Consider the following 144,179-nt stretch of genomic DNA (forward strand, 5'->3'; position numbering starts at 1 on the left):
ATTTTTGGCCTATTTTGTTCCAGTTACATGGCCATAGGAAATCTCTTTGGAACAGATTAAACAAGCATCTGGTTAAATTAATGTAGGTATGGTCTTGAAACAGGGAGTTGGAGATAAGGATCTCTAAGGGCCTCTTAAGCATTATTTTTTAATTTAATTGTCTAATTGTCAGATGCCTACAATACATGTATTGACAACTTCAAATTTATGATTTTAAGATTTAATTAATAATTTCAAGAAATGAGGACTGTGGATCACAAACATAAAGATCAAATTTATCAGAAGTCAGAAAACAGTGTTAGATAAAGTTGTATAAAATGCTGGTATTTGTTTTTGAAAAGGCTACAAAACTGGGAGAGAAAATGATTCCTTTGAATAGTAATACTGTTCAGATGGAGAATAAAAGAATGTTCAATTCTTTTTTCCTTTGTCTGAATGTTAAAAATATATTGGGTAAACACCACCATTTAATTTTGAAAATACTGTGTGTGGATACAAATATATTTCCTCCTGCTGGAATTAATTAGCTGATTTTTTTTTTCTTCACAATGATCTAAAAGACTGAGAAAGTAACCTATTAGAAGTTACTATATATATATACATATTTATATATATATTTACAATGGGCTCTCTGAGGATGGATAGCATATTAACCAAATAAGAGGAATAAGGGAAGACTTCATTCATAATTTCTAAAAATCCTTATCGTTCCATTTAGCTTTGGCAGAGGAAAAAATAAGAGGCACTTAACTAGTTAAAACTTGAGAATTCACTGTATGAAAATAGATTTTTTTGTAGAGTATATGGTAATTTATATAATTTGAATATCAAAAATGAAGCTAACAGAAAAAGTACAAAAGAGGAAGGGGGAAGGAGTGCGGGAGGGAGGGAGTGTGCACCTTTCACATTTCAAGCAGAGAAGAAAATATAATGAAATAATAGCATAGACCACAAGCAAAGTTACAGCCTACGTTGACAGAAACTTGAAATAAATTCTATATAGATTGCAAGTTATATTTCTAAAAGGCTCTAGTCCATGAAATTACTAGAAATTACTAGAAATAACAGTAGAGAAATTACAGTAGAAACATAAACATTTAAATTGGTAATGCTGAAAGATGTAGCATTATTGACAGATAATTGTAAATGTTATTAAATGTACAAATGGAAGGCAAATTGTGGAATTATTTCAGCAGAATTTATGCTAAGAATAAACAGCCATAAAGTGGATCAGATCATAAAATCTCGAAGATGTTACATCCTAAGAGAGAACCGCACAGCTGTTTACTGGAAGAATTAGAAAATATTAAATTAGAAGCATACTATCTCAGATACCTTTTCAAGGCTTGGGGTTGTCCTTTAAAGTCTTTCTACTCCTTTTCCTTTGACATCTTGTTTCAGCTACTGATATTTCCTAATAGAATCCAAAACTTTTTCTTCGTAACCTTTCTTCTGAGGCCTGGGAGGAACTCTTTAGCCATAAGGATAGTTTCTTATGTTTATTCAGGATCGTACAATATTCAGCCTACTGTATGTGCTTATTCATGCATTTCCTTGTTCAGACTTTGTGAGTTTCAGCCTGGCAATTCACATACTTTTTATTTTCCTTCTGGTGTTATTGATTCTTGGGGAAAGAAGTAGAATGTCTACATTTTATACTCCCAGAGCTTTTAGTGTAGTTTCAGAACTACACTAGGAACAGAAGAGCTACACTCTTCTCACAATGGAAGTATATTCGTCCAGACACCTCAAAGAATTTCCTTTCATCTCCCTCTCTCACCTCCCAGCTGAAATATTTCCTAGCATGATTTTTCTTTGTTTTTAAGGGTGGCTTTCGTTATTGCTCAAGTTCAACAGCTTCTAAATCTTACAGAGAAACATCATGATGAACAGTTTTTATGCCCTACTACCCATGAAGTCAACGTTCATTCTCTTGTTTGCAGCTTACGGTAGGTAGTGGGCCTGGTATTAAATGCCTTTATGTACTGTGGTTTCCACCTAAAGCTACACTGCAAGGTGTTCTTCTGCCACATGGGAAAACAAAAATATGGTGAATTTGAATGGAAAAAAAAATAATTGCAATGCAGTTTTCTGAAAAGACAAAATTGCTTGTATTTTTCAGAGTCAGATGCACAGAGATCCTTCTTCAGTGGTATGTTGGCTTCCTAAAGTACTGCTACAATCTTAAGATAAGGGAATTTCCAAATTTCCATGTCTTGTGATTCACTTCTTTTGTCTGAAACTGCCACTTCACTTTATGAAGACAAAAGATTACTACAAATCCAAGACTGACATAAGTTTTAAGTCTTAATTTTTAGATAATATAATAATAAAATTTCCTGGAATATATTTCATGTTATGAGATATAATCACATAGCAGTTGAAATGCCAGAAGAACTTCAAAATATACAAAGATAAAATGATGGACATGGGGAAGAACAGTCCTAGCATCATATAGAAAATGATGGGCTGATCATAACTATGCAGACCCTAGTTTATGACATGTCTGTGCAAAACTTCAGCTTAATGCTTCATAGAGGCCAAAAAATAACATCAGATGTTAGAAATCATTTAAAAAGCACTATGAAATAAAACAATAATACATATATCGTTCTGATCCCCTTATCTCAGAAAAGCAGTACTGGAACTGGTGGAAAAATCACAGAAGTGTGACACAAGGATGACCAAAACATGGAACACATTCTTTACATGGAACAACTAAATAAAGTAGGAATTTTCAGTCTGGGAAAAAAAAATAAAAAAGAAAAAAAAAGGAAAAAAAAAGGAAAAAAAAGGAAGGATTATAGCAGAAGTCTGCAAAATCGTTTTCATCATCATTAGAAGCATAGAAGGATCAGTAAATTCAGTAGGTCTTCTAAGAAAAAAGCCAAGGCTAGTAGGAACCAAGTCCAAACCAAATAAAATTCTTCAGACAACTGCTAAGTTTTCTGTGAATATTCTTACTACAGGATGTTGTTGATGCAAAAATTTGACATTAGTTTAAGTGGAGCCTTGGACTAGGATTGTGAAAGAATTCTGTCTTCTTTTTTGTTGATTAAAACAACACCTAAATTCCTGGAAAACCTCTTCCCACCCCTCCCCTCTAGTTTCTTTACAGAATGTCTAATAATTTAGATATAGCAACTCATTTGTAAAAAAAAAATATATATATATATATAAATAAAAAAATAACCCCCCCAAACATATAAAAACAATTCACTTTGTATCTATTTACCTACCCTTTCCAGATAATCCAATATTTTATAAAGCAGCCGCCAGTATTTGTAGACTCAAGGATTTTCATGGAAAAGTAGTTCATAGAAATGTCTTTGATTTTTTTCATAGTAATCATTATCCCCTGGGCTTAGTATTATACTAACTATACCATCAGTTTTTGTCAATAAAAAAGACAAGTTCTGTGGAATTAGCCTTGTTCTCAGTATATTATTAGTGAATTTCTGCAAAAATGTATATAATGTCAACAGAGAGCACGCAAGGAGCTCTTAAAACCAGACTTATATTGAATTAATGAAAAGGTAATGATGTTAAGGAAGCCAAGCAATTAATATCTCATCCCTCATGCTCTACCTGACAGAATAAGTGGTTTCTATTTCTGGATGGAGCATTTTTTTTCTTTCTTCTAAATCCATGTGAATCCAATTTCCAGAAATTTAATATTCGTATCTCAAAAAGATATGTACAGCTTCTTTAGGGTTACTGCTCAAGTAAAATAAAATTACAAGCTTTCTAATTCAGAGCTGGTGGAAGAAGCTCTACAAAACCCACAGCATAAACACAGATATAAACAAAACCAATGGGATATCATTTTGCATGTGAGTTAGCAGCCAAGTTACTTTTTAGGGCAATGTTCTGCCTTTATTTCATGTATGTTCACTGATCTCAGCTTTCAGAGAAAACATAAAATAGAGCAATCAATAAACTGCAATATTTGTATCTAGAAAACCATACAAAAACAACCCAAATCTGAATATGAACTGTACTACTGTAAAACCAGTTAATGCTAACATGAGGCTAAGACTTGTGTGATGATAGATATGATTCGCTTCTCTTTAACTATCTAACGAAAACTATACAGTCCCATCCATTTCTGTCAGCACCTTATAGGGGGACACAAATCTTCATTGAATTCTCTACTTTATCCTACACAAAAACAAAACAAGGAAACAAACAAACAAACAAAAACACAAACAACAACAACAAAACCTCCACCTTGGTCTAGGTAGCAGAGTTATAAATCTGTCTGTTAGCTCTGTATTTGAACAGTTCCCCAGTTTCAGGAAACATTTTAAATGTCGGTGGGCAGAATGCTATTGATTAGGTGGACAACTAGAAAGCCAAGGAGTTGCAATGAAAATGGAAATCCTGTAGAATCTGTTTAGCTTGTTTAGCAGAGTGACACAACTCAAGCGCCTTCATGCTTTTCCAATAATCAAACAGCTGGTTTGATAAAAATGTCAAAATAGAAGTGTACTCACACTCTGTAGATAGAACAAGGTTGGAAAATGTCTTCTAGAAGGTAAACAAGGCACACAAATGACATAGATTTTGGTACGTAAGGGTAAAGGAGGAAAAGAAACTCATCATATTGGACAGTCTAAATTAGGGTATACACACTATAGTGGTAGATACAGAGTCCAAGGGCTTCCTACGGAAAGATGGCACACAGGAGGCTGTTGTGTTGAAATAGAGGGAGCTCTTGATGTGTGCAAGAAAGCTGGTTCACAGAGACTACAGAATACGTTCTCCTTAGAAGTAACAGAGTATTCTTGATAATCTTACAAAACATTGAAAGAAAAGTAATTGGCTTTGGGAGAGAGTGGCAATCATTCAGCAAGCTAATTATCCCCTGTTCTGAGTACAGTTCTGCTTCCCCACATACTCTGCATTTAAATTACCCCCTACTATATTTGGTGACCTTGGACCACATTCAGTATAATAGCATACAAAGTAACTTGGTGCTACTGTGAAAAAATTTGTCACATCTTTCAGGCAAAGTTTCATGAGAAGCAGACAAAATACAGACAGTGGTAGAATTTCCTTTGGAAAACATTAAAGGCCATTAAATGACATATAGGAAAGATTAAAAGATATAGTAGATGATGAGGGGGATGCAGCAGTGTCAACCAAAAAAAAAAAAAAGTTTATTTTGCACTTTTGCCAGCTGCTTCTAATAAACCTTTCTTGTCTGCTTCGTTGTTCATGTAACCTATTCTGGAAATGATTAGTGGGCAGAGTGGGTGAGTCAGTTATTGAGGAGCAGCAGTTAAAACAATGGCTGGAAAATTTACATTCTGCATGACAGAAGAGTTGCTTCATTAGTGCACAATGTGTGCTAAGAATTAGTGCTTTGTGACTAATTTACTGTTGATTTTCTAAGGTAGAATTCAAATAACTCATAAATTAGAGAACAGGATTTGAGGACAGTGTATTGGAGATAAAGCTTAAAAATCTAGATTCAAGCAATGGAGTATTCACTGTTTTTCTTCCAGAGAAAGGATTAGGAATTACTATAAATACCAGTGATGCCGGTGATGCCAATTCATTAATCATTTAGCAGCTGGCATATGAAAGAAGTACAATTTATTACACAGTTTGGGATGTATTAGCAAATCCAGCATTTAAAAAATCCTAGAACTTGACTAACTGCTTTTATGAAAAGAAGTCAAAATATTGCAGAATAGCTTGAAACACATAAATGGTTTATTTGTACTCACAGACTATTACTTTACAAGACAGAAAAATAAACACAAAGAGGCAGGACCTCAAATACTCAAACAATTTGTGTATGTTTATATCATAGAAGCAGTTTTTCTGCTTTTTTCCAGTTCAACTTGCAGCCAGCCGGAGTTGAGACATTTCTGAAACATATTGAAAACAATAAATGAGGTAAAGAAAATATGCAAAAGTATGCATTATTGAAAAAAAAAACTATTAAAAAAATCTTTAAAATACATTAATAATTAAATTAATTTCGCAGTTGTGCTGAAATGGCACCAGTGAAGATTGACATGTCCTCTTTCTGAACTTTCTGTAACTGTGATTTCCACAAGCTTTTAAAAGCTCATTGTGGTCCATTAGTTTGGAAGGAATCAGCCAGAGCACACCACTTTTCTGTATCTCTTTCTCATCCGCAGTTCTTCTAAAGAAAAATTGAAAACAGCAAACTGCCAAGAAGTCTGTTCAACCAAGAACTTCAGGATTGTGGAGAAAAAGTAAAACAACGTATGCATGTAGCTCAAATGAAGCAGCCAAAGTCTGCTTTTGCTTTTTTACTTAAAGCACAGACATCCTGTCAGCTGCTTAATGTCGTATGATGAACAAGGATGACGTATTACAGGGATTCTCAAACTGGGCATGCTTTTTGCCACCATCACCAGCAATAACATTACTATACCAACAAGAGCATGAATTCCTATGTTTTTGTTGGGCTCCAGTCATGCAGTGCAGAAGGCAAGCCCAACCTTTCTCTCACACAGTGCTATGTCTAGGTGCCTTGGTATGTTCTCTACACTGAGGACTATACGCTGCTCCTAATGGTTCTAAAATTTTGGAACCTACACGTGTACCTCAACCCCAATCTGCAAAGTCCAGCCAGGTAAGGCTTTCTGCTTCACAAACACCAAGTGCTGCCAAACTGCATGAACTTTAGAACAAATGAAAAATACCCAGTTTTGTTTGTTTTCCCTGTTTGTACAGGGAAAACACATTTACATCAGCCAGAAACGGATTTCCTTCACTGTCTCTCCACAAAGAGCTAAGAGCTGGCTCATGACTCTGTAGCTTACTTACATTACAGGGATTTTCATTTTGCATAGTTGGAACCAGAAGAATAAAACTTAAGCTAAAAGTTAGAGCCAAACAGAATTTAGAAGATCCATAAGAAAGAATTAATTTACTGCAGCAGTATTACTGCCTGTTTAACTCTATTTTTAGGTGGTGAGATCTTCTTAAGTGCCTGGATTAAGTTACAGGATTCTGAATGGCAGAAAGTACTGTGATCAAGATACCACAGTGAGAGCAATCATTCTAAATGAGCTTGGCTTGTTCAAGTCATAAGAGAGTGGAAAAACAACAACAACAACAACACTATTTAGAATTCAAAGTGCACTTGAAATATTGGATGGAAGGAGGAATATTATGATTATCCATTCCATGTGTGTGAAAATAAGTAAGTTCTTAAAGATCTTAGAGATCTGGAATAGCTGTTGTTAAGGGAAATCTGAACTGTGACGCTGAAAAAACAGAAGTTATGTCTGTGGGCTCTTTCAGCACAAGTTCTAAATTTAATAGTATCTGATAATTAAGTGTTCCTCTATGCCATGGTGAAATTAAGTTCATCAGAAAACACTGCATAAATGAAATTGTGTAGGCTACTAGAAATAGACTTTGAATTTTCACTGCAAAACAATAGATATTAAAATGAAAGTTGAAAATTCGCAGGGAATGAAATATCTCAACAAATTTATCATAAAGTACTTAAAAAAAAAAGCTTTGGAAAGTTAAGAGGCATGGTATTAGACAAGCTCTGTTATTCTGCTGTGTGCACAGGAGTTTTTGAAAGATTCCCTGACAGCAATAACGTTCAGCCTAGTATTAACACTTGAGCTAATTTTTTGTTCACTTGGAACAACATTTGTTCGTGCATACCTCACATTATAAAGCTGAAGCCACAGCATTCCTTTCTGATTTTGTGTACTTGATGGTATGCTATGCCTGTGTTTTCTTACTAAGAGTGCAAACACATTTTATACATAGCAATTATCTGCTTTGTTCAGCACTGACCATAATTCCAACCACCCCAACAGATGCACTTTTTCTTCAAATTTCCGATATATGGAAGACATCTTTCCCTTTTGCCTTTGTTCTTCTGCTAAATGGTAGTACTGAAGGTTATTAAATAATATGCTGAGTTGAACAAAAGGAAAATGAATTTAATTTTTGAAGTCAGAAATGATAACTTTACTGCAAAAAGCCCCTACAGCTTTTACATACAGAAGTCTGTATACATCAGTAAGTCTGTACACATCAATAGGTTGCAATGGGCTCTTTAGTAAAGGCCAGGGAATGCAATATTAGGATTTGTGAGAATATGTCCATTTCTGATTAAGGCTGATATCAAATTTGAGGATAGATTCTGCAAAACAAATCTGGAATCACAGTAATACCATGCTTACTTTTGTCTCTGGTTAGCCACTTACAGGAGTGGAAACCTTAACTGTCTGACGGGATCCTGCAATAGTAATTTTAGTAAGTATATGCCCATTCCTCTTTAACAAAACCAACTTTTACAGATGGAAAACTTGCTGTACAGCAAAGTACAGATCTGTCTGTGGGCACTGCACACTACATGGAGATGAAAAAAACCAGGTGAATTCCTGTGAGGAAGTGAGACGTCCTGAAGGAGAAATGGCAATGTGCATGGGACGGGAGTTGTTCACAGGACTTGCACTTCTGTGAATGAACGACAATGTTACCAAGGTCCACCTTGTATACTGGCACACAACAAAAAGGTTAGCATAAATGCAATTAACAGTGGGTTTAATTTGCAAGATCACAATAAAATCTTTCTTATTGGGTGTAACAGTGCAGGTTGCCTAGAGTTTTTTTGGCAAAGGGAGTTAGACGCCCATTGAGGCTAGGTTATGATAGTTGGGGAAAGAGGACTGAGCGCTCTTAAGGCCTCTCTCAGCTGTATTGTCTTCAATTCTTTGTTCCACAAGGACTTCCAGAAGGATCTGGAAGGATGCAGCACGCTCCAAATTGACCCTGAAAAACGGTCTGGGCAAGCAATGCCCAGGGTCTGGCAGGGGCTCCAGCGCTTCTTCCTCCCACCCGCTCTCCTCCTGCCGAGACACGGGCTTTCAACGAACTTTTAAACACACTTTTAAGTCTCCCAGTGAAAACGCAGAGATCATTTTCATGGGAAGTCTTATACTCTGCGGAGCCTCGGGCCAACTTCGGTCTAAGCGACGACTGGGACCGCGACGGGCCGCGGGCCGCCCCTCACGGCCCGGCGCTGCCCAGGCAGCGGCAGAGCGGCGACGCCCACGCCCTCTCTCATTGGCTACTTCCTCCGCCCTTCAGCGGGCCCCGACTCTCTCCTCCTTTCGATTGGTTGGAATGACTGCCAATCTCCTGCCGCACGGGCGGGAGGTGCCACAGTGAGCCCCGCCCTCTCGCCCGCCCGCCCGGTGCCGGGGCCGCGGCGGGGCCGGGGCCGGGGGCCATTTTCTGCCGCCGCCTGCCCCGGGGGGGGGTCTCAGCCTCGCCGGTGAGTCGCCCGCCGCGAGCTGCCCTGCCTGTCGGCCTGGCTTATTTGTAATTTTTTCTTTTTCCTGTTTTCCTCTGAAACGTTCCCTGCGAGCGCTGCCTGGTGTGTGCTGGGGGCTGGCCGTGGGCGCAGCGCCTTGTTGAGCACATGCTGTGGGGATAAAGGACTTACCTGCGCCCTCTGAGCGCTGCGGATAACTGTGCAGCAGGTGCGGGTTATCCTAAGCAGGGTTGGGGTGGTAAAGCTCACGGTGAGGATAGCGCAGTTTTCTTTTAAAAAACAAACGGAGCCTTTTTTTTTTTTTTGTTAACTAAATTTTAAGAGATGTTCTGCTGCCCTCAACATCCTTTTCCTCTCAGTTTCTTCTTAATGCAGAAGTTTCAACAAATGAAACAGCAATCGCAATGGAAATAAGTGGTATTGTATTATGCTGGTCTGAAATAAGCTGGTAAACAGCGGAGGGGTTCATTAGCAGAAGTCGATTTTCAGCTAAAGAAATGAATCTTTTGTCTTGCTACTTGTACATTTGAATCAAATTGATTTGCTAATATAGCAGTGTTGGTTGATAAAATGTAAGTGAATTTCAGAATCTAGAACTACCAATTCTGATACAGTGACACTTGTACAACTCTGATACAGTCACATCTTCTGTATCCTGCATGATCAGGATGAAGGTTTTAAAGATTAGTTAGGAGATGCAACCTGTGTGCTCTGAAGACTTGCAGGCACTGTCGTAATAGCGTTACTAAAGTTGTTCTTCCCCACAAGAAAAATTATTGACCCTGCAAAAGAGTTCTTTCTCATCCAGTTAACATGCAGTTAACAGGACTGAATTTACTTACAGTGCTAATTTTTTCACTTTTCATCAATCATGTAGCTTCTAGAAATAAACAGGTTTAATGGAGTTGATCGTGTTGTAAAACTTAGTGTACCAGCTACACCTGCAAAGTTGCATCCTACAAAAATAAGATTGTTTATGCTTATATAGTGACTATGCTGAGTTGTTTGAAAGTTAGAAGTGTGAAAGTGACAAGTATTTTTAGCATCTTTATTTTTGTCTTAAAATAGAGCTTTAACAAAGAAAATGTTACAAAGCATTCTGGTGTTCAGGATAAATTTCATTTTGTTTGGACTTTGAGATAACAATAGGTCAAATGTGAGAAATAGGGAAGTGTTAGTTGTTACTTTTCTCAAGTATCGTGTAATGACACAAAGCATCTCTATAAAGAATGAGGTATTGATTGGCTGTATTAATTGTCTGATTTATATTAATAAATTATACTGGCTAATATAACTTTTTCAATCTGTTTAAACAAGAAATACCTATATTTTTTTTTTCTCCTTAGGTCTTTATTTTTAACCGCTTGTTTTGAAATGGCTATGGGTAATAAATCAATTGATGACACAGGCAAATCACGGGAGGAAGGAGTTTTAAGGGGTGTCATTTTCCAGTTACAGCTCACTGATTCAACCAGAACCTAATTGCAGGAGTTTTTGCTCAGTCCTACCCAACCCGCAGTTGCGAGAAGCTGATGCAGAGCTTAGAGGGGGAGTGGCTCAGTGGTTTTCCGTGGCTGACTCGTTAGATTAGCTTAAACGGATCATGATACGTGAGAGTTATTTAGCAGTGAAAATGGGATGGGATATTCTCAAGGAGAATCCAACCTGGAAGGGTAGGCAGAAGCATTAAGAACTGCAACGTGCCGTTTGCTTTGTTTCTGGGCCTTTAACATTCTTTTGAAATGTTTTGTGACTTCGATATAATAGGTCTTTACCTTTTAGTAAATCACGGAAAAGTAAGTTTTATATGATCGTCTTACTTTCTTGCAAACCTTAATTTGAAGATTGTTGGCAGTACGGATGCTTTGACTCCCTCAAGGCTGCTGCAGAACCAGTGCAGTGAAATCAGTCTGCTGTTTGTGAGCTTGTTTTTCTATGCTTAGTTCTGAGTAGCATCCTAGATAATATCACTGGGATTCTGGGAACTTGTGTGCTGCAATTGAAATAATTCAGTGAAGGAGAAAATGTGTGTTTATTTAAGCTAAGTATTAGTGTAAATAAAAGCACAATAGTTTTTTTTTTTTTTTTTTTTAAATAAGTCAAAAGTTAGGAGAATAGGGAGAATACCAGTCTGTACTGTAGGAGTGGTTATGATTTTGATGACTTACCTTTCTGAAAGCAGTAGTTTTAAATGAATTTCTGAAACTTCTAGTAAGTAGTAGAGTACTCATCTGTATTCAGAAAATACAGATGAATGCTTTACGATCTTCCCTTTAAGCTTACTACCCTCTTCAACTTCTACCATACCAAGACTTTTTAAAATAACTTTTTACTTAAAATCTGTTGATAATGTAATGTAATTTTCCTGTAGTGGATATTTTTTCAGATTGCAGGGGTGTAACTGCCGGGGTGGCAGTTCATGCCCTTTGTCAATGTTAGCTTCAAGTATTAAGCTGGTGAGAATGTGGAATATAAGAATGGAAGCTAATGTCCTTTTTAGTGGTACAAAAATCCTGTGGTGTCTTCTGACAAGCAGGGCCTGGATTCCATGGTGAAGTGTGTGGTTTGTCACACTGTAACTTCTATGTTTATTTATTGAGTATTTCTGAGAAGCCAGTAAACTATGTACGGTAACAGTAAGTAGGTGAACCGGTCACAGGTAACAGTACTGTATGGGTGGTAATTAGCCTATGGAGGTCTATGAACATTTTCTCTTTGAAAGATGCCCTAAGTTTACTGTGAAACATCAGCTATTGAAATTATGCGGGGTGCTTGGTCTGATTTAATGTCTGGCTGCTGGAAGAGTCCTCCTTTTTACTGCCAGGTGTTTCTTCTCCTTGCTCATTCCTGCCTGCTCAGTTTTGTACCTCTTCCCTTGCTCTGCCTCTTTCTTATGTATCCTGAGTTAATTTAGCTGCTGTTCAATAGTGAGTTTGTGTACTTTCTGCATGGCTAGTGAATTTAATGGTTTTATAGCAGGCTTTAAGTTCAGAGTCTGTTGTGAATTAAGCAGTTAAAGCAGCAGGTACCTGTGGCCAGATGCAGCAGGAGAGGAGAGCCTTCATGCTGAGCCATTATATTGCCTAACTGTATTTTCCAAAACCGTTTCAGACTTAGATTGTCTGTACTGTAGCTTTAAAACTGACCTTTTTGGGTTTGGCTCCTCTTTGAGCATGAGGTGTTAATTAGCTAGTAAGTGTTCATCTGCTGTGTTTGGAAGGCTGCCTGGGATATATTTTTGTAGAAAACTACTGTAGCTCTTCGGAGGTAGGGGCTTCTTGGCAGATTACCTTTGTGATGCTAGAATTTGTGATTTAGTCCAGTGTATGACCCACCTCTGCAGCCTAGAAGACAGTACTATTGAAAAAATGTGTTGTTTTGCACAGAAAATCTCTCAAGTACCATTTTGACTTAAGACACTAAGCAATTTCCATTTTAGGTATTTATATGTGGCCTTACATGGAGCAGCTAGCATTTCTATATGTAAAAATAGGAAAGGCTTTTTGTTTCAATAGCTTTTTAATGTAACGGTATAATTTTATTAATTATTTATAACTTTATAAAGGTTTGCTTTAGAGAAGTTCCAATATCTTAAAATGGAGTTGATAATTATTTTCAAATGATTATGGTATTGTGTATGTCAGTTTACATGTAGGTGATATCAATGTAAATGAAGATATCGTTTAAAAAAAAAAACAACTGTGCAGTAGTCTCTGGAAGATGCAGTAATATTGTAGAGATTGCTGTCAGGGGCCTGATAAGGATCATGAGAGGTATGTGTCACTCCAGCCTGAACCTGTATTTTCTTACTTGTGTTACACTGACTGGGAAAAACAATGTGTTACACTGGTGGGGAAGAAAAAAAAAGGAGGTCCAGTAAAAAATATTGTGCCATTCTTTCTCTTCAAGATTGCCTCAAACAAACGATACTCATTATAGTGTTCTAGGAGTGGGTTCTCAGGAGCAGGTTATGAAACTTGCACTTTTTACTTCTGTTCAACATTTTCTTTTAAATAGGCTGAGCATCTCTAAATCTGGAGAGAGAACAAGTGGTGCAACTTGAGTTTACGGGTAACAGTAACTGGGTAGAGATGAATGTTATCAACAGCCAACGGGAAGACCAAGCGGTTAAATTTAATTTCAGCTTTTACCAAACAGAGATAAATATCTCTGACTTCCAGAAATGTCCTTTTGTTTTAAATTTTCTGACTTTCAGCTCTAAGAATGACCCATTGTTAGTATTTGGAATGTTCTTCCAAAAACCTTTAGTCTGTTTTCTAAAGAAATAAGATGTCTTAAAGCTTAAAAAAAAGTTTTTTTTTTAACTTAAAAAAAAAAAAACTTTAAAAAAAATTTTAAAGAGTTTTAAAAAATGACACACAAAAAGATTGGCTATATTAGATTTGCAAGAGTTAGACTGTTGTTCCCCTTGTGTGTCAAGTAGATGACATTGTTATGATCGAATTAAGTTACTGATGAGTAAGTTTCCATTATGTCGAGGTTACTTTTAGACAGTGCTATCCAAGAAATGTGTAATGATACAGTAGTTAGCAATTTTGATACAGCAACTTTGATAGCTGGAGAAAGAAATTGCCAGGAGAAATTGTTCTGAAATGGGTTTTTGTTTTTCAAAGCTCATCTCCAAGTAAGTAGCATATATGGAAATTATATACTGAATGTTTCAGTACCTTATCTTTGAGTTGTCTAAGAATTTTGTCTTTACTTCTGTGATTTGGAAAATTAAGAAATAATATTCTTAAGTCAAAATCAGATTGGATATGTTCATGTGAGTTATGCAATTAACTTTTTAACGTTTATTTTTAGGGTTTGTATATGGCAGGCTGGGATTTGGGGGGCTTGATAAACAACTGGCAAAGTGGTGTAGTACCAATATTATGAGCATCTATTTGAACGAAAACTACAGTTATAACTGAAATTATTTTTAATATAAGCTGTAGGAACATCAGCTCTAGTTTTATGGGTCACGTGAAGACCATGTGAAGATTTGAATTTCTCTCAATGGAATAAAATTTAAAAAATCACTGTTTAATAACTAGATTGTTTTCAGTTTAAGTAAACATTGAATCTTAGTAAATTGTGTATCAATTTAGAGCTATTCTTCCTTTTAGATACCGTCACAAGAGTTTTTGGAGCTTAGAAACTCTTAGAAAAGTTTCTAAGACATAAGAAAATTAAGTTTCAAGGGCTGTTCAGTTGTGAACCTTTTTGTTGTGAATTTGAAATTTCACAGATGTCCTCTATTGTACGGAGACATGTTTATAAAAATGAATGAAAATGATGCAGTCATCCCAGGGCTAGGCTAGAAAGAAGAGCTTAATCTTTCCATAATGTGTAAAAACAATACTATAAATAGCTTATTAGATATTTGAATGGTGTTTTGATTGCCTCACAAGGGAGCTCTCAATCTGATCTAGATTTCTGACATGTAGTATAAATTACATTTTTTTTTTTTTTGGTACTATTAAATACTTCTGAAGGAGTTTTGTTGAGTAAAATTCTGTTATTCTGTCTGCCTATGTGTACTTGTAACATTTAGGTGAAGACTGAAAATTGAACAGGACTGTTCTTTGTTTGAAATAAGGGCTACTGAGTAGGTGGATTATTTCATAAAAGCTGTATGTAATGTTAGAGGAACACTGTTGGAAATCAGAGGCATTAGAAACTTTCTCTGCACGTTTCTGGAAGGTTTGAGGAGGAGCTTTGCTGCTGGACTAATGAAAATGCCAAAAAAAAAACAAACCACAAAACAACAACAACAACCATGAGACCTTGAGAGTGGAAGTACTGTGAACCAAGAATTCTGAGGGACTAGCAAAACTGAAGACATGAAAATGGTAGCGGCTTGGGTGGTTCGTTCAAATGCTTTGCGCTTAAACATGAAGTGCTTTTTACAGTCTTTTTGTTTCATGGAGTCTTTTCTTTTTCTCCCTATCTCTTCTGCTACTGTATGCTTTTTCTAAAACTGGGGGAAAATGTCAGTGTACTGATACTAGCACTGATACAGGATCCTGCAATTATGCATTATCTTACATAGTTTAATTTAACTTTATGCTACTTAAAGGAGAAGTGACAGTTGTTTGTTTTATTTAACTTTGTTATTTCCTGACAGGGAAATTTTTTTTAGCAGCTTTGGTGTTCACTTAATATTTTTATTAAAGAGTAGATCTGGAGCATAAAAACTTTCTGGCTGCTTTTTTCCTTTTAAAGGTGATTTGTGTATCTGAGAGAGAATATTCTGGCATACACCTCAGAACGTGTAAGCTTGCATGTAATTACAGTGGTGCTGCTGCAGCACCTGTAATCTAGGGATGTCTAACTCTTTTCTGGTTGTAGGCTCTTCTTGAGTGTCAACCCCTGTATTAGAATTTTAATTTTAGCAACGTGACACTGGCCGTGATTAGACTTTGACCCTAAAACTGACTTTGAGCAGTGTTTTCTTACGTCATGTTCTGTTGAGTGTGGCTGTGCAAGATATTAGAAACACCCCAGTGGTGATAAAATTTAATGGCACTTTAAAGTTGTTAGCCCAGCTGGCTCTCTTGAGTGAGTCTGAGATTTTTCTTTTTAACCTGTAAATGTGAAAGAAATTGTTTGAGTGTTAGTGTGAGATCTTTCGTAGTGGTGCAACCTAAACAGCTGATGGTCATTTCCAGTGAACTTGAAAAATGAGAACTTTTAATACAAGTGATTGGGAGATTTGATCATTTTTTTTTGTAGCCTTGCATGATTTCCTTTTTTCTCATAGCTGTTGTTGCAATGCTTTGAGGTTATGAATACTGATTCAAGGATGAAAAGATTAGGAGGACTTAAAATTTCTCCAGTGTAGGTTCAGGGAAGGATCGTTTTGCTTCACAGACTTTCTGTACCAGCATGTGTTTGCTTAATGTATGATGTGTTCCTTTTGGGTGGTGTGTGAACTTGGAACAATAGCAGCAAAGCTGCTGACTATACTGAGTGTATAATGCAACAAAAGACAGACCGTTTTTTTTTGTTAACTCATCCATTTATTCAGCATGTGTATAGTATTACAGTGTTTTGTTTCAGTACCTTTTCTTCAAACTGTTTTCTTTTGATGTTTAAGTGCATACTTGTAAGTAGTTCAAAGGTCATGATCTGTCAGAAGAAAAAAATACAGAACTTTTTCCCACAGTGAATTCATTTGGAAGTGAGATATTTGCTCATTTCCAGTTTCTGTATGTCTAATTCTTAGGGAATTTTCAGTATTCTGGGTTCTTCAGATTATCCTACTGCAAAACATGAATTTAAAAAAAAATATGAATGTAGTGGTGAGTTGAGGCTCATTTTTATGTGTACATCTGTGTAGTTTCATTAAAAAACTCAGCTTTTTGTGTATGTAGAATTTAGTTTGGTAGAGTGTGCAAAACAAGCGTTTAAACAAGCTGCGTTTTCTGAGTTGGAAACTCCTTGTTGATTATATAAGCAAGCAAATCAGCAATGCGCAAAGCAGTTCTGTAGAGTAAAAATGTTCTCTCAAGGAAATATTTGAAGAGAAGGCTGAGAACTATCACGAAACGATCATCTAAATATAGACAGTAGAGTCTTTAGGAAATGGTCTTTGTAATCCTTGCATTGACTTTGGTGAACAAACATTTAATCATCTATTGTATTTAGATATAACATTATTGAAGTTGTAACATCAAGAGCAAAAAGTTTGAAAGAAGTAATGTGTAGATAAACTATAACAACAGGTTCCTATCATGGTGCAGAGCACAGAGCCAAATCCTCTTTTAGTGGGAATAACTACTGTAGTTTCAGAGTTGGTATGGCCATTCCAGCATGGTGGTCAACCTAGTTTTGCTATTAAATTTTGCCTTTGACTTCATACTTCAGCCGATGTAAAGCAGTATTGGCAGAAGTATGTAATTCTCTGTGTAGCCAGCAAATGCAGTTGCTCTCATATGCTTCTTCCTTAAAATGGGGATTTTGTTTCAGGATTACATTACTGTAGTCTAATGGCTAGTTTTATATTTATTGGGTGGATGTGACCATGTGTTCTAAATCTAAGCAGTATATTGACAGGGACCAGAAGCCTGTCTGTCTTTTACTGTCAATTTTAATTTCTGTTTCTAAAACTGAATCCTAGGTTCCTTTTATACTTCAGCAGGTGTAAGGTGTAAGACTGTTTTCTGTCAGCTGAAATGTGTCTAGCTATTGTTTTCACTACTCTTGCTTGTCTTTATCACTCCTTTCCCCGCTTTTTAGGTGATCTCTTTACAATGCTTGGGAATATTTGTTACATTCCATCAAATAAATAAAACCTCTATTAGCTCATATTAACTTTGCATTTCTATGACAGTTAATTGCTTCCTTACAGTCTCATTTCACTTTCTATCTTCCATCTATATGAATTGAAGACTTAATTTGTAACTAATAGCTATTTTTTCTTGCTGTGCAGTACAATTTTGATTTTTTTTTTTGTTGTTCATGGCTTTTGTTGCAGACAAGCCTTATATATTATGTAGAGTCTTTGAAAAAGTCTTCCGGGTCTTCTCTAACAGTTTGGGAAGACTAATGCAATTAACCCCATAACATGCTTTATACGCATTCTACATCAGGACTATTTGAATGCCAAAGTAATTGCAAATGCTGCATATATATATTTCCTTTTAGTGCTTTTCCTTTAAAAAAGGAGCATTATGATGAAGAAGAGAGATTGGCATGAGCAGCATTATTCTTTCATAGGTAAGTGCAATATAAATAAAAACAAACAAAACCATTAATGTCTTTTGTAATTTTAAGGTAGATATTTCATAAAATGTTGTACAGGAACTTGTGTGGTGAAAGTTGAAGTGATCTCCATATGTCAAATTAACTGCAGATTATTTTATTAGCAAGTATTGTATCCTGCAGAAACTCTGATAGGAATGCATAAGTGTCTTCCTTCTGACATAGTGTGCTAAAAATGTAATGATCTTATTGTGTTCAGTTAGCGGAAATCTGATGAAAGGTGCTAATTTTAGTTTATGTAAAGCAGCATACCTGGCAAAATCTGTGTGTGGATACAAAAAAATTTGGAAGTAGATGAAATTGAAAACTCTGTGGTAGACTATTTCTACTGAAAGCGCTTGCTGCTTTAGAAAGCAGTTACTCACCTTTATTTTTTGGAGTGTCACATATCTGAAAGACATGAACATTGTTTTTGTAAGTGTATTGGTTATCTGTGACAAGGCGTTGACAGCAGATAGCTGCAGGGTAGCTTCTGTGAGAAGAGGCCTGGGGCTGCCCTGTGCTGGACACAGCTGCTCCATCCAGCTCCAGTGACCCTACCACAGGACACAGCTGAGCCCAGCAGCCAAGTGTGTGTGCCCCCCTGGGAAATCTCGTTTTAGAATGTGTAAAAACTGCTGTGCAGCAGCTGAGGAAGAGTGGAGCGAGAGAAATGTGAGAGAGACAGCCCTGCAGTCACCAAGAAGGTGGACAGCAAGTGCAGAAGGAGGGCAGGAGGTGCTCCAGGCACGGAGCAGAAGTTCTCCTGCGTGGGCTCCTCTCCACAGGCTGCAGCTCCGAGCCAGGGGCTCTCCGTGGGCCGCAGCCTCCTCCAGGCCACATCCACCTGCTCCACCGGGGGCTCCTCCACGGGGGGGCTGCAGCGTGGAGATCTGCTCCATGTGGGAGCCATGGGCTGCAGGGGGACTGCTGCTCGCTGCTAAGGGGGGAGCTGCCGCCTGTGGGGCCTGTGCTGGAGCTGTTGGCTCTTGGGGAATGGACCCCGTGGTATGGAGCCATGTGGAAGCAGTTCTTGAAGATCTGTTGCCTATGGGCAGGGCCCATAGTGGAGCAGAGGAAAAATGTGAGGAGGAGAGTAGCAGAGAGGATCTGCTGTGTACTGACCACAGGACCTTTTTCCCAGCCCCTTGCACTGCTCAGGGTGTGGGGTGAGGTGTTAGAGGAGTTGAGAACAAATGCGTGAAATTGAGCCTGTGAAGAATAGGGGCAGGAGGTAGGAATTTTTATTTCTCACCACCTTAGTTCATTTTTAGTTGGCTATAAATTAATTTTTCGCAAGTTGTATCTTTTGTCTGTGATGGTAATTGGTAAGCGGTTAGAGAATCGTAGAATGGTTTGGGTTGGTGTGCTGGGTCTGGCAGGGATGGAGTCAACTTTCCCTGCAGCGGCCCATACCGTGCTGGGCTCTGCATGTATAGCTGAAACAGCCCAGGTATCACACACCAGTGTTTTGTCTGTTGCTGAGCAGTGCTGGCACAGCATCAGGACTCTGTCCAACCCCCACCAAGGCTATAGGAGGGTGGGCAAGAGGATGGGAGGCAACATGGCCGTGGCAGCTTGCCTAAACTTACCAAAGGGATATTCCATGCCATATAGTGTCACACTCAGCAATAAAACATGTGAAAGGGGAAAGAGGGGGCTCTTGTTATAAAGATGTCTGTCCTCTCAAACAACCACTAGGCGTATCAAGGCCCTGCTTCCCAGGACATGGCTGAACCCTGCTTGGTGATGGGAAGTAGAGAGTAACATACTTATTTTCTCTCAGTGCTTCCATGTGGCCTTTGCTTATTTTTTCCCACTTCCTTTCCCCTTTAATTAGCTTATCCTTATCTCAACCTGTGAGTTTTTCTTTCTTTTCCAGCATACTTCTCCCCTCTTCTGAGGAGGGGGAGTGAGGCAGTGGCTGTGGTGGAGTTCAGCTGCCCACCTGGGTACAACCACAACTGGAAGAGATCTGTAAAGATCATATATCTCAACCCCTTCTCTGGGTGATGGGGATGAGGGGGAGGAGGGACGAACACTAGTTTGATGTCCACAGTTAAGATATTGGCATTTTGATGACCAGATACATAGCAGAAGTGTGTTACTTTACTAAAGGTAATTTTTCCTCTTTAGTTCAAGGTCGCTGGCTTGGAACGTTGCTTTAGGATATCTAACATCACTTGAGCCTGCAAGAGTACATTGCAGCCAAATGTGCCTGTATTATTATTTCTCTTAAATGCATCTACTTGCATTATACCTCTACATTTATTACTTACTATCGTACTTTTCTGTTGCATTAGGCTTATCTAATTGGATTGGAACCCATATTTGTGTTTTGTCATTGTTCTGGAAACAAGTCATTAATTCCCCTTTGATAGTAATCATGTTTCTTCACCAAATAAATTTGCTTGCTCTTCATTGTTCAGCAGAAGTTTAGTCAGCTCTTGATTAGTGATTTTTTAAACATCATCTACTTAAAGCTGTTCTGTGAGTATCCCTGATTCAGCAGATGCAGTTATTTGGGTGGTTGTTCATATTCTCTTATGACTTTTTCTCTGCTGGCTCTTTGATTTTTATGACACGGTAATAAGCTGAAATGTGTGTAATAATAATTCTATTTCATGATAGTTGGGTTTGAGAAATTACAGCATCTTCAGTTCAAACCATTGAAAATAAGCTCCTGGTGACCATCTTTAACAAAGGCTGTATAAACAGCACTAGGTACATTATTTTGTTTCAGGGGATGTTTTGTTGTTCTGCCATGTATTCTCAATATTGAAGCAACTGTAGCAAAATAATTGTGAACAGGTATTTAAATCTCCCTGAAGTTTTGGCTGTGTAGTAGCCAATATTCTCAATTTTGTTTTTAAAACCACTGTTGTCAAACAGAAAACACCAGTCACTATTCTTAGAGGCCAGATAAAGCTGAAAGCTTTCTTTAATTCTTTATTGCAGTAGTAAGTTAACATGCATTTTCTGAAAAAACTGTTGGAATTAGTGTCTGAGCAATGATGCCGAATGGTGGATGGGGGGAGTGGGAAAGCAAATGTATGACCTAATTAAATGGGGCAGGAGAGAATAAATATTTTGAGTAAATACATTTTCAAGTTCCACAAGTTACTGAATGAATTGTAGTGTCCTTGTCATAAGTGTATAAATCATGCATCTCAAACTAATTCAGAAAAGATAAAGGAATCATTTTCACTTTGAGTATCTTTCAGTAACATAAATAACTGTGTAGCTTAAGCATTTCCTTTGGTAAATAGATACTACTTGGGTGAACTGTTGTCTCTTGCAGAGCTGGCATTAGATGCAATGAATGTTTAAATAGCAATTTTACGTCTGTTCACAGTCAGGAAGTAGTTTTATAGGGTATTTCATATAGAGCCTTGAGATTTATTTTTTTTTTTTAGCTCATCTCAGTTGCACCAATATCTGTAGCAGTTGTGTGCTGGAAACAGACTTTTAACTATGCGGTTGTACTTCATAGAAGATCTGTAAAGCAAATAATAGTTACATTTTAAGTGTATGACACATTAAAGGAAGATGTAACTTTGTACAAGGATTTTACTGTCTTGAATAACTTTGTTTTCCTTTAACAGAGTTCTTGTAAATGCTAGTAAATATTGCTGGTTGCGTACATTTTGGAGATACATTTCGCTGCAGATACTACCAAGGGAAAAAAAAAAAACACAAAAGCAACTTCACGAATGGGATGAATGCTCTGTTGTTGACTGCTTCCTGACAGTAACCAGCTGGGCGCTCTGCTGGTGATGTTTGCATACTCAGACTGTCTAACTGGAGTTTGCTTATACTGATTTTGAAAAGAGGAAGAAATAAAAGTGGAGTACTGTAAACTTGACATGGATAATAAAAAAAAAGACAAGGACAAGCCAGATGAAAGAATCCCACGGACTTCTGGGAGGTCAGGCCATATTCCACGTGGAACTGGTTCAAGTTCAGGAGTGTTAATGGTTGGACCTAACTTCAGAGTTGGCAAAAAAATCGGAGGCGGTAACTTTGGAGAACTACGGTTAGGTAAGATGACTGTTCTTTATTCATTATTCAAAGCCTTGTGTGTAGGCTAGGCATGAAGATACCTACATGATATCCACACCATACAGCTCTTCAAACTACTTGCAAGCTTCAGATATGTTCATTTTGTCTTGTAGCTCTCTTCGGGGTTGAACCCCAGTCCATATAAGCACTATTACATATTAAGACTCAATGCAGCAGGAGACTTTCCAGGGCTAACAACATTTCATAACTGTGTGCAGTGCTATCCCACATTCAGCCAGTTATCTCTTCTAAGATGCTGGAAATGCTTTCATAGTTACCGTATTTTGCTCTCTATCCTGACTTCCAGAAGCAGCTTATTCAGATGTATTTGAAGCTAAATGTATATGAAACATATCGTCCACCTGTTAGCCTGGCATGAAATACTGTCTTAAGAGATCTCTTGGAAGACAGTGCAGCAGGCACTCCAGAAGGTTTAACAACCGCAAGCTGTTGGATCCCTTGGTTTCCTTTTCACCAGTAACGGTATAGTGAGGCTAAACAGTAAGCTTCTGTTAATTAGGGGCAGTCAGACTGTGTCTGGAGTTTTGGAGAAGGAAGGGGAAGGGGGGCTGGATTTTTTACCATTTATAAAAAAGTACACGATGGACATGATGGATATGTGGTTTTGGAAGAGAAGATACCGATTTATTTTTGGGCGCTTAAATTTCCATGATGACAGCATGGTTGTCCAGGGTTTTTAAGATCTGGAAATTCTGTATGTATTAACTAACCTAACTGAACAGTTAATGGCAAGAATTTGCTCTAGTATTTATGGAAGACTTGACTTAATGCTGTGTTTAAAGGTTAAAAGGGACTTATTCAGGTATGGGGCATCTGAGAGTAGGGTGGGCTATGTTGTTGCATTTCTGTTGATATTCTGCTTTTGGTAGAACTACTTATTGTGCTGCAGAAAGATAATACAAACAGGTTTTAGTATAGTGCTTTCAGGGGGCACTATACTCTGTGTCAGAATGCAAATAAGATGAGCACAGTAATGCTGTAGAGGAATGAAAGAGCATTTCTGTACCCCTTAATGAGGATACTGAATTTAAAACAGTCTCAGTAAGAGGCACTGTAGTTATTCCAGCAGCAATTAAATGAGATTGTTATATATGTGTCTCTGAAAAATCAGAAGTCAGGCAGGAGCTCTGTTTTGAACTTGTCTTAAACTTTTCTAAACTCTACTTGAATGATTACTTTTCACTTAAACCTCTCAATGAAATAAAAGAAACCAGTATAATTAATGTCACATTTACTGCTGAAGGTAACTATGAAGTAATTAAGTTGAATATTTTCTTGTCCATTATCTTGGTGTGGTCACAACATGCAGAATTGGTTATCAATTTCGGATTATTATCATATCTCTTTTGGTTACAGCAGATACAGAGTGAAATCATCCATTTCTTTTTGAAAGAAATAATATTGAAGTAGCTAAAAATTAGTGTGATAGTGAAATAAATTGTGCATACAGGTGAGAGAAAGAGGGGAAGAGTATTCTGTCCTTCCATCTGCAACGCGCAGCAGGCTTTTCTTGAACATCTGCTTATTTGTTTCATACATAGATTCTTCAAGTCCTAATTTATTAGGGATAAGATGTTTTGATTGTGTAAACTACTGAAAGTGACAGCTAAGATTGGTATTACAGATAGATTTTTAACTTATTTTTCTGTATGCATTACTACAGTAGAAAGCAACTTAATGCAGGCATCTCTCCCTTGTTGTGAACAAAGATGTACACAAGCACTTAATTTATGGACTTCATCAAACTTGAATATGTTTAGCCTGTGTCTTAAGGTCCAGTCTTAAGCCATATAGGAGGCATAAAGTTGTTAGAGTGATGAAGTTGTGCTTCAGAAAGTAAGAAATTCAGTTGCAGCCTAGTAGCCATTGCAGTACTACTTCCACCTGAGAGGAAAGGAATTGCCAGAGTTCTGTGGCTTGTTGTGGTTAGCATGGTAAATTGGCTGTATGTCAAACGAGTATCTGTAGTGTGCAACCACTGACTTGCAAAGAACTGAATTATTTTCAATATTGAGCTGTTAAAGTTTTACTATTAACAGCTTTTTTATATTCCTCAGTTATAGTTAAGATAAGCTTTCTTTTGTTATCCCATCAGTCTATGTTCCTGCTGGTTGTGATGCATTACATGTTACCTGCTTCTGTGCTTTCAGAGGCATCATCAGAAGCATCAAATGTGATGTCCTACATTATTTGAAATGATAGTCTTGATTCATTATATTCAAAGTTACAATATCCCTTCTGATGTTTTTTCAGAATGATAAACCTGTCATCACTCCACTTGGGTACTGGAACTGAATAGTTAGTCACTGTAACTGGATTTGTTAACTACTCTAGTAGATGACAGATAATCTAGTTAGACTGAATGAGCATGTTGCCTGCAAGACTTTGTTTTAAATGTCTTCAATATGGTAATACAATGCAAAAACACAGAGACAGTTTCAAAGCATTATTTTAAAACAAACAAAAAAAGTCGATCCTTAAATAAGTATTTTAGGTGCCTGGGATGTCTGCTGTAGTCCCTGGATAGATCATTGAATTCTCCATTTGCTTGGTAATCAGGTTAGGGTGTAGCCTTCAGGTAGCTTGCTTTTTGTAAATTTGATCCCGTAACAGACACATGATCTTGTAATTCCTTTTTTCAGCTTTGCAAGAGTAGTCTTATTTTTAAAAATAAGGACTAGAGCTGAGATCAGTTTCTTACTATAAATGTAACTATATTCACCTTTTTGTGTTGGTCCATTTCTTGCTTTTCCTGTTCAATTTCTTTAACAAAAATGAATTAAATATGTGAAATTTGGACATGAGTAATGTTACAGAGAAAAACAGGGTTGTTGTTAAAATAGTACACACTGGACACATTTGAATCCTGTAAGGAAATTAGAAGTGTCAGAAATGATTACTTATTTTTTTCTTTACCTGATACTTTTCAGTTCTACATCTATGTAGCTTTAGTGTTACAGTCAGTGCGTAAAATTTTGAAGTCATGGTGATTGAAATATGCTCATCCAGTTGCAGAACTGCTTTTAAACCAGCAGATGCATTTTCCAAATGGTGTAAGTACTTAACTTGGTAACTCTTGCTCTCTTTGTCCTAAGTTTGAGTTTAGTAATGTAGAGAATTGGAGTGTTGGAGGGGAGAAGGGAATGGGGATGGAAACCCTAGTCAGTTCTAACCTGTTAGTCTAATGTTGCAAAACCATATAACAATTTCAGGAAAAAAAAAAAAGCTTTCAGCAATTAATCTGAAAACATAGAAGATCAAATTTGACTTAGATACCAGAGAAGGTTGCAAATTGGTACATTAGTGTAAGAATGTTGTAAACTTGGTGAAATAGCTGAAATTTTGTCTCAATGAAACTGCCACTTCTGACACTATTCAAGAACCAAGTTCTCCATAAAGTATGGTATCACAGTAAAAAAGCCGCAGTTTTAAAATGAGTACCGGAATATTTATTATCTTTGACCAGCAGTTCCAAAGAACCTTAAGCGAGGTTTAAATGTGATTTTCCTTGATTTCACAGTACCAAATTCTGCTGTTTTTTTTGTAACTGAAGAGTGTTTAATTTGCCTTTCCTTTTTTAGCCTGTGCTTTTAGTTACAATTCTTGAAGTGTATATAATTTATCTTTAATTGGTAGGCTTAAATCTTGAAATGAGAAGATTTATTTTACTCAGATTTGTACAGTAATGATATGTTCATGATGTAAACTTCTTCCATTTATCTTCTGTGTTCTTGGGATACCTAAAGCATTTGTAGGACATGTTGAAAATGTTTGTGTTTGTGCTTTTTAATTTTTTTTTTGTTTCTTGTAGTCCTCTTATTGTCATTTTAAAAACAATAATAAAAAAAACTCTGAAACCTTACTAAATTATTATTTCTTTTTTTTTACTTTTGAGTAAGACATTTATGGCAGAGTAACCCTGTGTTTTTTACCGTGAACTACAGTGAAAATTATCACTGAAATTAAGTATATTTCAGTAATTCAGACCAAAAATCTTATACTCTCTAAACTATAAATGAAGTCCTAAGACTTGCTGTGAGTTTAAAATGCTATTCATACTTTGCTTGTAAAGGTACTCTTATTTTAACACTGTTAAAGCCCAAGTTTGCTGAGTGTGTCATCTGTGATCTTCCAGTGAGTTCTTGACAAGTAATTTACTTAATTGCTAAGGAAAGTAGTCATAAGTCTGCTGTGTTTTATGAGGATAGTTTTTGGCAGAATAGATCTCCTGCAGCTTTGTGTTTTTATGAACTGTCACTGCTGAAGTCTCACGTTCTTGTTTTTGTTGTTTTTTGTTTTGTTTTCAAGGAAACAATTTATACACAAATGAACATGTGGCAATTAAGTTGGTAAGTTAATACTTTTTCGTTAAGATTTGGGATGAAAAACTGATCAGGATTTTCCTTACGTATACAATGGCTTTTTTTCCTTAATTGAAATCATTAATACTTTTGTATGTTTTCATAGAGTAGATGAAAGCAGTTAGTGGTAGTCATAATTACATGCTTTGGCCATATTGAATAATGCCAGTGTTAATTGTCACTATTCTGAGAGCTAAATCAATGTCTTTGAAGTCGGTGATTGACTCCTGCTTCAGCAGTATGCTCAGTGGTCCTCCTAGTAGACTACTTTCTCTTGCCACAAGTAGATAAAAGCCAAATTTAATGCAAATCTGATATCAGATGACTACAAAAAGCTCCAGAAATTCTACAGAATGTCTTTAGTTCAACACTCTTATTCCAGCAACAAACTGTTTTTCGTCTGTTGTCATTGATACTTGCACTTCTGATTTGGTAGGCTTTCTATTTGTGATGGTGTGTCAAAAGTTCCCTTTCATTTACAAATATGTAAAAATTATGTATTTGTTATGTGATACTGTTCTGTTTTTTCTGCATCTTTCATTAGAGCTATTCAACTTACTTCATGTTTTGCTTCTGGGTTCCTTTTAACTTCTAGGTAAATGTCTGTTTTTATAACCAAGGTATTTCAAGACAGAATTAGTTTACTTTTTGTCCTTGAATTTTTTTTGGGACTGCTGTAAGTTTCTTGTTGCTACAGAATGCTTTTCACAGCATAGAGTGGTGAAATTCTGGGCTCTGTAAAGAGGAAGACAAGCTATGGAAACAGAGAAATAGATGGCTTAAAACTGGAAGTCTAAAAAGTACTATGTTTATATAGTCCATGAAAAATGTGTGTGCAACTATCCAATGTTTAGAAAAAATATTACTAGAATAATAATTATTAGAAAATAATTATTTCAGGAGTAGTTACAGGTTTAAAAACACGCAGGTTATACTTTGAAAGAGTAATGCTGGATGCAGTTCAATGGGTCATTGTGTGTGCTTTATACCTCCTCTAAATTCACTTAGTTTTAAAAACAATCTTTAAGTGATTTTCTTTTTTTTTATGTCTGGCAAAACTTGGAAGATGTTCTGAGAACTCCTAGTTAAAAACTACTTACTGGAGCACATTCAGAAACAGTTTGCAAGAGAGTGATATTTTGAAGTACTAATTACTTGATGTCAAGTGAGAGAATTTTTTAATCAGTGATAAAACCATTTTTATTACATATGTTATTTTTTTGCTGAATTTTTGCTTTTCTGTACTTTTGCTTCTCCTGCTGGAGAGCATGCCAGGACTCTGTAAGGGTTAGGGAGGTTGTACCTGCTCATGGTATACATTCCTATCCTTTTATAAACATTAGTTTAACAGCTTTTCCCCATGCCTAGCATTTATTTGTTTTTTGTGTTTTGCGAGCAGTCATCAGGTCTGTGCTCTTTGTTTTGTTAGCTTAATTGAGGCGCTCATAACTTCCTTTTAGTAATTGTCTGTACCTGTTGTAGTTCATGTTTACTGAATGAGGTAATTTGAATAATGCATGTATTCTAGTTTGAACAGCAACTGGTGGAAGATATGGTTGTAATACCTCTCCTGCACTATACCAAAACTGTATTTTAATTCCTTATGGTACCATTGTACTATTTACTTACTGGTTTCTTGTGAGCAGCTGGTAGGAGAATCTGCTTTCTCCTATGCCAGATGTTTTGTATGTAAATGTAACCATATACCTTGTTCCAAAATGATGGTGTGGGTTATTCCTGAAAGCTTGCTGGAGTATCTGTTACTGATGTTTAAACTAAATGGATTTTATGATTATCTTTTTGACTTCAAATTTTCAGTGTGTTTAATATTTTCTGTCTTGTGCAGTGTACAAGTATGTTCTTGTTCAAGATACTTGCGGCAGCTTAAGGATTACTTGTGAAAGAAAAAATTTTAAACTATGTAATTTTGTTCTTACAACCCTTAGGCCTCACACAGATACTCGTTTTAATTTATGAGGTTTATATAAAAGTGTGTATTTATTGTAGTAAAACAGCTACTGGTCCAGGATCTTAATGCTTACAGCCTATTTTCTTTCATTTGGACCTTTATTTTGTTGGACAGGTAGTCAAGACTGAAAGGCCAGAACTGCTTTTTTTTTTAAACTGGAAAAAGAGTGTTAAGAATGGGTTTTGTGCTGTCTAACTGTAGGTTTCTGCTGTTCTAGTAGTATGCAAACTAGTACCTTTTAATGAGGTAGTTCTGCAATTACATTACCATTTGGTGCACTGTAAAAGGTTCCTAGCTAACCCTTTTATTTATTGCTAGACTTCCTTCTCTTAATACATGACTCTCTACTACACTTGCACCTCCTATTTGTTATTCAGCTCTGTCTTCTCCTTCATTCATCTTCCCTTCTCCTTTGACTAACTTCTCCATTGCCCAAACGTACCTCCATGGGAGGTTGCTGAAGCACTAACCAAATATCAACGGAAGGAATTTCTGCTTGAGCTACTTCTGCAAATAGCTTGATTTTCCTTTGTCTTTGTGAAAGGCAACAAATTACGAGGTAGTCACTGGTGCTTTTCATCTGTAATGCTTAATTCATTGATTCATTAATCATCTAACTTCTTAGATTTTAGTCCATAAAAATTGTAAGAGGTTTGTGGGAAGGAAGATAGCAGTTCCAAGGCTAGAATGTTTTTTCCTTTTTTTTTAATTACTGCAGTCTAGAATGCTACCATTTCAAAACCTCTCTACTTGAAATGTGTAGACTAGTAAATCCAAATCACGTGCAACTCTGTTTAATAGACTGATCTTTTCCTTTAACAAGAACCTTACCTCTTACAGAAAATTTTCCTGAAAATAGCTTTTGTTTGCTTCTTAAGAAAATATCAAATAGAGACAGAATATACACTGAGTTCTCACTGGATTATTAAAAATATGAAAACTAGGTAGTAGGTGAATATTGTGCTTTAGGCTAACAAAGTTGTTGAAAACTTACAACGCTATGGATAAAGTAAAGTGTTTTGTCATGGACCTCTAGATGGAAAGGGCGTATTGTGAAAAGTATAGTAGCTTATTCCACGTCTTTGGAGCAAAAATAATTGCAATAAAAATGCATTATGAACTTGAAATGGATTTTGCATTTCAAATGTCTTTATCCTTTTGTCTGAATGTATAAGCATCCCACAAAAGAAAAAAAGAAATAAGGGAGAAAAGATTATGAATTAAGGAGCTGTTTTTTCTGCTTCTTTGGTAACCAGTACTTAGTCAACTGCATGCTAATTCTTTGATGGCAGGAAAATCTCGAGAACTCAGGTTGAACCCCAGGCCCCTCATTAAGAGGGAATGCTCTTCTGTGGCGAAAAGAAGGTATCTACATTAATGAAACAGCTTTGAAATAATAATGGCTTAGGTATTTGCCAAAGGATTCATAAGGAACTGTTCCAGTTCTGCAGTGTTCTGTAAATCACATTCACAATGCTGCTTTTACATTCAAGACTAATTACGTAAACCAAAAATATACCCAATTTCTTTGGTAAGAGGAGGTGCTGGCTTCAGAGTCTTCTGGGATTAATGTGGCATTTGAACAGTGCTTCAGTTTTGGGTTCCCAAGCTTATTTTTAGTTCCTGAAATCTACTGGAACACTAATGAAAACAGAACCATGATGTGTTACTTCTTTTTTATTCTTGAATATAGTTCTCTTTTTAACAGTCAGGAATAAAAATGTTGTTTGTAGTGTATCCTTCATTTTCATCTTACAGTGAAAGTTTACATGTAACATATCTTTTTTTCTGGATTTAAGCTTATGTATCCTGTTCTTCTAATTTTTCAGTAGTTCTCTCCATACTTCAAAGTACGATGTGTAGGAACAAAACTAATTGTGTATGAATAGGTTACTGTTCTTGCCCTCTCACTAGTTTTGTTGAACGAAAAAAATTATTTCCTTTGTATGTTTGTAGCTACTCAACAGTCAATAAAGCATCTAAGCCTACTTACACATGCATGCAATTGCAGAAAACTCTCAATCAGTAAATAAATTACAACTACATTTTGTTAAATTTTTCTGCATTACAGGAGGCAGTAAAAGTGTTAACATTGTCTATCTTCTAGACAGGATTTTAACTTAGTCTTTATCTGGTGGCCAGCTGGCAAGTAGAGTTGTTAGACTGTTTGTGAACCTGTACCTTCTGGAGACTTATAAGAAGTTTTCCGCTGATGACGTGAACAAGTGCCATTTATTTGAAGACCCGTCAATGTAGATGTTTGTGTCAAAAATAGAATTCTTTTCCCTAGGAAACTCCATTTTTTTTTTTCTTGGCTATTCACATAAATTTAATATATGCAAGCTGTTTTTCTTCCTCGTTATGGGACCATCCTACAATATTGAATAGTGAGAAATTAATAGTGTCTTGTCTTGTTGTGTTAAACTGATGCAGAGTTTTATGGACTAAAATATTTTACACTTAGCAGAGTTGCAAGCTTTAATTAATGTATATATACATTAATGTATGTACATAGTGTAACTGTTAGGTTTGTATAATACCACTGCAGGCAAACTGGTAGCAAAATTTTTGTGTAGTTTTGTAAAAGGTTAAAATGTTTTATGCTTTAGAGTGGATTTATTTAAATGTTTGAAAGCTGTATACTGAGGTTAATAATTGCACTTATTTGCTGAGACCCATATTTACAATAATATGCTTTAAGTGAAATCTGTCTTTAATATGTGATAATAAATTTCAAGTATTCTCATAAACTGGAAGTGAGAGCTTTTGGTGGCCCAGCTAGTGTAGCTTAACAACTGCGTGTAAAGCATTAACACCTTTTTGTTTTTAGAAAGTTCTTGCTCAGTTCTTTGCAAAAATTTCCAGTAAGCAACTAGAATGAATGCTATGGAGGATAAAAACATATATTAAATTGTGCTTAGTTTTTGTAAAAGCTGCTGTGTTGGCCTCTTTTTACTTGTGGTCCTCAACTTTTGGCATCCTGCCAGAATCAAATAACAAATGGATTCTGACAGGGATTTTGGCTGTAGCACGAGCAGCAATTTGAAACATCTGAGTGTTGGAGGGAGATGGGTTGAGGAAGGGAACTCGGCTTCTTACAATTGCAGATTGGCTTATGGCTTCTGTAGCCTGGATGCACGACTTGGAAAGAACATAGGTTAATGAGCTGTTAGCTTCTCGAGAAGATGATGTGAGGAAAGAGATGAGTACCTTGCCCGAGCTTTTCCTGAAAATTGACATTCAGCACTATCTGTTGTTGTTGGTAAGTGTTCGTATTAACAATCTTCCAAGTACATGCTGCAATTCCAGTAGCAGCAGTTGGTGCAGGAATAATTAGCAGTTAATGTCCAAATTGTCACTGACTCACTAGGAGATGTCATATATCACAATAAACCAGGCTTATCTTCTAGAAGGTGCTCTAGGAAATTACTTTAACAATCTTATGATAAAGTAATATTTACTTTGGAAGGGGAAATACTCAAGAAGTTAGGGCTTAGATTTAGGCTGCTTGTGTGTTCCTGCGTTTGATATCATGTCACTTTATTCTGAGATTTTGCAACATTAATACGTATGACACAGAACTAATATTTCATTAACTTATGTAAGCTATGCCAGGGAAAAAAGGTTTAAAAACAAAGTTATTTTGGTGCTTTTTTTTTTTTGTACTTAAAGTTTTAGAATGATGCAACAATCTATGTTAGGATGTGGCTATTTGGTGAAAGGATTTATTTTTTCTCCTGAACCTAGCATAAAACTATTTTTGTTGATAAAAACGCATTTATCATGTATAGCAGGAATGTGGACTGTCTGATTTGTTAAGCTCCATACCGATGCTACCTTTTGTCTGAGGGCTTTGACACATACTCTGGGGAGACAAATTTTTTTTTTTTAGTTACTCCATTGAGGGTCTGGGAATCAGTTTGCAGGTTGGACTACAGGATAGTGGAGTGATACAAGATGTAAAAGCCCTCTATACTACAGTGTCACCTGTCTGGGCTTTGTTTCCTAGCTTCCTAATTACCTGTCGGTTTGGAGGGAATGTTCAAACTTTTCATGTATCTTGGGAGCAACAGGGTTAGTTTGGCTGGTAGTAGGTTAGTGTATTAGTTTTTTAGGGTTCAGCAGGAGGCTCAATGGCTTTTAAATGTTGTCTTTGTTTTTAAATCAGGAGCCAATGAAGTCGAGAGCACCACAGCTACATTTGGAATACAGATTCTACAAGCAGCTAGGATCTGGAGGTAAAAAGCAGTATCATATGTTTTACTGTAATGTAATACAGTATGCATTTTTCACAGCAATTTTCTCATTTAGGGGTGTGAATCTTATTTAATGAAGTGTCCCTAGGTACTTAAAGCAGGAAAAAGACCCATAATCGGTGGATTAATATACATGTTCTTCTGGTATTGTAAAATTTCTGTTCTTCTTTAAAGTGTCTGAAATCCTCAGACTACTTAATAAACATTAAATATCACACAAATCATACCAAATCATTTAACTAATAAGTCTTAAAATTTATAAAGTGTTTTCTCTTTGAATAAACACTATAAATAAATTGCTGATCTAATAATATTTTTATTTAAAGTTGATCAGATATTTAAATAGCTTTAGTCTTAGTTTTACTTCAGTTCCGTTGATACTATCTGTATGCTGCTTATTATTTTTAGACTCCAAAACACATGTAAAAAAAAGTTTAAATGCAGAGGAGACTTGCTTGTTTCATTCCTCTTGGTGCTTTTATACCCAGAAATACCCTTATGATTGTTCCCTCAATTGTCCAGTTTTCACCTTTTCCTGCCATAGGTGAGCTATCCCTAGTATTTTTCATGTAATTTTGCACCTTTCACAAAACTATAGGCACTTAGCAAGGAATAAAGCTACTTGTACTGAAAGTGAGTACAAATCTTCCCTAAATTAGTTATATAACTAGGAAGAATATATGTTGCTTGAAAATGCTCTTGAATTCCTAGAATAGTTTTTCACAGGTCATGTAGTTACCATTTTTCAATTTTTAATAATGTTTCTTTTGCAAAATGGGCTATTTTGTTTATACTTTATTTTTACATGCAAACTATTTTTTTTTCCCGTCAAAGGCTGTTTTTAATTGTGATCTTAAAGTTATGTTTAATCTGCATTGAAGTGCTGTTTAAGCTGAAAAGTGCTCTCCAAAAGTCAGGGAATACAAAATAGACATGCCGCTTGTATATTATTGCATTGAATGTATGTGTTATGATGAATTTTAATTAATACTTTTTAATACTACTTTTGTTTTTTAAAATTCAGGATCTTATATTTATTGATACACAGATTGGATGATATTTCTCTGGTTGAGTAGCTTTCAAAATTTTGTCCTCTTGTTTAAAGATCCTCTGCTGGGAAACACACTTTCTAAACCTTTTACTTCATGTAGAACTTCGTGTTTGATGCTGTTGCACCAGGAATGTTTCTTCAGAAAGAACTCCTCATAAGATATGATAATGTCTGTTCCTTCTAATAGATGGAAAATTAAGTTGCAGACTGTGTCATCAAAATCTTGAGTCTTACATGCTTGCTAATGTGAGAAAACTGTCAGGGTGCAATGTCTTTTTTTTTTTTTAAGTAGTTGTAAATTGTTAACGTACACTTGGCTGGCATTCTGAAAGAGCAGATAAATTAAAAGCAGAGATCTTAATCCCTTAGCTAATGAGACAGTCATAATTGCACAGTCTGTTTTACTTCTGATATTATTCAGTCTTCAAAACTCTGGGTAGCAACAACTTGATCACCTGTTCAGTTACCTTATAAGTGTTGTTAAGTGCTGTTAAGGAGAATAAACTCTCTGATTCTTTGTATATTGACTGAAGATGATGAGGTCTTTGGTGTGACCTTCTCTGTGTTTTCCAAGTAACTTTCCAAGTGTTTTTATTACAAAGTGAAAGCCTCCCACATCAAGCCTAGAACCCCTTTAAGCTTCTTTTGAGACTTGTCTGACTTTCTCAAGCATCCCAGTTGAGATTCATTTTAGTGGGTTATGTGGGATGCACCATGAAGAAAGTAATACTCATGCTTCCATATTCCTAGAGAGAAGTTCAGAACCTTGTTGTCTCCTTTTCTTTCTGCAACACAGTTTTCCCATCTTTGCCAGAATTGGCCACTCATGTGTAGGAAGCCATTCAACTTGTAGAAGAAAAATTGCAGAATTATCTATTTTCTATCCTCATGTAATTTGAGGCAGTCTGTTTTAGTTCATTTTTTTTGGCGTGCACGTTTCAGTCAGGTGTGGGTGTAAGAATTTTTCACATGTGAACAGTTGAAAACCATGATGGAGGATATTTGATGGACCAAGTGATAAATCTTATACTAGTTCTGGCTATATAGGCAGTGTTGCTTTTTAAGCAGTGATTGTATTTTTGTCAGAGTAAACTGACGAAAATGTATCTTCATTGTACAAGTGGCGTTAGGAGGTATAAAAATAGCTGTCATTGCTAGAAGTCTTAACTGTAGTAATTGTGAGCAGATTGGTTTCTCTGATAAGAAATTACTGATTGGAGTATCAGTTCCAGTTGTCTGGAGCCTTCTGGCTTCTAAAAGTCCATATTTGCAGGCTTTCATCATGAAGTTGTTTTTTTTTCTCAAACAGTTTTTTATTTATGCAAAACTTTACATAATTTAGGTGGTAGTTAATACTTGAGAGTAAACTGAGTTTGTATTTAATTGTAGTAAATATCTTCCACTTGTTCTCCACATCTGTACATGCATTCATATAAATTAATAGTGACTACTAAAAATTGGTATAGTGAGTGTGAACCGATTTTTCAAAAGTAACTGTGGAAAAGGGTATAATATTTCATTTCTTTCCCAATTCTGAGAAATGGCAGAGCCATTGTTTTCTGAAGACAGATAACTTCATTTTTCACAAGTAAGAACTATGAATTCCACAGGTGATGCTACAAACAGCCATGGTGACTGTGAAATAACCTGAGGGTTAATGGGTACTTGTAGCTCCTGTGAAATCACAGTTTATTTGGGGTGTTGGCATGGGAAGAAGGCTCTGATGTGAATTAATAGTTCTGGAAGTAAATAAGGTTATTTTCCTGAAACACCTTCTTGAAGTCAAGTAAACAGTGTTATTGGGCAGCCTATTACCTTGCTTTCTAACCATTTTTAACAGAGTAGCTTGGTGTTTCCTTTGATCATATGAATTCCTTAGGTGGAAAGATTAACATTTTGAAATTCCTGGAAATATTTTCTTGGTATTCCTTTATCTCTAGCCAGTATTTGCCTGCTACAGGTCTACTTATTCCTATAATATCCATTTTTGTTTCTTTTGTAGTGGATTTGTAGTAGTGGATAGTATAGATAGTAGGATTTGTATAGTAGGATAGTATAGATAGTATAGATAGTAGGATTTGTATGTAGTGGATAGTGACTTAAAGATTAAATAAAGATTAAAATAATAATAATAATACTGTGATCAGACTTACTCTTTTGCTTTCTTTTGTTTCTTGAATGCTATGAATGGGTGAAAAATGTGCTTGGGTGCAAAAAGCATTTTGGGAGGGAGATCTCTTGTAATTCCCCTCCCTGACAACAAAAGAGTCAAGGAAAAAATAGGCAAGAAATATGCATGTAAAACCAGAAACATTTCAAAACTGTTTCCCTTTGGAAAGAATCTGCTTATAAAGGATGCTAAATCAGCCTCAAATAGGCTTCTTACTGAACACGCCTGTGAATGTTCAATAGAATGTAGGAGTTTGTCAGGAAAAAAAAAAGTGAGGTCTCTTTCTTAAACAGGAAACATTTTATCTACTGTGGGGCTACTCTCAAAACATTTTGAGTTACTCAGAGGAATGGATCTAAACTTCCTAAAAATAGTTCTTAAATCATTTTAAAGATGTAACTAATTTTGGTCACATCATAATTTACTTTTCATTATAAGTTTTATATAGAGCAGTAGAGATTTTTCTGAATATTACTTTTCTTTTTTTTCTACTATAACTTTGTTGTTTAGTAGTTGTGGGCAGGAGAATCTTGCTTGAAGTACATACCGTACTCAAAGTTTGAGATCATTTAGTTGTTGGTATGCAGAAGTTTCTAGTTAAGTGAATAAGCACCAACAGATGAAATTTGAGATACCTTGAATTCTAATATAATTTTAGTTAAAATTATTTTTCTTAAAACCCAGTAAGAAAAGGTAAGAAAAAGATACATCAGTTATAGCACAGTACTACAAATAAAACTCCAGCTGAGTTCTTATCTGAAATTATACTAGGACTTTTAGCATGAATAAAAAGCAGTTTTGTATGCTTTCATTTATTTATTTTGTGGTAGTTATCTTTCACACTAAGTCTTTCCCTTCATGATAAGAAGGTGAACTTCAGAAATCAGCTCTTTTTCACGTTTTATGTATGAATAACCCTTACAGACATAGTGTCTGTAATTTAACCACACCCAAACTCAGTGTGCTTTTTGATTCGGAAAGACTGTGTCAGAGAAATCAGTAGCTGTTGGCTCAGTTCTACTTTTGAGGAGTAAAGCTGAGAATTTTGTTTTAATGTGGGACTTAATGGTCCCTCATGAGTGAAAACTTCCAAGGAAGGAAGTTTTCGAAGAAGACAGGTAGGAATTTACAGTATGGTTCAGTTTCGTCTTAAAATAAAGAGTCTGCATACACATTAAAGAAGTTGTTTTGTATGTGTTTGAGAGTATAAAAACTATTCAACTTCTTACTGATTTTTTTTTTCTTACATCTCTTAACAAATCTGTAGGCCATTAGTTGTAACGGCTGGAAGCCTCTACAAGAGAGTGAGATCTCATACCCATCTGACAAGTAGAACAGAAAGGCAGACAGCTGCTGCTGCCGTAGCAAGCTTCTGTCTGCAATGCTGCTGACTAACTGAGAACAGTGGAACAGTGTTACGATAGTACCTGTCCAGAGCAACAAGGAGGACCCATTGTTAGATTTTATTTTTTTCATATGAGATAATTTGTGAAAGAGACAAAGATCTGTTTAGCTCTGGATTATAATAAATCTGAAATTGCTGCATTAACATTTCATGCTAAGTCCAATATTGGTAATATTTTATTTTTCTTAACTTTTGTACATCTGTTCTTTCAGATGAAGTTTAGTTGACTCTTCAAATTAGCAGTTAAATAATGTTTCTTACAGTGTAATCAAAATGTGACACTTGACCAATGAAGTATAAGAGATGTATTTGTTCTGTGGAAAACAGTATAGTGTCTTAAGTGGTTTTGGCCACTGTGAAAAGAATGCTAAGTACTGCATTCTGTACGTGACAGTCTTTTCTACAGATGGATACTAGTAGTCATGTGGTAATATGCTCTGCATTAGTATCTAAAAATACATGTAGTTTTCTGTTCTGAGGTAATGAGAGCCTACCTTAGACATTAAAAAAAATCATACTACTTGGATGGTTATAATAAAAAAAGTTACTCTTGGTTGGAGGACATTGCACTGTGGTTGTAATGTGATTTTCAACGATACAGAAGCCAGTAGATCATGTGTGTATATATTATTGGCTGGTAAAACAATGTTAGTTTAAGAACAGGACTATGTAAGAGAAGCTACAGCCAGGGAAGTAGTAAGCATTTTTGCAAGCTTGTCAACTGAGGAGTAGAATCTACTCACTGTTTTGGCAATTGGGGTCAGCTGAATATTTATTTTAGCATTTGGAGCATGTCGGGATTCTCTGTGTTGATAACTGGGTTTTGATTTGGGAAAGTAGCAAAAGTGGTTTGAAATATCTTTTTTTTTTCATTTTTTGGTGCAGAATATGTTAAACTAAGCATTTATTACAAGGTACTTTCTACACTATTTAATGTTGAATATGTTAAACTAAACATTTATTTATTACAAGGTACTTTATACACCATTTAATGTTGCTTTGGTAGAGTAGACATTGCTGGTCATAGTTTTTTCTTCTTTGTTGGAAAGTTGTTTGTCAAGCTGAAGGCCAAGAGTAAAGTTGGTGTTCAGTACTCTTTCCTGTAGGTAAAGACCAAAATATTTAAGGTAATGAAAGTAAAATTGTTCCTCTAATTTCAGTTCAGACCAACTTGATCGTGTGGGACAAAATGAAAAGTTTGAATGTTCATTGCCAACTTCCCAATTTTTTTTGTACAGCCCTTTCAGGGCATAGAATGCATGATTAAGCATCCTTTTAATTTCCAGTATCTGCCCATCTTTACTGATAGGAGACTTTTTTTTCCTACTCTTTCGCAGTACACTACCAAAAAAAAAAAAAATACTAATTCTGTATGGGAGAGGATTTCCTATTGCTACAGAGGTCAATCCGTTGATCACTTCTGACTTATTGCCAGGGCCATGGCCAGCCTACCTTCATAAGTAAGGGAGGTAGTTTGTTTCCTCCACAGGGTGACATTTATTATGGAAAAAGGTGGTTTCAGGTGCTGACACCATACCAGGATGGTATCAGCATCTCTGATCTGATCTGCTCTAACTCCTCCCAACACCACAATGACCCCTAATTCTCAGGGCGCTGGGCCTCATGTCCTGCTCCCATCTCGTTTGCAACCCATTGATCCCAGTACATGACAGCTACCAATGTTCTGGTACCATGGCACAGCGTAGTACCAAATGTGATCAGAAAAGTGTCATCCATGTGAAGCCCTTCACCTGCATTGGAACAGAGTCCATGCAGACAATGCTGTTTAAGTTCCCTATGTAAAATTGTCATCGCTTTATTACAATTGATGTTCTACTATATAATGAGGAGTCGCCTTAGTAATGGTTCCATCTGATTTTAGTGTTAGAAGTGAATTGTAGCTGGATTAATATGATGATTTCATATGATTTTTGTTCATGGGTTCTTTTTTTTTAGGTATTACCTAAAATATCCCATTCCCTATTTTTTTAAAAATAATACTTTTATTGGGGATTGGAACCTTGCACTTGCCATTATTATAATATAACAATAATGGAAGTTAGCATGTTTTGAAGCGAATTTGAAAAAAGACTAGTACAAGATTAGTCCAATGCAATAGATGTCCAAATATATTAATTAACTGAATATTTCCAATACCTTATTAAAGTAATAGTAATTTACTGGAGTTTCAGATTTTAGGAGATAAATTCATTTCTGAAGCAAGCGCATTGCTGTTACTGATTGTTAGAAACAAAAGTTAAAGAGAACATGGTTAGCTGTTAAGTGCAGAGTTGGCAATTAACTCAGTTCAGGATAGTCTTAATTATATACATATACATATTTATGACTTCTTGTGTATGTGGCTTTGAGTTATTGAAGTTTCATAACCTGCCTGTGTATCTTGCTAGCAGACATTCGATATATACTCAGTGATTTTTTTTGTAATGCTGCATGAAAGTTGCTTAGAACCATATTCTTAGGTAAGTAGTGGCAATTTGCTCCTGAACTGAACACTGATTTTTTTTTCAAATTCTTTTAGTACTGCTGTCCTACATACACTTTTGTTCTATTTTTACTAGGGATGTTTTGTAGAAGAACAAACAGTAAGCAATTTTTGTGTTTTAGGCAAGTCTTTTCTAGCATTTCATTTAAAGAAATATACAGAATTTTTGCAATTTATATTTCAAGTATTCTTCCCTATAATTAGTTCAGGAGATCTGTTAAGAAATGCAGTTGTGCAGATTTAAATTTAATTTACATGTGCATGTGTTAATGATTTTGAGAAATGGTAATTAATGACTGTAAGAAGCCTGGCTTCATACATTACTTCAGAAGTACTGAAGTAACGGTGCTTATATATTATGTCCTTGTTTAGTTTGCTGTTTTGCAGTCATGTGCAGGGATGATTGTGGTTTCCATAGCTGTAAAGTGCTGAGTTTCCTGAGATTGTATGGCCTTCTGCATATGCTGCTTTGGTTTTCTTGTATGCATGCTTTCGTGTATGCTATTTTGGTTCAACTTGAAAACCACATGCGGCATTATCCTGCAATTTGTCATCACTTCTTTCCCGGAGGATTCAGGTCAGATGCTGTAGTCTTAGTGAGGAATCCTTGTGTTGGTGGCAGGTTGTTGAATTCAATTGTTGACAGTATCAGTACAAATGTGCAGTGGAAGACAGCTCTTACTGCATTTCTTCGGTATCTTCAGCTTGGATTATTTCAGTGTCTCTTGAGTTGCTATATATGAAAAGTAAAACTACAAATAAAAGACAGTGAAATGTAAGAAACTGAATACAGAATAGTGTGTTCTGTAATTGCAATCTTGTGTATTTTACTGTCATTTAGGACTCTGATTTAACCAACAATCTAAGTAATAAGATATAACAGGTCATTTCAATAGGTGTGTTTCTCAGCTGGATTTGGAAGAAATTGTAAAATGACATTGATATTAAAATAAAACACTGAACAGTCACCTGCCCAATAGCTTTACCAATTACAGATTGTATTTTTAGTGATATTGAGTTACTGGTCACACATCCCATCAGTAAAAATTTTTGAATCCCCCCTTTATGTGTATTTATAAAATAAGTGTACCACTGTATTAATATTATGTACATTAAAAGATGTACAAAATGAGAAATTAAAGGGATGAGATACAGCTTAAATAGTATTTAATATATATATTGTACACAATCTTGCTCTTTAAAAAAATTACTGCCTCTTAGTGAGAGTTATGTGCTTAAATATACTTCATTTTTTAAAAAAACTCTTGTTTTTGTACTTTGTGATACAGTGATTTGAATGTCTGGCTCAAAGTTTGGTTTGAGTTTGTTTTAATAACTGTCGTAAGTGGCAAATGTTCCTCACAAAGATATGTAGATCCAAATGGAAGAAGTGCATCTCTGGCTGTGCTTACTAAATCGTGGTGCTTGTTTTTAATCCCATTCATTACTAATTCTGCTTTTTATATTTAATTCCACTATTTTTCATTTTTCCAGATGTTAATCACTTGTTCTTGAAAACTAATCAGAAGATATTAATTTTTCGTATTTTTAGCAAATAGGTTTAAAATGCACTTAAACTCTTTAGGAGATCTATGAATTGGTTAGAAAATTCTGTTTCCAGGTGAAAGTGTAAAATAGATTGTAAGAGATTTTTTTCCAGGTCAGATTGCATTGTTTTGCTCAATGAAATCACTTAAAAATGGAAACATTTCCAAACAACAGTTTCTAAAATGCTGTCTCCATAGCACAAGTTTCTTTTGAAAATCACCTATGTTCTTGCTCATTGTTTAAAATGTCGCCTTCACCCTTATGTGACACCTGTTTTTTGAACAATTTGTGAAGTAGCCTACTACATGGAGGAGGTCAACATATTTCGAAGTCTTGTCTTTTCGTAAAAGAAAAATGTGCAACTCCTCTTTAAGTTCAACTTCTTGAAGATCTTTGCCACAAGATAATCGGTAAGGAGAAGATTTTTCATGGTCAAGCACCTGTTTGAGCAACGGTTATACTGACAATTTTTCCATAAAACATGTTCTTTATTGTCATTTAGTGTTGAGAGTATATCAACTCCAGTACATCTTTCTGATAGTGATTCAGAAAAAGTTATGTGTATGTTATTATCAAAGTATAACCTAACGAACACCATAAGCTGAGATGTATTTGAAACGTATGTGGTCTCACCCACCTGTATGCCAAAACTTCCACACTGACTAATTCGTCCTAATAGTTGTTTGTTTGAATCTTCAGCAGTATGTTCTTGTCTTCTGATGGTACTTGCTGACAAAGGAATGCACTTCAGTTTGACACCATCTTTTTCGTCATGCATTATTTTCAACCATTTTTACTACAGCAGGAAGATCAAGTGTTTCCTCAATGGTCTGTGGCTTTTTGTGTCTTGCTATTAACAAATTTCAAAAGACACTGCCAAAGATTTGTCATATAATTTAGTGAAATGATGTAAAGGTTGTGGATTCAATAACATGTCTTGAAATGCTACTGAAAATAATTGTAGAGGCTTGTTTTCATGTCCTGGATGCTTAGTTTTAAGGTTTTTTTTAAATGTTTTTCTAACTGCAATTCCTTCATACTATCACTAGCTAATATATCATAGCATAATAAACACTCAGGGTGAGGTTCTTTGTGAATAAGTGTGGATGTAAATCCATATTTCAAATAGTTTTCTTGATATTTTCCATTTTTTGGCCATTTTTTTCATTGAAAAGTTTATCACTGTTTATAATGTGGCAGATGAAGAGCTTATACTACAGTAGAAGTGTCTGCTCTGCCTTGTTCTTGTTTGCTCATGTTTGCATTATAAGCACTGCTTTCAGTCTATGTTTTCTTTGGAGGAGTCTTTTTATACTGCTCCTCCATTTTGTGAGGGGTAGCCTAGTTAAAACTAGACAATATAGTCTATAAATCCACTTAACTGGGCACACGTAACCTGCAGCACACTGCAATATGCTGTAAACGGGTGAAGGAACAAGGATGATACGTTTGTCATCTCCACATCTCCATGTTCCTTTGATCATCCACGTGACCCTTCTCTGGGCTCACTCTAATAGGTCTATGTCCTTCTTGTGTTGGGGACCCCAGAGCTGAACACAGTGTTCCAGGTGGGATCTCACGAGAGCAGAGTAGAGATGGAGGATTGCCTCCCTTGCTTTGCTGGCGATGCTGCTTTTGATGCAGCTCAGGGTATGGTTGGCTTTCTGGGCTGCAAGTGCACATGGCCAGCTCATGTTGAGCTTCTCATCAACCACCGTCCACAAGTCCTTCTGAGAGATGGTCTCAATCTATTCTCCACCCAGCATGTATTTGTGCTTGGGATTGCCCTGACCCAGTGCAGGACACTGCCCTTGGCCTTTTTGAGTCTCATGAGGTTCTCACAGGCCCACCTCTCAGGCCTGTCCAGGTCCCTCTGGATGGCATCCCTTCCCTCCAGTGTGTTGACACCAAGCTCTGTGGTGTGGTCATCAGAAAACTTGCTGAGGGTGCACTGAATCCTACTGTCCATGTAGCTGACAAAGATGTTAAACAGCACCAGTCCCAATACTGACTCCTGAGGACCACCACTTGTCCCTGATCTCTACCTGGACATTGAGCCGCTGACTGCGGCTACTTGTGTGACCATTCACCCAATTCCTTACCAATCAAGTGGTCCATCTGTCACATCCATGTCTCCAATTTAGAGACAAGGATATCATGCGAGACAGTGTCAAATGCTTTGCATGAGTCCAGACAGATGATGTCAATTGCTCTTCTCCTATTCACCAATTCTGTAACTACATCACAGAAGGCTGCCAGGTTTGTCCAGCATGATCTGCCCTTAGTGTATCCATGTTGGCTGTCACCAGTCACCTCTTTATTTTCAATGTGCCTTAGCACAGTTTTCAGGAGGATCTGCTCCATGATCTTGACAGGCACAGAGGTGAGACTGACTGGTCCGTAGATCCCCAGGTCTTTTTATCCCTTTTTAAAAATGGGGGTTATGATTCACCTCTTCCAGTCAGTGTGAACTTCACCAGATTGCCACGAGTTCTCAAATGTGATGGATAGCTTAGCACCTTCATCTGCCTGTTCCTTCAGGACCTGTGGCTGTATGTCATCAAGCACCATGGACTTGTGGTCCTTTATGTTCCTTAACTGGTCTTGAACCTGATCTTCTCCTAGAGTGCGCAGTTCTTTTTCTCCCAGTCCCTGCCTTTGCCTTTTGGGACCTGGGCTATGTGGCTATAGCACTTGCCAGTGAAAACTGGTGCAAAAATGTCACTGAGTACCTCAGTCTTCTCCATATCCGATGTAAACAGGTTTCCTTCCAGATAGGGCTCACAATTTCCCTAGTTTCCTTTTATCACTGATGGAAGCCTATGGAAGCCTCGTTGCCCATGATGTCCCTAGCCAAATTTAATTCTAATAGGGCTTTAGCTTTCATAACCTATCCCTAGCTTCTCAGATGAGTTCTCTGTACCTCTCAGGCTACCTGTCCGTGCTTCCACCCTCTGTAGGCCTTCTTTTTCCATTTGAGTTTGGCTAGGAGCAGCTCGTTCCTCGATGCAGGCCTCCTGATGTTTTTGCCTGACTTCTTTGTTGGAATATGTTGCTCCTGAGCTCGGAGGAGGTGATCACTGAATATTAACCAACTCTCTTGGGCCCCTCTTCCTTCCAGGGCTTTGTCCAATGGTATTCTACTAAGGAGATGCCTGAAGAGGCCAAAGTCTGCTCTCTCAAAGTACAGCGTAGCACAGTTTTATAAAATATGAATTATGTTGGAAATATGGCATACTCTATAATTTACATGGTGCTGTATAGCACATAAAATATAAAATATAACATTAAATATAACATTCTATAACCTTCTACATAAATAAATGAAATAATTTCTGGATAGCTGTTATATTAACAAAAATATAATATACTTTAAGTGTGGCAAAATTGCTTGGAAAATTATAATACTTTAAATCCTATGAAAATATACAGAATAAGTGAGGTTTTATGGTATTGCAGCTAACAGTTAAAGATTATTAATGAAAATAATGATGCAGTAAACAGGCCAACCCCCTTCAGCTGTAACTATTTTTTATCCAAATATAACAGTTATTTTTTATTGGTGTTTCAAACCGTAAGAATTAACATGGTCATTAAGCTAGCAAGAAGACATTGCATTATCCTTTTGCAGCTATTCCCCATGATAGGAGTTTGTTTTCTTATGTGATCACTTCTTTACAGGAATAAAAATATTTCATTTTAAAATAAGTCTGGCATTTGTTAATCAGTTTTCAGAAGTTATTTTAAGAAGTTGGTGTTTTTTGAGTAGTTCAGATGTTGTCTGGGTTAATAAATTTTTTTTCTAATTCACCTTATTTTTCATGAAGATTTATATAAGAAAGCTTCCACTTAAATCTTTATTGTGAAAAACAAAACGAATAAAACAGATGCTCTTCATTAATAGCACGTTACTTGTACACGTACCAGGTGATCTGGAGAAAAGACTGAATAATATAGTGATGGAATGATGTTAGGTTATTGTTTTTAAGCAAAAGCAAGGTCTAATATGATGAAATCTTCTATTCCTTTGACCTGTTAATATGAAATAATTTTATAAGTATGGGGGATTTTAGACATAGGACTCAATTTTTGTATTGCAGAATTAGTAACTTAATACATTACGCACTACAATTTTTAGGTATTTTGGAACTTCGTTTAGTCAGAAGATCTGGTATTGTAGATAATACAAGTACTCTTCTTGTCATGTTAAATAAATGATGTGATTTGGTAGAATAAATGTTCTAAGGGTGTTTTTGACCTGTCATCTGAACACATTTCTGAAATTGGCAACTCTGCCTCCAAATCTGAAAATGCTGCGAAATGAATTCCTGTCTACAATTCTTTTTTCTTCCACCTGTATTCACAGAAGCCAGTTCTAGAAATCTTGATGAAGCCCCCAAATCTTCCGACTTCCATATTTTTGAAGAAGTTCTTTTAGTATTTTAAAATCCTGTAAACAGACACAGAACAAATGCAGTGCTAATAGAGGGGAATTTTGTAGTTCATATCTTTAAACGTGAAGATACAAGAGCAGAGATTCTTGGAATGTGTCTCAGACCATCACATATGTTCTCTTTTCTTCTTACTGTTCTTTTTCTTCCTGTCTGTGCTCAGTTGTTTGTTTTTTGGACTTATTTCTGTACGTCTGTTGGATAACATAGTTCACTGCTGCATACTCATCCACATTTCCATGTACAATTCCACAATACCGTAAAGTGGAGGCAGGAAACTTGGCTACTAGGGATATCTAGAATTATGATATCCTTTTCTGCACAGACAGCTTTTCTGAGCCATTATTTGATGATTGGAGATGATCTTTTAAAAATCAAGCTTTGTTGTACCATGTTCTCATGTAGCATGTAATGTGGTTTATGTTACTTAGTAGGAATGAGCTGCTATTGCAGACTCTCTGGAATGGGTATGATAATGCATGTTAAGTATAGAGGGTATAGTTGTGATTAAAATTAAATAAATAAATGGAAAGTCTACGGGTTAGTTGTTAGGGGTTATGTTTTCATTGTTATCACTTGTAGGAAAAGATATCAAGGAAAATACTCTTAGAAAATGCTGCATTTGTTTGCTTTTAGTTTTGCTTAAATATAGAGGTGTTGGTTTTGGACACAGTTACACATCTGTGGCTTGAGTGTAAGTTAGCACTGTACTAAGGTATGGAAAATATGAGATCACAGAATCATTTAGGCTGGAAGAGACCTCCAAGATCATCTAGTCCAACTTCTGACCTAACACTAACAAGTCCTCCACTAAACCATATCACTAAGCTCTACATCTAAACGTCTTCTAAAAACCTTCAGGGATGGTGACTCAACCACTTCCCTGGGCAGCCCATTCCACCACCTAACGACCCTTTTGGTAAAGAAGTTCTTTCTAACATCTGACCTAAACCTCCCCTAGCGCAACTTTAGCCCATTCCCCCTTGTCCTGTCACCAGGCATGTGGGAGAATAGACCAACCCCCACCTCACTACAGCCTCCTTTAAGGTACCTGTAGAGAGAGATAAGGTCGCCCCTAAGCCTCCTCTTCTCCAGGCTGAACAATCCCAGCTCCCTCAGCCGCTCCTTTTAAGACTTGTTCTCTAGACTTTTCCCCAGCCTCATTGCCCTTCTCTGGACTCACTCAAGCACCTCAATGTCCTTCTTGTAGTGAGAGGTACTTGAGGTGCAGCCTCACAAGAGCCGAGTACAGGGGCACAATCACTTCCCTAGCCCTGCTGGCTGCACTGTTTTGTATGCAAGCCAGGATGCTGTTGGCCTTCTTGGCCACCTGAGCACACTGCTGGCTCATATTCAGCTGCCTATCAACCAGTACTCCCAGGTCCTTCTCTGCCAGGCAGCTTTCTAACCACTCATCTCCCAGCCTGTAGATCTGCTTGGGGTTGTTGTGCCCCAGGTGCAGGGCCCGGCACTTGGCCTTGTTGAACTTCATATAGTTGACCTCAGCCCATCGGTCCAGCCTATCCAGATCCTCCTGCAGAGCCTTCCTGCCCTCAAGCAGATCGACACGTGCACCTAACTTGGTGTCGTCTACAAACGTACTGAGGATGCACTCGATCCCCTCATCCGGATCATTGATAAAGATATTAAAGAGAAATGGCCCTAGTACTGAGCCGTGGGGGACACCACTAGTGACTGTCCTCCAACTGGATTTAACTCCATTCACCACAACTCTTTGGGCCTGGCTATCCAACCAGTTTCTAACCCAACGAAGTGTATGCCAGTCCAAGCCACGAGCAGCCAGTTTCTCGAGGAGAATGCTGTGGGAAATGGTGTCAAAAGCCTTACTGAAGTCAAGGTAGACCACATCCACAGCTTTTCCCTCATTCACTAAGCACGTCAGTTTGTCATAGAAGATGTACTTCAAAGTACACCCAATGTTTGGAGTGTTTTCACATATAAAATCCCATTTTATCTTCAGAGAAGAAAGGCAATATCCAGTGTTTGGGACATTCTGAAAATGGATATGGTTGTTATATGTAGTACAGGATTGTAATAATAGAGACCATAGAAAAGCTCATGTGAAAGGAAAAATACACAGTCCTTTAATGTGCTTTTTATGACAAACAAATTAGCAAAATGTATTCTTGAAAGTTTTGTGTCACTGTTTTTACTTTTATATCAGGAAAATTGTAAGGCCCATTTATCTCTGAGGAAGTAAGACATCAGGATGCCAATTCACATTCTAGACTGCATTTAATCCAAAGTTTAAGTATTAACATGCTTTTCTGTGATACTGCAAATGCAAATGACTTGTTTCTAAAGTGAAATAAAACAAGTGGTTAAGAATTCTTACTTTTAAATTCAAGAGTAGCTTAAATGTAGTTACTTATTTATATGCAAGATTTGAAAACAAATGCAGCTTTAACACTGAATTAGCCTTTTGCCCCTCTCGATAGTTTTTTTTTCATACTTATTCACACAGTATTTAAGAGATTGTTAGTGAAACATGCAGTGAGATATTTATGTTTACATATGTTTTATCTGGAAATGTTGCTCTTTATTTTAACAAAATTCAAAGTAAAAAATACACAACTACAGATTTAGAACTTTGTTTCTTAAAATAAACTTTAAAATATGAAATTCTGTTTTTATTCAAATATGTTTTTCTTCTAAATCACTTTAATGATTTAATGCTGTAGGAGTTAGTGGTTCATTTCTGGACACCATGAATTCAATTTTCAAAGGAATTTAAGAAATTAAGGGAGGTATTTGATGGGATACTTTAGAAGAGGAATCAGTGTGAATCCTTTTATCATAGGTTCCCCTTGAGACTTATGAAAACTCCCTTTGTCATCGTTTCTTATGAGTACATTAAAAAAAAAAACCTGACCTTCATACAGTTTAATTAATAGATCTCAGTGTACCCCACACTTTATTAGGAATCTAGATGTTTAAAAAATTTTTAAGACTTCGACTTGGTGGTGTTTAGATTTGTAATGAACCAACTCAGATTTAAGAAAAATATTTTCTATTATGTGCCATCTATACAGAAACCAAAAGTAATCAAGGAAGAGAAGACAGTGCAAATTTAAGTAAAAAATGCTTATATTTCATCGTAGAATCAGAGAGAGTCTTGGGTTGGAAGGGACCTTGAAGACCATCCAATTCCAATCCCTTGCCATGGGCTGGGACACCTCCCACTAGGCCAGGTTGCTGAAAGCCCCATCCAACCTGGCCTTGAACGCTTCGAGGGATGGGGCATCCACAGCTTCTCTGGGCAACCTGGTCCAGTGCCTCACCACCAAGAATTTCTTCCTTACATCTAATCTAAACATACAGTCTTTTAGTTTAAAGTCATTCCCCTTGTCCTATCACTATCTTCCTGTGCAAAAAGTCACTCTCCATCTTTTTTTAAGCCCCCTTTAGGTATTGAAAGGCTGCAATGAGATCTCCCCAGAGCCATATCACCTCCAGGCTGAACATCCTCAGTTCTCTCAGATTTTTTTCATAGGAGAGGTGCCCCAGCTCTCTGATCATCTTTGTAGCTCTCTTTTGGACTCATTCCAACAGGTCCACATCCTTCTTGTGCTGGGGGCCACAGACCTGGATGCAGCACTCCAGGTGGGGCCCCTCAGTGCAGAGATGAACAATCCCCTCATAGAATCATAGAATCATATAATATCCCGAGTTGGAAGGGACCCACAAGGATCATCGAGTCCAACTCCTGGCACCATACAGGTCTACCTAAAATTTCAGACCATATGACTAAGCGCACAGTCCAAATGCTTCTTAAATTCAGACAGGCTTGGTGTAGTGACTACCTCACTGGGGAGCCTGTTCCAGTGTGCAACCACCCTCTTGGTGAAAATCCTCTTCCTGATGTCTAGCCTAAACCTCCCCTGCCTCAGCTTGACACCATTCCTGCGGGTCCTATCATTGGTGATTAAGGAGAATAGGTCACCTGCCTCTCCACTCCCCCTCGCGAGGAAGCTGTCGACTGCGATGAGGTCCCCCCTCAGCCTCCTTTTCTCCAGGCTGAACAGGCCCAGTGACCTCAGCCGCTCCTCATACGTCTTCCCCTCTAGGCCCTTCACCATCTTCGTTGCCCTTCTCTGGACACTCTCCAACAGTTTAATGTCCTTTTTGTACTGTAGTGCCCAGAACTGCACACAGTAGTCGAGGTGAGGCCGCACCAGTGCAGAGTAGAGCGGGACAATCACCTCCCTCGACTGACTAACAATGCTGTGCTTGATGCACCCCAGGGTACGGTTGGCCCTCCTGGCTGCCAGGGCACACTGCTGGCTCATATTCAACTTGCTGTCAGCCACAACCCCCAGATCCCTCTCTGTGGGGCTGCTCTCCAGCATCTTGTCGCCGAGTCTGTATGCATAGCCAGGGTTGCCCCGTCCCAGGTGCAGGACCCGGCACTTGCTCTTGTTAAACTTCATGCGGTTGGTGATAGCCCAGCTCTCCAATCTGTCCAGATCTCTCTGCAAGGCCTTTCCACCCTCGGCCAAGTCTACAACTCCTCCAAGTTTGATGTCATCGGCAAATTTGCTCAAAACACCTTCTAGTCCTACATCCAAATCGTTTATAAAAACATTGAAGAGGACTGGCCCTAAAATGGAGCCTTGAGGGACCCCACTAGTGACCATCCGCCAGCCGGATGTGGCCCCATTTACCATGACCCTTTGAGCTTTACCCGTCAGCCAATTGCTCACCCATCGTATGATGGTTTTGTTTAGTTGTATGCTGGACATTTTGTCCAGTAGGAACCTATGGGAAACCGTGTCAAAAGCCTTGCTGAAGTCCAAAAAGATCACATCAGTTGGTTTTCCTTGATTGACCAGATGGTTGTTAGGCAGGACCTACCCCTCATGAACCCATGTTGGCTGGGACCAATGACTGCATTGTCCCCCAGGTGCACTTCAATCTGGCTGAGTGCCCTCCCTCAGCTTGCTGGCTGCTCCTGTGTTTGCAGGTTCGCACTGCTAGCTCATATTTGGAAAACCATTAATACTAACAAGTGACGACTACAACAGTTTGTTATCTATGGCATTCCTATTTTGATAATGCATCTGAAACTTGACTTAATGTCTCATGAAGCTTAAGGATTCATTAATCTCTTTTGGATTTTTAAATGATTAATGTAAAGCAGTTTACTCTTGAATATCGCTTTATCTCCTGAATATAGCCTTAATGTAAAAAGTTTAATGTAAAAAAACTGTTTTTTTGAAAATCAGTTTATTTAAAAGCTCTCAATACCTTTTTAAAACCCCATTTCAATTTACTTTTACAAAACCCAACAGATTTTTTTCATTTTCTATAAAAGATTGTAAATTTTTCATGTCAAACATGTAATATTCTTAAGACGTTTAATACTACTGATACTATTTTCACTACTCCTATTTTACCTTTTACTTGTATCTTTTACAAAGTTTTGTTGTTGCTTTTTTGTGAAATATGTATTTTTTTACTTAAGATCATCTTGAGGTCAGGTAAGAATTTTAGTGTTATGTTCATTAACATTATTTAACCCCTTATAATTACGTTGTATCTCTCTTCTACAGATGGACTACCTCAGGTCTACTATTTTGGCCCATGTGGCAAATATAATGCTATGGTGCTAGAACTACTTGGACCTAGTCTGGAAGACTTATTTGACTTGTGTGATAGGAAGTTTTCTCTTAAAACTGTTCTTATGGTAGCCATACAGTTGGTAAGTAGAACAGATTTGAATTTGAAAGTTCATTAGAGTAACTTAGTCTTCAATGGATTAAATACTAATTTCACTTCAAAGACTTTTGCTTAGCATGTTTTAAATTGGTATTTGTGCCTGTGATACAATTTTAGCAGAATGATTGACTTTATGTCATTTTCACTTGCTTTGTTTTAATTTTTCAAAAATCACTGCATGAATGTACTATCATTGTCTTCTGAGTCTCTTACCTAATGACAACCTGAAATCATGGATTTTAGTTTGACATACACAATTAAAAACAACATCTTCTTGAAATATAAATAATTGTAATTATGAAAGGAGGTGGAAGCTAGGATTCCTAAATAGCATAAATATTTAACCTGTGCTTTCTCAGGAACAAAGAGAAAAAATAAAATTCCAGAGATACTAAAATATAGCAAAGTTACTCAGTGAAAAAATTGTCAGATTTTTTGAAGCATTTTGATTTGGTTTCCAGTAGGACAAGTGTGTGATGGAAGGAGGAAACAAGGCATTGCATGTTTGCCTTGATATAATGTGCTTTAAGTAAATCTGAAATGTTGAAGGTATTGAGTCTCCAATTCTATAAATAGATATTGATATTGGGGCTATATGTATATTGCTGGAATTCCAGCACTTCTCTTCTACTGGCATAAAGGTTTTATTCCTTTAATATATAGTAGATCTATGTGGAACTTGTTTTCCCACTGTTTTAGTGACATAATTTCTGGTTAATGCAAACTATTCATTAAAACTATGCCTAGTAATATGCACAGAATATACCGAGTGTCAGCTGTTCTTAAAGATCAGCTCCTATTATATACTGATTCGTGTCTAATGTCTAGTTTGCTATACATGATTTGGTGTATCTACTAAGGGCATGTGTATAGTTTTCATTGACTGGGTGGTACTGTATTAAGACCAATAGCCGTTTGGTAAGAGGGGTGACTTCTTCTAAATGTAAAGCAAATGTCAGATATTTAGCTTCTACCACAAGTTCATGTGGCAACCTGATGCTTAAACTAAACTTTGTCATCTTTTTGTTTTATTAAAGATTTCTCGTATGGAATATGTCCATTCAAAGAACTTGATATACAGAGATGTTAAGCCTGAAAACTTCTTAATAGGACAACCTGGAAACAAAACCCAGCAAATTATTCATATTATAGATTTTGGCTTGGCAAAGGAGTATATAGATCCAGAAACGAAGCAGCATATACCATATCAAGAACACAAGAGCCTTACAGGAACAGCTAGATACATGAGTATAAACACACATTTAGGAAAAGGTACGTGTGCTTTTAAGTGCAGAAACAAGAATTAGCAGCTGTCATTTGTGTGAAATCACCTTCTTTTCAAGTTGTAATTTTTCTCTACAGTGTGAAGTTTAAAGTACTGTTCAAAATCAGTTTGGACTTGCTAAAATGCTATTTATGGAAATAAGGTTCTCTGGGTCTCTATTGATCATGATTGTGTCTCAGCAAACATTTATGTTATTTTTGTTATTTATTCAGAAGAAGAGGTGTATCTTTATATTGTAACATCTTCACATTAGAAGTATGCTATGGGGAAAATAAAGGTAGGTATTGTTGAGAAAGATATCCAAGTTAATAGATTGCAGCGACATGGGTTTTCTATGCTGCCTTGCCAGGTTTTTTGATCCCTTTGAAATGGAATAATAGTGGAATATTAGTATAGGAATATTAGGAATATTAGCCAATTGGAATAATAGTAGTTTCCATTTTCATGCAGATTTGTTGATTTTTTTTTTAATGGCTATACTGCTAATGAGGCTTTGTCAGAGTAGCTAAATGTTATGCTTGTGTTGCAGATGTGATGGACTAAGGAAATGACAGGATATATATAGAGAGAAATAATTTTAATTGAAGGAATAAATTTACATGGAAAAAGGTGCATGAGCATACAAGGCAGTCTTTGTTTTGTCCCATGGCAGGGACACCTCCCACCAGACAAGCTGTGTAGAAGATTTCTAGTGACAATAGGGCTGACATCTTTGAATTTGCGTAAACCAGCAGCATATAATTGCATGGTAAATAGGTTGCTGTTTTAATTGATCAGAAAGACTGTTGCACAATTCTTATAGTTCATGTTAATATGACAAATATGATACTGTTCATGTTTTTCTTAGAGTGATAGGGGGGTTTAATCCATAAATTCAGACAAGTTCAGTTAGTGGTGAGCAGCCATAGCTGAGGAAATGATGGTAGATGTTTTGTAGTAGTTTGATTTTTGACATTTTTTATAATACTGTCACAATAGATTCCCTTCATAACAATTATAGGCACATATATTCAGCCTTCATATTTTTCTTCAAAATAGGAAGAAATGAGTTAGTTACCTTGTCTATAGGCAAATTTTTAATTTAATCAGTGTGGAACTGTTCCACCTGTTTATGCTTTTCTCTTGGTTCCTGCCTCAGTCTCTACAAAAATTAGAAAGATCTTTCTAAATTTCTCAGCTACTTACCTGGCTTCCATGCAAACGTAGAGAAAAAATATATATGTTCCTTGTTCAGTATATTCCACGGCAAATATAGACCAGTATTTACAAAATGTCATTCAACATCACTTTAGGATAGTAAACTTTGGAATTTTGCTCTATCTCTGGGCAAGTTAAAGAATGTGGAGCTTTTTCAATTAAATAAAAAAAAGAACAAGTCTTCAGAACAGGAGAGAGGAGGGTTTAAGTAGGTGATGACGGAAAGATATTTTTCTATGGTGACAATTCAAAAAGGTATTGATTTTAAAATGCTAAACATTACTTTATAATTCAAAACATTTCAGATGTTTAACCTGACATATCTGTGCATTCTTCACAAACAAAGCTGAAAGATTTAATTTATGATGTGCAAACAAACTGTAGATCTTGGATTTTCCCTCCAAATTCCTAAAACAGCCTGAATTTTCTCCGTTATATAGGGAGAAAGAAGCAGGTATATGTATAGCTATGCTGTACGTTCATGTGTAAGACTGACAGTGCATGTAAGGTCCCCAGATTATTGGAGGGGTTTATTATTATTACTCAGGGAAAGGTTTGGGTTGGAAGGGACCTTAAAGCCCATCCAGTTCCAACCCCCCTGCCACGTGCAGGGACACCTCCCACCAGACCAGGTTGCTCAAACCCCTGTCCAACCTGGCCTTGAACATTTCGAGGGACGAGGCATCGACAGCTTCTCTGGGCAACCTGTTCCAGTGCCTCACCACCCTCGTGGTGAAGAGTTTGTTCCTAATATGTAGTCTAGATCTACATGCTTTTAGTTTAAAATGATTTTCACCTGTCACTGCACTCCCTGATAGAGAGTCCCTCCCCATCTTTCTTATAAGCCCCTTTTAAGTAGTGGAAGGCTTCTAGTACCATTAGACAATGGCTGAACAGCCACCCCACTCATGTCTGGTAAGAGTTATATTTGGGTACTTTTAATCTACATTGAAAAAACTTATTACACACCTACACACTGCAAGTTTTAGAGAAACAGAAGTGTTACTTAATGTGTAGCTGTTTTGTATTTGAAACCTGATTTTGGAGGTAACCTTGTTGTAGATTTTAAAATCTCACTTGCAGTCCCATGTTCTGGGAACATCTTCACAGGGTGGCTAACTTCTTTAAATACGTGTTCTACGGGGAATTTTTAAGAATAGGCTAAATAATAATTGCTTCCCTTTTTAAAGGTGGGAGATTGTGCTCTTCTGACCATCTTTTCATTTTCTGTGGGGTTGCTTCTGTAGTCGGAATGGAATTAATTAAAGTAAAACACATTTGAGATAATTTCTGCTAGGTGTATGAAGCACTGGTGTAATTCTTGGTATTTATACATTAGGAATGCATGAGTTTAAAGAACATTGTTTGTCAAATATATGTAATTTAAAGCATATAGCCAAGTCTTGTGAGAAGCAATTGAAACTTTATTAATTTAATTTAATTTTCTGATAATATAAACTTCAGCAACTTCTTCACAGGATTGACATGAACAAAAAGTGGTAATGTGCACTTTTGCATATTAAGTGTCTGAAAAAGCAATCCACAGATTTAAAAATACGAATTACTGTTTCTGAAGTTCATGGCTTTAGAGATTATGTTCACATTTGCCATAGCATCATGACCACTGTGGTTCCTTTAGTCATTATGGAAGTGTCTGCCAACCCTTGGCAAGTAAAGAAAGAATCCAGTAGGGATTCCAGTAGAAGAATTCCAATAGAGATTCCAATCATGGAATGGTTGGTGTTGGAAGGGAGCTCTGGAGGTAATTTGGTCCAATTGCTTGTTCAGGCTGGGCCATCTAGAGCTGAGGACCACGTCCAAACAGCTTTTCAGTATCTCCAGTGGTGAAGACTCTACAGGCTCTTAAGGCAACCTGGCCATGCGTTATTTGATATTTATTAGAGGTAACGGTCATTAGTTTATACTCATATTTTATCTTGTTATGGCATGCCAGTTGTGTAGAAATAAGAATCTTTTTTTTTTTTCCTTTTTTTCCTTTTTTTTCTTTTTTTCTACTTAAATTATTTCCACAAAGGTATCAAAATAATTACTGAAAACTGGCCTACTAGAATACTTTTTGGCTTTTTTCCCACTTCTGAAATGGAGTACAATATGCCAGCTTTATTCCAGCAAGTACTTTGGCGTTTGAAAATGGAAAGAAACCTATTCTAATGATACAGCAGTATTTACTAAAGTGCTACAATATTTTCTATTTTCACAATAATGATATATTTGTCGCTGCTTCAGGTCTTGTCAGTGGGTTTTGAACTGCTTGATCTGAAGCAGTCTCTTAACTAAAACAGGTGGAATAGCATATTCCTAGTATACACATACGATGAAAAACCACCCACTCATGCATTGAAAAAAGCGTGGTACATGAAACTACCCTCAAGTCTGCATGCGTTCACACAGTAATTGGATGTGTAAGAAGTAACTGAACTATTGTAAGCTTATCATGTGCTAGATTTACTATTCTTCACCAGGTAAAGACTTCAAAAATGTCAGTTTTTAAACCATATTAGAGCCAAAGAGCTTTAAGATTAGTTGCAATATTTTTTTCATTTAAAGAATAACAATGTAAATATTAACATTTTCTTGTAGTATCATGAATATTTTTTACTGAGAACACATTTTAAAATTTGATAATGGTGTTTGAACTTCTTAAACATATTTTTTAGAATGTAAATTTCTCAAGGAAGCATTTAATTTGTGTTTTGTGCATGGTATATCAAATTGGTGTCAGTTTAAGAAGAGACAACCAATTTTAGAGTCAACCTATTTAATCCTTCTTAAATAAGACAACCCTCTTACCCCCAAATCATTTAAGAAAGAAAACCACATAACTTAAAGTTGGTAATTATGTGGAGAACACACCTGATTTTTTAGGGAATTACATGTCTGATATTAACACATTGGCAAAATAAATGACACTTTCTCCTTCAAGGGGAAAGTCTTTTGCATTCTTTAGGTAAAATCTTGAACTCTAGTTGGGTAGACTTATTTTTGTTTAAATGACATGTCTGTTTGAAAATTCTGTCAAATCTAACTTTTGTATTGTGAGTAGTCCTATACCTCTCAGCAAAGCTGTGGGGAAGAGTAGTTAGGTATATACTGACTCCTCTGGCCGTGGTAGCTGTGGCAAAGCTAATAGTCTTTTCAGTAGCTAGTCTGTCTTTACTGTGATATGTCTCCTTCTCACAGGAGTTACATAAATATTTATGTAATTCTTAAATGTAAGTGCAAAAATTTTAGCATGCATATCTGAAATCTGGTGTGACTGGGGACTGTAAGTGATTATACCATGCAAAAGACCACAACCTCATGTAAAAACTTCTTCAGTTCAAACTCAGAACAGTGATTCTCCTTGACCTGAGTATTTTGTAAGCATTTCTTGGGTGTCAGAGAAATATGACCTCTTAAGACATGTTGAATATGACCTCTTATGACACATTGAACACTATGAATGGGGCACTTACTTTCCCAGCCTCTCCTTTATGTAGATTTTTTTTTTTAATTTATTTTTATAAGTTCTATGATTTTTCTCTGAAAATGTAGCATTTCTTTAGTTTGTGCTGCAGGACATACAGTACACTGAAGTTCTTCAAGTTCTGTTTGTTTTGAATTTCTTAGAGTTACTGGGACAGTGGAATAGAGGATACATTCAGCACTAAAGATACAGGAAATGAGAGAATTTTTAGGACAGTATTTTCAGTCTATAGGTAATCCCTTTCACAATATCAATGGTCTTGTAGCAAAGCTAATGGATATATTATTGCTGCTTGACTATCCAAGGTTTCAGGTGACCCTTGTGAAAAATAAAAGCCTTTTGAGTAAAGAGGGAGACAGACTGTCATGTTCTTATTCTGTTACAGGTTGATCTCAATTATGCATTTAATTGAACTACAACTTACTCTACATTATTACTTATAAACAAGAAATTGTGTTTTCTCATGACCAAAAATATAGTTTAGGATCCGGATTGTTTACAAGTGTCAAAACAAATGCATAGCAACAAGAAAAGAGTTTTAAGTGTTTGCATATGTTTAGTTGAAACTAGCACAAAATTGCCAAGGCCCAATATTTTGAAGTGTATATAGAAGGTGATTTATAGTTACCAAGCACTGTGGTGCCAATCATTTCAATAATCTTTTCCCCCCAAATGTGCGTTTGGTCAAATGTTTCTAGTGGCTTTGTACTACACTGGAAGTTTGTATCTAGAATAGAAGATATTTTGTCTATGTGAAAAATAATGTGGATTTATTCAGATAACTGTTTGAGGGAAATATAGATATTCTGCAGCCCTTTTCAGCATTTGGTTGGTGCACTTGCTTCTATAAATTAACTTCTCTTGGGGATAAAATTATTCCATGCTTCTTCAGTTCCCTTCATTTTCAGGAAGGGAGAGTGGGATTCCAGAGAATAAAGATTCTGTATGGGAGCTAAAAATCTCCATCTGTAAGAGTCCTATGAACTTTTTGTATCTGCAGGAAATCTACATTGGTAATTGGGGGATTTCCCTAAATTCAGAAAAACAGTGTGCTGGATTTCTGTTTTAATTTATTGGTTAAAAGAAGCATGGTCAAATTAAGTGGTAATTGCTATAAAATGGGTACATCTAATGGTGTCTGGGGAATGGCGAATATCCTTGGTTATGTTGGTCTTTTCCTGGTAGTGCTTGATTATTGAAGAGGCAGAGGTTAGTTATTTTACCACGAATGCCTGAGACTCCTGGGAATGAAACAGCTTTGCTCTGTAATGCTCATTGAAAGGCCAAATGAAGAAATTAACAGTAATTTAACAGTAATTATGTTAAGGGGAAAAAAAAAACGCAACAAAAACAACAGCAACAAAACAAAGAACACCCCTCCTTCGAGCCCCCTACCCTTCACTGGTAGGTCCACTCTGTTGTCAGAGCTGTTACATGTTCTAGATTTAAAATACATTTTTTTAGGACCAGGCTTTTCTGTAATCTAAATCACCAAAAATATTTGTAGATTGGATCAATGCTAGTGCATTTCTTAACGTAGTTTTGTTCACAATAAATGTCTGTACTAGCCTGCATTCTAGAGCTTTTTCATAAACTTGAAGAAAAAAATAAATTCGGCAGTTAAAGGGCCATAGCCTTTCAGGGCCTAGGAACTCTTGCTTGTTGCTGAGTCAGTGGGGCAGAATGAAATCTTTTTCCAGACCTAGTACTCACACCTAGAAGATTGACTAGTCCTCATCACTGTATCATTGCTGAACCTCAGGGGCAGGGTTGTGGAGAGGCAGGCTTAAGAGCTAGTGACTCTCAAGAACTGATCTTGTGTAGATACAGCAAGTGAAATTGCCATAACCTTTATGGAGTTAATACAAAGCAGTATGTCTGGCAAGCAGAACCAGGGTTAGTGAGGTGTTCTGCTATGAAAGAGAAGGGGAATGAACAACGTGGCTTTTGAACAGCAAGTGGGGTTGAAGGTTTTGTTGGTCGTTTGCTTTCATGCCAGGATTTTTACTCCTAATTTTTCATAACGAAAATGCACTTCTTTGATTTTTGAGACATTAATTGCTTTTATAGCCAATTTAGTAGAATAGCTTCAAAACTGTGTTCTGAACAGGTATCAGAGCTGTGTTGTCACAGTAAACCAATGTGTTTGAAGTGAATTATAATAGTTATTAAATGATATTGCTCAAAATAAGTATCTCTGCAATACAAAAAAATCTAAAATTTGTGGTCCTTTGATCTCAGTTTATTTTTGGGTAAGGGTAATAAGTAATATGTAATATGAGATGAATAACTTTTTCTGTGTAAAGAAAACCTGGAAATCTACAATTATATGAAACAGTGCTTCTAATACAAAATGATTTGAGATTCTAATTGTCCAAGATTCAGACTTAACAAATGCAAGGTAATTTTCTTTGCTCACATAAAGGTATAACTGAAAACAGATTGCTTAAAGCCCACATTATTCTTAATGCAACAGTATGGCAAACAATGTGTTTATTATAAAATTGGCAGAATTTCATTTTTAAACATAATGATTTTGTTCATGAAGGGATGCTGTTCTTTCCCTCAAATTATGCTATTGTGTGGAATCATATCATTTTGAACAAGATTAGAAACTCTGGGTGATAAATTTCAAATCTACAGGATTGACTCTACCTACAGGACATGTAGGTATGCCACTTGCCATCTGCTTAGTGGTTATAGTAAAGAGCCTGAGTATTGCACAGTCTCATGCAGTCATTCCTGGCAGCTAAAACCATGTTTTCTGGTCCAAACAGATAGCAAGTTTCTGCTGTTTCAGCATTCCTATAGCAAGTAGTAAAACTTTCTTTGGAGGGGGAGTATGGTGTTTATAATGGGTTTATACTAAGACTGAAATGTCTTATTTGGCCTGTTATGGTTACTTTACCATGTAGGCTAAGAGGTAATTTCTGGAGATAGCCTGAGGAATGAGGTTCTAGTCTTGATTAAAACCAACCTATTTGAGTCAAGATTTATGTATAGCTTGTAAACTAAATAATGGGTATTAGTTTCTGACTAATTTAGCTGGCTTCAGGTGACCTCACCTCCTTGAGGGAGAGAGACTGTGCCCTAAAATCTTGTATTTTTGTTATCTTATGATTGTATTACAACAAATCCTCTCAATCTCATTAATTTGTGATGCACTAGGATCAGCAAATATCAGCAACTCTTCCTCCAGCTGATGCTTGAAATCCTTTTGTTTTTGCTTGTCCACTGCTCAGTTTTTCTGGCTTGCAAAAGCCCTTTCTCTAACAACAGCAATAAAAACCTTGGCTTTCTCGTTTGGCAGGATTGTCTTGAAAAATTTCATCCATGAGAAAGGATATTTGACTACTATTTAAGTTAAAGTTATGACCACAGAACTCAAATGAATTCTAAATAATAATCCCTCTCCAGTATAAAATATAAAACAAACAACGACAAAAAAAATAAAAAGTCGCCACCAAAATCTTTCCCATAGCAGAATCTTGAGGGCATTATGAACTCAAATGGCACATCCTTGAAGTAGTTACTATGGAACTATTCTACAGAAGTATCTCAAAGTGCCCAAAGCTCATACAAAAATCATCTTAATGAGAAATCATTTCAGGGTAAGAATTGAAAGTTGCTCCTTTTTTAGAAATAGTTCTCAGTGAAATAGCAATTGCTCCTAATATATATGTGTTTTTTGTTGTTGTTGTTTTTTACAAAGAGCTTAATTTTTCATCAGTGTAACCTGTAGAAGTTAGTGCAAAGGGGAGGAATTATTATCCATCAGCAAATACCAAGTAGAACTTTCCAGATTTATTTTTGTGAGCCATACTTCAGTGTTGTTCATAGATGGGCCTTGGGTTGCACACTTGCAACATTTTTGTATGCTTTGCCACCATTTTCTTGCAGCCACTGAACTGATTTACATAACGCATGCACTGCTTTGCAAAAAACATCTGTTATGAGCAGTGCTCATGAAGTACCTGTTATCTCTATGTCCACCCCATAAAGAGCTCTGGGTTCCAACAGGTAACAGAAGTCAACATTTACTGCACATTCTGAAACCTGTCAAACATAAAACTCCGCTGCTTATTTTCACTCCAATAACTTCAATAGTGGTATCAGCATTGCATATGCTCAGCAAATGGGATACTGCAGGATCAGCAGAGAAACTTAGAGAAAACTAGGTTGTCTGGAGGATATTCACTGAAAAAAGACAGCAGTGGACAAGAGGAGTAGCAGAGCGGATGCAAACAAGATGAGTGTTGGCATGGGATTTGGAAAGACGAAGAAGTGTGAAGGAGAAGTGACTGTAGAAACACCTCCACATGGCTGGCAGATGTGTGATGAAGCAAGGGACTAGGTGTAGTCCAAGCTCGGGACTATAATAATTTTTTGGTGTTTTTTTTATTTACTTGCTAGTATGGTTTATTCAGTGTTCAAGTGAGAAGATGGGCATAGAAAACAGTAATAAATAAACACTTATTTTTATATTAAGAACTGTTGTTCAGATGCAGTGTATTTGCAGCGATATTTTGTGTTGATCTGGTCAAACCCAGGATCTCTTTTTTAACATTCCTGTGTTCAAAATGTAACATCATGTACTTTTCTGTTCAATTTCTCTTGCTGTCAAGGCAAAGTGGTTTTGTGACAATGCTGAGTAGAAGCAATACTAGTATGTTACTAGTATGTTGGTTTTCTGCCTTCTGCAAGGGAGGGAGTCAAAGTTAGAGGGGAAATTGTGCTTGTTACTACAAAACATAATACAGTGTGTAACAGCTCTTTCAACACCAGAGCAGAATGAAGTCGGGTGAAAATGTAAAATTCCTTTTCTACTAGTCCTTAAAGATTTTTACTAATTCTATTACATTGAATTTTCCTAAGTAGATTTGATTTTACTTTAAAATAATATGGAATGTATTTTGAAAACTTTGAATAAACTGCATTTTGTTTGTTACTCTTCTTTTTTTCAAACATTCTATAAATTTTTTTGCAGGAATGCCATTGTATTACTGCAGATGCTACTGCAGATGCAATGTTATGGTTCATGCTAGACACTTCTTTCATTACTTAGACTTCAAGTCAGTGAGATCTGAGAGTAGACTATGCGTACATGTCTCTTTATGCTGCTTTCTGATCAAATAATAAGACTTCTAAGCCTTCTTCAGAAGACCTTTGGCTTACTTATATATCCAATAAAGTGAGACTGAGAAATCAGTCATCTTCCATGATTTTATAGATGAAAAATAAGTTAAGTTAAAGCTTTTTAAAATTTGTTTCAAGTCTGTAACTAATATATGAAAAAATGTGGGACAAAAGTGCAATTATATATGTAAAGGATCAAAATGTATTTTAAAATAAGATCAGTTTATTATAGCATGATAATTTGTTTAATGTACTGCTGAGTTTTATGTAGTTGCAGTCTGCATCTGCGTGTTCTGATTTATCTCTGTTCTTAATGTACTTAAGAAGCCTTAAATGTTTGTTTTGCTCTCAAGTACTTTACACCTCTCAATTACTTTTACACAATTTTGAACCTAGGCTTTAAAATATAATGCTAAATTAAGCAGATTGACTTCTAATAATATTTGAATTTTGTTTCAGAGCAAAGTAGAAGAGATGATTTGGAAGCTTTAGGTCATATGTTTATGTATTTTCTCAGAGGAAGCCTTCCATGGCAAGGTTTAAAGGTAGTAGTTTTTTATATCTTCACTTCCTTCCTGCTTTTAGATCGTCAGCTTTTCTTGGTATGATCTTTTAATTTCTGAAAGCCTGTCTGAAAGCTGTATAACTTCATAAGTTTCTTTTGCTCTTTTGTCATAGGCTGAAACATTAAAAGAACGTTACCAGAAAATTGGAGAAACGAAACAAACAACATCTATAGAAGTATTGTGTGAAAACTTCCCAGGTAATGTCTGCTGCTGATGAAAATGTTGTATATTGATGTGTTGATTTAGAAAATGAACCTAGTATACATTATTGTTTTTTAATATCTGTTTTTAAAAATAAATTAAACAATACTTCCAAATACCTATCACCATAGTGTGTGTGTGTATATATATATATCTTTTGAAACAAACAGTAAACTAATGCTGGTGTTGTTTGAAAATAATTTTTTAATGTTTCCTTTAGAATTATTTATAATTATTCTTAAAGTGATCAGCTAGTCTACACTTTTGCCTTCAAACACAAAATTTTGGTATCTGCTTCATAACGATTTTAAAAAGAATCTGCTTTTCAGCTGGTGCATGATTATTAGAAGCAGCTTGAAATAATATTAAAAATATATATATAACTTGCAGGTGTTTTCCTGTGACACTTATAATTGTTCTTAAGAGAAGATACCTCCCAATAAGGTATTTGGAAGACCAGACAGAAGCAAATACTTTTTTAAAAGTTGGATTAACAAACAGGATAGGTATGGTGTGGTTGCTAAAATAGAAATAAACACCTTCAAAGATAATCAGCATATCGATAGGCAAAATGGATTTGCTGAGACTAGGTCATGACAAACATATTTGATCGTCTTTTATGACAAGACAGCGGGTCTTGTAGACAAGAGGTAGATGTTAAATGCCATGAAACCTTAGTACTTTTGCTTTTGACACTGCTTTTAAATATCCTTATAAGTAATATTAAAAGCATAATTGAGAGGAATCTGCTGTGGGACAAAGAGTATACTCTTTGAACTGTTTGAAGTACTCAAGAACTTGTCATTGTTACCAAATTGGAAAAATGAAAAAGAATTCCACACAGATCTATGATGGTTCTGCTCAGTATTTTTGTTAATGCCTTGTATAATTGGGAATTCTTATTAGGCTTCCAAATGATAAAATTGAAATTCATGGGCTTGATAGTGGGGTTGGAAAGAAAGGATTTTGACAAATTATAAATACAGTCTAAAAATACAAGGTACAGTTCAATAAGTCACAATAGTATATAAATAAAGGATCAAGTACAGATTAAAAATTACTGGATATGGAAAGGTTCTTTAGGTAATGACTTAAAGATGAGTCATAAGGTAAATGAGTGAATAGTGTCATGCTCTTATATTTAAAACAAACAAAATATTTTATTTTTTATAGTTTTTATATTTTTATTTTTATATTTATATTTATATCTTACATTTATATTTTATATATTTTTTATTTTTTAATATTTTATATTTTAAACAAAAAACCCCCAACCAAACAAAAACCTGTACTAAGTTGCATTATATAAACCAGTTATAAACTAAAAAGATACATGAATTGCTATTTCTCCTGTATTTGATTCTGTAAAACTGCAGCTGAAGCAGTATGTTCATTTCTGGGAACTGTACTTCAAGAAATATACTCTATTTTAAGGGTGCAAAAGCAGGGATACTTTTTTGCTATACCTCTTTCCAAAGACTGAAGTGATAGAAACTGTTTTGGCCAAAATAAGACTGTGAGGGAATTAAGTTCCCCTGTACCTTTTGCCTTGGTACAGCCATGAAAGGAATTAGCTTACTACATTCACAGTAAAAAAGACACAGTAGTGGATGTAATCCATTGTAAAACTGTTTAGAGTTGAACTCGTCTGTTTCATATGCAATGAAGAACAGGAGGGGATTGTTGAGGAGATTGTGGAGTTCCTTTCACTGGAGTTGTGTGAAAACCAATTATGTAAATGTGGCTGGAACTGATATACTCTGGGCTAAGCTTGGTGTACTAGGTGGCATCTTGAATTTCTTTCCAACACTCTTGTAAAAATTAATCCATTACTATTTTTTTCTGATGCTTTCCTTTTTAATTTCTGTGTATTCTGTTAAAAAAAAAATGGATTTTAATTACAGAACTGGAGAAAATGTCTGAACATAAATTAGTTCACCAAGCATAAACAAATACGTTAAATCTAATGCAGAGGGTGTATGTTGCAATTCTTGCAAATAATAATGAGTAAGAGTAGCTGCATATCTGACAGCAACATCACTAAGCTGCATTCCAAATTCTTTTTTCCAAGCTGGTCTCAAACCCTCTTTCTACCCCTCTGCCTCTGGAAGAGTTTAACATGGTGTAGCTCAGTCTGTGCACTTCTCTGCAATCCTCTGTTAGAGGGCAGGTACCTTCTTTGTACTACAAAATGTCTGGTCTTTCACACTTAATGGAAATCTGATGTGTAGGTGAGGGAAGGCACGCGGTGATACTGTGGTTCGGTTTCTCACATACATACTGTAGGCATCACCGGGTGCTGGTGGAAACTACATTGAACCCTATTCAGCCTCTGACTCTCTGATCATGTAGTTGTGTAAGCTTTCTCTTCTGCCATGGAGGCATTTGAATGGTCTTTTTGGCTTGAGTGCGAGGAGTCATTGCTTTTCTCAGAACGAGTTACCAGTGTGTGATTTCCCGCCCTTTCATGGGCTTCAAAGGATTCAAAGCAATGTAGATTTCAAGATCTCTGCCTGTCCTCCTGAATTCATGCTTCAGGACTCAGGTCAGGTGTTTCATCTGATCAATATCACAGCCTGTACTATGTGTCAGGACAGTTGGAGCTTCCCAGTTCAAGAAGCAGTTGTAGATCCTCTCAGAAAGGAAGTTTGCATTCAGTGAACTCGTGCTCTTAGAGACACAGTCCACCCTGTCCTATATATACCCCTTCTTTACCTTTCCTTAGGCTTGTCTGTATGCAAAACATTGAAAAAAGTTGAAAAGTGGAGGCATTTCCCTCCTCACTTTTTTGTTACATTATTATGCATGAGGATTGAAAGGTTAAACGAAAGATGAATTGTCTTACATTACCTGTCTTACAGGTGATGCAAAGGTAAAATTCTAGGGGGAATCACTTTATAGGATGTATTTGGAATGTGGCAGTATATCTTCAAGAATATAATTACTATGAAGCAACGCTTCTTTCTGGTAATGCACACATGCATGGTGAACCACTATTCATGTTTTGTGTTACGACAGAAGTTATTTTAAAATACAATAATAAATACTATTTTTGACTGCCACTAAAATGTGTTACAATTAGGTGTGTTTCTTTTTACATAGAGGAAATGGCTACATATTTACGTTATGTAAGAAGGCTAGATTTTTTTGAAAAACCAGACTATGACTATTTAAGAAAGCTCTTCACTGACTTACTTGATCGAAAAGGCTATGTGTTTGATTATGAATATGACTGGACTGGCAAACAGTTGGTGAGTATGATTAAGCTATTAATAAGATACTGTTTTATTGTTTAATCAGTTTTGAGCCACTGTTAGTCTTGAGTTTTAGAATATGAGTACATCTTATGGCAGCTAATTAGAGTTGTGAACACCTATGACAAACACATTTTCTATTGCATTTTGAAACATTGTGTTTTAGTTTGACTGCTTCATATTGAGTCTCCTTCCAAGCATACTTTTAATATCCAAGAAAACCTCTGTTCAGTGTAAAATGAGGTTATAGGAATTTAGACTGCTTTCTGAGTTGAAGAAAGCTTAAAACTTTGCAAGTGATTGTTGTCATTGTTTATATTTTCTTCCTTTATGGACTTTCTTACTCCAAGCATTTTTAGAATATAAAGCAATCACTTCTCTGCATCTGACATATATTCCAGATATTTAGCTTTTCATTATGAAGAAGCTGTCATTTTTTTTTTTGAGTTATTCTATTGAAATGTGGTGTAGGATATCAGTTTCCATTACAGTGCATATAAAAGTTGCAGAAAATACTGTGTTTATATTCTTTAAAGAAATGGTAAAAAGTGAATTTTTCAAGACCTCAGAGCTTTCCTTGCTTCTTCTAATAAATTGGAGAAGAGTTTTGTGTGCAAGTTGCACTATTTTAGATTATACATTTTACCCTGAAGTTCCTTGTGTGACACCTTGGAAGAATTGTGGAATTTTATTGCTAAATATTTTTTCAGTGTTTAACATTAAAAATTACGTTAAGCTTCTTTTCAGATTGTCAGCAAAATTATCCCATAAACAAATGCTAACTGCAGAAAATACCAGCTTAAATCCTCTCAGAAAAAAATATCATCTGATAATACTCAGAATTGCTCATGCGTGAAATTGTGTAAGACCTGGTTTGCTTTTTTCTTTCAGCTATTGGCAAATACCTTGTGACAGTTTTGCTTTAATTTTATAGTTTTAGATTATGGGAGACTGAGAGATTTAAGGATTTATTTGGATTACAATGTAAGAACTTTTAGTAAGACTTAGAAATTTATTTTTTTTACCAGTTGCTACGTATTATTTATATTTGTAGCCTACTCCATTGGGTTCAATGCATTCAGACACTGCATTGTCATCAAACAGAGAAGCTTATCAGCACAGAGATAAGATGCAACAATCCAAAAATCAGGTAAAATGCTTATGTAAGACTGTCAGCATTACTCTGACTTTTATCTAAAAATCTGTGCCATGTTGTTGTTACTTTTATTATAACTTCAAAGTAAAATTGACTCCAGGTTTTTTTTTTCTTTTGTTTAAGTAGGTCCTTGTTAATATGTTTCACATCTGTAGACATTCAACATCGTAATAAGTTACTTGTTTTGATGCTATAATATAATTTACCATGCATCAATATTGAATTTTCTCTCTGCTTCAAATTTTTTTAAAATTTCTGTTTTAAATCACATTTCCCATTACCCTATATCATCTGGTGGGGTTTTAACATGCATTTCTAACATTTTTACTTTTTTTTTTTTTTTAATCGAGGATAATGACCAAGGTTGTAAACACATTAAGAAGCTAAATCTTTGACTATTTATCTAAGCTTAGTTACAGGTTTGTGTCAGTGGGTTTTGTTCATTTTTTATACGGAATTTTTAGTTTAGATACTTTGTAACTTCTTTATGAAATTTTTATTTTACTCTGTAGGTAATGTTGATATACAATCTGAACAGGAATTGAGTACTTAGTTATTCTGTGCTTAAAAAAATAATTTATATTTTACATGAATTGCTTATTTTTGGAATTTTTATTTTCATTTTGCATATTTTCCTAATACATTCAAAAAACGTAGGCAACAGATCATAGGGCAGCTTGGAACTCACAGCAGGCCAATCCACATCATTTGAAGGCTCATCTAGCAGCTGACAGACACGGTGGCTCGGTACAGGTATTTTCTGCTTCTTTGCTTGACAGATTGCTTTCACATTACATATTACTAGTCTCCTTTACTGCATGGCAACGATTCCTGCTTACCTCTTAAGCTTGCTCTCCAATTATATGCAGAATGTACCTATTCTTCACTACTTGACAATTGCCAAACTGAAATTAAAACAGGTGCAGAAAACTGTAGGTCTTTTGGTAAGTGGAAGATCTGCTGCATGATTCTTACTAAAACAGAAAAAAATAGTCTAACACAACAGAATTATCTGTCTTCCTGAAGGAATATGTTCCTACATCAGTGCAACCAACTGAAGTTTTGACATTTGATATGTTACTTGGTTTTACTAGCAGCTAATACACTATTAACTTAGTTCACGATTGTTCAAGTCACACTTTATGTTCCTTAAGCAAACTCCAAATGAAAGCACTAATTGCAGATTTTACTTAAACTGCTACTTTTCTTCAAACACTAGGTGACTAGAAGAGTGTTTACCAGGACAGTACTTAGCCATAGAAAAATGAGTAGAAACCAACATTTTTTCTTCAAAGAGCTTTTTTTTCCTGGTGTGCTCTAAACTTTATTTTTTTGTGTCTTGCTCTTTGAACATACTCTGGAGTGGAATGGTTGGAACGCTACATAAAAAAAGCTAAATTGAATGCAGAAGGATTCAGAATGCCAACTGCCAAGCTGCATGTAGTTTTGACCTTTTGGTCTGAAATGAAAATAACTTATTTTGTAATGTGTTATGGGGAAAAATATATATTTTTGTCACCTGATTCATTTTTGATTCTGAGAATAAAAGTTACATACAATTCTTTTGAAGTTTTATGTTTTGGAAAATCGATGTTAATGTTTGAAGAAAGAATGAGAAGTCCAGGGTAATGGAAACAATGCTGCAGTCTTAATGCTGTGATAATGAAGTGTCTTCTTCAATTGCTTTGGAATTTAATTTGAACTTAACATTCTTCAAATTTTGCTGCTTTATGAACCACTGTTACACGTTGTGTAAGAAAGACTAATAGGTGATAATTACCACTGTGTATCAAGAAAAGTATAAAAATTGTTCTGAAGTTCCTAGTCACAAATATTTTGAAATTTTACTAGTATTATTAACTTGAAGATTATAGTTCTTTCAATAACATCAATTTTAAAGGTAGTCATACATCCTTTGAGAACAGTGTAGCATGTGGAATCAAAATTAGATTTGGAGTTGTGTCTTCCAAAATTATTACATTTCTTACTTTTTTAATCTTTTACGTTACAAAAATTTAAACTTATTAACTTCCAGTTAATAGAATTTTTAAATTGTATATTACTTCACTGTTCTGGCAATCTTAGCACTTAAACCTTTTTTTTTTTTTTAATTTCTCTAGTAAAATGTAAATGTTGCAAGAGACTTTTTCATTGTAGAGTGCCTTACATACATTTTGAAGGTGGGTAGAGTGGGAAGATTTTCTAGGAAATGCCAGTTGTCTGCATTTCTGTAAATTTTTTTTTATTATTTTATTTTTTTTTGGCAAACAATATGGGTATTCTGAGTTCAGATAATGTAGATCGCTTGAGAATAAACAGTTACCGTGTAAAAAGAGCAATGTGCAAAACTGCAACCATTTCTTCTGTCTTTGAAGATCATGTTGTTCAGAAGGATGTTTTCAAGCCAGCTGAATTGATTTTTAATGTACAAATGGTCATACTTCCTTATTAAAAGCAGATATAAAACCACATAGTATAGTCAATTTAGTTTTGAAGTTTGAGCCCTTAAGTGTTGTCAAATACCCAGATACTGGGTATATATGTTGTCAAATATCTTCATTGTAATAATACTAACCAAGTCATGCTAGTGAGTTGGACCATTAGCTAGCTAGTTTATCTAGATTCCTAATTGCCCTCAATAAGCCAAATTTTAAAAGTGCCAGGTACAGTTGTTCAAAGTAAGGTTGACTCTAGGAGGTGAAACTGAATTGTGGGTTTTGTTATTTTTTCTTTGTGTCATCCATGAGTCATTGCATATCTGTGAGATCAGTTGTACGCAGATTTACCAGATTTTCGTCAAGATATGAAAATCTCTTGGCAGAGAGCTTCCTTTTAAAGGAAGACATCAAAAATATTGGTACACTGCCCCTACAGGTTTCATTTATTGTCATCTATGGGATCCTTTTGTAGTAGGTTATTTAAATGTGTTAATGATTCCTCAGTGTTACTTACTAAATTCCAGTGGACTGTCTGTTGGAGTGTGTATCTTAGTATATATGCTAATATTCTTAGTAATGATGTTCAATTGGAAGCATTCAGGTTCTAAATGGTTTGATAATTAACAGTAATTGTTCTTTTTTTTTTTTGTATAAATTTAAGTTATCTTAGACTATCTAGGCCTGTGTCACTGTTAATGTGCTTAATGTATCTGATTTTGGTTTGTAGGATCAGTTCAGGAGAAAAGTTCAAATACTACTAGAGAACTGAATTGTAAAAGGAAGATGTCCAGAAATGGTCCTCTCTTCTGCATATTTGTGTTTGTGATGCTACTGCATTTTCATCTAATTCCAGTCTGTCTTTCTAGTTTGTGTAGCCTTAGTAATGAAAGCAACTTCTTATACCTCCCAGCAATTCACTCAGCAATGTATTGTCTTTATTTTTTAGATTTTCCTCACTTACCAGAAACGGTAGTTGCATAATACTAAATTATTTCCTTCTCTACATGAACTCCAAACGTCTTATGCACTCAAAGACTGTAGTCATAGGAACAGAATCATCTAGGTTGAAAAAGATGTTCAAGATCAAGACCAACCATCAGCCTGACATACTGAGTCCCATCGCTAAACCATGTTCTCTAGTGCCATATCCATATGACTTTTAAATACCTCCAAGGGTTGTGACTCCACCACTTCAGTGGGCAGCCTATTCCAATCCTTAGCCACCTTCTCCATTAAGAAATTCTTCCTATTTTCCAATCTAAATCTCCCCTGGTGCAATTTGAGATCATTTCCTCATGCTGTATCACTTGGCACCTGAGAAAAGAAACCAACACCCTCCTTATTGTAACCTCCTTTCAGGTAGTTGTAGAAAAGGATGAGGTCTCTCCTCAGTCTCATTATCCAGACTGAACAACCCCAGTTGCCTTGGTTTATCCTTCTTTTCTTGTCCCTTCACCAGCTTTGTTGCTCTTTTGTGAACACATTCCTGCAACTCAGTGTCCTTCTTGGAGTGAGGGGTCCCAAACTGAAAACAGTATTCTAGCTGCAGTCTCACCAGTGCTGCGTAGAAGGTAACAACCACTTCCTTAGTCGTGATGGCCACACAATTTCTGATCCAGGTCAGGTTGCCCTTGGTCTTCATGGCCAGCTAGGCTCACTGCTAGTTCAGATGGCTGTTGACCAGCTGACCCCGGTCCTTTTCTGCTGCGCAGCTTTGCAGCCACTTTTCCCCAAGCCTATACCACTGGATGGGGTTGTTATGACTCAAATGCAGGACCTGGCACTTACCCTTGTTGAATGGTCATGCAACTGGACACAGCCCATTGATCTGGTCTGTCCACATTCCTCTGCAAATCCTTTCTGCTGTCAAGCAGATCAACAGTCCTGCCTAAGTATCATCTCTGAATTTACTGAGGGAGCACTCAATGCCCTCATCCATGTCATCGATAAAAACATTAAACAAAACTGGACCCAAGACCGAGCTCTGGAGAACACCATACTGGTTGCTGGTAAACTATTGAAAGAGGCTTGTTGAGCACTTCCCCCACCTCTTTCAGTACCCTTGGATAAATCTCATCCGTCCCCATAGACTTATGAACATTCAAAACGTGGAGGCGGTCATTTACAGTTTCCCATTGAATTATAGGAGCTTCATCTTACTCTGTCACCATCTTCCAACTCAGGGGCCTGGGTGCCCTGAGAATGATTGGCCTTACTAATGAAGACTGAGGCAAAGAAGGCATTAAGTACCTCAGCCTTAGCCTTAGGCATCGTGAAGCTTTTAGTTGCTTATAGAATATTTCATGTACTCATTATCCTAGTTAAGATAGCAATATGTTAGATGAAACAAATCAATTTGCCTAAGCTTTTCTGAATGATAAAGGTAGTGTCAATTATTTTTATTCTTTTATCTGGATAGTTTCTGAAAGTAAAATATATCATTCTATAGTATCATTAATAATAACTTCATGCTTAGGCATGAAGGCTGACTTTGTTTTTTGGAGAGTGAGGAATTCAGTTACTGAGATTTGTAATAAAATGAAGGATTATTTTCTGTGTCTTCTTGACAATAGGCTGATTTGTTTTATGAGAGAATTTGACTGATTTTTGAACATAGCAAGTAAAAGTTTAGTTTATGTGTATACCTATTCAAAACAAAAGCATAGGGCTAGCCCGATGATTTACTTTAACTATTTGGGGAATTGGTATTTAGGCTTAATTTTGTCTTAGTTTAACTGGCCTTTATTAAGTTTCTAGAGAAGCATACATCCAAGAAACTAATCTTTCACTATTATTATGGCTTATTATTAGATAGTGGGTCTAATTTTCTTTTTTGTCTTGTCGTGTAGAGGATGGTAAGAAACTGTGATTCATACACGTTTTCATATACGTGCTCTTCAATTGAACTTTCAAAGACCAATTTAATTTGTATGAACTAAATTTAAAACAAGATAAGATCTGTTATCACAATGCTTAGTTGTTTTAGATTTCTAGTTTAGTAGTTAATTTCCAACTTGCATACAAGTGAGTAGCTTAATTTCATCTTTAACATTGCAAAAAAATTTGAAACTTAGTTTAAAATAATAGTTTTCAGAAACCTCTGTCCGTTACTGTTCATGGAAAAAAAAAATCATTTAGTTCTTGTTAACAAAATTTTTAGATGAAAAAAGATAACTTTTATATCTGCATTTTTCCCTGCAGTAGTATACAAATTTATTATGAGATGAATTGTGCCGTAATGGATCATCAGCCTACGGAGGAAATCTGGTCCAATTCTACTCATAAGTAAAGAAATGAAAATAAAAGCTTCTCTTTAAACATTATTAGTTTTGTGTACTTTTCCCCCTCATTTCCTAAAGTTTCAGCCTTTTTTTGTGAAGCCTGAAAGATGATTCTTCTTTGTGCCTTATTGGTGGTACATAAAAAAAAATTGGTGTACCATACCTTTACTGCATGAGTTGTCTTCCAGATGTCTTCTAGACTTACTCTTGTTTAATTTTTGTTGGATTCCTATATCTTTCTTCCTGTGTTGAGCTGATTTTTTTGACTATTTGTAGGTAGTCTGAGAGAGAAAAGTCTATGGTTGGTCTAACTTAAGAGCCCGTGTGCCAGGTTTGGGAGTGAAGTGGTAATACTGCTTCATTTGCCCTGTATTATCAATCTTTTGACAAATGCACTTTTTAGTCAGATACTAAGATACTTTACAGTCAATTTAAATACTGACTTATTTACTAACATCATAGGGAATTTATAGCATTGTAGCTTATTTTAGCAAGCTACAGAAATTAGGACTGTAAAATCACACTCTTTTAGCCTTACTGATGCTGGAATGAGAGCATTCCTACCTATTTCTTGAGCACTACCAATTAAATGAGTTTATTAATGTTTAAGTAAATAAGGTTGATAAAGTTTGCACATTTTACTGCTGCAGTTGTTGCTGCAGTTAATTCTTTTCATCTTAGACCTTTACTAGATCTATCATCTGCACTAGTAGACTAGAATGAAACTCAGGGTGTTTGTGATTCTTGAGAAACATGCCTGTTGCTATTTTTGGGGCTATGAATATCCTTTGGTTCACTTACATCTTAAGAGGCTGCATCTCTTTCCAGAAATATGAAGATTGTTTTCCTCCCATCTAAACCAAGCCTTACAGTATGCCATTGTATTTTATTACATTTGGATGCATGTTTGCTGGATGTATCTGTATTACATATATAGGAAGAAATGAGGTCTCGTCTTTGAGCCTCCAGAGAAATCACCCAGAGGGAGGTAGGACAGTCTCTTGGTACTCTTGGTGCAAAGGTTTCTATAAAGTTGGTGTAGAGGTTTCTTAGAGAAAACTGCATTCTTAAATTGATTAAAAAGAAAATAAACAACAACAACAAAACCCAACAACAAAACAACAACAAAAAAAAAGGAAGGCAAATGCTATCTTCAAAAAGCAGAAAGACTTCTCCCATTAAAGGAAACAGCTGTCAGGAAATAGTGTTCAGTTTTGGAGTTAGTATGAAGACTTTAAAGAAAAGAATCACCAAACAGGTTGTTACAGCTTCAAAAGTGCCTCTGCATCCTCTTTTGTAAGTGCATAAACTTATTGGGAAACCCTTAAAATAACTTTGTTCATCATTACCATATGGCATTTCATTGACCCAAGCAGATTATTATTACTCCTTTAAAGTTGAAGTCACCTTAGATTACAATGACTTCAACTGTGGTTTAAAAAGTTAAACAAAACAAATAACAAAAACAGAATCAACCATGTCAGAAACAAGGAGATTTTTTGTTTTTATGAGCTGTTCAAATCTTGCAAATGTTCTTTAAAGCATTGACAGAAGAGGTTCCAAAGAGGCTGATAAAGTTGTTGACAAAGGCTGATACAAAACAACCACAAATCTTAAACTAGAGCAGCAAATCTTTTTTTTTGCTGATCTGCGTCTCCAAGGTAGACCTCTTCCAGAAGTGACAGAAGGGCATAATGTTAAAAAAAAAAAAAAAAAAAAAAAAAAAGCTTAGGTATATTTTTATTCCTGTTGAAATGTTTTCCTTTCTTTTAACTTTTGTTTAAAAAAAGGGAACACATCAAAATGGAAGAGGAAGCTAAAATATACAGTTGAAAAATAATATTTATAGCTAGAGTATTAATGTTGAAAGGGCTTTAGAACTACCTTCATGTTTTGTGAATTTGTATGAAGAATATGTATGTGTTTGATGTATGTGTTTGATCCTGTTTTTTGAATCTTCTCTTTAAGGAGGTAGAGATGAATAGGCACTCCTGTGAAAGAAGTGTGAAGGAGAATGCCATATGAAGTCTCCAGAGATTACAGAGTTGAACAGAGTGTTTTATCATTGAGAAGGATAAAAGTCCTAAATGTTTTCATTTGCTTTTTGTAGGAAAAGAGAAAAATTCTGAGTTATTGCAAATACCCTGCTATTTGGTCCAGAGAATGTATAGACTGTTTTTCCCTTTTCTGATGAGAGCTCTTTGAGGTACAATTGAAGGACACAAAGGAACCAGAATGCACTAAAGGAGACATAGGGGAAGACTGACTAAATTGCTATCAGAAAACGGCCTGGTGCCTTCCATTAAGGTTCTTAAGAGACATGAGGAAGACCAGCAAGCCTGATGAGCTGCATTGCTTTGCTTAGTCTACTCTATTTGAATGTCACATAGATGTATGTTATGCTATGTTTCATGTCTCTTTCATATGAAAAAGGCAGAAAGTCAGGAATGCAGGAATAACAGTTGGAATGGATACTTTTATTGTAATTAAAAGACTTACGGAGTTAACAAAAATTGAGTTTTGAAGATATAACTTCAGAAATTTGTAAATGTGTTTCTGGCACTAGCATAATTTCAAATATTTCTGGTGATTTCAGGTAGTAAGTTCAACAAATGGAGAATTGAACACAGATGACCCAACTGCAGGCCGTTCAAATGTGCCCATCACAGCTCCTGCAGAAGTAGAAGTAACGGATGAAACAAAGTATGTTCTTCTTTCTGTATTCTTTAGATCTGGTCTTCTCAGCTACTTCAAAATTTTTCTTGTTTAGTTACTCAAAGAACATTGTCTAAACTGAAAAGACACTGGTGAGTGGCAAAGTATTATGGTCCATTACTTAATTTTGGCTTTAAACATTTAAGTAATAGACCTTCCGTAGCTTGTGCTTTTTAGGTTCAGTTTTTAATAACACATTTCCCTATACTAGAGAAGTGCATGCATTTTTTATATTTTAACTAATTTCGAAATATTTATTTTAACATAATGTCTGACTAAAAAAACATATCTATGAAAGATGTATAATTCTTTCTGTGTATTGTATCTGATTCTCTTTTTTCCCTTACTCTCTTTCTGTATAGCTGCGAGAAAGTGTTGAACATGTGGTGAGTTCTACAGCACAGGCAGGCAGAAATAGCCCCAAGGACTATTCTCCTTATTTTGCGTAAAACTCATTTCAGAGGACTTTAAAATAACAAGTCCAATTGGAAATCTTAAAACGTTTTTAATATCATGCAACAACTAACTTTTTACAAACAGCCACCTTGAGAAGCTATTTTGCCTGCTTCAGATCTTGCTTGTTCAAGTTTTGTAGTCTGTGGTGTGCCTTATTCAATTATGTTTAGAGGGTAGTACAATATTTTGCTACGTTGTTTTGGAGGGGTAGAAGTTGTTTTCAGATGTTACAGCATTCAGCTAGTGTTTTAGCATCTAGAAAATAACTCACAGGAACAAGCAATAAATGCTATATGATGTTTGAGCTTTGCCCATTACCTCTGTAAACAGTATTTACCAAAATATTAGTCTTTGACAACTTGCTAACCAAACCATAATTTCAGGGTACCTTAGAATTACAGTGGAATGAAAGGGGAAAACACTAAAGTTGGTTAACACAAGATGGCTAATATATATGTATATATATTAGTAATACAGTGAAATCTGCAAAGCAGTGCAGAAAAAAAGGTTTTGATAGATAAAGGCAGGATAACTTTCAAGATACTTTATTTTATAATTGCGCTTGGAATAGAATTTCAGAAGGGTATGGATCTAGCTGATTACAGACGCACAGAAGCATGTAGCAGAAAAATCTAGTAAGCATTCATTAGTAGAATTTGTTTTCTAGGGCCCATTTTCTGAATTTTTAAAGAAAGATAAAGTTCATAAAGTACAGTTTTTTATTGAAGTGATTGTTCTGTAGGGTCTAGTTTTAATATGTATGATTTATGTGCATAAATAGTTAAAAATCGTGAATGGCAGTGCTTATTGTCACACTTCTTGCACTATCTTTCTATTGGGCACTGAGAAGACCAGTTCTTTACTTGCAATCTTTGCAGAGTGCTGTACTATTTTTATTTTTTCTTACAAGAATTTAGTTTTCTTATTTCAAAACAAACAAAAAAGGCCCAAAGTCTTGAATAACAAGGATGTTGATAGGCTGCACGTAGAGAAATTCCCAATTCCTTCCCTTTGGGTAAGTGCAGTGATAACCTTTATTGTACCCAGTGTATGTATACACAGGAAAAGATTAAATTTCCAAAGCTTTGGGTAATTTTCATCACAATTAAACCTATGTTTACTTATATACAGGAAAAAAAGAGAATTCTCTGAAACTAGGTGCTGTTGGCTCAATTAAAAATGTAGAAGTTATTTGTTCATTTCACAGTATCACAGAATCGTCTAGGTTGGAAGAGACCTCCAAGATAACCTAGTCCAACCTCTGACCTAACACTAACAAGTCCTCCACTAAACCATATCACTAAGTTCAACATCTAAACGTCTCTTAAAGACTTCCAGGGATGGTGGCTCAACGACTTCCCTGAGCAGCCCATTCCAGTGCCTAACAACCCTTTCAGTAAAGAAGTTCCTCCTAATATCCAACCTAAACCTCCCCTAGCGCAACTTTAGCCCATTCCCCCTCGTCCTGTCACCAGGCACGTGGGAGAATAGGCCAACCCCTACCTTGCTACAGCATATTTATATTTAGTGTAATATGAATAAAGGAGGGACAAACAAGCTGTCCTTGACTGTTTTGGACCTATACTTACTGTTTTTTATATATGAAATGTCAGTTCTTGATATCCTACTTTACGGATTAATCTTCTTCTTCAGTAGGAAACAAAAAATAAGTTTTCCAGTAGTATCTGTTTAAACTGCAGTTTCTTTGTTCACTATTCTGTTAGAACTTGTCTTATACTTTGTCAGTAATGAAGGCACATCCGTCCAAAATTGCCACCATACACCAATGTATACATTCTTTTCTCAGTAAGAATAATTCAAAAGGTTTAAGTAACTTTACATTTTAACATGGTAATTGCAAACTTAATACCAAAAGCAGTTGAGGTATTTGAGGTACAGCTGTTTGCAGATGTAACACTGCTGAATAGTGTAAGGAAATGCAAGTATAGGTTCTTCATGTATGTGATAGAAACTCTTTTGTTTTTAAGGAGACAGTGTTTCATCAAAAGTGTATCACTCTACCTTTTTTGTAATCTTTTTTTTTTTTTCCATCTGAAAATGTGAACAAAGTTAGTCCCTTGCTTTTATCTTCCATATGTATAATTTCCTCATCCTCTGAGGACACAAACTTGAATGTTTTCCAGGAATGCTTCATTTTTTGTTCTAGATGTTTTCATACTTTTAGAAACTTAGCATTACTATATAGTGTTTTAAAATACTAAAGAAAGGGAACTTTCTTTAATGTGCTGTTTTAAGTATGAATACAAATACTGCCTAGTTGAATTTTAGATCTGTTCCCATTTCAGTGGGATGCCACAAATTAGAAAAGCTAAGATTTTTTCATTGAGCACTTAATTATTTTATTCATAGAACACTCCATTATTTGGTGCATTATTCGTTTATGTATGTACACACATGGAGTATAATATTTGAAGTCTATAGCTTGTCACCATTGTGCTCCTCAGATGTTGCTGTGCTTCAAGCCTGACCTTAGAAGTGGGTCTGTCTTAAATTAACTCACTTGTTTTTGTAAAATAGTAGCATTCAGCCCTGTCTCAAGTGTTACTTATTAAAGTTGTAAAGCAGGAAGAAAATCAACCTGATCACTGTTCTGCCCTGACACTTGCAGATCTTAGCTTCTTCAGCTGGTCTTCCATTTATCATTGAGCAATTAGCGTTTATTTCCATAACTCTTTGCTAGACATCTTCATCACAACAGTTGCTTCTCTGAAACGTGTAGTTTGCATAACCAAAAGGCTTTGCCACAGGAGGACAGAGAAGGACAAACAGAAACAGGTGAGATGATCTGTGCTTTTTGCATCTCACATACTTTTAGTCACTCGAAGCACATACTAATAATTTTACCGTAAAGTGGTGTCACGTGCCAGCTTATAAATAGAAAAACACTGGTGCATAAACACAAGTGAAAGCTGAAGTTGCTTTAGCATGTTCTGCTAGGGGGCAGTTGAAGTGATAGAGGGGAGGATATTTAACAAAAAAAAGGTGTACGATTTGGAAAAGAAATGGTAGTACGCATAATACTGAGACTGCTACCTTAGCTACTATCACAAAGGTCACATTGGATTGTACAGAAAAGCAAGTAGTTTCACTAGTTTCATACTTAGAGCTTATACTGCCTGCTAGTATATAAGTCGCACTGTATTTTACCCACAGAGAAAGAAGTTAGGAGTCATTAAATGCTTTCACAAAGAAAAGAGAAGTTTCTTTCCTAGAATGAGATTTCTTGAAGTTTCATGCATGAATTCTCATGCATTTTTCATACATATTGAGTATTTGGAGAAGTTTGTGTTTTAATACTGAATAATGCCCCTCCATCCTTTGTAGATTTAAATTTGTCTTCAAGCAGTGTAAAATCTATACGTGATAATGATGCCCTCTAGTGACAGTATTCTTAAGAACAAGTCCGTATTTCTATTTTTGCATGATGCTCTTCAAGAAATGATACACTACGGATCTTTAACATTAAGGCTACATTTCTTTCATGAAGTAAATTGACAGCTTATTCTGAATTCCCTTAGTTCCATGTAAATGTGCGTATATTTAAAAATGATATTTATTTGTTCTTAGAAGGTTTGACAGATCTAGATTACTAGGCTGTTAAGTATACAGTAAGTATAAAGAATACTTATTTCAGTAAGTTTTCAAGTCAATACTATGATTTACAGTGCTCTGTGGAATTTATACTTCTTTAATACTTTCTACACACATTAGTAAGACATTAATTTTCCCATACCAAATAACTGCATTTAGCATGATTAGTTAAATTTTCTGTACTGGAATACAGTTTAATAGCTTCTATCATTTTAAACTGATAGCTGCTAATAGAATACTCTTTATAATAGTATTATACAAAATCCAGAAGACAGAGTTTACAAAAGCAATGCTTTATGTTGGCTAAAGGTAGCACTCTTGAATTCCCCATTACATGATTCTGTTCTCTGATTGACAGAAAAGGAGCAAATAAAACAAGCTATGGAGCAGGAATAAAGGGCAGTACAAGATTTTCAGGAAAGGATAGGTTAAAACAACTTGCTTGGAAAGAAAGAGAAAAAAAAAGTCCTTGAATTACACAGAGGGTCTAAGCAGTCCTAAACACTTATGAAGTGTAAACTGCTGTTCCTTGGGACATATTCCATTTAAACTAAATGAACTTAAAAGGTGATGAGTTAAACTTCAAGGTTTTTTTTTCTAGAATTTGAGTTAACTGTCCACCACAATTTCATCTTCCTATATAGTTACTTACATAATATGTGCTCTGTATATTAACTATGAATCTACGAAATTCTTCTTTAAGCTTTTCTTGAGGCTTCCTAATCTGGAACAAGTTCAAAAGTGATTTACTATCACATTCCAGGTCAGCATTTCCTGATTTACAGGATCATAGAATAATCCACACTGAAAGGGAGGGACCACTGTAAAATGCTTTGTTTTGATACGGTGTTTATTGTGTATATACATACATAAAATACTTGCTAAAAGATGGAGGTGAAAAAAGGATAAAGCTAGTTTGTACTCCATACATCTGCTTATAAATTCAGTAATAGCTTAAGTAATAATGGATGTCAGTGGTTGTAGACAGCTGGTAAGAAAAAGGGCTAGCGGTTATGGAGGATTTCAGCTACAGATGGTATTAACTAGCCTAGTAAAAATATTATCTCTGCAGTTTCCCCTGTTGAATTTTAATGTGGGTCTTCCTCTCTCTCAATAACCAATGTTTTTTTCTACTGAAAGTTACATAACTTTCAGAGCAGCCCTGGTCTGCCTCTGCCCACTGCTACCTTTTCAGTGACTGAGCAACAGGGTGCCATTGGATATTTTGAGAAGGTAACTTAGTCTCCACTTACCTTGGATGTTCTCCCCCATTTTAGAACTTCATTTTTAGAACCCTATTCTCCTTGATTTTCAAATGCTTTTCCCTTTTCCCATATTCCAAATTAAGTTGTCAAGACTCCTTTTGAAGTTTAGTGACATCTAATGCTTGGTGAACTTAAGGGCTTGCTGATAGGCTGCTGATACAGTAAAGCTGTAGTTTTCACTTTCGTTGTATTTAATAGTTTGAGAAAAACTCTTCAATATCAGTATTTAGTAGTGTATAGCACTGCAGTTGAGAATTCAGTAACCAAACAGCAGAACTAACAGTGGCAAAATCTGCCATTTAAAATGCTTGCATGTTCAGTTTTGATTATAATTAAAGTATTACGAATATTTTCCTAAGTCAAAGCTTTAATTTCAAAGTGATAGTCAGGAGCTAGGAGTTGCTTAAAATAAGCTAGACTACCATGACATGCAGATGAAAAGTTTTCTTTGTGTATTTGTTGCTTTCATCTAATTTTTCAAAAATGCTTCCTGGACTCCTTCAGTCTTCCTCTCAAACTTCCTCCAATCCTTTTTCCTTTTGTAGTGTTTTCTTAGTTACTTTCAGACTGCCTCTTTCTGCTAAGTGAAATTGGCAGTATTTATCAGTTTCAATTTTAGTTTCCTTCATGTAATATGCAATGAAGCAGAGGAAAAAATGTCAGTATACTTTAATACACTTAAAGCTGTGATTCTCACTGCAGTGCTGTCATCACACTAATGAACTGGAGTATTAATTTTGTTACTGATGAAAGTAGTTTTCTAAAATATTTTTGGGGAGTAGCTTTGGGGAGGCTTTTCTAAGTTCTGGTTGACAAAAGAAGCTCAAGCTGAGTTCCTGTATTAGGCACCGTAGAGTCTTAAGTGCCCAGTTCAGGAGATGCAAGCTTAAGATAAGCTCAAGCTTGTCTTTGTCATATTAACAGTTAATGTGAAAAAGTGTTCAGGTAATGGAACATTACTTATTTTTACAAATGCATTTTTAAGTCAGTCCGTAATGACCATGTTTTTGATACCCTCACACAATACTCTGGATTCACTACCTATTTTTGTTATAGCTTTTTTCCTTTGACAGACCTTGTTATGTCAACAGTAGCTCTCTCTGCTTCAGTTTTTCACAAATAAATCAATCACATACTTAGAACTTAATTTATTCCTTGTGGAGGTCATTATAACTGAGCCACATACTTCAAGTGAAACAAAATGCCAACAGTTTTGGGGCTTCTTTTTAAATTGTATGTAATTCATGTCACACCTGCAGGTGCTGCTGTTTTTTCAAGCGAAGAAGAAGGAAAACCATTCAGCACCAGAAATGACTAGAACCAAGCAGAACATGGGAAATTGCTCATTTGTTCAACAGCTGTCTTGTGATCCTGAAAAAAAAGAGAAGGCATGAAAAGAAAAAAAAAAAAAAAACGAAAACAAACTACAACAAAAAACACCTCTGTTCTGTAATGACTACACGTTTTCCAAGGACTCCCTTCAAAACAGTGTTATATTTCTGTGTTTTGTAGGTTCTTCTACATCCGTATTTTGTTTCTTGAATTCATCTCTTCTGAAAGCTTTAAGGTTTTGTGACATATAAGTACTTTGTTGACTATCAACAAATGGACCAATGAAATGGTAGAAATGACCACTTTCTACAGCAAAACTAAACTTCAGAAGTATTTCTGCCATCCTAGAAAGTACTAGTGGTGAAGAAGTAGTAGCTGAAGACAGATGTCACGAATCTGGTATTTGAGTCTGTAACAGCATATCAAAAGCAGTTTTGAAAAAAAAATGCAGAAGAAAAATATAAATGCACAGCCATTTAGAAAAAAAAAATCCTGCATTGACTCCCACTGCCTAACCCTGGTACTGTAGCCAAATTATATCAGCATTAAGTCCTCTCTCTGTTACTGTGGTACAATCACTGTCCAGAGACGCTGAGGAGGTTGACAATTAGCTAATGACAGTTGTCTAAATGCTGATGATACTAATGACCTGAAAGTATTTCCTGTAGCTTCTGGGTTTGGAAACCTGCTTTTGTTATGCTTATATGCTTGCTATTGCAGTATAGCAGAAATGACAAGAGCATTTGTACAAAGAATACAAAAATTTGTATTATGTAACATTGCTTCCAGTAATGTTAGTAAGATTGAATTTACCTTCACAAGAGAGGATCTACAGAGGAATTATAAAAGGAGAAATAAATGTGAATCTGGTTAAAGCAAAGTTGATATTAAAGCCCATATGTTCACTAAGGTAACTGCTGATTGACAACATCTTCAACTTGAAAATATGGATGTGCCATGTAATATTAGAGATATGTTTGTAAATTAGTTTTCTCTTTGATTTAGAAGAGAAAGACAATGGAATTTTGTTAGGCTTCTCTCTTCTCTGCATACTAGCCCTTAACAGCCAAATTTATTTTTTTTCTGGAATTTTCTAATACTTCAATGTGTAGCATTGCTAGTACAATAGGATGGCAAGGATGGGTCACGTACTTTTCCCACAGTCCAATGAAGTGCCTGCGATATGAACAAACCAGCACTTTTGTAGACAAGGCAGCCCATTTTATATTCTCTTTTAAAGAAAATACATGCTTTATTTAAAGCCATAATGACAGAGGTGTGCTTTTGTCATGTTTAGCTGCTAGTTACTTTAAGAAAGGGTATAAAAGATTGAAGTGACTAGACAGATTTGTTGACCAAAAATCAAATTAATTATCTCCATGACTTTAAAGTTCTTCTAAGGCTAACTAGTGATTTGTGTGTATGTGTGTGTGTATATGTTCACAGATGCCTTTTGGCATAGGCATACATATTTATTTTAAACTGTTTTGTGGTAACATTTAAAATGTATATTAAAAATAAATGCACACCATTAAATTCGTTATTGCATTTATGGGGATTTTAATTATATTTTGTAATTTATTCTTCCTTAATGGCCAACAGTGTAGCATATTGTTTGGGTTATTTGGTCAGTGAATACATGGTACGCTTTGATATTTGTCATTATTGCTGTTCATGATTTTAAGGTTTTGTTTTATATAAAACAACAACAACAACAAAACTGAACTTGGCCTACCAAAACATACTGTATAACTTTGGTCATAAGTTTCCTCTTCACCTGTTTTCACTGTTGATTATTTTAAACTCATAGAGTTGCCTTTTTTTTTTTTAATGTGAGTTGAAAAGGTAAGAGGTTTCTTGACCATTCTCATATGAAAATGCATCCCTCATTTTAGTATTTGACTAAATTTGTTACATCATAATATTTGTAAATATTTGTGATATGTGTATTTCTCACATACCTAATTGGTTTTGTTGTCTGAAGCTCTTGGCCTGTATAGTGTTTGTAGATTCTGAACACAGCACACATATCAAGAAAATACATATGTTATAGACTTGAAATATTCAGAAGTATGAAAGCTGTGTATTTGCTGAAATGACCACTATCCAGGCACTTGCTTTTCAGCAATATTTTCAAGTGCTTAATTGTAATGCTGAAGAAGGTTTTCTTCTAGCAAAGCAAACTGCTCATTTGTAAGTAATGCAGATTTATTTGTGTTATGAAAATATGTTTTGCATTTCTATACTTTGTTTCCTGTCCATGCTAATGAAGTCAACATTGCCTGGATGTCTAAATAATAAAATACACTCCTGTTTAAGTGTAAGAAAAGAGAACTAAAGGTAGGCTTTTTCCCCTTTCCTGCAGTCTTGGATGAAATGATGGAAAATGTTGTTTGAAAAATTGCTTAACTGTTTTAATGTTTTTTGATGTCAAGAAATTTGAAAGTAAGTTATTCAAAATACTACTTCAACATGCAGTTATAGGTATGTCTGCTTAGTTAACAGGTGTTATTGTTAAGTTTTAATACACCTAATGATAACAATGGAGAGAAGAGACTTCAGTAAATGTTTCTAATGGGGAAATCTACTCAGGATCTCTTTGGGTTGCTGTCTGTGCCACAAGGAATAAAAGCCATCAGACATACTCTGATGTGGAATAGATGTGTCTTAATTTTGAAAGACAGGTATCTAGAAAAGGAAGATAAATACAGTTAATTCTTCCATCACAAACTTTTGTTAAGTAGAGGTGATCACTCCTAGCTGTAGAACATTTGATAGCTCTAAAAATAAAAATGGGGCATATAAACTTGAAAAATGTTAATAGACAAAATAGTTTGCTAGACCTCTAATTCATATTCCTAGGACTTTGCTTTGTAGGCAGTGTTTTCATTTGCTTGTGCTCTTACAGATTTATAAAACTAATGTAATTCTTTTTTTCAAGTTCATGTTTTCTTTTAATTTCAACTAAAGTTTTCCTCTGAACTTTTTTGACACTTGGATTTTTAACACCTGAGAGCTTAAAAAGTACACTCTCGTGCATTTTTCTGTAGTATTTTAGGAGCTTTTAGGAGCTTTTTTGAAGGATAATAATACCTTCATTAATGACATAGTAGAATCAAGTGCACTCTCAGCAAGTTTGCAGATGACTCAAATCTGTGTGGTGCAGTTGACATATGGTAGAAAGAATGCCATCCGGAGGGACCTGGACATGCTTGAGAAATGGGCCCACTTGAACCTAGTGAAGTTCAGCAAGGCCTAGAGCAAGGTGCTGCACCTGGGTTCAGGCAACCCCAAACATGAATACAGGCTGGGGGATAAAAGGATGGGGAGCAGCCCTGAGGAGAAGGACCTGGGGGCGTAGGTTGATGAGAAGCTCCACATGAGTCATCAATGTGTGCTTGCAGGCCAGAAAGCCAGACATGTCCTGGGCTGCATCAAAAGCAGCATGGCCAGCAGGCCGATGGAGGGGATTATCCTCCACTGCTCCACTCTTCTGAGACCCCACCTGGAGCACTGCGTTCAGCTCTTAGGCCCCCAATACAAGAAAGACAGAGTAGATCCAGAGGAGAGCCACAAGGATGATGAGAGCGCTCGAGGACCTCTCCTCCAGGCTGAAGGAGTTGGGGTTGTTCAGCCTGGGGGAGAGAAGTCTCTCTGAGGAGACCTAGTTGCAGCCTTTCAATACTTAAAGGGGGCTTGTAAAAAAGGTGGACAGTGACTTTTTACAAGGAAGGGCATGTAGTGACAGGACAAAGTGTAACAATTTTAAACTAAAAAAAAAAAAAAGGTTATGTTTAGATTAGACACAAGGAACTCTTGACTTGGGAGGTGATGAGACACTGGAACAGGTTGCCCAGGGTGTTTGTGAATGCCCTATCCCTGAAATTGCTCAAGGCCAGGTTGGACGGGGCTTTGGGTAATCTGTTCTAGTGACTGATTATCTAGTCCTGTCTAGTAGCACACTGTAATCATTCTGTAATACTGTGTCTTAATAGTGAAGTCTACAAATAATAAAACAGTGAATATTCCTGTACTGGTTGTATGGCATTCAATATCACCACTGAATTCCATAGTTGATATGCTAGCATGTTTTTGAATGCAACTTTGTAGGGACTTAGTAATAGAGCTCATGGCTCAAAACTTGATTATTAGTGCTATGCATTCAGTAGATTGAGAGCTATTTGCCCTGCATTTTGATCTATTGTAATTATAGATCATGTATGAGTGCATTAATAGGCAATAGTATTCTGCAGCTAGTTGCCATTTGTGTATCTCCTATTGAAATAACAGTAATGACCTTATTCCCATCCCCATATAACACCATCTTTTTTTCTGAATTCTATGGTGTATTAAATCAACATTGCTGGATTTCATTGGATACATCTGGCATGCTTTGTGTTGCTGTTAGTGTTGAGGTTATTTCTATCAAGTTCCATATTTTCACAGACACAGTCCCTGCCTCAGCTGATCTATTCTTGTACAAGTGCAACACCTTGACAGCAAGCATTTGTATAACCTCCATCCTTACTTAACACACACTTCTTTACCTCTGTTTCCCAATCTAACTGCACAGCTGGTAAACTTCAAGTCTCCTGACAAATTTAATCCCTTGTGGAAAGGGGGAAGGACCGAGGTAAGGATTTTTGTGAGCCAGAAGCTTGGCTGGCTAGGATCACCATCATGGAGCTATTGAGAGAGAGAGAGAAGGAGGCCCGGACTAAAACATTTTGTACTATCTGTGCAGATTAAAAACTGACATTGCGGCTTTATTTTATTTTTTATTTTATTATTTTTATTTTATTTTATTTTATTTTATTTTATTTTATTTTATTTTATTTTATTTTATTTTATTTTATTTTATTTTATTTTATTTTATTTTTTCCCGTGGGGTTGTATTTCCTGCTCTGGGTGCTAAAATACTTCTTTTCAGCTGTGCTGCAATGCTAGCTACCACATAGAGTGGGCATTTGAATGTTCTCATAACGTGTGCTTTGCAACTGAATAAAATTCATATTATTGGGAATTGTAACCAGGAATGGGATAAGTATTTCAGGAAACGTTCCATTTTGTAGTTAAAAGGCATTGTTTTAAAAATGAAACAAACCAGACCAAACTGTTCTTGTGTTCAGTATGTGAAACTGAAAATGTTGACACCATATGAATGTTCAATAGGTGTTTCATGTAGCCAGTTGACAAAAAAGATTGTAACCTTGTTGTGGTTTTTTAAGCTATAAATGTTTGTATATTGTACAAATTGTTGAAATTGTTATAAATTGTGTAGTAGAGTATTTTTTTTGAGCATTTCTCATGGAATCATACATAGCAAAAAAATATATATGCATATTTCTAAATACATTCATCTGCTTACAGAAACAAACAAACAAACAGAAAACAACAAAAAACAATTAATGTTCCTAACTAGAAAAAAGAGATCGATTTTAGTAGACATCTTTTCATGATAGCAATAAGTGTTGTTCTGAGCCTTCCAAATACTTGTGGAAGTCTAGTGTACATGTGTGTAATACTTAAATTAGCACAGTAGCTATAATTACTGCATACTGATGACCAGCTGGAAAATGAGACACTGGTATTCAGACAAAACTGAATTAGACATTGATCATATCTTTCATCATGGACCTATACTTGTGCAGTTATTCTTACTGATCTGGTTTATAAAAACACCAAGCTAACAGCTTATAGATCTCTTTGGGATCCTTTCTTTGAAAAGGATCGTGCTCCAGAAAGGTATTTCTCCAAGGGGATAGTATACAGGAATAAAACTCAGACACAATATGGCCTGGGACAAATTTCATTTCATTTCATTTCATTTCATTTCATTTCATTTCATTTCATTTCATTTCATTTCATTTCATTTCATTTCATTTCATTTCATTTCATTTCATTTCATATTATTATTTTTCCAGCTGTATAGCTCAGTAATTTTTGAATCTGTATTTGGTATTTTATCCTATCGGTGGGGCAGTGCTAATGATGATAAACTATATGTCTGACTTGACAACAGTGCAAAGAGGGACACGAGGAAAAAAAAAACAATTTTGGCCAATACTGTATATTATAGGTGATTAAAACAATGAATTTAAACTGCATGCCTCAATTGTAAAACATGAAACATTTCCTTTCCTTTTATGTGAAGCTGGTATGACCTTCATTGTTTGAAATAGCAGGAAATTTTATTTCTCAAGTAACTATATTTTAGCCTGATAGTTGTTAAGCACAAAGCTTAGCATGAATAAATATAGATAGAAATTGTCAGGTCACGTTTCAGTGAGAGTTCATGTTAAGCAGTAATATAAATGTAAGAGCTTATAATGAAATGAAATTCATAATGTAAAGGTCAAACCTGCCTATAAGAGTTTCAGGCAAGCTGTTGGACTGAAAAGATTCCAATTTTGTTTTAATAGAGGTAACATAGTACAACAAAACTAGGGCATTTCTACTGGGTAAAATACATGACATAAATTAGGGCCTGATTCAGCAGAAAAAAACGTGCATCTGCTTCTATATGGGTAATCTTTCTGTGCAGGAAAAAATGTCTTTTTAAATATGAACGTTGCTCTTAGATCCAAAAAAAATAACATGAAAGCATGGATAAATAGCTGGCTGTTATGTATTTTTTTCACTTTAAACTATTAACTTGGCTTTATGGTTGCTGAAGAGTTTGGGTGATTTAAATTCAAGTGTCCAGTGTTAGGATAAGTGAAAAGTTAGCTGATAATTCTTGACCTTGTGCTTGTTTGCAACTTGCCTTCAGCAAGTACACTAAGTTAGACCAATGCATCATAACCCATGAAAAAAGGTGCAAAAATCAGTTTGCATGGAAATTCAGGAGATCACTCCTAGTCAGTATTTCATGTGACAATAGAAGGTTGTCTGACCCAACAGATGTGAGGCTTTTAATGAAGTACATTTAAAGTCGTATGGTCTATCAGAAACCACAAGCAGTCCCAGCATAGGATGATAACAAAGACATGTCTAATGAATTTCTGTAAATGTTTTCACATGTAGTTTATCCAAATATGCTTGGTTCAAATTAAGAGTGAAAACAGATACGGTTTTGAAAAATCTCTGCTGCAATATAGCTATAGTGACTGAATGTATACTTGGTGAGAATTCTGTTGCCAGCAATGATCGCTATCAGTTACTACAGGAAGAATATGTGAAAAGCCTGTAGTAATCCTTACCTTAGTAGTTGCCTCTTTCAACATTCCACAGTTAGGAACTTCCTCCATCATAAGCAGTATTTTCTTGTTTAGTGGTGGATTTTTTTTTTTCCTACCATTAATTTGCCTTGATTGCTTTCTGAACTCAGACATCTATGTGTGTCCTCAGCATCTTTGACACTGTCATGTGCTGCAGAGAGCTAACTGTCATGTACCTCTTTAGACACTAGACACTTGGACAATCTTGCTGGTAACCTTCCTAGATTAGTTCAACTGTGCTTATCCAATATCTGACTTTTTTTTTTTTTTTTTTTCCTGAAAATATGCTTTAGCCCTTCTATTTAAAATCTGGTAGTTCTGTGCAACAGTTGCAGAACTTCAGAGGCTGCTTCTTAGAATGCATGATGATAAAATGCTGCCACTTGACTGGGATAATTCTGTTCCCCATTAAATAACCAGCTCTGCTTATCACAGGTTTAGTTCCTTTATACTAACTGCAAAGGGCTGTAAGATGCAGCAGTGTGCTAGAGCTCTGAGGATTTTAGAAACTTGTCTTAGACTGGAACTGAACCACTATAGCAGTGCCTGATCACAGTATTAGAGCCTGATTTCAGAAGTGTCCCCTATATTGTTGTGGCGTAGTAGTGAGGAAGTTCAGTAACAGCTGCAACATTGCTTGAATTGGCACTCTCTGATTGTAGAGTTGGTTGCACTGGCACATTATAAGTGCCTGTAATTTACAGTTCTGCAATCTTTTTTTTTTTTTTTTTTTTTTTTTTTCCTCCTGTGTGCATACGTGTTGTTAATGTACTGCCATATTTCATGTTGTCAAAGAAAATAATCTGAAATAGACTTTTTATATATATGGAATGTCAGTTTTGCCATCTTGCATGTTTTGTCTGTACTTGGTATCTCTTTTTTTCACATTTGCTTAAACTGTGCAGGCAATTAGACTTGTCCTCAACTGGTCATATTTTGAACCTTTCAAAAAACAGTGAAAGTCTCAATTTATGACCAACTAATAAATGGTAAGATGTAGTCTATTCAGTTGTCTTTCTCCACACATCTCTCTTTAAAGGTACTTAAGGCAGAAATTAAAGATGTTAGTTTGATACCAGATGGTCCCAGCTGTGATCTTGGAATCTCTCTCCCTCCTCTCCTTCTCTCCCCCTCACCCCCACCCCCCCTTTTAAAGTGTCAATTCTTGGCTCATGATTAAAATCCTGTCTTCCCCCCCACCCCCCCATATTCTGACAAGTGTAGCCCCTAGTTCCTTTGAAACAACAATGTAAATTTACACTGCAGTTAGAGTGCTATTAACTAACATTATGTGTTTATGCCTGTAATTGATTTAACTTATTCTGTGGATTTTGTCTGTCTTCATGATGTCATTTTCCCCTAGGCTTCTACTTCTATTTCAGTTCTCATTTTAGCCTGCATATTCACTGACACAAAAGCTTATCTATGCTGTTAACGTTTACACTGGGAATGTACTGTTTTGTGGCTCTATACATAAGAACACTCAGTAATAAAGGACAAAATACATGTTTCTTCCTGCTACCTTAACACCATTGCTTATGGTTTATGAACTGTTTACTGTGACATTAGGCAATTAAAAGCAAAATTCTGGAATCATAATAGCTAGCTTCGGTAAACCCAGTCTTTTGTCATATCAGCAATTGGCTACTTTAAATTTCTGGTTGTAAAACTCTGGAGCATCTAGTAATCTAGTAATGATGTAACATCATAAAGGTTGTTATGGTTCCTTGCTTATTATACATTTGGTATTCAGTAAGTATGACACCTCCAAGTATAATGCCTGTAACTGTCTGACTGGGGATGGTTAAAAGTTCCAGGTGTACACAAAAGAATTGCTTTAGATCACTGTTTCCTCAAGAGGAAGATACACTTAATTGCAAGCTGTCCACGCAGAAATGATCCATGGAGGAAAGAGCCACTGAGCTTACTTAGATAATCTGTTTCATAGACAAACCAGGTGGGAAAAATAAACATTTTTTTTTCAGAATAACTTTCTGAATAGAAAAACCAGCTACTTTATAGTTTATCCTATATAGTTGTATTTTCTGTTCATTAGGCGAAAAAATGTTGAAGTGTTTTTAAACACAATTCAGCCCAAAATATTGAGTGAGGTTATTGTCTAAGGAGAGAGAATGTCTTTCTGACAAATTCTACATCTTTTGCAAGGTAAACTGGGCTTCTCTATTTTGGATATGCTGTTCTACATAGCTCACAGTAATACTGTAAACAGCCTTGCCTATACATTTTTTTGGAGGTGGTCAAATGTTAAGCATTGTGAGTATGAGCTCCCAGGACACAAAGGGTTCTTCTCCCTCTCTGACACCTAAAAGTCTTGTGGAGTACACATAGCACCTTAAATTGCATTTCCAGTATAGCAGCAAAGTGTCTGGCTTTTTTTCCTGGGATGTAAGTATGAACAAGTTTATTTAAGACTGTGATGAGACCCTTTAATTTACAGGAGGATGAAATGTACTTATATTTGTTGTGATTGGTTTAGAAAGCACGTAGACTAAAGTGTATACTTTATATACACATATAAAGTGTATATATGAAGGGATCATTGACCTTTTGTGGTCTCTCTTGAGGCTAGGCTCGTCTGCATTGAAAAGTCATGGTGTGGTTGCTGCTTTTTGTTATTGTACTGACCTTGGTAGACGGTAATGTATTGAGTTTCAGGTGGCCAGCAGAGCTGAGAGAACTTGGACGAGAGTATCCGCATGCTGGAAGAGCTGTGAAGCCTCTTGAGTGCCTGCAAGAGGTGTAAGCTGGGAAATTACGGGTATTGCAACTCCTGGTTTTGCCACTTGATGGAAGCATTGACTACATGTTTGCAGTTTTGTAGCTGTAGGGCTGGTCTGAGCTCCTGTTCAGGCTCGTTAAACATCAGTCGTGTAAAAGATTGATAGCAATGCAAATGTATTTATAACCACTAGAGATAGTCACCTTCCACCCCAATTAGCCTTTGAATTGATTTAGTGAGAAAAAACATCTATTATAGAATAAAAGTCTTAGAGATTAGTGTTGCATTATTTCACTACATTTGAAATATTTGTAGGTAAAAGGGCCTTACAGGCATCAATAAGCTTTATTATATTAAAGTGCTTTTAGCCTACATCAAAAGCAAATTACAAATTGATGATTTGTTTGCTGAGTAAAATGCAAGTACAGGTAAAATGGATTATGTTAGGCCTCTGTGGCATTTATGAAAATGGGTGTATAAAATTTTTTCTTCCCATTATTTTATTTGCAGAAGAGATTAATTTATAAGAAATTGCATATAATAAAATCATTCATTAAAAAAAAAATCTTCTTGCAAGGTAGCAGAAATCAATTATGGTTCACTTTTATTTATTTATGTTTTTTGTTTTTTTTTTTTATTTATTTTCCCTTCTTTGTAAACCCAGTTTGCTGAAGAAAGCATGGGGTGTGAAGGACAGTTCTCACTATGGAGTGCACATCCTAGATATATACTGATGATGACCGACTAGTACTGCTGGGAGAGGATTCAGGAAAGAAGAGAGTTCTCCACTTGACATAGAGTTAAAAAAAAAAAAAAAAAGGATTGTAAAATGCTTGTAATGTTTTAATTTAAAGACAGACACAGTTTAGGTCACTTCGAGTCCTTGTTACAGGTGAGAAATGCTATTTCTCTTAAAGGAAAATTTTTCCAAAGACCTTAAAGCACATTGTTTTTTTCTGTTTTGCACCTGTGATGTAAATTAGCTCTCTTGCTAAGGAGTATAGTGTGAACAAACAGGAGCTTTTGAAAACAAAGTTGGCACTGTTGGTGGGTGATTCCTGATTAAGGTTTTTTTCCAGCCTTGTGCAAAATCTGTGCAGCTCTTTGCTTTCTATTTATGTATTCATTTGTGTTTGTATAAAGGATGAAGCTTAATGAAGTCTATGTGGTCACAGCGGGATAAAACACTGGGAGATCAGATGTGGCCCTGTACTATGTGTGAGAGCAAGACCTTTGAGCTGTGAGTGTTCTTATTCTCTTCATTGTTCCTCAATCAATCTTTATTCAGTATGTAGCTTATATAGTTAATACCATTTAAACATAAAAGGTCATTTCAAAATATATTTGTCCTTTTAATTTTAGTGAAGAATATGACATGATTTTTATGACAATGGAAAAATATTTCACACAATACAGCATACTGGTTTGGGGGTCTGAAACCACAACGATCACATTCCACTCCTCACAACAACTATTGTAACCATTTCAAAGCCTAGCCTGAAATTCACTTGAATTCATAAAGAACACTGGTTCCCAGATGGCAAAACATTTTGATTGACCCCAATAAAGATGCCCTCCTTTGTATGGAGCTGTAGCTTTACTTTAGATACCTGTATTTATATTTTGCATTCTAACGTTTAATCATTGTGTATGGGGATAAAGAAATAATATAGTAAACATTACTAATTTGTTTCTTTCTTGCCAAGCATTTATTTGAAAGTGCAACAACGTTGAAATATTTCCTAAATATGGACTGTTCTATTAAAAATGAAAATAATAATAATAATAAAAAACCCAACCAACAACCAAGTGAATTACCCTACTTTTAGTTTCTCTTGTAATTCTGTATTGGATACCTATGGTGCATTGCAGCATTGATATCAGCTAATACAATGATATCCCACTTAGTCATTGTGAAGCATGCTTGGCAATCAATCAAAAATCATCTAGAAGCAAAATCTCCTGAAGGCAGCCTAGATCTGACGGGATTTGTCTTTGTGTGTGTGCACAAGTGTGAGACACACAAGCTTTAAGCAAAAATGGCATGCATGCAAACTGCAGTATGATTTAAAACATAAATCATACATTCTGCAAAATGTTTGCTTCGGTATACTTTCTATTCCAAAGAAATAACCAATTTGATGAAAAAATAGTATCCAGGGAACTAAAATCGGTATTGATTTTTAATTTGCACAGAAGTTATTACAAATATACATCAGTGTCAATTAAAGTAGTTTCATTGCTTACAATATATAGGAAATCAAATTCCATAATTACATTTGCCATGTGGACAGTAGAACTACTTGCAGAGTTCAGAGGTCACTTACAATTAGCATAAAATTTTAAATTAAATCACATTAAATATTGTTCCCTTGCATTGTTTGGAAATTTGTCAGGATATTATGTATGTGAAATATATATCACATGTTCTGGCAGAACACCTACTTGTCATTTTCCCTGAAGTTTGTAGTTTTAGAAGACAAATTTTTTATTTGGTTCATAGAGTAAGGTTTGTGTTATGGATAGAGCTTATTTACCATATAAACAAGACTTCATGCAATGTTTGTAGTAGCCTGCGAACACAACAGTGCAGATAAGACAAATAAAAATGCAAAGGTAATAATCTGGCCCCGATTACACATTTCACAGTATAGCAACAAAAAAGTCAGTTCTATCTGTAACTGTAGGGTTATATTTATATTTGTTATGTTTATTTATCTGTTTTTCACTACAGAATATATATATATATATTTTTGGCATTCAATTTTTAATCAGATTGTATTATATTTTTAGCCATTAACATTTGTGTGTTCTAAATCTAGATGATGATTTTCTCAAAGGAAATAATAAATTGTGGAAGGCCTTTCTGTGAGAAAACAGTTTTAAAACAGGTATTCTGATAGTAGAGAATAGATTCAAAGAAGAGACACTATTTCAGTTTTCTCTGTAAATACAATTTGAGTGGTTTCCACAGCAATTTAAAGATATGAAGGTAGGAGCGTGTCAATGCAGAACCTACCCTAACTGAGTTTTGTCTTGTGTCCTGACTGGCAACTTCAGAATTGCTAAGAAGATCTGCACAGCTAGCTGAATGTGGAATCTGTGCCCTTTATCTAGCCATAGAAAAGAAATGGAACAGCGTTGGGTCTACTGTTGGAAGGCATTGCTAATACCTGTTTAAATAAGGGTAAGCTGTCAGCGGTTTTAAGAAATGTAATAGCTCAGTCTCTCTTCACCTGAGAAACTGTCGTTTGACGCTAATGTCCTCTGTAATTGTTTCCTGGTTTCTAAGAGACTGAAATATATTGTAGTTTAAGGTGCTTCCTACATGTCGGTAAAACTTAATTGTGTCTAGTTAAAACAGGGATATGATTATAAGTTAGATGGTTTAAGATCAGTCTTACTCAAGAGCTGATTTTCAGAGGATGGAAATATCTGGTAGTCCATTTGCGTGAACATGTTTTTAGGTGTGTACATAAGACTAAAAAATTAATCCTATGCTCAAAACTTTGAGAGAGGGAGAAGTGTCACAAAACATGTAAACCACAAATGCATCAAAGACTTCTCCCATTCTTAACAGCTGGGAATGATATGATTGATGTGCAATGTGTTACATACACAAGATGTTTGAACATTGGAATTTTCCATGTTACAGAACATAATCAAACAAGCCTTGAATTTGGAAAACAAGGTAACACTACTATCATCTGGGTTACTGTGTTACAGATTTCTAAGGAATATGCAGAAGAGTTAGTGAACTGAGTAAGGAAGAATATTCAGTATGCAAATAAGGTTAGTGTGCACTGATCTGCAGGGTGAATACTTGTTATGTGAGGAGAAAGAAATAATTCTTTTAGACAGTTACTAAGAAATAATAAGAAACCACATTGTTTTGAAACTTTTGGTTAAAGAAAAAAATGTACCTTATTTAGTGAGTAAGTTTTTTTGTAATTCCTATGTAGTAAGGAAGAATTATTTGTAGAAAATGTTGAAGGGTCAGTGGTGAACTAATGATTATACTTTTGTGAGTGGAAACTTTGTTGTTTAACTTCACATGAACCAGAGTATGCGCGCTCTATCAATATTTGAAGAAAAAAAAAAGTTTCAAAAAGCAGTAATGTTCCAAGTCATACAGTAGTCATGTTATAGAAGTAAAGAATGTTGAATATTTTCCTGTTTCTTTCCTGTTTGAGAGAAAATATAGGGGAAATGTAAAAATTTTGGAGCCAAAATAAATGTTGGGTCTCCAGCACAAGAGATTTGCAGTTGATCAAACCACATCAGCAGAATGGACTTAGAAAAGCAGTACAAAGGTGCTTTAAAGACAAAAACAAAGAGTGACTTAGAGACTGTTTTTTTTTTTTTTGGATGGTGTTCACTGTATGCTTTTTTTTTTTTTTTTTAACAGAGAAAGATGTAAAGTAACTTCTTCCATCAAAGTCTTGACTGGGATTTAACACCCTCAGAATATTCTGGTTTAGATGGTTTTGGTTGCTCAGTATCTTCTGTGCTGTATCTCTTGAAAAACAGGAAAACACGCAGTCTTCCTTGCTCCCTCCACCTTGCTCTTTCTCTCCTCTTGTTCTCTGTCACTTTCCTTTAATGTCTATTACTTTTTTTTTCTTTTTTCCCCCTATTTTATCCATTTTATCATGTTAAAAAGCACTTATGAGCTCTATCAATCACAGACATTTTCTTCAATGACCTGAGAACAGTAGCTGGTCCAAAACTGGGAGAATGTCTTGGAGCCACATGAGTACCTAGCTTCTCTCATCTGGAAATGTTGAAATATTCCTGTGCGTAAAAGCAGTGAATGTTTATCCTGTGCAGACAGTAGGTAATTTGATGAAATTTTTGACCATAGGTGGTCTTTACAAATCCAAAAATAGCATACAGACTTCTGTTCCATGGGAGGAAGTTTTTTAGGACAAAAGAAGAATAAACCTAGCTTTAGCAATAGGCTTGATTCTACAACCTGCCACTCACAAGAGTGGTTGGAATTCCTAGAGATAGTCTTGCTGTTTGCAATGAAACAACATGGAAGAATAATACTGAGGGCTTAAGACTTTCCATTGTAGCCATATTTATTTTTGAGAAGTACAAAAAGATAGTCTGCCTCAAATACATAGTTTAAAGAAAAGAAATACAATCCCCACTACACTTACTTTAAGTAAAGAAATGTAGAGATTCTTTAGGTATTTGCCGTCTTTTTTTTTTTTTTAATCTTTATTGTTTTGCAGTTGAGGCTGAAGAAAGCACTCTTGTTTTATAAGAATCATTCTAAACCATAAGAATTAAAGAATATATGTATATATATATGTATATATAAGGCAGAAATTATATAAGTTTTAGGATATACATCTAGAATGTGTTTAACCTTTTTGGAACCTTATTCATCTTTTATATGAGGTACAGCCAAGGACTAAAGTCCTAAAACATGACATTAACTGTCAACAATATTAAAAGGGGAAATTTTCATGCGTTTTTAGGGATCCTGCCAAGATAGGCTGGTAATGCATTCCAAAGATGTGTTGTCTATTGGTCAACACCTGATTTAAAACTTCTTCAGTTTATGTGCCTCTCTACAAATTCAAAACTCCTGCTTATTACTTTTCAAAGATCTCTTAGAAGTATGTACTGAAACAGATGTGAGAAACCCAAACAGAGTTGTTCTATATTGTGTTTTCAAATCTCATTTAGGTTAAGAACAGTCACTACCTGACATACTTCAGTGACATTAATGCTTTGGAACTGGTTTATATTTGACAAAATTCACATGACATGAGCCATCACCAGGACTCTTACATTCATTGGCATTCTCAGAAGACACAATATATATAAATCAATACAGTGATTAAACAAGGTTAAAAAAATTATGATTTAAATGACAAATTAGATATATGAAACTGAACTGGAGAGTGCTGCCTTCCAATTGCAGATATTTTCAGGATTGTCACCTTGGAGCAGGAGACTGCAAGCATATTCCCATGTCAGAACCACTTCTGATTGTTTTTCGCTTGTATTGATAAGAAAGGATTTCTGGAGTAACAAGAATTCTAGTCCTAATTCATCCAAGAGTAGAAATTCCATGCACTTAAGTTAAATGAGGATAGATGATCCCTGGATGTGCATGTTCTTGGCTCTCTTTTGAATTTTCATATGCTCTGAGGCCATGCATAATCTGATATGTATCAGACTTTTGTGTAAAGTAGGTATCAGGAGATCCATCTTTTTACCTCGAGAGATATAAGAGGCAACCTTGTAGCTTCTTTGGTTCAGGGTTACAGATAACCATCACAGCATGGTTAACCCTATATAGCACAATCTGGCATTTTTTTGATGTTGCACATCATATATGATGTTGCATGATTAGGTAGCCATGCAGACAAATATAAGCCATATCTTTCCCAAAGTATTATCTGCTATCAAAAGCATTGCCATCCCCATTTTAGAGATAGGTAACAAAAGCTGTGAGAGATTAAATCTCCTTGCTAGACAATATGCTGCTTGAATCTAAAGCTTCAACCAGTAGTTCTGCACACACTCAAGTTATAGGATAATTTGTGGTTTAGTGTCATTCTCATCACACATTAATGGATACAACGGCGTGTTTTAAATATACTGTAAAAATGCTTTGTTGTAAAAAACTGCTTTATTATTTTTATTTTATCTTGATTTTTAGAATTTGTTATGAAAGCCATGCTGTTTGGATCCCTGAATAATTTTACTGTCACTCTTAATGTTCCTCAGTACAAGCTAGTTAGCTATTGCTACCTTTATAATTTGAATGAAGTATAGTTAATAATGAGTTAATCTTTTTTTTTTTTTTAATTTAATTTTGTTTTGTTTTCAACTGACTCTTCCAATTTGTGGAAATGTAGAATTTGTTTCCATGGTAACTTTTAGGCTTCAAGGCTTGTGGGAAAAAGACTGGTAAGTGTATGATTTAGATTATAGTTGCTGAATTTTATTGCATTTAAAATGTGGTTAAGTTGGAACAATTTCGACTAGTGAGATTTGGAAGGTCTGTCTGAAATATTTTGCTAACGTATTTGTTATTCTGAGGTACAAATAATTGCAATGAAAACTTGACTCAGACCAGGCATTTTTTTCATTAAGTGAACATATTATGCAATAATTACATTTGAGAACTGAAATGATATTGCTTGCTGCTGAAATAGCAGAAACACTTTATTTTGGGAAAACTGAACTTCTTTATGGGTAAATATTGAACTTGAAGGCCTAATTAAAGTCCCTGTATTTGTTGTTGGTAGTTATATATATAAGGTGTTTATTTCCTTATTGCTGATTCATTTGCCAAGATTACTAGAAAAACACAAATACTCTTATGTGATTCCACCTCAAGGTGAAAAAAATCAAAAGGAAGTTCTTGAAATTTGAAAATAGTGCTGCAGTTTTCACCTACGGTCTTGTGATTTCAGTATTATCAAAGCCAAATGTGAACATGGTTTTGATTCAGCTTAGAACTGTGGTCTATATTATGTGAGTTCAGTTGCTATCTTAATTTTTTCTTTTTTTTTTTTTCACTGTTAGGCCTTGGCAATACAAAAAAAAGCTAGTAATCTTTAAGGTCGTGATAGGTTCAGATGTTCTTCAAGGCTCTTCTGTTCAAGCTAGGAAACATCTTGTATCTCTAGTGTTTTCACATAAATAAATTATGAGTAATTTTGAGGGCTGACAGAAGATGAGGGTGCAAAAAGCTAAAGAACACATGGTATATATTGAGTATTGGGTATTTTTAATGTCCTTCAATGTAAGAGATTATCTCTGACCATTCAACTTGATTGGACACAAATATAACATCTGAACTTTCATAGTAAAAGAATAGTTTGTTTTACTTTAGCTTATTTTTCTTTGATTGGACTCATTTCTATCAGTCTTCTTCTTTATCTAGTTTAGAGAGATTAAACAGATGCATATATATATATATATATATATATATTTTTGGTGTTATCCTGCTTCCTTTCCAGCTTAAATCAATGTTCTCTACCTGGTAACTATTCTTCAGATAGTTCTGTTGTTGAGACCTTCTTCTCCAAAATGTGTTCTTTGATTATATCAAATATGTAAGTGGACCTGAACACTTAGTAGTAGCACATATTTTTTTGAAACTTAAAAACATGAGCTGAATATTCTTATGCAAAATACTGGCTGTTTTGATTGTTTATTGTTTGTTTGTTTGTTTGTTTTTAATTTGCACAGACTTTGGGATAAACTTGTGTTTTTAGTGCACCAAATGCGTTTGTGCCATGTTTCTTGTGTATCTGCATGCAATTATGGTGCTGCTTCTTCTCATAAATTTTGAATTAAAAGTTTAGGGTCTGGAAAAAATTAATTAACTTCACTCTTTCAAGTAATGGTAGCAAAAGTTATGTCATCTAGTAGGTGCCAACTTAGTTAATCTGAGCACTGTAACAAACTGGTAAATGAAAAACAGATGAGTAAAAATTATTATCCACACTTCTCCATTATTTCCTTCTGTAAGAAGACCTAGGCTCTGAAGGGAGTCATCTGTTTGTCACTTGTCTTCATTCCCTCACAAAATAGGTCAGTTTCAAATTAATTTTGAAAGGAAGTTGCAGCTACCTCTCCCTTCCGTGCTTGTAACCTGCTTGAGTAGAACCTGACCATGGTATCAACCAGGCAGAAAACCGTGGCCTCCGCATCTCGTGTGGCATCTCCAGCCACAGTCACCACGGTGGCTACTCAGACGGAGGGACCCGGGAAACACGCAGCTGTCCAGGTCCTGGGCTGCAGAGTGTGCCCCAGCCTTCTGTCGGTCTCCGACAGCAGTGGTGGGTATGCCTGTGGGAGGTGTGCCCAGGTTGAAGAACTGCTCAGCCAGGTAGCGGTGCTCCGGGAGGAGGTGAACAGGCTCAGAAGCATCAGGGAATCGGAGATGGAAATTGACTGGTGGAGGTGCACTCTACCCTCTCTGAGGCAGGCTCATGAGCCTGCCACAGCACAGGCGTCTCCTGTTATGCAGAAGACGGAGGTTCCCTCCTCCTGCCAGGCAGCGGGAGGAGACCTAGATCAAGGGGGGGAATGGAGGCAGGTGCCTATTCGGGGTGGTAGGCGAGCCCTCTCTCTGCCCACCTCACCTTCTCATCTACCCTTAAATAATCGATATGAAGGACTAGAACAAGACAATCCGAATGATAAAGTAGATAAAAACCCGTCCCAGCTGGAGGGGGCGCCTAAGACAAGGCGACCTACACACCGCATTGCCACATCATCCTTCAAAAAAGAAAGAAGGGCTATTGTTATGGGGGGCTCCCTTCTGAAAGGGACAGAGGGACCGATATGCCGACCGGACCCAACCCGCAGAGAAGTCTGTTGCCTCCCTGGGGCTCGGGTGAGAGACCTCGCCAAGAAAGTCCAGCGCCTGGTACGGCCCACTGACTACTACCCGCTACTGGTCTTTCAGGCTGGTAGCGATGAAGTAGCAACGAGAAGTCCGAAGGCGATCAAAAGAGACTTTAGGGATTTGGGGCGACTACTTAGAGGATCAGGGGCGCAGGTTGTGTTTGCCTCTGTCCTTCCGATAGGGGGGATCGAAGCTGAAAGGCGTGCTGTTCACATAAACTCGTGGCTTCGAGACTGGTGTAACCGGCAGAACTTTGGGTTCTTTGATCACGGGAAGGTCTATGCTACACAGGGCCTGATGGCACCGGATGGGATGTGCCTCTCTCGGAGAGGGGTAAGGATCTTTGGTCAGGAGTTGGCAGGGCTGATAGATAGGGCTTTAAACTAGAGTCGAAGGGGGAAGGGGCTAAAACCAGGCACGCCGGTGAAGACCTAAGGGAAGGTACGCTAGAATCAGAGGGGCTGGGTGCCAGTGAGGTCCTTCGGGCAGATCCACAAGGTGCTGAGTGTAAGGAGACGCACCTGAAGTGCTTCTACACGAACGCACGCAGTATGAGGAATAAAATGGATGAGCTAGAAGTCCTGGCCCAGTCCCGCAACTACGATATCATCGGCATAAGCGAAACCTGGTGGGATGAGTCCTGTGACTGGGGTGTTGCGATAGATGGTTACAGGCTCTTCAGGAGGGACAGGCAGGGTAGGCGAGGTGGTGGGGTGGCGATGTATGTGAAGCAGGGGCTGGACTGTGTGGAACTTCAGGTCGGAGATGGCAAAGTTGAGAGCCTCTGGGTAAGGATCAAGGGACGAACGAATAAAGGGGATGTCGTTGTGGGAGTCTATTACAGACCGCCTGGCCAGGACGATAGCGCCGATAAATTATTCTTTACAGAACTAAGAGAGGCCTCGAGATTAACTCCCCTTGTCCTTATGGGGGACTTCAACTTGCCAGACGTTAACTGGGAGTGCCACACGGCTGACACGAGCAAGTCCAGGAGGTTCATGAAGCACCTAGATGATAACTTCTTGGTGCAGGTGCTAACGGAGCCAACTAGGAAAGGTGCCCTCCTAGACCTGTTGCTAGAAAACAGAGAGGGTCTGGTGGGAGATGTGGTGATTGGTGGCCGCCTTGGTCAAAGCGACCATGAAGTGGTTGAGTTCAAAATTTATGGTGACAGAAAGAAAAGTGCCACCAAAACCTCATCCCTAGATATGGGGAAAGCGGACTTCAGGCTGCTCAGGGAACTAGTCAGCAAGGTCCCCTGGGAAACTGCTCTGGAAGGCCTCGATGTCCACCAGTGCTGGACATTCTTTAAGCGATGCCTCCTAGAAGCACAAGATCAAGCAATTCCTAAATATCGCAAGTCAGGCAGGCGGGGCAGGAGGCCGGCGTGGCTGACCAGGAACATTCTAATGGAGATTAGGCGGAAACAGAGAGTGTTTCGCTACTGGAAGAAGGGCCAGGTGTCATGGAAAGAATACAGGGATGCCGTTCGTGTTTGTAGGCAGAAAATTCGTGTGGCCAAAGCACACCTAGAGTTGAAGCTGGCTGTGTCTGTGAGAGAAAATAAAAAGGACTTTTTCAGATATGTGAATGGAAAAAGGAGAACTAAAGAATACATAGGGCCGCTCCTTGATAGGGAAGGTCTCCTCACAGACAATGACATAGGCAAAGCAGAGACGCTTAACGCCTTCTTCGCCTCTGTCTTCAATGCCGATGATGGGCTTCGGGACCCAGGGTGCCCTGAGCTAGAGGGCTGGGACGGTGGGGATGACAAACTCCCAACCGACCCTGAACGTGTGCGGGATTTGCTACTCCACCTGGATCCCTACAAGTCCATGGGTCCGGATGGGATTCATCCCCGGGTGCTGAAAGAGCTGGCGGACATCATCGCGGAACCTCTCTCAATTATTTTTCAACGATCCTGGGAATTTGGAGAGGTCCCGGTAGACTGGAAGCTGGCAAATGTTGTGCTGATTTACAAGAAGGGTCAGAAAGAAGACCCTAGCAATTACAGGCCTGTCAGTCTCACGTCAGTGCCTGGTAAAATCATGGAGAAGATGGTTCTCGAACTTATTGAGGCTCACCTGGGGGACAAAGCAGTCATTGGTCCCAGCCAGCATGGGTTTGTGAAGGGCAGGTCCTGCCTAACTAACCTGATTTCCTTTTATGATAAGATCACCCGTATGATGGACCAAGGGAAACCAGCTGATGTGATTTTTTTGGACTTCAGCAAGGCTTTTGACACGGTTTCCCATAGGATCCTACTGGACAAAATGTCCACCATACAGCTAAATAAAAACATCATACGATGGGTGAGCAATTGGCTAACGGGCAGGGCCCAAAGGGTTATGGTAAATGGGGCTGCGTCAGGCTGGCGGGCGGTCACCAGTGGTGTCCCTCAAGGCTCCATTTTAGGGCCGGTACTTTTCAATATTTTTATAAACGATCTGGATGTAGGAATAGAAGGTATTTTGAGCAAGTTTGCTGATGACACCAAACTTGGAGGAGTTGTGGACTCGAATGAGGGTGGAAAGGCCTTGCAGAGGGATCTGGATAGGTTGGAGAGCTGGGCGATCACCAACCGCATGAAGTTCAATAAGAGCAAGTGCCGGGTCCTGCACCTGGGACGGGGAAACCCTGGCTGCACGTACAGACTGGGTGATGAGACGCTAGAGAGCAGCCTAGAAGAGAGGGATCTGGGGGTCGTGGTAGACAGCAAGTTGAATATGAGCCAGCAGTGTGCCCTGGCGGCCAGGAGGGCCAACCGTGTCCTGGGGTGCATCAAGCACGGCATCGCTAGTAGGTCAAGGGAGGTGATTGTCCCGCTCTACTCTGCGCTGGTGCGGCCTCACCTCGAGTACTGTGTGCAGTTCTGGGCACCACAGTATAAAAAGGACATGAAACTGTTGGAGAGCGTACAGAGGAGGGCTACGAAGATGGTGAAAGGCCTGGAGGGGAAGACGTACGAGGAACGGCTGAGGTCACTGGGCCTGTTCAGCCTGGAGAAGAGGAGGCTGAGGGGAGACCTCATCACAGTCTACAACTTCCTTGTAAGGGGGTGTCGAGAGGCAGGAGACCTTTTCTCCATTAACACCAGTGACAGGACCCGCGGGAACGGGGTTAAGCTGAGGCAGGGGAAATTTAGGCTTGACATCAGGAGGGGGTTCTTCACAGAGAGGGTGGTTGCACACTGGAACAGGCTCCCCAGGGAAGTGGTCACTGCACCGAGCCTGTCTGAATTTAAGAAGAGATTGGACTGTGCACTTAGTCACATGGTCTGAACTTTTGGGTAGACCTGTGCGGTATCAAGAGTTGGACTTGATGATCCTTAAGGGTCCCTTCCAACTCAGGATATTCTATGATTCTATGAAGTTAGATTTCTTAAACATAACTACATTCTTTCAAGATTCATGAAAATCAGTGGAAAGAGAGTGGCAGGAACAGCAGGCAGAAGTCAGCCATTAGCCATTCTTTTTGCACCAGCCTCAATTAGCACACATTACTACTCACTGCTTTAAACAGGAAATAGGGGCTGGAAGGAACATCAGATCTATTGGTAAAGAAGATCAGAGAAAAACGTAAGAAAAAAGATCTCAAGAGTTCTGATGGTTACAGGGCTACTTGTTGTTTTTCAGCTTAAGGTTGAGCAATGGCCATTTAAAAATACTGTTTTAGCACAAAAAAATGAGGTACTACATGTAAGAGTAGTATGTGCCTCTTCCCTCTTCTTATGCCACTTCCTCATTCATTTGATGCAGGATTTGGAGTTTTAAAGTTGTAGAGTCATCAACAAAAAAAATATTTGCAGTTTGTTGTTAAAACTGAAGACATTTGCATTCATATATATGGTATTTGTATCTACTTCTTTAATACAGAGACATCTCTTCCTCTGTCTGAATTTCAGTCTGGTTGAAAAAGGGACATGGTCTAATCTGAAGTCTCCATGCTCTATTATGCTTTGATATGCCCCTATATATGCTCTTTACCTGATATGCCTGAAGGTATATCTACAAAAAAGCCTCTGAGGATAATTTTCCCATTTCTAGACAGAAGCTTGCATATAGTCTGTGTCCTGTTTGGACAGAAAAAACAATAGGATCAGTATATAGCAGTTCATAGGCAGATTTAGCTCCTGTCAAGAGCAGAAACAAAATTATATCCACATACCTCACTGGTTTGGTGCACAGTTACAAATTTAAACTATTTTTGAGTGTTTAGATAAAGGGAAGTTCTTGAATATTTTATAATTAGGTAACAGAGGAGATTAGGTAGGGAGTAAAATTTGACATGCTATAATATGAAGAGAAACATAGTAAATCTTTAATAAGTTGTTTTTTCTTCTGCATAAATCAGAAATGCTGATGATGTTCTTTCAAGTTTTGTTTAAATTTTTTAGACCCGATAAACAATTATTCTTGTAAATATATGCTGTGCTCTTTACTTTTTGAGTAGCTTTTCAAGGTTTATTGCTCTTTGGTATCATAAACATCAACATCAATCATAAAAAAAGGAGAAGAAATGTAATGCACCATAATAGTGTAGATTTGGATTGTGTCAGCATTTGTAGGTCTCTGAACTAGGTCTCTGAGTTTTTGGGTCTCTCCTGAGCCACTGCTATTTCTTTTCTACTCCTCTCATTTTATTTTTATTTTTTTCTGAACTCAGTATAACATTAACTTTAAAGTAGCATTTTTTTTTTTTCATTTTACAGTTCATGAAGATGAAACAGCAGCTAGAAGAAATGAATGGTTAACTATTGTAATAGTTACTTAAGTGTCAAACTCAGTTCCTCTATGTCTTTCTTAAACCAGGAGCAAAAATACAGTTGCAGTTATGAAAAGTAGACTGTGACAGTGATGATTACTAGAGAGACTTCTAACGTCATTTCACATCAGTAAATGATCAGTAAATTATTCTATGATTATGAACAATACTGTTGCATATTGTTTTTTGAGGTTGATATTTATATTTTAATTTATTGAACACAATGCAAGATCAGTGGCAAACATCAGTTCTGCAGGTTTGTTTTGTTTATTTGTTTTTTGTTTGTTTTTGTGCTGATGTTACATTTTTATTGATGGATTATGTTTCTGGGAAAAAGGAGTTTTCAGGATAAGTACTGCATTCTTTCAAATTGAAAAATATGAAATGTGGTAAGGGTTCCTGGGGACCTGACTGTGAATAATCAGTACTAGGGGCTTTGCATGTCTCTAAGACCCAGATTTGCTTTCTTATAAGAGTCTATTGGTCCTTGGGGCTTAAAGGAAGCAAATGTTGACAGCAGTGCTCAAATCAGTATGGTGTTCTTTACTGCAAGTATTTTTTTGCTTTGCAGAGATATTATGGTCATGATGTTGTATGTAGTTTGTTTGGTTGTTTCTCTTGTTGTAAATCAGTTTTTCTGGGTGAACAGGACTTCAAGCACTCAACTGATCACTCTAAATCAGTTTTTCTGGGTGAACAGGACTTCAAGCACTCAACTGATCACTCAACTGATAGAGCATTCCTCCAAGAAATTATGTGTGCAGGTTGAAATCTTTGTGAACAATTGCAAAATAAACACTTTCTCAACAAAACTCTTGCTCCCAGTAAACACCTTCATGCTGTTGTTTTACAAATTATAATGGATTATGCTGTCCAAATTTGTCATGTTGGTAGCAGATGGCAAAAAATAAACAACTCGCTGTTTTGATTTCTGCATCCTTTGTCCAAATGAGCAATAGGTGTAACTTATGTTTAGGCCCCAAAGTATCTTGGGCTGTGAGTGGAAAAGGCTGCATTTGTTCTGCTGAAGGGCGTATTCTGTTTGCTTATTTTCCTGTCAGAATCCAAGAAACAACTGTGTTCCTGGCATAGCTGTGATATTTGATTCTGTTTGATCACTAGATAGTGTATTTGGGTATATGCTGATAAAGCATTCATTGTCATCTGTTACAAGAAAGCATTTTGCTGATGTAGTCTGCTACATCACTCCATTCTCTTCCTTCTAGCTTCTCCCTCCAGTCAGAAAGAAATTAAAATTACAGTTTATTCTTGTTCTTTCTAAAATAATATCCAGATTTAAAAATTTCTCTGAATCACCCACTTCTATTCTTCAGCTTTCTTCTGTTTTATTCCAAAATCATCTCACACAGAAATATAGTGGTACTATTATCTGGCTACACGGTAAAAAATTACCTTGCAAAAGCCGCTTCTAATTGGTGCTGATGTGTTTGCTTGTTGAAATATCGAGCAGCTGAACATTTGATTGCTCAGGATCAGATGGGAAGTAATTTTCTTGATTTTCTTTGATCTCAAAGACAGCAGGAGCTGACCTTTTTGCGTGCCTCTTGACTGTAGGTTAAAAAACAAACACATAAACCAACCAACCCTCAATATGCCCAGCTCTCCACCCTTCCCTCCCCTCCCCTTTAAAAAACAAACAAACAAACAAAACAAAACAAAACAACACAACAACAAAAGAAAACAAAACAACAACAACAACAACAAACAACACAGAAACAAAAACCAACTTGTGTTATTGTCAAAGCAAATTATATCCTGAATGACTTGTGCCGGTATTACAATGCTGAGCACATCTTCTCATGTCCACAGTAAATATATTTTTTCATTTGATTATGCATATAACATTTACTGTTGATAGGTTTTAAGGCATGACTATTTAACTATAGTAATTGGAATTGATCGTCCAAATCTTTGTCACTGGTTTCCATGGTAACAGTTTTGTATATTAATATATTACAATAAAATTGATATTACTATGGCTACACTGACTAAGACGTTGATCTTAAAATGAATTTCACATGGGAACAGGGGCTTACACTTGTCTAAATCACTGGCATTATCAAAGCTTGTTGAAATTACCTGGTGAAACAGTTGGTCATGAGCAAGAAAGACTGCTGCTGCCAAACACTTTGAAGTTAACCTTTCTACAATAAGGGCGGAAGAAGAGTTTTTAGGAAGAATTTTTTAACGTGTCTAGAAATACAGGAATTGTTGAATACGGTGTGCCTAATGGACTGGTGTTTGTTGCAGGTGTAGGTAGTAAGGAATGATTTTGTGATTTGACTAAGAGGATAAGCATTTTTTCCTGATACAGATGAGCAAGACTATTGAAATACATTGACTCCCACTGACTTCAGCTGATATTTGATCAGGCCTTCACTATAGCAGAAGACTCACTTACTGTGGTCTTGAGCTGGTCTCACAGGGTGCCTGGTCCTTCTCAGTGAAGATACTATTTAGTTACTACTATAGAACTGAATAATCATGCTTCTCAGGGTGAATACAACTGTACTTCTGCAAACTGAACTATCATCCCTGCCTAGCTGCATTATCAGTCATGTGGATACAGGAGGCTGATGTGCAAATACACTTTTGTATGGTATACAGTGGCTTGAAAATTTTGTATGTCCTTGATAAGGAGGAAAAATGAGATGGCGAGACTGAAGGATGAAAACTTAAATTGAATATTTCTAGTTGAAACTACTGTAAGACTCAAGATATGGAGAGTAGAAGGAAGATGGAGACACTTTTAAGCAACCCTTCTGATGGACCCCATCTCTGAAGAGATGAGGAAGGAGAGACTATTAATTTCTTCAGTTCAGCAATAAATAAAGTAAAATAAAAATTCTCCCATGCCATCATGCAAAACACTTTTCTTCCACCAACAGATGAGGTTATACATATGTTTTTTGAAACTGATTTTTTTTTTCTTTTTAATCATTTAATTCTAATGCAAGCACCTTCCAATTTTTTATTTGACTGAAATCATCTTCTATTAATTTAAGCTGTGCAATTTATGGGGTTATTAACTAGTTTGACTTTTTCTGAAAGTTTCCATTTTGACTCAAATCAGAGCCACCATTTAAAGTAATGTTGACATTTCCTATGAAATGACATTTCTAGATATCCCCAATGCATTGGAAGCTTTACTGTTAATTGACTTGTTAGCAGAATGTCTTGTTAGCTGGTATATAGTTGCCTGTAATGGTTTTAGGCTTCCTGTTGATCTATAGCTCATACCATTAACAGCATGAAGAAGAAATGAATTCAAGAACTGTATGTTGTTTCAGAAGTAGTTGATGAGGTGACAACAAGCTGTTAACAAATTGGCACTGTTTCCCAATTGAAGAAAGTTTATTTTTTGTTTGTTTGTTTGTTGTTTTTTTTTTAAAAAAAAGACTCTTATTTCATTGCTGTCTAGAAAACAGCACTATTGTCTTCTAGATATCAGTATTAGTCTTTCTGTTTGTGAACACAGCAAGCTGCTTACTTACCAGGAGTAAGGGCATATCAAAGTGTTGACTGTAAATAAAATGGAATATTTAAAACTTTACCGGTTAAAAATAACAACAACAAAAAACTACAAAACAAAACAAAATGCACCTTTTTTTTACAGCATAGAGTGTGATTGCGCACAGTGCTAGAAACTCTGGCATTATTAATGAAGACAGCCTTAAGTGACTTTGTGTTAAAGTTTTAAGGTGTTCATTCAGAAGGCTGAAATCTTTCTTAGTTACAAACTTAGCTGTTTTTCTATTGTGAGTGTATCACCTCAGAGATGAAACTTCATGCTTTTCCTACTGCTGTGATGACATCATGCAAATCTTCTATGCTTAGATCAGAGGAACGGAAGAGGAAGGAAAAACCTTATGTGTGGTTTGGGACCTATCAACATGCTTTGTGAAAGGTGAACAGGGCAACCACACTACCTCTGCTGACTAAAGTATTCTGTCTAATTGAAGGAACTGGACCACAGATTAATGCAAGATGAAGACAATTTTGTGAAGGTAATTAATATAGGTGTCCCCTAACAGAAGTCATGCAACTTTCATTTTGAGAACAGAGATAGGTGACTATTATTTTGGTTAGTCTCAGCTTCAGAAGCTGGTTTTGGGCCTAATTCCTCCATCAATCCCTTCCAAAAACAAATTAATTTTTTATGCATTCAGATGCACTTCATTAACTTGAGGCTTTTTCATGCCTGGTTTTCTTGATTAAAACTGATGCATACCTTTCAGAGTCAGGGAAGACTCCTTGTCCTTCTATCACAAGTTAAAAGCATTTATTGAGAGGGGAGGGGAGATTCTTTTTACAGCAAGCAGAAACAACTAATCAAGATGATTTCCAGAAGTACTTTTGGTCTGGCGCAAAATTATGACAATGGCAAGGTCACACAGTAACAGTGAGTTACCAAGTAATTCTGTGTCTGCTGTGGTTGAAAATACATTATAAATGATTGAAATTAGTAATGCAATACCAAATGTCCCTGTCCCCCCATGTGTGAATATAGTTCTAAAGTTCTTTTTGGGATAGGAATGGATCTGAATATACAATGTAAAACCAGTACAACCAAAATAAAAACATCCAAAAGTTTAGTGCAGAAAGAGAAAAACTAGGAAAGTTTAGGAAGTAAGGGAAAATCAGGCATTGTTTTATTTGGTATCGTACTGTACAGAAAAAGTTACATGTAGCCCATTCACATTTATGAATATATGTGCTTTTCGGTGCTGGAGCTTATGATAATATTTTTTCCCTGTAAAGTGTTGTTCTTTGTTTTCTCACTAATTTGAACACAGGAAAGTCCTGTTTAAATCTTGCCAGTTATCTTTTTCATTTTTTTTTCCCCCTGTAATAGTGATCTGTTCTAGGAACTTTTTTCAAATCATCAAAGCATATTTGCTATTTCTCTATTTCCTTTCAGCTGTATTTTAGTTGTCAAAGTGCAAACAGATTCACAGGCTTACATTTCAACACAGTAATTGCCAAATCATTTAGGAGGAAGAAGATCAAAAAGTCACACAAGCAGTTGTTATTATGCATGTGTATTTATAATATCTGATTCTCAGCATAACTTTAGATTACAATGCAGGATAAATTTCCCTTGCTGATTTATAAGTATAATATAAACTCTAGGTTCAGGTAATGATATCGCAATATAAAACTGTTCTGTAGCAAAGCAAAGTCCTTGCTTAGCACTGCAAAGCTCTGGGTTCATTTCAATGTGATCATTCAGGCACTATGGATGGATTATGCTTTTTTTTTTTTTTTTTTTTTTTTTCATGAATACATGAATGAATAACAAGTTCAACAAACAAGAGTTCCCTACTGGGTATGTCAAACAAATCATTATTTTAAGGTGTTCTCAATTTCAATCAATCGTCCTCAGCACTCCTTGTCCTGCTGAGGTCTGTGCATTAAGAAAGTCAGCATTTTGGAACTGCTGTAAATGCTCTTGAGTCTTGAGCAGAATGTCCAAGATCAGGAAGTTGTAAAGGAGAGAGAGAGGAAGCATCTTTTGTATTCATATTTTGGTTGTACTTTCCTTTCTACACTAGACAAACATTGCTTGTGTTGTATTGACATGTCCGGTACCAGTGCTTGTTTTTTGTGTCTTTCAATGAGTTATTTCCCGTAAAAGCAAAAACAGCAAAAGTAATACTAAACCCACAAATAAGAGCATGTGCATGCACACACACACATATGTATGTCCACATGAAAGCTTGAGATCTAGAAAAATCAGGATGAATAAGCACAAAGAATGAGGACCATAAATAGAACATTACAGTTCTAATTCTATCTTTGTGGTCTGTAACATAACAGTAAAATCCTGGTTCATTAAAAGTATGATGAGAAGAATAAATATATTGGTAAGAGACACAGAACTTTGCAATATTTTCATGTAGTACGGCATCAGTATCAAAGTACCATGTCTAATTTCTCTAAGTTTTACAATAAATAGTAGAAATAGATACACACACAGGTTATCACAGTACATTGTATTCACTATCCAAGTTGTTAGGTGTCTTGTGGACATACACAAATTCAGATTAAAAAATAATAAATAATAAAAATAGAATAAAAATAAGTGCTTAGAAGATACATGAAAAGTGAGATGGCTTTGTGTGTGTGTATCTGTGTGTGTGTGACTGAGACTGAGGAGGGTGAATGGAGAGGAAGGATGGGGTGGTGATGATATATCTGGATTGGATGAATTGTCTAGTACCAGGGGTTTCATTCTGGGCCCTTCATTCCTACTTCATTCATACTTCATTCATTCATACTTCATTCCTACTCTGTTATTCTGAGTAGGGCAAGGTTTTTGGACCTTCCATTCCCTACATTGCTCTGCACCTCTTATCTCAGGCTACTACTGAGGTCTTTTTTACTGCTTGTTCTTATAGTATAAGAGCAAAGTGAACTTTTAAATCATAGTGTTATTTAATATATATATACAAACTTTTATAACTATCCTCAAACAAAAACATGCTAATCACAAGAACTGTAACTGTAGAATTTGCAAATTACTTTTATGTATGTTCCCCACAACCTAAAAAATATTTTATTTTTGACACATTTTTCTTGGTAGATAACAGGTCAGCACTAAATTCTACAGAAATATAACTTCCATCCCTTTTTACTGCCACCTTCACCCCTCCTACATTCCTCTGGGAGGTACTGCTGGTCGCTGGCCCCTTACATTTGCCATAGACAAGTAGTAGTTATGCCAGCTAGAATAGTTATTTGTCAGCTTGCTGCTGTGTACAGGATCTTCCTTCCCTCCAGCTGGTACGTGTTGCTCTTATGCCTTCTCTTTTATCACTGACAAGTTGGCACATCCTCACAGCATATTTCTCAGGTGGTTTTAAGGGGCATTACAGAATATTAGTTTTGCAGGACGTCTGTTTTTTCAGCTGGATATCTTTAAGTGGGAGAGGTCAGTTAAATCAGATGGTTGAAATTGTTGACTTGATTTATAGACTAACTCTTGTGCATGAATGTCAAGAATGGAAGGTCATTTGAAAATGTTTTTTTCTTTGCCATACTAACTTAGAGTTCACTGCTTACAGTTTTCTTTAAGTACTGAGCTATTTGATGAATGGGAGAATGGCATTAAGATCCAGTCCAAATTAATGGTTATTATTTGTAAGTGCTGCTAGTATTTAAAATCTCTGTTTCGTTTTAGGTACTTATGCTTTTTCACATAAAAATGTCCCAGTAGTTAGAATCTTTATTGGGTATGTTTAGATCTGCATTGAAATGGTCTCTACAGATGATATAGTTATGTTGTCTGAATAATAAATAGTGTGTCCATCCTGCAGATGTGTATTCTCTGTTGTTGTTGTGTAGTTGATCTTTTGGTTCTTAGTTGTCTGTGAGCAATACTTAATTGCTGATGTAAAACAGCAACATCATATGGTCTAAAATCCAAAATGCAGAGAATCTGGATACCTCATTTCACCTGTAGCCTTCTCACTATGACATTTTTAATACAAACATTCATTTTTCGTTTCATAAGAATCATAGTTTCTGATCTTTCAGGAGTCTAGGGGCAAGGGACAAAAAGAGAAAAGAATCCCAAATCAAACCAAGAAATGGCTGTCATTGAAAAGGAACTTTAGGCCAGAATTGTAATATTGATTAATTTGTCACAGACGTTTGCTTTCCCAATGCATATTTGAAATTTGTGTTATAACAACAACCAATTAAAGAACCTTCATTCTTGACGAATGCTTAAACAAAATGATTCCTAAATGAAAGTCTTAATGTTTGAAAGGGTGAAAGAGCTTTTCCCCACACAGTTTCCAAAAGTAAGGTGAATAATAAAAGCTAGGATTAAGTCTATCAAAAACCAACAAATCCAACATGGATTTAAAAAAAAAAAAAAGAATGGTAAAAAATAATTTAAATCATACCATTTTGAAGCTATTCAGAAATCATAATAATTTTAATCAGTCAGACAGTGTGTTGCTTGCACTGTCAAAGAACTGGTCGTCCCTTCAGTGCAATGAATTTAGTTGTCCATGTGAGCCCTACTGTATAAGTTACCACAAATGGACCTTTAGCCTCTTCCATGTCCTCACGCTTTGTAAGTGCTCTCTTTGTCACACCCTCTGAAATATGCTGTTGTAGTTTGTGCATAATAAAGTAGTAGTAATAATACAGAAAAGTGCATTCACGGCCATTTGGGAATGAGTTATGTTCAGCTCTTGCTCCCAAATAGAATGCTTATTGATATGTTAACGCATTCCTTCTCATCAAACTTGTCAAATCCCCTTTAAACTGATCTTCACCAGCTCTTTGCTGTGGCACTCTGTTCCATATGCTGCCAGTGTTGGTGCAACAGGGCTTTGTTGCCCTCTCCCATTTAAGTCCAAAAAGACTATTGGCTACTAATCTGACTTATTTTATAGGTTTGTCTTATTTCAAGTTTTCATGGTTTGTCATTTGTCTATTTTCCCCTTAGTTTTAAATGCAAACTTGTATACTCAAGTTCTTGAATAATTTTGAGAGCTGTTTATGATTTTGTCATTGTCCTTTTGACCAAAGTTATTTTGAGCACTGTTCTTTTCACCACATATTGACCAAAATGTGTAAAGTATATCCAGTGCAGTATCACTAATGCCAGAACACAGCAACCATATTTGCATTTTCTTCAGAGTCTATGCTTTCCTTTGGTACTCTCTTACTCCTGTTCAGTGATAAACTTTTCTCTATTCAAGTATAATGCAGAAAGAACATTTATTTCCAGAAAGGAACTAAAGATTCTTTATGCCAGTAGGTAATAAACTTGGACATTACAAAAATTTGCACACGTTTAGATAGGTGCATTGTGATTAACCTCATTAGAAATAGTTTGTTTTTCCTTCTCATTTTAATATGTCTTCTAGCATTCTGTATACTCTACCTGGAAGCAACAGTTATCCTGCATCTTATCGTTTTATTTTTCTTCTCCTATGCAAACCACCTGCAAAAAACCATATCTTAACACAAGTCATTCCTTTCAAAAGCACTAGCTAAATCCTCAAAGAGGTGAGTCCTCTCTATCAAAACTTCATTGGCCATAGAATTAGAATGTTTGTCCAGAGAATTTTCTTACATGCTTTGTAACTAGAACATCTTAGTTTGTATAAAGCAGACTAATAATGCTTTTTTTTTTTTTTTTTGTCTAATGAAGTCTCAGTATCTTGAATAAGAGCCTTTGCTGTGCAAAGGGAGCTGCTGTATAGATGAAAATGAACAGAGTTAAGAGAAGTACTTTTATATGGAGGAGGAAGCAGCTGAGAAAAAAGGTGATTAGGTGATTAAGTGACCCAATCAAGGTCACTGAAGAAATATGTACTTATTTTTTTGACTGGAGAAAATCCTTCCTTTAAATACGGTAATCTTAGACTAGAATTAGGTTCAAACTGTGCTTGGAAGACCAATCTGAATGAACATAACGTTTCTTCAGGAAAGCAAGAAGAAAGATTTTATTAACTATGGAAGGAAGGGCAGGCAACTCAGGAGGACTATAAAGAAGTTGTCAAGCTGTGCAGGGAGAAAATTAAAAGGTACAAAGCCCAACCGTAGAACTCAATTTGGGTAGTGTCATAAGACAATAAAAAATACTTTTATAAATACATTTACATCAAAAGGAAGATTAAGGAGAATTTCCATCCTTTACTGAATATGAAAGGAAACAGTGACCAAAGATGAAGATAAGGCTGACGTTTCTAGTGCCTTTTTTGCCTCAGTCTTTGTTAGCAAGGCCAATTGCTCTCAGGGTAACCAGCCTCCTGAGTTGGAAGGCAGCAACAGGGAGTGAGATGAATCTCCTATGGAAAACTGCTGGTGGTATACTACATATTTTGAATGTTCTTAAGTTTATGGGATCAGACAGGATTCATCCGGGGTACTGAAGAAGCTGGCAGAAGTGCTTATTAAGCCACTGTCAGTAATTTACCAACAGTCCTGGCTAACAGGGGAGGTCCCAGTTGACTTCAGGTTAGCGAATATGACACCAATCTAGAAGAAGGGCAGGAAAGGGGATCCAGGGAACTACAGGCCTGTCAGTCTGACCTCAGTACTGGGGAACGTTGTGGAACATATCTTGAATACCATCACAGAATACATACGGGATCGGATGCAGCCAGCATGGGTTTATGAAAGGCAGATGCTGCCTGACTAAGCTGATCTCCTTCTATATCAAGATGACCTGAGGGAAATGCTGTTCACAGAATCACAGAATATCCTGAGTTGGAAGGGACCCACAAGGATCACCTAGTCCAACTTCTCAGTCCGCATTGAACCGCCAAAAAATGAGACAATATGTCTGAGAGCATTGTCTAAACACACCTTGAACAACAGAAAACTCACTGCTGTGTCTACTCCCCTGTGGAGCTCATTAGAGTTTCCATTTCTCTTCTTCACTGTCTCGGTGAGGAACCTATTCCTAACACCCAGCCTGACCCTCCCCTGTCCCAGCTCCATGCCGTTCCCTCGTGTCCTGTTGCTGTCCCCAGAGAGCAGAGCTCAGCGCCTGCCCCTCCGCTCCCCTCGTGAGGGAGCTGCAGGCCGCCTTGAGGCCTCCCCTCAGCCTGCTCTGCTCTGGGCTGAACGAACCAAGGGACCTCAGCCACTCACAGAATCACAGAATGGTTTGAGTTGGAAGGGACCTTAAACACCATCCAGTTCCAACCCCCCTGCCATGAGCAGGGACACCTTCCGCTCAACCAGGTTGCCAAAGCCCTGTCTAACCTGGCCTCGAACACCTCCACAGATGGGGCATCCATAGCTTCTCTGGGCAGCCTAGTCCAGTGCCTCACCATCCTGTGAAGAAGAATTTCTTCCTAATGTCTAATCTAAATCTACTCTTTTTCAGTTTAAAGCTATTTTCCCTTGTTCTGTCACTACATTTCCTGACAGGGTCCCTCCCTATCTTTTCTGTAGGCCCCCTTTGGGTACTGGAAGGGTGCTCTAAGGTCTCCCCAGAGCTTTTGCTTCTCCAGGTTAGACATCCCCGACTCCTTCAGTTTGTCTTCATAGGAGAGGTGCTCCAGCCCTCTGATCATCTTTGTGGCCCTCCTCTGGACTCATTCTAGTACATCCATGTCCTTCTTGTGCTGGGGGTGCCAGAGATGAACAGAAGACTCCAGGCATGGTCTCATGAGAGCAGAGTAGAGCGGGACAATCACCTTCCTTGAAATGCTGGCCACACTGCTTTTGATGCAGCCCAGGATACAGTTGGCTTTCTGGGTTGCAAGCACACATTGCTGGCTCGTGTGGAGCTTCTTATCAGCTAATACCCCCAGGTCCTTCTCCTTAGGGCTGTTCTCCAATAATTCTCCATCCAGCCTGTATTTGTGCTTGGGATTGTCCCAGCCCAGAGGCAGGAACTTGCACTTAATCCTGCATCTGGGCCTCATACATCTCCTCATACATTTTCCCCTCTAGACCCTTCACCATGTTTGTAGCCCTCCTATGGACTCTTTCTAATAGTTTTATGTCCTTTTTATATTGTGGTGCCCCAAATTGCACACATTACTCAAGGTGAGACCGCACCCATGCAGAGCAAAGTGAGACAATCCCTTCCATCCACCAGCTAGCCATGCTGTACCTGATGCACCTCAGGGTATGGTTGGCCCTTTTGACTGCTAGGGCATACTGCTGCCTCATATTCAACTTGCTGTTGACCAAAATGCCCAGTTTCCTCTCTATGGGGCTGCTCTCCAGCCTCTCGTTCCCCCAGTCTGTACATACAGCCAGGGTTGCCCCTTCACAGGTGCAGAATTTGGCACTTGCTTTTGTTAAACTACAATTTATTGGTGATTACCCAGCTCTCTGATTTGACAAGATCTCTTCAAGACCTCTCTACCCCTGACAGAGTCAACAGCTCCTCCTAATTTAGTTTCAACTGCAAACTTATAAAGAACAACTTCTAGTCCTATATCTAAGTCATTTATGAAAATGTTAAAGAGAACTACCCCTAAAATTGAGCCCCATTAATGTTCTTTACCTTGATGTTAGTGAAGTGTTTGATGCTGACTCCCACAGTATTCTCCTGTAGAAACAGGCTGCTCCTAGCTTGGACAAGTGTACAGTTTGCTGGATGAAGAACTGGCTGGATGGCTGGACTAGTGAGTGGAATTCAATCCAGTTGGCAGCTGGTCGCAAGTGGTGTGCCCAGATACTAGCCTCAGTACTGGGGCTATTTTTGTTTAACATTTTTATCAATGATCTGGGTGAGGGCATCGAGTGTGCTCTCAGTAAGTTCGCAGTTGGTATGTACTTAGGCAGGAGTGTTGATGTGCCTGAGGGTAGGAAGGCTTTGCAGGGGGATCTGGATAGGCTAGATCAGTGTGCCAAACCCAATTGCATGACATCTGACAAGGGTAAGTGCTGGGTCCCGCACCTAGGTCATAGCCTTCCCATGCAGTGGTATAGACTTGGAGAAGAGTAGCTGGAAAGTTGCCCAGCAGAAATGGACCTGCGGGTGCTGGTCGACTGCCAGCTGAACATGAGCCAGCAGTGAGCCCAGGTGGCCAAGAAGGCCAAGGGCATTCTGGCCTGCATCAGAAATAATGTGGCCAGCAGAACTATGGAAGCAATTATCCCTTGTACACAGTGCTGGTGAGACCACACCTTGAAAATTGTGTCCAGTTTTGGGCCCCCCACTACAAGAAGGATATTGAGTTGTTAAAGTATGTGCAGAGAAGAACAATGAAGCTAGTGAAGGGACAAGAAAACAAGACTTGTGAGGAGTGGCTGAGGCAACTGGGTTTGTTCAGTCTGGAGAAAAGGAGGCTGAGGGGAGACTTTGTCACTCTCTACAACTACCTGAAAGGAGGCTGCAGTGAGGAGGGTGTTGGTTTCTTTTCTCAGGTGCCTAGTGATAGGGCATAAGGAAGCTTTCTCAAGTAGCACCAGGGAGGGTTAGATCAGACATTAGGAAGAATTTCTTCACAAAGAGACTGGTCAAACATTGAAACAGGCTGCCCCGAGAAGTGGTGGAGTCCCCATCCCTGGAGGTATTTAAGAGACATGTGGACATGGCACTAAGGAACATGGTTTAGTGATGGGATTCAGGTAGATGGTTATATTTGATGATATTTAAGGTCTTTTCTAACCTACACAGTTCTAGGATTTACTATCTCTTAGATCCCCTTTTAACAATTTGGGATAAAACAGATGCACCTGGTTATTGGATGTGGATTGCCCTTGTGGATTCATAGAGGTGATTCACCTTTTTTGCAAGTGCCCAGGGTATATGGCATTAATTTACCAGCACTGGGAGTTAGATAGACATGTTCTGTTATGACTTAGTGGTCTGATCATTTTCCGACTCATCTTCAGGTTCAATAAATTACACCTTTGTTTGTTTTGGTGGTTTGAGAAATCCTTCTAGTTCTTTTTCATGTCTGAAATTGTTCATATTAAAGCTTTCATAATACCCTTCAGTTTCTGTGTTAAATTGATGTTTAAATTGGAATGAAAGTAGGAACCTTGGCAGTTTAGATAATTCACTTCATCTGGTGGCCAGCTATGTTAACAATCACATCATATGCCAGCACTTACACTAGATGAAAGGAGTCCCTGGGGCACTAGAACTGCATTTTAGAAGCAGAGTGAAAATACAGTTATGTTCTTTGTTTCATCGTTTTATTCTGTAAAATGGTAAATTATTTTAACTGGAATTTTAAAGTGTTAAAAGAATAATTTAAATGTTATGTTGAGGGTTATTTTGGGTGGGTTAGCCTTGGAAGCTGAATGACAATTGATCAGTATTCTGGGCAGGATGTATTCAGCACAATGTCAGCAAATTATGTCTTTTTATTCCAATGTATTGAGCACTTGGAGGAAATGGGATATTGTTAGCATATGAATAACATCAAAGCCCCACATTGCAAGATGTATTTCAGCCTTCTGAAATAAAATGCATGGCCTCCCCTTCATGTATTTAAGTGCCTCCCCTTGTAATAGAGTGCACGCCTGAACTCAAAAGCTTTTTCTTGCCTGGCATGGGCAAACTGAATTTCAGAATTCAATTGGTGGTATATGACTGCACATTCCATCACTTATTAAAAACATTTGCAATAGCAAATTGGCTTCCTGCTTAAAGAGTAGGAAGTGAATTTGATTAAAAATAAAGTTTTTATTGTAGGAAAAGTTTTTTTTTTTCTCTTTATTTTTTTTTCCTTTTTTTTTTTTTTTAAGAGCAGTTTTTACAGAATGTAATTGTCATCCGTATTTCCCTTATAACAGTAGTGACTATAACTATGAGGTATAAAAATCATGCATTTAAACAATGCTTTTCATTAGAGGTTATTCTGATTTGGCCCTTGTTATTGTTTCCTGTGATTACATTTCTAAAATTAAGGCAAATTAAAAAACAAAAATAAATCCTGCAGATGTCTTTGAACTACCATCCTCAGTAATGAATATGCTTTTCCTTCTTTTCTTCTGCTCTGACAAAGACCAGCGAGCCCTGTTTTATTTTTTTTTTTTTTAATTTATTTTTTCATCAGAGCTGAGATACTGTGCACACACACAAAATACTTGTACCTTGAAAATATCAGCTGGATTTGGTCTGTGACATGAGAGTTTGTTTGACAGCCTATCAGACAAAGTGATACCAAGTGCTTAAAATATTCAGCCTACTAAATTAAAGGTTGTAGGTGAGAAAATTATTTTACCCCAACCATTAACTGCTTGTACTAGTAGTAGCAGTAGTCGTCATAGAGATGTGCAGAGTAGTAATGCAGAGATATGTTTGGCTCATAAAGACTGCTCATTTTCCTTACCATCTTTGTTTACTGGTGGAGTGGAACAGTATTCGTAATTGAGTGTTTCTGTAAGTTAAATTAAAAACATTTAATATTAACATTAAACTTTTGGAAATTGGAGGCTTAGCACCCACCAGGATATTTCCAATACTTTGAGCCTACCCCAGTTCACACCAAGTGTGAATCTGGCTCAGATAGGTTTGTGTGTCAAAGAAAATTGATGTATTTCACAATTCCCTTTGTGTTCAGATTTATTGTTAAAGATTCAAAGGCTATTGTTCCTGAAATACTATACTATTACTTTTACAGCTTTTCCAGCACTAAAGGATCTGTACAAGGTTCTGCTTTGCTGCCCTTGCTTAGAAACACTCTGATCCACCAAAGCACTTAAGCACATGTTTCACTTTGGGCCCATGAATAATCCTATTGAAGTCGAGGAGACTACACATGCTTAAGTGGTTTGCTGGACAGGGGACAAAAAGTGTCCTTCACTTCAAACGGCTATACAGATTGAGGAAGAGGAGACTGATTTGTTTCATGGTTACTGGAAATGATGTTGCTTGTACTGTCACCTTATTACCAAAATGAAATGCCATTCAGATACTTGAGAGATGCTTCTTAAAACTTTAATGGAAAGTATAGTTTGTTTTCTAAAATAATTACTGCATGACACACATCTTAAGCTCACAACTGCTGCACACTCGTATAAGACTAAACAAATGACTGATGCCTTCTCACACTAAACACTGAGTTCTTGCTTTACACAAAGCAAAGACGAGGGGAAAAGAAAAAAAAAAATTAATTCCAGAAAAATCCATCAATTTACTGTGCACACATGGCCTTGTTTAAAAAAAATAAAAAATAAAAATCACTGTTGTCCTTCCAAGTATTCCTCTGCCACTTAACTGATAAAAAGATTTACAACAAACCATTTTTGATTTTTTTTTTTAAAGTACTCTTGGGAAAAAATAGTTCTCTGAAATGAATCTATAACTTTAAAGAGTGAATCAACCAATAGCGTGATGACTGCATATTTGGGATTATTGCTAGTCTTGCTGCAGTTAAACGTGCTGAAGATTTAAAGACATTTCAGGTGGTCTAAACCTCTTGCCACCCAGCCTGACTTTGGTTTTAGTATACTATAAATAAATGTCAGAAGCTACACATTGTTATTAAGCAGTGCTGTGGTAACTCTTAGGGCTGGCAGTAAGTCAGTGGAAACAGTCTGTTAAAATGAACTGAAATAGGACTGGTAAACTTGTGCTTTTTAAGGAATAACTCCCTATCACAGTATCATAGTTCTACCCCTACCTTATACTTATTTGGTTTCAGGTGTGATTAAAGACTATGCTAATTGAATATATGAATGCAATAAATGAGAATTCACATGACAAAGTATCCTTTAGAGTTGGAAGCATTACATAATATTATATACATTGTTTTCCAAATTATCAAATCTGTAGCAGTGTGCCTGTGCCAGAAAGGCACAGGCATTTTCAACAGGACCTTGAAAAATGTTAGAGACATTCTTGGCTTTACAAGGGCCATAAGCTGTTAAACACTAACTTTTCCTAATGAATCCCAGTCCCAGAAACACCTGTGCTGAAGAGCTTTGTGCTGATCTGCTGTGAAAATTGGCAGAACACTCCCATATTTGTGGCATAAAACTGGAATGAAAATCTATACAATGAGTTCTTAAGGCAATTTCTTCCAGATACTATGTGATTCTTCCCCCCTCATATTTGCTTAACATAATTGATATTAGCAGAATACTGCAGCTGAGTAAATGAGTAAAGTGAATGAAGTGGGATGAAGAGGGGGCTAAGAACTTGTCTGCAAAGAAATAACTGTGTTGATTCATTATGCACATTTAATATATACATTAAAGGACAAGGACGATTCATTATGCACATTTAATATATACATTAAAGGACAAGGACTGATGGAAGAGTCAAGGGTTAGAACAGATACTGAAGGTTGCCCTGAGGACCTATGCTTTGCAGAGGGAAGAATACTTTTTTTCTATGTGGTTTTGGTACAAATAAAGTAGATAAAAATATTTTTTCTTTGAGTTTCAGGGCTGCTTTTTTTTCATGATTTGTCTAAACCCACGTGTGACAAACTGGCAGGAGGGAGTAGGAGGAGCAGATAGCAAAGATAAGGATGAATTCTTACTCCCCTAAGTTTACCCACACTCTAGTCTCCTTCTCCCTATGTCTTCACTTGTGCAGTCACAGAGAAAATAAAGAAGATTTCTTAAATTCTGTTGAGAATGTGAAAAATCTGAAGGATGCTACAACTACATTAAATTTGTTGGTGCAGGTGACTCAATAACCTCAAGGATTTTGGATTTGTTGAAGTCACTCATAGAGTCTTTGAATTATCCTTTCTATTGTCTCCTATTGTTTGAACCAGCAGGAGACTGAAAAGGGCAAAGCCATAACTTACAGATGTGTTCAGAGTGCTACAGTCGTGCGAATTCTGTTTCCTGCTGACATGAAGAATAGCACAGAAGAGAAGAGCAGAGTAGCAGTACAATATGCCATGGTATCAAACCTCTGTGTCCTGGATGGTTTGTTTGATCACCTTTTTAGGGATCTACAATTTTAACTTTGTTGTGACTCTTTTTCTAGGTCAGTGGAAAATCACTTCTGTCCTTGCTCCTGTTCTCTTTATCTTTTCACTATTAGGAAAGGCATTTTTTCAGGTCTAATGGTAATGAGAGTGAGGTACTAAAAGGGACAAAAGTAATGAGAAGTTGGGAAGAAAATAAACCAGCAAAAAATACTCAAAGTGAAATCTAAAACTACTTAGTGGCTTCTTTGCCACTGTTACAGACATTGAGACCTCAAATCATTTGTGATAAAAGGTCTAATTAGGCTTGTAACCTTTTCGGCTATAAAGGACTATGGGTAATAAAAAATATGGATTTGTTTTTAGTGTTACAACAATTTCATATGAAATTATTCTTTATAGTAAATTGTATCAAACTTGGCCTTTGTTAATTGAGCTTCCTTTAAATCCCAAGTATGGACTTGAAAAAAGAAAAAACTCTGAAACAACATTCTACTCACAAGAATGACCCTTACAATGGATTGTGGAGAAAAACAACATTGAAGCACTTGTCTCACTTCTTAACTATTGCCAATTTGTTTGTCTTGAATCTGTTGTAATCTTAGGGCTCAGCTTTGCACAGGAAGTATAAAAATTTCTTATAACCTTCAGGAGCAGTAGATGGTACTTGGAGAAGGATATTTCACACAATTTAGAAATGTTTTTTCATGGCCACTAAGTTGATGCATGAGACAAGAAAGTAGATCAGTTCTAGGGGAAGAATATTCAGCCCTATGATAATTATTCTTAAGACCATTTTTTTTGGTTTTACTATACTCATGTGTCCAAAATAGTGATCTGGAAACCTTAGATTTATGCCTTAGCATAAGCAGAAATAAGTTGATGGTGACCACAACAAGCAACACCAAGGCCATAGTCAGAGCTTTGTGATAAACTTAACTTCTGTCTTTGTCATATAGTAGCTCATTAAATAGTATTTAATTGAGTACATTCTCCTTCTTCCTGTGATTCTTACCTCTCTGTTTACATTAAATTTAATGCTCAGTGAAAAATATGTGACAGATGACTGAATTTTAACTTGAAGGCTCTAACTGAAAACAAACAAACAAACAAAACCCACTTGGATATAGTATTAAAAGGCATTTAGTTTTTGCATCTGCACACATTAGTTACTTTTTCCTGGTTCTTCTACAGTGTAAACCCCTCGTGGTTTATAAAGATAATCAGTAATGACACTAAAGAGAGTAAAGAATGGTTTGGAATTCTTGTGTAGTAGGAATATGGAATTTACTAGTTCACATACCTTTCAGTGACCTTGTCTAGGTTTCTTACAGTTCTATCAATGCATGGGCAAATTGGTTTAAAAAAAATACACTCGTGTTTTTATCTCATTTGGAGGGAATTTGGATCAACATCTTAATTTGTCTTTTTTTTTTTTTGTCTCTGAACTTTTGAGTTAATGTTTATTTATCATATGCATGGAATGGTATCCATATATATCCATATGCATATATATCCATATGCAACTGATGGTATTCTTCCTCACTGCACCTGTAATGTAAGGGGAGAATGCACCAACAAATGCTTTTTTTCTTTATTCTTTGAGAGAAACTCGAAACACTTATACACAGGTATCTAGTATTTTAGCACTAACTACAGCCTAAAGAGATGCTCTTTTCTTGCTACTAGTTTTCTTTAATGGAGTTTGCTATTGAGAGCTTATAGGGATTTTGTTGTTGGTGGTTTTGCCTGAAGTAAATTACCGTCTAACTAACTCATTAAGGCTGAGCCCATAGCCATAAGATTATTGATTTTTGTGTTAACAAGCAGAAAACACTAATTGATTACATAAAATGGTTTGATGGCTTATTGCTTTTCTGATAGCAGGTAAAGTTTTGCTTTATACCTTTTGCTTTTACTTCTGCTCAAAGAAGTCTGATGGGATAGGCCTTTTTCCTAACTCTGGGAAGAGGTCAGAAATACAGTGTTGCTAAAATAGCAGTAAGAGATGTATGTACCAGGTAACTCATTACAGTGTATGATGAAGTAGCTGCACAATGGATTTTATTACATGCAATACACTATGAAACATATACCAATAAAAGAGAGCCCTACTCTGTGAGGTGAAGTTCATATTTCACTACTGGTAACACATACAAAATGCAGGAGCTCAAATATTACAACATGGAAATTAATATGTATTGGTGATCTTCAAACAATGGTGGTACTGTCTACTAAAGTCTAGAGTTTCTGCTGTGAGCTTCCATAAAGCTCATTGGCCTTTCATGCAGCATGTCATATAAATCAGCAAGGTTTAAACAGCGCTGCCCTCTTGAACACCTGCTTATCTGTCGTGAGAAAATTCTGTAGTGTTTTAAACGTCACTTTATGACATTGTAAGTAATGCCAGCTCTTGATGCACTTGGAAGAGCCATTAAAGTCAAGGGTCTATCAGCATTTCCATTATAAAACTTGATTTCAAGGGGTTTATAACTCAGCTATTTAAAAATGCATTTGACTGAAATCTGGTATATGATTCATTGCATTTTTTTTGCCTTTTTTTTTTTTTTAGATTATTTCAGGTGGTCTTTTATTTGTGGGAGGAGAAGAGAGAGAGATCGTAGGTATAAATATTTTCCTTACAGAATAATTTTTTCTTACAGGCAATGAGCCTTGAATGTAGATATTTCATTTCCATACAAAATGTCTTTCTGATTATGTAAAAGATCTTATCACAGCATATGAATTAATAGCCTGCAGTTATCATATCCTATATGTGTATCCTTAATGAGCATGCAACCTTGTCTGTCTTTCTTTTTCTTTCTTTCTTTTTCTTTCTTTCTATCTTTCTTTCTTTTTCTTTTTCTTTCTTTCTTTCTTTCTTTTTCTTTCTTTCTTTCTTTCTTTCTTTCTTTCTTTCTTTCTTTCTTTCTTTCTTTCTTTCTTTCTTTCTTTCTTTCTTTCTTTCTTTCTCCTTCTTTCTTTCTTTCTTTCTTTCTTTCTTTCTTTCTTTCTTTCTTTCTTTCTTTCTTTCTTTCTTTCTTTCTTTTTCTTTCTTTCTTTCTTTTTTTTGTTTTCAAAGCCAGAATCTTTATTGCTTTTGATTTTAACAAACTGTATTAGCTAGGTGCTTCATGTAATGGAAGGCAATGTTGAACTCATAAGTTAGGGTTTATAATGATTTTATTGTCACTATTTTTTTCTTGAAAGTCTATCAAGTGACACCTTTATCAGCTGTTAGTATATCAGTGCTTTGATGATTCACTCCATTTTCGACCTTGATGGGAGAATGAAGGGTGGGATTTCAAAGATACTTACAAGTTGGCTCTTGTTGAGGACACCAGATCTGTATTATCTTTGTGAAGAAATTAATCAATATAATTTCATGAAAACAAAAATAACCGAATGAAGTTGTCCTAAACGACCTTCTGCAAAATTATGAATCTCCAGAATGCATACCATAGCCATAGCAAAATGCTATAGAGAAAATAAAGAATTTTGTTCTGAGGTGTTGACAAGCATTCCAAACTATATAGGTAAAACAGGACTTGAAATTCAGCTGCAAACTCACTGACAGTGATTGTACGTCCAAGATGATACTCACAATACACTCAGCAGAAAACATGGCTAGGTAAGTAGGCTATTGCCCTATGACATTTTTGGTGTAAAAAATTATCTTGAGTACAGATCTTTTTGAAGGACAGCACTACAGGAAGTCCTGGTGTGGGGATACCTTAGATACTAAGTACAAAGAAATTACTGATTTTTTTTTAATATAAACTATTTAGTTGTATTGCTACTTTATGATTTTATGTTCTTTAACATGTTGACATTTAAATGGCTCTGATTATTCTGATTATTCAGGAATGAGAAGCTATCCCTTATTCTGTTTGATGAAAGTTGCTTTAGAAGTTGTTTAATGTTTTCTCTCTCTTCCACTTGTTGTTTCAACTTAAAATCTAGATAATTGTCATTCGAAGTAGATGTTTGCTCTTGGTGTATGAAGCTGGATTACATAAAGACTAGTTCAAGTATTCTGCATTCTCTTAATGAGGAACAAGGAATTGTGGAGGGAAAATGACTTTTTAGTGTGGTCTAAATGTATGTGCTTTTATTTATTTATTATAATTATTATTTTAACTATTATTATTTATTTATTTTTAATTCAGCCAGCTGGCTACAGAGTTGTAATTCAGACAATAACTTTTTTTTTCTTGATTTTTTCTTGTTTTAGGTTTCATTGAACATATCCATATCTTGCAAAATCACAGGTTTGAAAGGGACTTCTAATAATGTCAGGGCTGGTATGGCTAACTGTACGAAGATTTTGTGGAGAGGAATTGAGGGAGTCTGAAGAGCAGATAGGAGCCCATTTGGGGTTGGGGAAAATGTTTCATTTTCTCCTTTGGACAGCCTCGAAAGATAAAGTTCCATTACAAACTTACATAGGTCTGTGTGGTGGTGGATGTGCATGTACGCATTAGTACTTATCTCTGGGTAGTATAGAGCTAAATTACATATAATACACACACACACATATATACATATTACAAATAAATGTGTTTTTAATGAAAATTTTTGTGCATCTTAAGCACCTTTTTTTGCTATTTGCAGAAGACTGTGACCATTTTTCTGCAGTTTAACTGCAGGTAACTCTGCAGTTACAGCATTTTTCACTGAGGTGACAGGTAGAAAACAGAAGCTTATCCTCACTGAGTAGGGTTTGTTTGTTTTTCTGTATTGTCCTTACACTTTTGGCAGTCCATCTGGAATCAACTCTATCTCATCTACCTGTTGTATTTAACTGTTGTACTATTGTATTGTACATTCATAACAGAATTTAGCAGGGCAATAGAATAGCAGCACCCAGTTCTCTGCTTACCCCCTATACCCCAGAGACCTGTTTATAGAAACAAACATTCAGTGTCTGGGCTCCATACGACCTGTGGCATTTCTGCACTGCACAGCCCAGTTGAGCTTGTGCAGGGAAATCCTTGGTTAGGGAGATGCTCTAAATAACCTTCAGAAAGCTATCTAGTCCTTCAACTCTGTGAACATATCATTTGTCTGTGAAAGGGCATATAAAAACTTGGGAGTCAAATGAAAGGAAGGGATATTGACAACAAAATGGTAGTTCTCTATTGGCTTGCTACAAGGACTTTCACATACCACAGGAACAAAACCATATGCTTATATATATATATATATATGCATATATATATATATGCATATACCAGACCAACAGAGCAAATAGTACGAATGACTTGGAACAAATAATATGGTCACCATTCAAATGATGTTAATTTCCAGCAATAGACTGTGGCTAACAGTTAACGAGTAACAAGACAGCTAACAAATTTAGGGGAGAAGGACCTAAGGGTTTCCATTGCTTTATGGTTTCATGTCTCTTTCAGATAGCCAGTAAACTGTGCACCACAGCTATGTGTCATCAGTGTTACGTCATTGGTGTTGTGTCCCACTATAGTGTTTGGTGATGTCCCCTAGGCAGTTCTAGCCTGACTGATCTATATAACCTGTCCAGGAGCTCCTGGTATGGAGATATATTTTTGAGAAAGCTGTACATATGAACCGTGCTAGTCCTCAGCACCGCTTACTCCCTCCACACGTCAAATTCCACTGCAATGGAAGCCAGGCTCACTGTAGCCTTCGTGGCAGTTCCTGTTTCAGGTACCTTACCACTCTTGCTGCCTGCTAATTTTGTTTCAAATTCTTAAGTATGACATAAATGTTTACAGTCAGAAGTGTAGCAAGACCATTATTATTTAAATCAAATCACTGCACAGCCATCGCTACTACCCAAAACTGTTCTACTTTTTCATAATACTTTGTCTGAGATTGGAGCCTAAAATTTGCCTTTACTGAACTATTTAGTGAAGCATCTGACTGCTCTGGATAAGTTCCTGCTCTTCTGCCATAAGGAATCATCTGTTTTCAGTTCAGACATTTATTTGTCAGCTAACATTTGCCCCCATACTCAGAGACATTAAGAACAGTCAGAAACAGAAATCTGAAGAGGCTAGAGAAAGATGAGGGAATGAAGTGTATTTATTTTCCCTGCCCAACTTAAAACTGGAAATACTGTGCTGTGCTGTAAGTCAGCACTTTAAACAAAGCACCCTCTTTGGAATGGTGATGTGTTCAGGAGCAGCTCAGGAAAGCTGCAAGTGAAAATGTACCAGATGGTGTTAGTTGCTGAATACTGAATGCTGAATTTACTTCATTGTATGCATATGTATTCTCAGGTCATTCTATCGTTTTCTAAATAATGGAGGAAATGACTTATGTTTCCCTACATAACAGAGTAAGAACATGGAATAGGCATTACATCATCTGATTTTCTGAGTGAAAAGTACTTTATAAAAACAAATGTGCCCATGGGAGACTCCCATTTTATGTAGGCCTTTTTAAAGAGTTTCCCAGTTACTTTTATAGAAACATCATTCTCTTTATTTATTTATCTACTTATTTTAAGCGAACTGGATTTATTTTATTTTATTTTATTTTATTTTATTTTATTTTATTTTATTTTATTTTATTTTATTTTATTTTATATATATATATATTTTCACAAAACAACACCAATAACAACAAAAAAGCAGCACAGGGAATGGAGGTAGGAAAAGAAATCTTAGTTCATACAGATAGGATATGACATGCATATGATTATGTAAACTAAATAGGGTGCTACTAGATTATTATGTATGCCTTATTGGGAAGATGGTACAGGTGATATGGGCAAGATTCAAGGACTACAGTACCATCCACCATCTCTGTAATTTGCTCTCTTATTCAATGAATTTTTATAAACATGGATCCAGAGAACATATACCTATTGTGTGTTCTGGCCAACCTGACATACGTCATCAGCACTTTCTAATTTGTAACCGAGATCTGTGGGTACAACCTTCCTTTTCTGCTTACACCTGTGTGAGAAAAATACCTTAGTTCTGTTGTCCCTGAGGTCTCTCAGCTGCAGGGCTGCATTCTTATTCTCCAGCATTATGCATTCTTATTGAACCATTCTTTTGAATTTGCAAGCCAAGTTTTGAAATTTTATTGTCAGTCATTTCTGTTCCTTTGTGGCAGAAAAATACTATACAAGTGGCTTAACTGTACTCGGTGTTATTCCAAAAAAATTGTCTTAATCCTTACAGCTGGTTTTGGATTAGAGCTTGACAATTAAACTATGCATTCCTCAGCTTTTTTGATTTTTTTTTTCTCAGAACAGATTTGGAAAAAAAAAATCAGAACTAATCTTCAGCTGCTCACATGCGTAAAAAGTGTTTTTTGGTATTTTCAGGAGGAGTTTGTGAGTGTGGAATGTGTTCACGTGTTCTTATGAACATGGACACAGCCTGTTCATCTTTGTACTTCTAGGTGTCATATCAAGAAGAGGTTGTACACAAGATTCTGACTGAATGTGATACTGTTTGTTGTTGTTTTTTTTTTTTTTTAATATAAATAGATAGATGGGGATTTTGCTTTTAAGTTGCAGATTCAGATTTGAACTTAAGAACATTTTATATAGAAAGATACCTGTTGTAGCATGGACAGTAGAATGAAATTTATCAATTCTGGCAAATATGTTTGTTGTATATGGTGAAATATATTAAGCCTGGATGAAGTTTTAATGTAGCTTGAATAGTTCTGTGGCTGCAGTGCCTTTCCTACATCATGTGCCTTGGAGTAGACTTTGAATCTGGAAGGTCTCTGTGGGAGATGCAGTCTTCTAAAGACTCTTTTAAGCCTCTCTCTACACCAAGAATCTATTGATTCATGACTAATTTTTAACACTCATTCTGAAATGTTATCTGTTCAGTTGCCATTGTGCCCTTAGTTAAGGCTACCAGCTAGGAATTTTAGGGTTCAGAGGAACTAAGCAGTATGAATAACAGTCCTCTGGGTACCAAGCTGTTCTCATCCATCAGTGCATTTGAACAGAGATTCTTATTTATTCCACAATCTTAAAGGCCTTAAGAAGGACTTAAGAAAATTCAACATATCTATCTATCTATCTATCTATCTATCTATCTATCTATCTATCTATCATCTATCTATCTATCAATCATCTATCTATCTATTTATCTATCTACCCACCTACCTACCTACCTACCTACCTATTTCCTAAAAATGAAGCAGCACTGGCAGGAACCTGATAACAGTGCCCTGCACTGATAACTCTTTTGCTTGTGATGCACTCAGATCAGCCACTATAGCTTCAGCTGACTTATTTGGCCAAGTCAGGAGCATGTGTGTTCTTTCATTTCTTGCGCTTGTTTTCCAGGCTACAAAGTACAATTATAGGAAGATGTCAGACATCATGTTACAGCATTAGGTCATGTCTTGTCCACATTGCAAAATCACACTAGGGTACAGCTGACTCTGACTATACCAGTCAAATTCATGTTAGCTCTGCTGGAACTGTTGTGCTGACAGGTGCTGAGGAACACAACAATGAAAACTGTGGAAGAAGCAGTTTTTCCCTTTTTCTGTTTTCTTTTATTAGCTCATTCAATGTTGAAAAACAACTGGAAGGTACAAGTTTAACACGTTTGAGATGCTTGATACCAATCTTATTGTCTTATTTAATTCTTCTTCTAGTCTATCATTTAACATAAATAGTAAATGTCTGATTTTACCCCTCTGCCCAAGGAATTTAGAATGGATCAGAGATGAAACTTCAGCAAGAAAAATAACTCTGAGAGTGCCCTTGGTCTGTTTGTTGAGATGTTGTCATTGCGGCTTAAATGGTCTCTAGGTGCAGTGTGAAAAGGATGATCTTACTTGTCAGGGAGTATCAGGTATCTGTTTAGCTTGGGCAAGCAGATGCATGCAGAGGTTTACCAAAGACTGTCAAAAATGTAGTGAAACATTTTTGGAGAGGACTGAATAGAAGAATCTCCTTCCTGTGACTTCCTTTAAGTCTTAATTCAGTGATGATGTTCCTTATTCAACAAAATATATTACCAAGCTTGTATTACTTGCTTGTATTAAAATTTCATGTAAAAAGATAGTTTCTTATAACAAAATCATTTACTTCTTTATACATCAAAAGCTACAGACAATGAAGTGGAAAAAAATACTTTGTGTCTAAGTCTAAGCATTGTTTTGCGCTTGTCACTGAATTGCCTATTTTTTTTTTTGTTAATGAAATCTTATTTGTTAATATTTAACATTTAATTAAATATTTAATATTTAATTTTGCTAATCATTAAATTTTCTATTATAAGAAAAAATTGTGTAGAGCTTTCTGAAGCTTGCAGATTGAGTCTAGTATTTTTCTGAACATTGATATTTTTGAGAAAGTTACAGAATTTCCAAAATTTTATTGTTTGAGTATAGTAATGCCTCTTCTCGTACTCTGGTAAATATAAAATTTTCATGTCTTACTTCTTAAATAATGTTTGTCAAATTATCAATTCATATAAGCCTGCATGCCATGCAGACATTTGTGCATACCCAACTGACAATCTGCCAGCCAGTTATCATGAGCTTTTAACACTGTAGTATACATATATACAGAAAGGAAATTTAATACACACAGCCTAATATTTCTTACAGCTTATTGTATCTGGTACATTGTGAGTGTGAGTGCGTGTGTGTATGTATGTATTTTTATCTTCCCGAGGGAATTGGGATTTAAAAGGCTGCTTTCCACATATTACAGGAAAACACACATCATTCTTGTGTGAGGAAACCTTTTGTGTTCAAAGGCTTTATTAATCACAGACATCTCTCAGCAGTATGAAAACTGAAGGATTTATGAGAGTCATTCTTTAAGAATGGTTGCAAATGATTACCGCATGTTTATCTGAAATAACCTGGCCTTGGTATTTCCCTGCTTTTGTTTACTTTCAGGTTTAATGAACTTGTTTGTAGAAAGTCTTTGGATTTGCTGTGCTGAAAATATGGGTCTAATCTTTCAACCCTTGTTATGTGAAAAATTCTTATTGAGGTGATTAGGCTCTGTGAAATAATAACTGTTTGAGGGAACAGAGGTTGCCACGTCGTGTCTGATCTAATCTGGCCTATAGCATTTTTTTTTCCTTCCAGCTACGTATTTCATTGGAAAATCAAACAAAACCATATAAATGATGGTAAAGTACTATAAAGAAGTGTGTGTCTCAATATTTCTATCATCTTGTATCATGAGCCAGAGAGACAGCTGTTTTCTTCCCTACTATGAAGACATAGATGCATATTAAACTGTGGTTTCTGGCTGCTTTTCAGAACAATAAGAAACTACACACCTGTCAGCTCTTGGCAAGCAGGAACAGTAAAATTACTAACTTTGTTTCCACAGCATTCTCTCACTGACAAACACACCATTGGCTTCATTTTTTCTCTCCATCGTTTCTCAAAAGGCTTACATTTCTCCCTAGAGGTACAGAAGAATTAAGCTGTTTTACTACTGCTTCTCATAAACGGCTTAGTTTTTAGAAAGGGTACATTTTCATGCTAGGCTTCCTTTATTACTACTTTTCTTCTTGATTTTTTTTTTTTTCCTGCAAATCACTGTTTTGCATCTGTAAGCCTTTGTGGTATACAGCAACACGCTTTCCTAAAGGCAATCCAAAAACCCTGTGAGCTAATGGCTCATTTAGTGATCAATTTGTCAAATAATGTTCACAGATGTTTTTCTGGTAGTACAGTACAGGTAATACCCATGTGAATGATTCCTTCTCATATATGGCGAGGTACAGGATTTGTTTTGTAAAGTATAGTGTAGACTTCTTCAGCAGCCAAGTTTCCCCCTCGCCTGTCAAGCTTTTAATCATGGCATTCCATTTTAAATATAGAAATGTGAATTGGCATAGGAGAAAAATTCTGTTCTAGGGTCCTTAAGGAGCTGCAATAGTCAGCCTCCTAGGTGGACTTAAGGGCTGACTTCAGTTTTGGCTCTGCAACTCTAGCTCTTGTGGTTTTAGCTAAAGCATTAATGGTATAGGGAAGCAGTGAGTCTTTATACTGTCATTTTTTTTAACCTTCAACTTGGAATGTTAATAATAAATAAATAAAAAGTGAAGAGAAGGATGGCTTAAGACACTTTATAATAACATCGAAAACTCCCCTACGTCATTCTTGCCCCTATGTCCCTTATCTTCCCAGTTCTTGCATCTCCCTCATATTGCCCCCAAGTTAAAAGCACAAACCATGAATTCCTCAGAAAGCCTTTTACAAGGAATGTTGAAATCTTTGAAGACTTTAATCTGATATGATCTGTCAAAGATCTAGAAGAATGGAATCTAACTGAACTTTAACTACTTTATCCTACTTAAGCTGAAACAGAACCACTGAGCTAAGCAATTTAAGATTCCCACAGCTGCACTAGCTATGTTTTTGTTCATGGTACTAAATTGTTTCCATTAGTCTGAAAAGGGTTATAAAACCTACAATCAATTTAGTTTCTGGGGCATTGTGTTTTGAATACCGTTTAATAGGGTGTGACAAAAACACATAATTTCTCCACATGTTCTTACATTGCAAGCAGATTTTGCTTGGTACTAGGCAGAGCACCAAATGTTCTGGACAGCAGAGAAAGCATTGGAATTGGAAATAAAGAAACAGTATCAGACAGCTAGAATGCCCAGGGCATGACAAGAATCTTAAGTGCAGGAGATGAGCACAAAGGAATAATAGGAATTTTTATCATCCATTTGCTCATCAGCTCCATATTTACTGTGGATAGAAATCATTAGATTTGTTTAACGTAGGGGAAAAGAATAGATTCAAAAACTGGAAACATGAGTGAACCCAATTGGACAGGGATATATTTAATGCTAATATTAATAACCAGAGATGGCTGAATATGATGAACAGCTATGGGCAGAAAGAGGAGGATTCTTGCTGTCTTCCAAGGAACTGAATGACTCAGATTACTTTCGCAGCCACATCGTTTTTGTTACACGAATAATCACATTTATTTTAATAAAAGTTCTTGATAGGGGAGGACAGATTGATTTACTTACCTTTACTAATATCTTTAATCTGTTTATATACCATACCTCCTTACAGTGCTAGCATTTCAGCTAGGGTGTTTTATTCACAGTGTATCTTAAGCCAGTCTATTGCAAAGGAAAATAAGACTGTTTAATAGTTTTCACTAGGAATTGTGAGTAAACATGTTCAAGCACGTTATATGATAGGGCATTTTTGAACAGTGATGAGGAGAAAAATGCCTTGTCCCATGATGGCATCTGTCTAACACTGTATATTCATAGTTCTCTAATTGTGTGCAGTTATGTGATAAAATGTGAATACAGCCTATTAAAAAAAAAAAAAGAAAAAAAAAGAAAAAGCCTGCTTCTATTTCTGACACTAGATGAGCTTAATAATCCTTATCAGGTGTTTTATTATCTCTTAATTTGTACTTAATACTTTTTATGCAGAAGCAAAAGACAACTGACAAATCTCATTTTAAATCTAGAAAAATATGATGATGTAAAGAAGCCAATCCTCGCCAACCAGTTCTGTAAGGTAGGGAAAGAAGCAATGATAAGGGTGAAACTCCATTGTGTAGATCATAGCACATTGATTTCAATATGTTCTTTTTTTTTTTTTAATATTATTTTTAATCTGTTTTACTCTTCTGAATATTTTTAACAGACCCTTCCTGAGATCTTAAATTGGATGAGAACTTTTCCAGATTTATTATTTTAAGATGAAAAAATTAGCTGCAGCTAAAGTGATATGTCACAGACATTTCTGTTTCTTCTCACTAGCATGGTTTGTAGTTATTTAAGAGCTATATGGCAATAGGAGATATCACTAGTATTTTGTAAGATGATAATTAAAGTCTGATATGCTTTATTTGATGTGCAGAAGTAGCAACCATTAAAACACATTGGTAATTGCTGCATAATCTTGTCATGAAACAATATTTAAGATGCCAAAACATTAGTTAGGTGACTGAATGAACTAAATCTTGGAATTAAAGTTAGCTTAATAGCTATGGCAGAGAGAAATCATAGAAAAGTATGGCTTGAAGGGGCTCGGTGAGAGTATCCATCACACCTCAGGATATTTTTTTTCTCCTGTTCTTACATAATTGCAACAGCAGGGACTCAGAAAATTTCTGTCTATTCTAGTTCTTCTTTGTCTTTTGACTGGAGAAGTTTTTTTCATATCTAAACTAATCTCCCTTAACAGAGCTCTGTTAACAGAGCTTAACAGGAGAGCTACTGTAGGCTCACATGGATGAGTTATAATTGTCTCATCCAGAAAGGCAGACGCATTAGGAGCCAAACACAAGTACCTCAATGTAAATGCACGCAGCATGGGGAATAACCAAGGGGAACTGGAGATGTGCGTGCAGTTGCAGGGTTATGATCTCGTTGCAATTACTGAGACATGGTGGGACATCTCCCATGACTGCAATGTGGCCATGGTCAGCTTTGCATGTTTTAGGAAGGACTGGCCAGGAAGGCGAGGTGGTGGAGTTGCTCTGTACGTGAGCGAGAGACTAGAATGTATGCAGCTCTGCCTGGGGGGGGAGAGGGAGGGGGAAGGGGGCAAAGTGCGGGTCCAGAGCCTATGGGTGAGGATTAAAGGGCAGGCCAACAGGGGTGACATTGTGGTGAGTGTTTACTACAGGCCACCAGATCAGGAAGAGGAAGTGGATGAGGCCTTCTGCAGGCAGCTGCAAGTTGCCTCATGTTCTCAGGCCCTGGGTCTTATGGCAGACTTTAACCACCCCAATATTTGCTGGGGAGACAACACAGCTCAGAACAAACAGTCCAGGAGTTTACTGCAGAACATTGTGGATAACTTATTGACACTGGTGGTTGGTGAGCCAACAAGGAGAGGGGCGGTCCTGGACCTGGTACTAACAAACAGGTGGTTTAGTTGGAAATGTGAAGGCTGAGGGCAGTCTTGGCAGCAGTGATCATGAGATGTTGGAGTTGATCCTCCAAGATCCTATGAGGAGGAAGCAGGGCAAAAAGTAGGACTGCAACCCTGGATTTCAAGAGAGCTAACTTTGCCCTCTTCAGGGACCTAATTGGAGGAATCCCCTTGGCCAAGGCCCTAGGGGGAAAGGGGGCCCAGGAGAGTTGGCTAATGTTCAAGCACCACTTCCTCTAAGCTCAGGATCAGTGAATCCATGTGAGAAAGAAGTCGAGCAAGGGGGGCAGGCGACCTGCATGGATAGGCAATTCCCTGGAGGAAAACTTAAACAGAAGAAGAAAACATATATGATGTGGAAGAAGAGACAGAACACTTGGGTGGAATACAGGAACGTCGTCAGAGAATGCAGGGATGCAATGAAGAAGGCCAAGGCCCAGTTAGAATTAAATTCATCAACAGACATCAAGGATAACAAGAAGGGCTTCTTCAAATACATCACCAACAAAAGGAAGACTAAGGAAAATGTGGGTGCGCTGCTAAATGAGGTGGGTATCTTGGTGACAGCAGATACAGAGAAGGCGGTGTTACTGAATGCCTTCTTTGTTTCAGTCTTCACTGCTAAGACTAGCCCCCATGCACTACTGAGCCTGGAAACAAGACAGAAAACATGGGGAAAGAAAGACTTTCCCCTGGCTGAAGAGGATTGGGTTAGAGGTTATTTGGGCAAGCTAGACACCCACAAATCTGTGGGCCCTGATGGGATGCACCTGAGGGTGCTGAGGGAACTCGTGAGCGTTGTTGCTAAGCCTCTCACTATCATCTTCAAAAGGTCTTGGAGAACAGGAGAGGTACCTGAGGAATGGAAGAAAACCAACATTACTCCAGTCTTCAAGAAGGCTAAGAAGAAACCCAGGAAACTACAGGCCAGTCAGCCTCACCTCCATCCCTGGAAAGGTGATGGAGCAGCTCATACTTGAAGCCATCTCTAAGCACATGGAGGAAAAAAAGGTGATCAGAAGCAGTCAACATGGAGTCATCATCAAGGGGAAGTCATGCTTAACCAACCTGGTAGCCTTCTATGATGAGATAACTGGATGGATGGATGAGGGGAGAGCAATGGATGTTGTCTACTTTGACTTCAGCAAGGCTTTTGACACTGTCTGCCATAACATCCTCCTAGGCAAGCTCCGTAAGTGTAGGATCCATGAGTGGACAGTGGGTGGATCAAGAACTGGCTGGATGGCAGAGCTCAGAGGGTTGTGCTCAACAGTGCCGAGTCTCATTGGAGGGCTATGGCTAGTGGTGTCCCCTGGGGTCAGTACTGGGACCAGTGCTATTCAACTTAATTATCAATGACCTAGAAGAAGGGACAGAGTGCACCCTCAGCAAGTTTGCGGACGATACAAAACTTGGCAGAATGGCTGACACACCAGAGGCCTGTGCAACCATTCAGAGGGACCTGGACAGGATGGATATTTGGGAGGAGAGGAACCTCATGACGTTCAACTAGGGCAAGTGCAGGGTCCTGCACCAGAGGAGGAACAACCCCAGGCACCAGTACAAGTTGAGGGCTGACCCAACTCTGCAGAGAGCAGCTCTGCAGAGAGTGACCGGGGGGTGTGGTGAAGAACAAGTTAACCATGAGTCAGCAGTGTGGCCAAGAAGGCAGTGGGATCCTAGCCTGCATCAAGAGGAGTGCAGATAGCAGGTTGAGAGAGGTGATCCTCTCCCTCTACTCAGCCCTGGTGAGGCCACACCTGGAATATTATGTGCAGTCCTGGGCTCCTCAGTACAAGAGGGATGTAGAATTCTAGAGAGGGTCCAGTGCAGGGCCACAAAGATGATTAAAGGGTTGGAGCATCTGTCCTATGAGGAAAGACTAAGTGAGCTGGGCCTGTTTAGCTTAGAGAAAAGGAGATTGAGAGGGGATCTTATCAACCTCTATAAATACTTGAGGGGAGAATGTAAAGTGGATGGGGCCAAACTCTTCTCAGTGGTGGCCAGTGACAGGACAAGGGGTAATGGGTATAAATTGAACCACAGGAAGTTTCATCACCATATGAGGAAGAACTTTACTGTTCGGGTGACAGAGCTGCCCAGAGAGGTTGTGCAGTCTCCTTTGGAGATATTCAAAACCCGCCTGGGTGTGATGCTGTGTAACATGTTCTATGTGACCCTGCTTGAGCAGAGGGGGTTGGACTAGATGATCTCTGGAGGTCCCTTCCAACCTCAACCATTCTGTGTCATTCTGTGTGATTCTCTCCTACTACCATTTAGTCCAATGGTTTGCCTCAGACATGGCAAATACAGAATGCTGTTCTTTCCCTTCATATGTTTTACATACTTTGAGACTATCACATCTCTTCTATTATTTTTTCTCACCAACAGTGTTCATCCCTATCATTTTTGTTTCTTGCTCATGCTGTCTATCTTGTCACTTTTATGATTTTTTTTTTCAGCTGAGTACATCTTACAGGCTAGAAGGATCTTCCCAGGGCTCTGTCCATGGTTGTCCCATCACAGCATGCTGATGCCTCACCTCCTTGTGCCAGAATTACTACCTGGACGGTGTTACATGCCTGCTGGTGGCTATCCCAAAGCAAAGGCAGAATTTTATTTGTATGAACTTTAATGAACTGAATGTTATTTTTCTTCTTGGTCATGTCACCAATTTACTGATATCCTTAGAATTTCTCATCATATTTTCCAGTTTAATTTCAGTAGAGTCATGGTTTGAATTAGAAGAAACCTGAAAGACCATCAAGTTCCAACCTGCTGCCATGGGCAAGGACACCCTCCATTTAACCAGGTTGCTTAAAGCCCCATCCAACCTAGCCTTGAACACATTCAGGAATGGGGCATCCACAGCTTCTCTGGGCAGTCTATGCCAGTGCCTCACCACCCTCAGAGTAAAGAATTTCTTCCTTGTACCTAATTTAAACCTACCCTCTTTTCATTTAAAGCCATTCCTCTTTGGCCTATCGCTACATTCCCTAATAGGGTCCATCTCCAGCTTTCTTGTAGGCCACCTTTATGTAGTAGAAGGCCAGTCTAAGGTGTCCCCAGATCCTTCTCTTCTACAGGCTGAACAACCCCAACTCCTTGAGCCTGTCTTCATAAGAGAGGTACTCCAGCCCTCTGATTACCTTCGTGTCCCTCCTCTGAACTTATTTTAATGGGTCCATGTTCTTCCTGTGCTGGAGGTTCCAGAGCTGAATGCAGGACTCCAGGTGAAGTCTCACAAGAGCAGAGTAGAGGGGGAATATCACCTTCCTCGACCTGCTGGCCATACTTTTTTTGATGCAGTCCAGGATACGGTTGGCTTTCTGGTTTGCAAGCACACCTTGCTGGCTCATGTCAAGCTTCTTATCAGTCAACATCCCCAGGTCCTTTTCCTCAGGGCTGCTCTCAATCCAATCTCCACCCAGCCTGTATTTGTGCTTGGGACTGCCTTGGCCCAGGTGCAGGACCTTGCACCTTTTTGAGTCTCATGAGGAAGGCCTCATGAGACTCACAGGCCCACCTCTTAAGCCTGTCCAGGTCCCTATGGATGGCATCCCTTCCCTCCAGCATGTCAGCCACACCACACAGCTTGGTGACATCTGCAAAGTCATTGGTACTGTCCATGTCACCAGCAAAGATCCCTGAGGAACGCCACTCATAATCACGCAGACCCATTATCTGTAGTCCCTTAGTTGTTTCTCTTCGCACATCCAAATCATAAATGAAAATAGTGAATGATTTTGGATCTTTTGATACCTAATTCCGTAGGGTGACAAAATTTTAATTCTGAGGTGTCTTTTGGTGCTAGTGTTCCCCAAAAACTTCATAGTTTAACTGATTTGATCTCTTATTATTTTTTTTTGTCCATCCTGTCCTATAGTGTTTCTTGCTTTTTACCTGTAATATACTTTTTATTAAGGAACTGATAACTCTAGGTAGAATTTTCCTCTTCAATTTGTGTCCCACAGTGTTTAACCTATTGCTTATCTTAATTTGCCTTTACAGAAATGAGTTGTTATTATTTTGTTAGCTTCCCCTCATAAAAATGACTATACTTACACATATCATTCTTTAGTGATTCTAGTAACTACCAGATTTCAAGTGCTAACATACTTAAAACAAACAAACAAACAAAAAACAACCAAAGCAAACCAAACAAAAAAACAACGAAACAAAAAAAAAACACTGTAATTGTCATGGCTAACATTTTTCCTCAGGCTTTGTTTCTGTGAAAATATTTTTAGAGCAAATCAGTTCATCCACTTTTTTAGAACATCTTTCAGGATTTGGGTATGCCTTTAAATTTATTTATTTATTTTTGTGAAGTTTATAGAATTGGCATACACTTGCCAAAGCAGAGAGGGACATGAATATGTGGATATAGCATGACTACGTGTTATACATAAATGGAAAATAGCACCGTTTTGACTTTATAGTAGCTGTACAATTTGTATACAGGAGCAAACTGTGCAACAGCTGGTGATAGGGATGAAATATGAATCCAAAGATGCTGTATAATTGTGCTTTCAGAAATGTGATGGAACAGAAATGGTAATTACAACTTGGGTCTACTCAGATTGTGCAGACTCTTTTTAGGAAAATATGTTTTTACGGTTTTCACTATCTGTTCAGTTGAGAAAAATGAATATCTGCAGAAAGGTTAAAAAAAATGCATTTGACATGCTGAAGGGAAGAAAAGGTGACTTCACTGAATTATGTTGCTGGACAATGCTCTTAAATTACTTTATAATTTAGTTCCTACTAAACCAGTAGAAAAATATGGAGAAATGTTTGGAAACTTTATAAAGTCTTCTAAATTCTTCTTTGCCTAAAATCCCCAGTAACTGTGAAAAACATTCAGTTTTGACTGGAATATAAAAGAATGTTGAAGTTTGAGTATATTAGTGCTAATTTTACTAATATTTCTGTATCGGGCTTATGCGGCAAGGTTTTAGTAGCTGGGGTCTCCAGGGGTGGCCTCTGTGAGCAGAGCCCAGCAGCTGCCACATGTCAGATCAGAGCCAACTCCAGCTGCTACCAAAGGGACCTGCTGTTGGCCAGAACCGAGCCATGAGTGACACTGGGTGGGCCTCCAGGAGAGCAGAGTTAAGAAAGGAAAATAAGTGGTGGGCAACAGCAGCTGGGAGAGAGGGATGAGAAAATCAGAGAGAAGCAGCCCTGCAGCCCCCAAGGTCAGTGCAGCAGGAGGGCAGGAGGTGCTCCAGGCACGCAGCAGCAGTTCCCCTGCAGCCTGTGGAGAGGCCCCTGGTGGAGCAGGCTGTCCCCCTGCAGCCCATGGGTCCCACACGGAGCAGATCTCCACGCTGCAGCCCCCCCGTGGAGGAGCCCCCGGTGGAGCAGGTGGATGTGGCCTGGAGGAGGCTGCGGCCCATGGAGAGCCCCCGCAGGAGCAGGCCCCGGGCCGGAGCTGCAGCCCGTGGAGAGGAGCCCACGCAGGAGCAGGGGGTCTGGGGGGAGCTGCCGCCCACCCGGGGGGGACCCGTGCTGGAGCAGTTTGCTCCTGGGGGATGGATGGACCCCATGGTATGGAGCCATGTGGGAGCAGTTCTTGAAGAGCTCAGGAAGGACGGCATCCCATGGGAGGGACCCCACATGGAGCAGGGGCAGGGAGTGACCGTGAAGGAGCGGCAGAGACGAAGTGTTAGGGACTGACCGCAACCCCCATTTTCCCCTGCTCTTGTGGTCATTGAGGTGGAAGAGAGTGGATGGTGGGGAGGGTGGGTTAAGTTTGCTTTTAGTTCTCACTGTTGTAATCTGTTATCACTAGGCAATAAATTACATTAATATCCCTTATGCCCATGACGGTAATTGGTGAGTGACCTTATCTTAACTCATGAGCCTTTTTAATCATATATTCTTCCCC

At 36.9% G+C, this 144,179-nt stretch overlaps 1 protein-coding gene across 21 annotated transcripts; it reads left to right on the forward strand.

The window, feature by feature from the left end:
• The first annotated feature begins 9,148 nt into the window (after positions 1-9,148).
• On the forward strand, positions 9,149-84,496 carry CSNK1G3 (casein kinase 1 gamma 3). 21 transcript variants are annotated; one of them, XM_083818726.1, is made up of 15 exons: positions 9,183-9,292; positions 17,945-18,016; positions 21,646-22,081; positions 26,432-26,472; positions 32,622-32,691; positions 51,411-51,559; positions 52,614-52,848; positions 63,141-63,226; positions 63,360-63,444; positions 66,551-66,699; positions 67,757-67,852; positions 68,516-68,611; positions 76,174-76,280; positions 76,655-76,678; positions 81,501-82,853. In XM_083818726.1, the coding sequence occupies exons 3-15, from the start codon at positions 21,907-21,909 to the stop codon at positions 81,556-81,558; spliced, it is 1,371 nt and encodes a 456-aa protein (XP_083674852.1). In that variant the 5' UTR covers positions 9,183-9,292; positions 17,945-18,016; positions 21,646-21,906; the 3' UTR covers positions 81,559-82,853. The 21 variants fall into 21 exon arrangements, with proteins under 21 accessions (XP_083674854.1, XP_083674843.1, XP_083674841.1 ...); XM_083818730.1 differs by lacking the exons at positions 76,655-76,678; positions 81,501-82,853 and adding an exon at positions 82,885-84,496 and having other exon boundaries at positions 9,184-9,292; positions 68,516-68,605; XM_083818713.1 differs by lacking the exons at positions 76,655-76,678; positions 81,501-82,853 and adding an exon at positions 82,885-84,496 and having other exon boundaries at positions 9,187-9,292.
• The last annotated feature ends 59,683 nt before the right edge of the window (positions 84,497-144,179 follow it).

This window comes from Anser anser, assembly GCF_964211835.1.
Source record: "Anser anser genome assembly, chromosome: Z".
In the NCBI taxonomy this organism is placed as follows: domain Eukaryota; kingdom Metazoa; phylum Chordata; class Aves; order Anseriformes; family Anatidae; genus Anser; species Anser anser.

Coding starts and splice junctions, on each gene's coding strand:
- CSNK1G3 (XM_083818726.1), top strand. CDS start 21,907: ATGGATAATAAAAAAAAAGACAAGGACAAGCCAGATGAAAGAATCCCA. Junction 32,692..51,410: donor CAAGCAGCTAGGATCTGGAG/GTAAAAAGCAGT, acceptor TCTCTTCTACAG/ATGGACTACCTCAGGTCTAC. Junction 52,849..63,140: donor AAACACACATTTAGGAAAAG/GTACGTGTGCTT, acceptor ATTTTGTTTCAG/AGCAAAGTAGAAGAGATGAT.